At 42.7% G+C, this 144,179-nt stretch overlaps 1 protein-coding gene across 4 annotated transcripts; it reads left to right on the top strand.

Moving 5' to 3' along the window:
- The first annotated feature begins 30,993 nt into the window (after nucleotides 1-30,993).
- CNKSR3 (CNKSR family member 3) lies at nucleotides 30,994-143,813 on the top strand. Of its 4 annotated transcripts, XM_015137078.3 has the most exons (14): nucleotides 30,994-31,591; nucleotides 68,541-68,647; nucleotides 91,218-91,381; nucleotides 99,840-100,042; nucleotides 101,041-101,128; nucleotides 108,772-108,813; nucleotides 111,673-111,792; nucleotides 114,082-114,141; nucleotides 125,441-125,509; nucleotides 125,777-125,923; nucleotides 133,976-134,100; nucleotides 137,795-138,003; nucleotides 138,498-138,587; nucleotides 142,154-143,813. In XM_015137078.3, exons 4-14 carry the CDS (start codon nucleotides 99,864-99,866, stop codon nucleotides 142,450-142,452), a joined length of 1,428 nt encoding a protein of 475 aa, XP_014992564.3. In that variant the 5' UTR covers nucleotides 30,994-31,591; nucleotides 68,541-68,647; nucleotides 91,218-91,381; nucleotides 99,840-99,863; the 3' UTR covers nucleotides 142,453-143,813.
- The last annotated feature ends 366 nt before the right edge of the window (nucleotides 143,814-144,179 follow it).

Genomic DNA, 144,179 nt, shown 5'->3' with positions numbered 1-144,179 from the left:
CCAATTTTGACGTTAACAAATTTAGGCAAATCACTAACCTGTCAGTGGTTTAGAGGCTTCCATTGTAAATGAGTGATTTAGCCTAAATCAGCGGTTCTCAAACTTTCTGGCGTGCATCAGAATCACCTGGAGGCTTGTTAGAAACGACTTGGCTGTGCCCAATATCCCCTAAGTTTCTGGTTCACCAGGTTCAGGTGGGACCTGAGAATTTGCCTTCCTCGTCAGTTTGCGTTTTGTCTGAGCACCCCATGTTGAGAACCAGTGGCCTACAGATCATCTCAAAGGTCTTTTCCTGTGTGAAAAATTATTCATCTTTTTACCTCAACCTTTTCAGCAAAGGGAAGTTTATACTTTCATGGTGCTTGGAGTGGGTAGGGCAGGGAGGTGTTTATTTTTATTTTTATTTTTTGGTGAGACAGAGTCTCACTCCTTCACCCAGGCTGGAGTGTAGTGGCGCAGTCTCGGCTCGCTGCAATCTCGCCTCCCGGGTTCAAGTGATTCTTGTGCCTAAGCCTCCCGAGTAGCTGGGATTACTAGGTGTGTGCCACCACACCCGGCTAATTTATGTATTTTTAGTAGAGTTTTGTGAGATCTTCCGATGAAAGGCACAAGTTATTTGAAGTATTATTTTAATACAGTGTTATGTAGAAAGCCACAAGGTTGTTGTAAAGGGAATGTGAGATATTCTACGTATCTGGCGAAAAGAAAATGTGGAGGAACTCTATCATACTGAGTGCATTATCGACTTTAAAGTAGTGTCTTACCATGGAAACTCATCTCAAAACAAACTTTATTTATTTAAGTTGGAGTCAGTGGGAGTCGCTAACAAGAAAAAATAGTTGTGAATCAGAACATTAAGTGAAAAAACATAAAACAAGTATTTGATGTTACTGCTAGCTAAAGAATTCTTCAAGTAAGAATTTTTCAGTTACGTTTGATTGATTGATGTTCTTTCATAGTTAAAATAGCATGAAGCCATGGTTTTAATCCCGTCTTACTCCTTTTTTGACCTTGAATGCAAATATGCTTGGCTTTTTTTTTTTTATTGCGTTAAAGGCAATACTTTAATCATAACAAAGTAAAATGGGGAATCCAAAGGTATAGTCAGTTCTTTGTTCCTATTAGAGATCAGTTTGGCTTGTAGCAATCTCTCTTCAGGAGTATGTATTGGCTGAGGTTAGCTGTGTATACTGGGAGTTTTAGGGATTACAGTTACTTTCTGTGCTATATGGTAACTTAGTTGCTAAGTGGACATACCCCTTGCTTTTTTACACACTGCTGATTTGTTTTAGGACCCGTTTTTAATAACAAATATTCCCAAGAGTTGGAAAGCATCTTGTAAAACGTAAAAATTGTATTTGAGATAGAAAAATATTCCCCGATATAAAATAATGTATTTTACATTTATTTAATCTAAAAATGACCTCAAATCTTATGCAGGTCACTTAAAAAGATATGACTTTTTTCTGGTCAAAGTTAAATGCACTGGTGATCTACTTTTGTCTCAATGAGATATGACCCTTGTAAAATGTAAATTTATAGAAAAGAAAGAAAATGAACATACACCTCTCAGAGGCTTTCTGTGGGCTGATAACAAAGCTAGTGTTTTACCTTGTTTTCACTGACACAGCAGGGGGGAAGCCGTGGGAGGAAGGGTCTTGCCATGAAAAGGAGCCTGGTTGATCATTTAAAGACCATCTGGGAAACTTGTTTGCAAAGAGCTGGTGAGTGCCCTGGACATTAAGTGCCTGATAGGGCACAACCATTGTCCTCACAGAAACACAAAGAGGAGCTCTGCAGCCTGCGTCGAGGTTCATCAGAGCTTCAAGTTAAGACTTTCTTTTTTGTTTTAAGTCAGCTCGATTTGACATGATTCGATGGTTTTGTTTTAGAAATAATTGTATCAGAAATTTAAAATGCATCTCATCATGGTTACAATCAAAATATCAGAGAAGTGTTGTCAAGGATGTAGAGAAATTGCACCCCACACACTTGGTTGGTGAAATACAAAATGGTGCAGCTGCTTTTGGGAAACAGCCTCACACTTCCTCAAATGGTTCAATACAGAGTTCCCATAGAGTGGATTGGCCATTCCACTCCTCTTTCTTCCTCTCTCCCTCTTCCCACATACTTTCGGACCTGAGTGTAGGCTCTGTGAGAACAAGGTCTGGTCCTTTGCGTCACTGTCTCTCTCCAACACCTGGAATGAGTTCAGCACACAGCAGTGACTCAACATATATTTAATCGAGTAAATCAATAAGGAAGAGGCATACAAGTGAGGTCATTAAGAGCATGGGCTCAGCCAGGCACGGTGGCTCATGCTTGTAATCCCAGTACTTTGGGAGGCCAAGGCGAGGGATCACCTGAGGTCAGGAGTTCAAGACCAGCCTGGCCAACATGGTGAAACTCCATCTCTACTAACAATACCAAAATTAGCCAGACGTTGTGGCACATGCCTGTAATCCCAGCTACTCAGGAGGCTAAAGGAGGAGAATTGCTTGAACCCAGGAGGCAAAGGATGCAGTGAGCTGAGATCCCGCAACTGCACTCCAGCTTGGGCAACACAGAGACTCTGTCTCCAAAAAAAAAAAAAAAAGAGCACGGGCTCTAGAGTTACCCTGCCTCGGTATGAATTCTGGCTCAACTTTTAACTGCAGGGCCTTGCATTAGTTTACTAGGCCTCTTTGAGCCTCAGTTTGTTCATCTGTGAAATGGAATGCAAATAACACTTGGATTTTTGAGTGACAAGCACTCAGCAAAAGCTTATTAAAAGTAAAGAAAATTCATTTCACAAAGGGTTAATAAGAATTGACTGCATGACCCTTTTTACCATGTAATATGGGGCATCATCTCTATAGATGAATAAGATGTGGTCCCTGGCTACAAGATTATAAGAAACTTTCACCCTAGTAGGAGATAAATCTATAAAAGCCAAGAAACGACGTAGGTTTGCAAAGAATACACCAAGGCAAATGTACCACATTAGAAATCACACATTCCAGTGTTCCCAAAAATGAACACAAAGGGAGACATAGTAATTTTGAAATAAATTTCTCTCTCAAAATTATTGTGTCACCAGTGAAAATGTTGATTTCTGTAAGTTTCAAGTGGATAGGTTTTGGTCATCATGAAAATTTTATTTCATGCCTGCCTAATGTATCTCATTAAAAAACAATAAAAATTAGTACATTGAACTTAATGTGTCAGAATGAATTCAAAAATACAATGCATTTTTGTCTTCTACTCTTCCTTTACATATATTCAGAGGGAGTATTTCCCCCCCGCCATCCCTAGATCGTAACTTGGGCCAGTCCTGTGATTATGGGGTTCACTGTTAGATAACTGCAGTCCTAGTAGATTGCGACCCCAGTATCTCTACTAGGTTATCTTCTTCCTCCTAGACTTAGGCTATAGAAAACACTATAGTGGGCTGGGCAAGAGTGGCTCATGCCTGTAATCCCAGCACTTTGGGAGGCCAAGGTGGGTGGATCACAAGGTCAGGAGTTCGAGACAGCCTGGCCAGCATGGTACAACCCTGTCTCTACTGAAAAAATACAAAAAATTAGCTGGGCGTGGTGGAGGGCACCTGTAATCCCAGCTATTCAGGAGGCTGAGGCAGGAGAATCGCTTGAACTCGGGAGGTGGAGGTTGCAGTGAGCCAAGACCATGCCACTGCACTCCAGCCCAGGCAACAGAGTGAGACTCCGTCTCGGAAAAAAAAAAAGAAAAGAAAAGAAAAGAAAAGAAAACACTACAGTAAAGAATTCACAGCTAAGAAACTTAACACCGTATGGGAAAACAAAATACAGATGGGAGACTGGGGCTATGACTTAATATATTCTATCCTTAGATTTACTAACTGTAGCTAATGACAACCAAATTAGGAAGAGTAGTTGGTACACAAGCTTCACAAACTCTGCAGGAGTTGAAAGATCAGTTATAGTTTGAGAATTGCAAAGTTTCTCAGAAGATTCTGAAACTCTACAGATGTTTTTGAATGTGTGGAAAATGGAATCATTGCAAGATTTGCTAGTTAGGGTGCTCCTAATTGGCTGTCTAACCATAGAGAAGTGTATCACCAACATCCTTAACGGAGAGGAGATTCCCATGGGAAGAAGGGGTGGAGGCATGGGAGGTGGCGTATTCTAACTCTCAAAAGATTGATATAGGAACTTTTGTAAGGAAATCATGGCTATATCTTTACAAATAGTTTTAAATTTTTAAATTTTTTTTTTTTTTTTTTTTTTTTTTGGGACAGAGTCTCACTGTGTCCCCCAGGCTGGAGTGCAGTGGTGCGATCTCAGCTCACTGCAACCTCTGCCTCCCAGGTTCAAGCAATTCTCATGCGTCAGCCTCCTAAGTAGCTGGGATTACAGGCGTGTACCACCACACCTGGCTAATTTTTTGTAATTCTAGTAGAGATGGAGTTTCACCATGTTGCCTCCTGAGCTCAGGAGGCTGGTCTCAAACTCCTGAGCTCAGGTGATCCTCCCACCTCGGCCTCCCAAAGTGCTCGGATTACAGGTGTGAGTCATCGTCCCCAGCCACCAACAATTTTTAAAAGATCCGTTGAAGGAAATAGCTAAAGCAAAAGTTGACTGTTGTTAAGAAAATCACTATAACCATAGGCTGTCTAAATAATGGTTTACTGTTGTCATGATCAAAGTATATATATATATATGTGACTCCTTTGTGTGTGTGTGTATATATATATATGGTGTATATGTGTGTGCGTGCTTATCTTTCTATAGTCCTAATATTGGGCAAAGGAGCCAATTATCAATATTCTTCTCTCAACTTAAATAGTGGAGGTATTTTCACGACTCTTCTGTTAAGACTGGAATTTCAATGCTTGCCTTTTCTATAAAAGAGGCTGATAAGAGGTTTTTCTGTATAAAGCAAGTCTAATTCTGCACAAATCCAAGAGAGATTCAGTTAAGTAAAAACCTTTGTGTGATAAAAATTTACTTAGCATTTATATAAAAACATCCCTTTACATATTTTTACATTTAATAAGAGTACACCAAATAAAAACGTTTTTATTAACATCTTATCCATTTTCAACTAATAATGAGTAACGAACCAGTTCTTGTCATCAGATGCGCTTTCTCTCCTCCTTTCCTAAGATCTCAAATAAATTAGTTTTACTTAATTAAAAAAAGTAGATCCTATAGTATGTTTTCCCCTTTCTGGTCCTCCCTGCATTTGTTCAGTTGCCTCTCTGGCTTCACGACCCAGAGCTGTTACGGTCTCTTAGATTTCCAGCATGGTCCCCGGAGAGGCAGACCTGAATGCCTGAGATGGAAAAAGTTCCGAGAAATATTTCCTTCAGCTATTTCATACAGTTAGGCATTGCTCAGTTTCCCAATCCCTGTGTTTAGCTGCTCCCAGGACACGAGGTTGTGTAGCCTTAGCTCTGCCCGTGATAGCTTCATGCCAGCATGCACAAAGCTCTGTAGTCCATCTCAGTCCCTGCCCTCCTTACATGCAGAAAGACAGTATTGAGTATTAGGTTTGCTTTCCCGTGTTCTCTAACATTATGTCCGTGATCTATACAAGGCTTTATTACAAAAACCTCAGCTTCTGCTTTATCTATGTTTTCTCTCCCTAACTCACAATATCTATTTTTCCAATTATTCCCCAAAAGATGTTTTATAATTCTTGTGCAGTGCACCCACGTTTTTTGCCACCATATAAAAGTAAATCCACTGTACCAGAATCTAGCATAAAGAAACTTGTGGTTGGGGAAAGAATTTAATATTTGAAAGCTAAAAGCAAAGAAACAAACATACAAAACAAAACAAAGAACTCTTATTTCACTGATGAGCTTCTGAAATGTAGGATTTGCTATTTTAAAATTGTTAGTGGTTATGGCTAAATCTGTTCAGCAGAGTTTAATAACATATGATATAAGCATTCTCTGTCCTCCTTTCCTTTTTTAACCTAAAATTTTAATGAAAATACAAAACTTTTTGTTCTGCAATGTCGCAGTGCATTGTTAAACGGGCAAAGGCCGTAACATCTCCTTATATCACAGCTACAGTGCTTGCGCTGCCTGACCCTTGGACTATGTTGTAATGCCTTTGAAATCTGGGCTGGATTTTATTTATTTTTGTATTTTCCCCTGCTTTTAACTTGTCATAAAATTTATTGGGGGGAAAAAAACCTTTCTTATTGCTTCTGAAATTTTCCCCTGCTGGAAGATGATTTATGAAAGTAGTAAGGTCATTGTCTGCATATACCCCAAAAAGAAATAAAATTTAATTTGTACCATTAGTTGTTTATTTCAATAACATGTAAGATTGGGAAAAATAAGAAATGTGGTACCAAGACAGTCTTTCTAGACCCCTTTGTTACTAAAAATCACACAAAGGCCCTTTTGTTTAAATGTTTTGGTTGCTGCTGATGTTAAAAGAACTCTGAAATCACTACTCCAGATGCAGTTACTGTGGGCAAGTATTCAACACCCACCAACCTTTGGTCTTCTTTTAACTGCAGCAGCTCAATAAAAGGGGGAGACAGAAGACACAGAGAAGGGAAAACACACATGCACTCACACACCTCCCAAACACATTAACACGGGCTGTGCGGCCTCTGTGACAGCCTTGCAGGCTCAGCTGGGGTTTTATGGCCTTTGCTGGTCTTGCTGGGGACAGGCAACTGATGAGCACGGGTAAGAGGAGCACGCAGATGTAGCTCTTTGCTATTGTTGTCAAAGAAAACAATACAGTTGAGCTCAAGCATCTCTAGTGAGCAGCATAATCATCACAGGGACACACGATCATTAGGCATCTATGTTTAACATTTCATGTAAATTGCTGTAATTAATATCATTGTAAAAAAATCTCACACACACAGGTTCTTGCTTTGGTGTATTTGTAACCAGTCTGGAATGTTCCCCCGTGAAACCTACCATTCCTTTCTGTCATTATCATCACCACCAGTACCATCTCCCCCACGTCACATGATCTAACTGCATTTACTCACAGAGGATTCGAGATCCCCTTGCCTTCTGAGGCATGCCCAAGCTTAAATTCTGCCCACGAACTCCTCCCACAGTTTGCCTCCCCCATCCTCCCGCACTGCCCTGGCCACCGGAGCCCTTACACTGTGCTCTGGTCCCCAGAACTATAGAGTGGAAGGCTGCTGGCTGCAGAAATTCGAAGTGTTGGGCTGTTAAACTCAACACTGTGTAGGTAAGAGGATAACAATTCAATGGTGAAACAGGGAAGGGAAGTCAAAGTTCAGGGTTGGTCCTACAGGAATAAGAGGATCTATGTAGATAGAGGGCTGGCTCCCCCAGTCCTTGAGTGGTGATCAGCTATGTTGAAGAAGATGAGTGAGGAAGAAAGGAGAGCCTGGCAAAGCCCAGAATAACCCTCTGGCCCGGCTTTTTCACCCACCCACACAAAGCCACTGGGCTTCTGAACTGGTTCCCTTTCAGGACATCCAGGATGCCAGGGGCATTTCTGACACCCTCTCCTAGTGTGGGGTCTGCCTCACATGAATATTCTATGTGGATATAAATATTAGGGGGTTAATACTTTGACGGTTTTGTCTGGAGCTATATCATTTACAAAAAGTGATTTCATTTAATCCTAATAACCTGGGGTGGCAGGCAGATTATCATTCCCATCTTATAAATGAGTAAACTGAGGCTCAGGGGAGATGTGGCATGGCTTAGGTCCTGCCGACAGCCAGTGGTTAAGTCAGAACCCGACTCAGGTCAAGAAAGCAGAGATTGCTGGGGTCAGGAAGGCGGTGAACTCAGGGATAGAAACAGGGTGGGAATGGAAGGAGGAGCTGCTGAAGGTGAGGGAAAGGGAAAGGAAAGACAGGAAATCCCCGAGACAAACCTGCGTCCTTCCCCATTTTGTTGCATTAGACAGTTTATCTCCATCTCTGCAGTCAGTGAAAAGCTATGCACCAAGGTAATGTGGGCTCTTTGAGTGACTACTTTTTCATCTCAGCAAGAATTACTAGCTGCAAATTTTAAAACCTGAAAAAAAAAGTCTATCCTATTTTTGGGAACCCTTTCCTTTGGTTTCATTCTAGTCATATCATCAATTTCTGTTTATAAATGAATTTGAAGGGATCATGCAAATCCTTCAACTGCACGAACATCTGGCGTCCAATGTTGCTTCTCTGGGAAATCTTGGAAGACTCTCTTTCTCTTGGAATAGCTGAGTTCTGTTGTTCTTATATTAACATCATCTATAAAATATTCTGCCATAAATTATTAAATATTGGACTGCTTTTCTGCTAATCTTGCTCTTTTCTAATTTTAAAATAAAAAAATGTTCATTTAAAAATAGAATAAAACAATCTGTTGTTTTTAGCTAATAAAAGATTCTCGCCCTACTCTTAGCAGTTAGAGAATAGTTGTTCTTCTTTGGGACTTTTTTCTTGCTTCTTGCTCTTCCCTTGTGACTGCCAAGTTTAGATCATTCTTCTGTAAGTAGGGCCAAGATTATGCTATTTATAATGTATAAACTAGACCTCTAAGTCACTACATCAGTGGTCCTCAAACTTCTTAGTCTTAGAATCTCATTATACTCTTGAAAATTATCAAGGACTCCAAAGAGCCCTTATGTGGGCTTATGTGGGTTATATCTACCAATATTTACCCATAGTAGAAATTAAAACTGAGAGAGTTGTGAAATATTTATTTATAATTCATTTCCAATAGCAGTAATAATATCAACTGAAATAACATATTTTTAAAAATAAAAGTTACTATACTAAACAAAAAGAATGTATGAGAAGAATGGCATTGTTTCGCACGTTTGTAAATGTCTTCTGTCTGGCTTAATGGAAACAGCTGAATTCTCATATCTGTTTTACATTCAGTCTGTTGCAACATCACACGTCATGTAGGCTCCAGAAAACTCCATTGCAAAAAAGACAAATACCATCTTAGTATTATTATGAAAATAATTTTGACCTTATACAGCTCCTGAGAAGGTCTTGGGGACCATCATGAGCCTCCAAACTATATACGCTTTGATAATTGCTACATGAAATCATGATAAGACTCAAAGGAACCTGAAGAGATCACTCTAATAGTATGAAATAGTGTCAGTATTAAATCAGGTTTTGATTTTGTGTGTATTCTTGTACTGAATGTATCACTCACTTCCTCGTTAACCTAATATCCATATGATTATTTGCTGTCTGCTTTCTGTCCCATTGTTCAGGTTTGATCCTTGTGGTCATCTCAGAGGTATTCGTCTCAGCTTCAACTGAGAACGTAGAATAATATATTGTTCCTGGCCCACAGAAGCGTATGTTTTACTTATTATTATTTCTTTTTTTTTTTTTTTTGAGACGGAGTCTCACTCTGTCGCCCAGGCTGGAGTGCAGTGGCCGGATTTCAGCTCACTGCAAGCTCCGCCTCCCGGGTTTACGCCATTCTCCTGCCTCAGCCTCCCTAGTAGCTGGGACTACAGGCACCCGCCACCTCGCCCGGCTAGTTTTTTGTATTTTTTTTAGTACAGACGGGATTTCACCATGTTAGCCAGGATGGTCTCTATCTCCTGACCTTGTGATGCGCCCGTCTCGGCCTCCCTTATTATTATTTCTAATTATAATTATCATTACTTTATAAATCAAAGGTTTATTTTGAAAGTCAATAATAATTTTTAAATTTTCCTTTTAGTGGGTGATTATGAATGTCCATTAGAGTATTCAATTACAATCATGATCTGCTCATTGAAGGTCATTCAAACAGTCTAGACTACTCTACCAGTTTTCAACTGCATTTTCTGTTCACTCTGATGATAGTTTTTGCAATTGCTTTTGATGTTTTTGTCATGAAATCTTTGCCTATGCCTATGTCCCAAATGGTATTGACTAGATTTTCTTCTAGGGTTTCTATAGTTTTGGGTTTTACATTTAAGTCTTTAATCCATCTTGAGTTAATTTTTGTATAAGGTGTAAGGAAGGGGTTCAGTTTCAATTTTCATGGCTAGTCAGTTTCCCAGTACCATTTATTAAATAGGAGATCCTTTCCCCATTGCTTGTTTTTGTCAGGGTTGTCAAAGATCAGATGGTTGTAGACGTGTGGTCTTATTTCCGAGATCTCTGTTCTGTTCCATTGGTTTATGTGTTTGACTGTGTCTTCTTATTTTTCTGCCTAATGTTGTTTGTGCTAGACTTCCATAATCACACTTCTCCACCTTGCACCTGTCCACAGTCAGCCTTAACACGGGGTCTGGCTCCTAAATCTGTGGTTTCTTTGCCATGAGGCAGGATATCTAGCTCAAGGTCAGCCAGTTTGAATTGGCCATGTGCCCTATCTTTTTATGCTTGATCCATCTGCCCTGTCATTCTTATACTAGATTCAGAATCATCTGTTTTTATGAAACTTCTTATCTCTTGATTCTTCTGCTCAGCTGGGATAATGGTATAAGTTCTGATTCCCCTGGTTTTGATTTTGTGTATTTTCTTGTACTGAATGTATCACTCACTTCCTCTTTAACCTAATACCCATATGATTATTTGCTGCCTGATTTCTGTCCCGTTGTTCAGGTTTGATCCTTGTGGTCATCTCAGAGGCATTCGTCTCAGCTTCAACTGTTTATTCTTGGTGCCCAACGAATCTAAAAATTCTCACGTCAATAACGTATAGGTTTATATAAGAAGCCACTGATGGCTAGGTGCAGTGGCTCATGCCTGTAATCCAAGCACTTTAGGTGGCCAAGGTGGGAAGATCAACTGAGGTCAGTTTTAAGACTAGCCTGGTCAACATGGTGAAACCCTATCTCTACTAAAAACACAAAAATTAGCTGGGTGTGGTGGCAGGCACCTGTAATCCCAGCTACTTGGGAGGCTGAGGCAGGAGAATCACTTGAACCCTGGAGGTGGAGTTTGCTGTAAGCCGAGATCGCACCACTGCACTCCAGCCTGGGTGACAGAGTGAGACTCTGTCTCAGAAAAAAAAAAAAAGCCATTGATGAACAATGGAGAACATAGAAACATCAGTCTCTCATATATGCGAAATGCGTAGTGTACTCTAGCAGAAATGGGTCTCGTTAAGGCAGCATTATATAAAGGTGTTGTTAATTAGATTTTTCCAGGATCTTGATAGCAATTGTCATGAGTTCACCTAGTACAGATATCAGTGTAAAATAATGGCTATGACATTATTAAGAAGACGAAAGGATTCGTTGAGTATGGAATGAGAAATAAGTGTACTTTTCTACAGACCTGCAGTAAACAAATTCTAGTGGATTTACAGTGGTTCAGATATCAACCTTCAAGTCCTTTTCAATAAGGAAGTGGTGATAAAACTAAGGAGTACAGTTTAAAAAATGCCTCTATTTACTCTAGTTCAGTGTAACCTGGGCACTATTGACATTTTGAGTGGATAATTCTACGTTGCTGAGTTTGTCTTGTTTATTGTAGGATAGTTAGCAGTATCTCTGGCCTCTAACTGCTAGATAGCGCTCCCTTTGACAATCACAAACGTCTCCAGACTTTGCCAGATGTTTTCTTGGGGGCAAAATCCCCCCCTATTAAGAACTACTGGTCTAATCTTTATACATTTATTACAGTGTAGCCTGATTTTTGATTTATTTGTGAAATGGCTACAAGGACATTGCACTTAATTTTATTTTTTTATTTTTATGAAAATATTTTATTACTGTAACTTGTTTTCATTCTTTTATTTTTTCACCCCCTTTACCGGAATATGAACTTATCATATTTGCTATATATTCTTGTGTAGTTATTTTATTGTTATTAATTGTTAATGTTAATCATTATCCATTTTTCCCAGCAGACTTTTTTTTTTTTTGAGACAGAGTCTTACTCTCTTCCAGGCTGGAGTGCAGTGGTGTGATCTCGGCTCACTGCAACCTCCGCCTCCTGGGTTCAAGCAATTCTTCTGCCTCAGCCTCTGGAGTAGCTGGGATTACAGGCACCTGCCACCATGCCTGGCTAATTTTTGTATTTTTAGTAGAGACGAGCTTTCACCATGTTGGCCAGGCTGGTCTCAAACTCCTGACCTCAGGTGATCCGTTCGCCTCGGCCTCCCGAAGTGCTGGGATTACAGGTGTGAGCCACTGCGCTTGGTCATTCCCCAGTAGATTCTAAGTACCATGAAGGAAAAAAACTTTTTCCAGACCAATGTATCTCTTTGTCTATATTAGTGGCTGCCAGCTGGTGGGTATTTAATGGATATTTGTAAAGAGAGTGAAAGAATTAATTTTTATGCTTGGATCAAGAGGCAATCAATATGTTATTGTTTATGGAAAACTGGAATAAGAGTCAGGTCTGGATTCAAGTGTTGGCTGTACTGTGAGGACTTTGGCAAATCTTTTTACTTCACTGACTGTTTTTGTTTGTTTTTGTGTTTGAGACAGGGTCTTGCTCTGCCACCCAGGCTGGATGTGCAGTGGTGCAGTCATGGCTTACTTCAGCCTTGATCTCCCGGGTTCAAGTGATCCTCCCACCTCAGCCTCCTGAGTAGCTGGGACTACAGACTTGCGCCACCATGCTCAGCTAATTTTTTAGAAATTTTTATAAAGATGGGGTCTCTCTATATTGCCCAGGTTGGTCTCAAACTATTAGGCTCAAGCTGTCCTCCTGCTTTGGCCTCCTAAAGCACTGGGATTACAGGTGTGAGCCACTGGCCAGCTTCACTGGCTCTTGATCCTCTCATAGGTAAAATTAGGACCCATTAAAGGTACCGTCTTAGTTTCCTAGGGCTGCTGTTCCAAAGTACCAAAGTACTGGATGGCTTAAAACAGGAGTGTACTGTCTCACAGTTCTGGAGGCTGGAAGTTTGAAATCAAAGTGTCTGCAGGGTCACACTCTCTCTGAAGCCTGCAGGGGAGAATTTTTCCTGGCCTCTTACAGCTCCAGGTGTTTGCCAGCAATCCCCAGAGTTCCTTAGTTGTAGATGCATCACTCCAACCTCTGCTTCCAGTATCACATGGCCATCTTCCCCCTGTGTGTCTTTCTCCTCGTCTAAGGACATCGGTCATATTGGATTAGGATCCACCCTAATGATCTCATTTTAGTTCGGTTACATCTGCAAATCTGTTCCCAAATAAGGTCACATTCACAGATACTGGGGGTTAGGACTTCAACATATCTTTTGTGGGGACACAATTCAACCCATAATAGCTCTCATTCAGCCTTTTTTTTTTTTTTTTTTTTTGAGACCGAGTCTCCCTCTGTCACCCAGGCTGGAGTGTAGTGGCACGATCTCAGCTCACTGCAAGCTCCGCCTCCCAGGTTCACACCGTTCTCCTGCCTCAGCCTCCCAAGTAGCTGGGATTACAGGTGCCCACCACCACGCCTGGTACTTTTAGTAGAGACAGGGTTTCACCATGTTCACTAGGATGGTCTCGATCTCCTGACCTCGTGATCCACCTGCCTCAGCCTCCCAAAGTGCTGGGATTACAGGCGTGAGCCACCACGCTGGGCTTCATTCAGCCTTTGACTGTTTGAATATTGCTATTATGATTTTCTGTCTTTGCTCATTGTTCTTAAGTTATAGACCACCATCAATGTGTAGAACAGAATAATAGTTTAAATCCAGTTTAGTATTTAGGTTCCTGTGAAATGAACAGCTCAAATCTAATGGTGCCACGGGAATGTCTGGAGACTGACTTTGTTGAACCGTCACCTACACTTCAACGCTGTGTATGCCACATTGCTTTGCTTCTGTATATGGCCAACACCAAGCCATGACCATCCATAAAACTTCTTCTGACAGTGATTCTGGCCAGTGGCAAAATCTATGCTCATTGCCTGACTGCACTACAGTCTGCAACATGTTCACTTAAACATTAATTACAAAAGAATATTGCAATGGTTAATTTTATGTGTCAATTTGAGTGAGTAACAAAGTCCTAGATATCGGTTAAAAATTTCTGGGTATGTCTGTGAGAGTATTTCTGGAAAAAATTGATGTTTGAATCTGCAGACTGAGTGAAGCAGATTGCCCTCCAACCCCCACCCTGCAGTGTGGATGGGCCTCATCCAATTGGTTAAAAGCCTGAATAGTACAAAAGGCAGGATAAGGAGGAATGTGCTCTCTCTGCCTGACTGCCTGGGTTAGGACATTGGTCTTTTCCTCTTCTCAGACTGGAACTTATACCATCAGTGTTCCTGGTTGCCAGGCCTTTGGACTCAGACTGGAACTGTACAACTGGCTTTCTTGGGTGTCCAGCTTGTCAGCTGCAGAGATTAGATTATTCAGTTTTGATATGGTTTGGATGTGTCTCCACCCAAATATCATCTTGAATTGTAGTTGTCATAATCCCCACGTGTCATAGGAGGGCCCTGGCGGAAGGCAGTTGAATCACGGGGGCAATTACCACCTTGCTGTTCTCGTGATAGTGCATGAGTTCTCATGAGATCTGATGGTTTTATAAGGGGCTTCTCCCTTTTGCTTGGTACTTCTTCTTGCTGCTGCCATATGAAGAAGGATCTGTTTGCTTTCCCTTCTGCCATGATTGTAAGTTTCCTGAGGCCTCCGCAGCCATGCAAAACTCTGAGTCAATTAAACCTCTTTCCTTTACAAATTACCCAGTCTCAGATATGTCTTCATTAGCAGAGTGAGAATGGGCTAACACAAGCCTTCATCCCACAAGTTAATCCTTATAGTAAATTTCTCTCTCTCTTTCTCTCCACACACACACACACACACACACACACACACACACACACACACACACACACAAATTATATATAGATGTAAAAATATTATCTTCTATTCATTCTGTTTCTCTGGAGAACCCAAACCAATACAAGTATATATGTAATATTATCTGACACAGTTAAGACCTGTAAAGCTAAAGCTGGACATATTCTTGTCAATAGTGAGTTATTGTAGTGTTGAAGAGGTCATGTTTTGTAAAAAAGTTGCCTAGACTTTAATTCCATTTCCATCATTTACTGTGTAGCTGTGGGCAAAGCACTTAACTGCAGTAAACCCACCTGTAAAATGGAGATAAAAATATCTACATCAAAGAATTGCTTTGAGGATTAAATGGCACAGACACAATGTCAAGAGGACTTGGCGAGACAATCTGAAGCTCTCACTGGCCAAAGATGGGAAAACTTGAACTTCTATAAGAATAAGAATTTCAATGGATTGAAACCTATCAAATATGTTTAAAACCATAACTTTGAAAATGAGTATAATGAATATAAAAAGTAAGAAACTCATCACCTTCTAAGGATAATAAAGACCCAAGTTTTATCATGAAAACCACATAAGGGGAACACTTGTCCTGCTTTTCCCATGTGAACCAGACCACTGGTGACCAAATAGATGACAGGAAGAATCATCTTATAAAATTATTCCATTGCATAAATAAAAGCAAAGTAGTAGAATTAGAACATTACTAGTATGCAAACCTAATTAATTGATAGATCTAGGCATTGAGCACCAGTAGCTGCTACCATAAAAAAAAAACAGTGAAAACCAGATATTGCTGCTGATAGGAAACCAATATACCCGTATAGATTTCCAAAGAGCTCCTACCTGCCTCTGAGGCTTCCTAGGACTGCCATGACAAAGTACCACAAGCTGGGCCGCTTAAACCATGGAAGTTGACTGTTGCACCGTTCTGGAGGTAGAAGTCCAAACCAAGATACCAGCAGGGTTGGTTTCTTCTGAATGCAGTGAGGACTCCTTCCTCGTCTTGTGGATGGCCATCTTCTCCTGTGTCTCTTCACACAATCTTCCCACATCTGTTTCCACGTCCAATTTCTCCTTTTTATGAGGACACTGGTCATACTGGATTCGGGCCCACCCTAATGAGCTCATTTAAAATTTTTTTTCTTTCTTTCTTTTTTTTTTTTTTTGAGACAGGGTCTCACTCTCTCGCCCAGGTTGGAGTGCAGTGGTTCAATCACAGCTCACTGCAGCCTTGAACTCCTGGGCTCAAGTGAGTCTCCCGCCGCAGCCTCCTGATTAGCTGGGACCACAGGCGTGCATCACCAGGTCTGGCTAAATTTTTTTGTATATTTTTATAGAGACGGGGTTTTGCCATGTCATCCAGGCTGGTCTCGAAATCCTAAGCTCAAATGATCCACCTATCTTGGCCTCCCAAGGTGCTGGGATTACAGGCACGAGCCACAGTGCCCAGCCTTAATGTTTTTTTCTTTTCTTTTCTATTTTTTTTTTTTTTTGAGACAAGGTCTTGCTTTCTCACCCAGGCTGGAGTGCAGTGGTATGATCACAGCTCACTGCAGTCTCTAACTCCCTGGGCTTAAGTTAGCCTCCTGCCTCAGCTTCCTGAGTAGCTGGAACCACAGATGAGCACCACCATGCCCAGCTAACTTATTTTTAAATTTTTTTGTAGAGATGGAGTCTTGCTATGTTGCCCAAGTTGGTCTTGAACTCCTGGACTCAAGTGATTCTTCTGCCTTGGCCTCCCAAAGTACTGGGATTGCAGGCATGAGCCACCATGCCCAGTCTTATTTTTAACTTGATTATGTCTGTAAAGATCCTATTTCCAAATAAGGTCACATTCTGAGCTACTAGGGGTTGGACTCCAGTGTATTTTCTACTGGGGGAAAAAATTCAACCCTTAACAGGAAGGAATTTTGGGATTCCAGCTCCTTGAAGCATGGTCTAGAAGGGGTTGCATGGGATCCACGTGGTCATGTCCTCTTACCTCCCCTGTAGGGAGGGCCATGGCCGAGGAAAGCCATAGGCACCGTCGCTAGTGTGCCTGTGGATAAGGCACTCTGTAACGTAGCATGTATAATTATAAACTGTGGCAAACTCTACCTGGTCCTTTTCTCTGAGCCCTCACCATTTGAGAGCAAGCTGGCTCTATGACCTACTGCTAACGGCTACAACCCTTTGCCTGAGGGCTTTCTCTGGCCAAAACAGTTGCTCTAATTCAGGAAATTAACAATTCCCTGGAAGCAAGTCTCAATCAATGACTGCAGGGAGTTGATGTATAAATACCCCGGCTTCCTCACTCCTTGAAAAGGATAATTCTGAGGAAAGGCAAACATGTGGACCAGTATCAAAGGCTTTCCCCTGTCCTTTTAAAATTTCATTAGAAGATAATTGTTTAATGTGAGAAAAATTGATGTTGAGCTGCTATAAACTCAACATTAATTTTATGTGTGCATATATACACATATATCTAAAAGTATGTGTATATACACATATATCTATATGTATATACACATATATGTATATATACATATTTGCACACATGTATGTATATATACATATACACACACACATATGTATATATAAAAACTCCTGGACCTTGCTTTTTAAGGTGGTAGAAGCAGACAATAAATGAAATACATGAAGAAGGGGGATATCCATGTGACAGCGATTCTTGCCTGTTTAGTGCACCACTGCGTCCCCCAGCCAACACAAGGCCTGGTGCATATGTGCATGAGTGATGCCTATTGAAGATGTTAACAGTAACAGAGCAGGGAACTGCAGCACCCATGGGGTGAGAAGGGGGATGAGGCGGTGCTGTGGTTTGGCTATTTTTCTCCTCCAAATCTCATGTTGAAATGTGATCCCCAATGTTGGAGGTGGAACTTGGTGGGAGGTGTTTTGGTCATGGGGACAGGTCCCTCCTGAATAGTTTGGTGCCTTCCCCATGGTCATGAGTGAATTCTCACTCAGTGTTCAAGTGAGTGCTGGTTGTTTAAAAAAGCCTGGCACCTCCTTCTCCTATCTCTCTCTCGCTTCCTCTCTCCCCATGTCATCACATGCTGGCTTCCTGTTCATCCTGCCATGACTAAAAGCTTCCTGAGGCCTCACCAGAAGCTGAGCCGATGCTAGTGAAATGCTTGTACAGCCTGCAGATTTGTGAGACAAATAAACCTCTTTTCCTTTATAAATTACCTAGTCCTGAGTATTCCTTTATAGCAACACAAAACGGACTAACACAGGCGGCAGAGTCAAGATTACTTATGATGTTGTACTTCATTATCTTATTTTGTTCTTACCATGATTTTTCTTTCTCCCAATATTATGATTCTTTGAAAGCTGTCTATACCTGGCACGTGATGTTTCTCTACATTTATTTTTTAAAACAACTGAGCAAGGGAGAAAAGTGGATGTCACCTGACTAGACCCAGGCCAGTGACAACATATCTCACAAGCTCCAGCTTGCCATTGCCTCTTAAACAGAAGAGTGTCAGACAATTATTATTTTCATTGTCCCAGGCATCAATAATTCATAAAACATTCAACTGTCATTTTTTCTATTAAAGGTGGAATCCCATTATTAAGTCAGTTATTATGTCCCTGATTTATTCATGCACTATTATTTTCTCTGTTCATTCTCTTTTTCTCTTTTTATTTTCTGGGATTGCTTTCTTTAGGACGTGGAAGTCAGTCTGCTTTTAGCTCAAGCAACCCATACAGACCTGGTATTAACCTTGCTTCTGAAATCTTTACCTATTTCTGATTTCACTGAACTTCCATAGTTTCCATCTCTGGGACACAATTCAGCCAGGAAGCTGAACTCATACATAGTTTTACCAATTGCCTAATGTAAGACTAGTGTGATAATCTTGTTCACTACAGTGCCATCTTTTTGTGGTGAATTATATTTTCTTTTGGAAAAGATGATCTAATTTTAAAAAATGTTATCTCATTTACATCACCTAGAACAGTAGGAGCTGGTGGTAGACATTCAACTCCTTGTTGGATTGATCAGGAGATAACTACAGGCTTTTTAAGGCTGTTTTAGACCTGAATGGTAAAATACAGAATAGCCATTTACTAGGCACTTCTTTAATGTCCAGTGAATGCAAAGAAAGTAAAAGATACAATGATGACCGTGGAAGAACACAGAGGAAATTGTACAGCTTGAATAAAGAAGCAATTTAGTAGAGAAGGATTCAATTGGACATGGTGGAAAATAATTAGATTGATTAGATGGGTCTTTAGATGCAAATAGGAACGCTGCTGAAAGAAAGAAAATGTACTGACCTGTCTGCTCCATGGCACACATAGGAAAGCAACAGCTTTGTGAGTGTTGAAAATGAACACTACACTATTTATTTTGGCTCATAGAAGACTTACCACATTGTACTCATGTTACAGCTCCTTAGCATTTTGAAGTTGTTGATAGAGTTCATCATGTAGAGACCCTTTAGTACACTTTCACACCAGACTCTGGGGTGTTTGTGTGTGTGTGTTACGTGTGTGCGCTTGGTAATTGTTTTTCTATAGTACTTTCTCTTCTCATACTTGTTTGTTAAACACTATGTGTAGAAATTGTAGAATTTTATCTACACTTGAACCTTTTCCTTTTGTCAACAAATAGATTTCACTGGTACTGTATCTAAATAATAAAATCAACAGTAGAAAAGTTATTCCAGCTTTCAACTATAAATATGATGACTTTTTAACCCCTTTGCTGAAGTTTATTTAGCTTACCACTGATTAAGCACTAGTCCAAAAAGTTTTTTATTCTCCGCTTTTTAATCTGATACAAAGTAGGATGAACTCATTGACTGATTAATACATTCAAGAAATATTTATTGATTTATCAACACTGTAAGTCTATGGCACTGAACAAAACAAACTTTTGCTTTCATGCAGCTTACATTCTAATGGGATGGGATTGACAATGAATATATTAACACATAGTGTTTGATAAATACAGTATTGTATATTTATGTGACAGAAATCTTTATTTAGGGCCGGGAGCAGTGGCTCATGTCTGTAATCCCAGCACTTTGGAGGGCCGAGGCGGGCAGATCACGAGGTCAGGAGATTGAGACCATCCTGGCTAACATGGTGAAACCCCATCTCTACTAAAAAAATACAAAAAAATTAGCCGGGCATGGTGGCAGGCATCTGTAGTCCCAGCTACTCAGGAGGCTGATGCAGGAGAATGGCGTGAACCTGGGAGGCAGAGGTTGCAGTAAGCCGAGATCACACTACTGCACTCCAGCCTGGGCGACAGAGTGAGACTCTGTCTCCAAAAAAGGAAAAGAAATCTTCATGTAGAAATGAGTGAAATATTCTATATTAGTTATCTCTTGCTGTGTAACATACCCCCAAACTTAACAGCTTGAAACAATAAATGTTTATTATCTCACCCCATTTCTGTGAGCCAGGAGTGGCTTAGCTGGACAGTTCTGCTCAGGGTCGTTCACAGGTTGCAGTCAAGATGTTGGCCAGGGCTGCAGTCATCTGAGTGCTTGACTGGGGATGAAGGATTGCTTCCAAGGTAGCTGACTCCCATGGCTAGCAAGTTAGCATGAGTCATCGGCCAGGAGGCCTCAATTCCTCACCATGTGGACCTCCACGAAGGGCTGCTTGAGTGTCCTCACAACATGGAGGTTGTCTTTCTCCACTGGGGTGTGATCCAGAAGAAAGACAGGCAGAAGCCACAATGTCCTTCATGACATAGTCTTATAGTCACATATCTTTACTTCTCCCATATTCTGTTGAAGCAAGTCACATCTTCACGGGGAGGGAAATTAGGCTTTACCTCTGAAAAGGGAAATATCAAAGAATTTGTGGACATATTCAAAAATTACCATAATTACCCTGATGCATTAAAAAACAAACGGTGTGCTTCAGAGACCTTTAAATTAGCCATGCCTTGTTTTATTCATATTGTTTGTTAGCATATAATACCATGTTATGCCTTGTTTTACATCTGTTGCTTATTATTGATTAATATTATTGTTGGATAAAGAATTATTGACAATTTCAATTTCTTGAGCCTCATTCTTCTTACTACTTTGGTCACTTCTAAGCTGCTACCATCATTTAACATTTCCTTAATAAAAACATTTGAGATTTTTCTTTTTCATTTCTGAAATTGTGGATGAATTTAAGATCACTTGTTGTTACTTTACATTTGTATCAAAGACTATTTGCCTAAATGACAGCTATACTGGAATTACATGGTCCAGGGTAAAATAAAATCCCCTCTTAGTTTGATTTAGCCATTCCACAATGTGTGCATATATCAAAATATCATATTGTACACCATAAATATTTACAACTTTCATTTGTCAATTTGAAAAAATCTCCTCCAGTTCCCAAATAAGTTAATTTTGTGGTGCATATATTGTCTGTAGAAGTGCAGCTCCTATGTGGAGACCACTCAGGATTGTTTGTACATAAATACTGTAAGATGAAGTGAAAGTTTCCATTTTTAGTCAGCTACATTTTAGCCCAAAAACCTGGTGGGAGATTGTGCATGGTTGTTCTGAGGATATCAATAACATCTAAAGAAATGTGGGTGAAGGAGTAATTTTTTGGCTACTTGGCTATAATATTTGCATACTTGACTGGAACAAATAAGAGACTCTTCTTTTGTGGCCCATATGTGATGACAGTTACAAGGCTTATCTCTAAGTGACTGAAACGCTGAATTTGGAATTCATCAAGCTCAACTTTTCTCCATGACTGGACTTCTTCTTTGAGCAGTCTTCCATGAGAAGCCCTTAGGGAGTCTTTAAAAGTATGGCAGCTCTACTGGAGGTTGACGATGATTAAGCCTTTGGACCTTTTAGGATAAAGGACTTTTGTCAACTACATAAGGCTCCCTTTTCCCAGAAGGGAATGCTTTTAAGTTTCTTAGTGGATTAATTAGTAACTGAAGAAAACACCATTCCTTGAATTGTTGCCACTTTTCCAACAAATAAAACAGCAGAAAAAAATGCTATCAGAAGAAGAAATTTTAAAAACCATATAAAAGATAATCAGTCAAATTTCAGACCTTGTCAATTATGTAGAGATTTCATTTGTACTAGATTCCACACTCAATAGAAGAAGCTGCTGATGGAGCCAGATGTTAAAGAGAGGAGGAGTAGGAAAAGCACTGGTGAGGGAATTAGCATCCTAGTTTTACATTGACATAGATTGAAGAGGATGGAAGCTCTTTGTCTTAGAAACATCTAATATTTTACACAAAGAGCCCTAAATAAACAAAGGCCAAGTGCTGATTAAAGCAATACTTACATTTGAGAATCCTTTTGGGTGAGAGGATGCATACCTAAGACGCATTTATGTTGATGTTAAGCAATATTGCATTGGTTAAATTTATGATGACAGGGCTGAGAAAGACATTGTAGATGATTTAATTATAGATGAAATGATTTGGTGGATCATTACTTGAGGAAGGGATATGGGAGAGCTACTAGCACCTTCCAGTACACTATTCTGGGGGGAAAGAAAGCCTCCACTGGTTTTGGATATTCAGTCTTTGTAAAATAATAACTTCATTAGAGGTCATTTTGTAGTTGTGTTTTCATTATGAGAAAAAAAGAAATGAGAACCACAGAACTAAACAGAATACAAACTGTAAAAATCCAGTGAAATTAAAGCTCAAACAACATTTGCCTGTGAGGTTTGTGGGGAAGACAGAGCAAAGGGCACCGGAAGGCCGATAGTGTTTTGGTCCTAAGTGAAATTGGAGCCCCTCTGTTTACACCAGGTGTGTTAGGGGTTTTCACAGAAAAAAACCAATAGGATACATATATACATATATGTATATGTATGTGTGTGTATATATGTATGTGTACATATGTATGTGTGTGTGTATATATGTGTGTGTGTGTATATATATAAACACTGTGCAAAATATTAGGTGTTTCTGAGACAAAGAGCTTCCAACATCTTCAGTCTGTGTCACTGTAAAACTAGAGATGTCTCAAATATCCAAGATGCTAACTCTTCCCTATCTATATATACACACGTATCATACATATACATACATATATATACACACATACATACATATACACACATATACATACATGTACACACACAGACATATTTAAGTATATATTAGTATGCTTAATAATTTTTTAATTTGTTATGGGAATTGGCTCACACGATTATGAAGGGTGAGAAGTCCCACCATCTGTCCTCCGCAAGTTGGAAAAGCAGAAAGACCAATGGTGTAATTCAGTCCGAAGGCCTGAGAACCTGTGTGTGTGGAGGTGGAGGGGGTGGTGGGGGATGGGGGCGTGGGCTACTAGTGTAAGTACTGGAGTCTGAATGCCAGAGAACCAGGAGCATTGATGTCTAGGATGGGATTTGACAGGTGCTCTGGCTCAAGGAGACAGAGACAAAATCCATCCCTTTCTCTGCCTTTGGTTTTATTTGGGCCCTCAGTGGTTGGATGATGGTCGCCCACATTAGTACGGGTGATCTTTACTCAGCCTCCTGATTCAAATGCTAATTTCATCCAGAAACACTCTCACAGACACACCCAGAAATAACGTGTTACCAGCTCTCTGGGCATCCCTTAGCCCAGTCAAACTGACACATAAAATTAACCATCACACCAGATGGTGTCTCTTTCTTGGGGAGCCAAGTGGAGCCTGAGTTGGCATCTGATGACCAATAATGGCAATAAGCGTTTCTCTGTGGATGTAATATTTTTATTTTAATACTGACAGAAATGCCTCAGTTTGACATGCAAAGTATGATTTGCTATCATTGCATTATTGATAGCTTCTGATAAATTGCATATCTTCATTCTCTATTAAAATATATAAACTATATACAGAACCCTGAATCTCCTTGCTATCCCATTGTCACCATGCCCTCCCTCCCTCCCTTTCCCCCCTTCCCTCCTTCCTCTCTCTCTTTTTTTTTTTTTGGAGTCTCACTCTGTCACCCAGGCTGGAGTGCAGTGGCGCAATCTCAGCTCACTGCAATCTCCGCCTCCTGGGTTCAAGTGATTCTCTTGTCTCAGTCTCCCAAATAGCCGGGACTACAGGCACCCACCACCATGTCCAGCTAATTTTTTTCTTTTTTAATTTTTTTTCTTAGTAGAGACGGGATTTCACTATATTGGCCAGGCTGGTCTCGAACTCCTGACTTTGTGATCTGCCCGCCTTGGCATTCCAAAGTGCTGGGATTACAGGTGTGAGCCACCGCGCCCGGTTTGCCTCTCTCCCTCTCCCCCGACTCCACTCCCCTCCCTCCCTCCCTCCTTCCTTCCTTCCTTCCTTCCCTCCTTCCCTCTTTTCTTTTCTTTTCATTTCTCTTTTCTTTTCTCTTCTCTTCTCTTCTCTTTCTTTTCGGAGAACAAGGTCTCACTCTGTCACCCAGGCTGGAGTACAGTGGCACAATCATGGCTCACCACAGCCTTGACCTCCTGGGCTCAAGTGAGCCTCCTGCCTCAGCCTCCTGAGTAGCTGGGACCGCGGGCACACACCACCACATCTGGCTCATTATATTTGTTTGTTTGTTTGTTTATTTTGTAGAGATGGGGTTCCACCCTCTTGACTCAGCTGGTCTCAAACTCCTGGCTCCAGTGATCTACCTGCCTTAGCCTCCCAAATTGCTAGGATTACAGGCATGAGCCACCACGCCTGACCATTTCCAATTTTCAAACCTAATGTCTCCAAAACCAGTTCAGCAAGTGAGTTTATACAACTACAGTAAGCCGTGTGAACTCACGGCAGACAGGAAGGGATTCATTAGTTCTCTCATTCAAAAATGCCTTCTTGGTCAGGCAGGGTGGCTCACACCTCCCAGCACTTTGGGAGGTCAAGGCAGGAGTATTGTTTGAGTTTAGGAGTTTGTGACCAGCTTGGGCAACATAGTAAGACTCCGTCTCTATAAAAACAAAACAAAAAAGCTTAGCCAGGCATCGTAGCACGTGCCTAAAGTCCCAGCTACTCAGGAGGCTGAGGTGGGAGGATTGCTTGATCCCAGGAGTTTGAGACTGCAGTGAGCCGTGATCATGCCACTGCACTCCAGCCTGGGTGACAGAGCCCTCTCGAAAAAATGAAAAAATAAAAGCCCCTTCCTTAGCTGCCCTCAACAACTGATATCTCAATATTAGAAAAGAGAATGTTACAGCTAGAAGGATCCTTAATGTTCCTTTCCACCCAAAGCAGCTAGCTTGCTCAAGGTTATAGGGCCAGTTATGGACTGGGTAAGAGATCGGGATAATAAAGTTAGTTGGGAGTCTCGAAGTGTTCCTCTTGGAAACATGAATTTTCCAAGGAAAGGGAAATCTTAGGCCAGCACTTTAGTGGAAATGAAGTTATCTCACAAGAAGACATGGACGCAAAGGCAGAGGAGGTGATTCTGGAAAAGGAGTGAGGCACTGCCTGGTCTTCCCTGGTGAGACCAGCATTACGTTTGTATTCCTGTCCTTCTTAAACCTTAAGAAGGCGCTTTATGAAGTGGGCCCTATTTCTCCTGTCCTTTCGTACTAGGAGAAATATTAAATAGACAGAAACCCCATACCCCATCTGGCTGGTCACTGAGCGGCACACCCAGGGGATGTAACTTGGAGCAGGACAGAAGTGAAGGCTGTGGCCTTAACTTCCCGGTGTTTTTCAGGTTCTCCCTTAGGTTCTCTCCACTAGCAGCAGAGATTTCCTCCGACTCAGGTAGAACTGGTTTAACCACCCAGGGCTTTCTGTGGCTCCCTAAACTGAGGTTCCTCTAGCTCCTGAAATCCCTCCCGCCACCTGCCCCTTACCCCACCTGTTTCTCTAGGACTGGGCCCAGGAGAAAGGGAAAAATAGTGGAAAAGAATGGATAGAAGCCCATCACTCTGTAACCAAAAGCGAAAGTTCCATGAAACTCAAAAGGAAAAAATGATTTGATCTGGGAGTTTTCCCAGAATGGAATGCGAGTGTATTAAAACAATTACTGTAAAACAATGACTGTCGCTATCATTTGTGAGCTGGTTGTGGATTTCAATAATCGTTTTGCTGACTTTTTGGCAGCAAGTGTGAGTCTTCCTGTTCTATGAGACCTTTGGGAGTGCTCTCAAAATCCTATGGAATCACCTGACTGCCTACAGGAAACCCTGATTGGTATTAATTTTCATCCTTTCCCTTTTGATGTCGAAGTAGACTGAAACACTTCCTGCTTTTCTATGTTCTTTTTCTTTCCACCGCTCTCCCATCCCAAATGGTTATAGTATTTCCAAATGCAAGGAGCTAGTTGTGGAAAATTAAGGCATAGTCTCCTGTTACAGGCTCAAATGTCTAAGGATCCCAAAGGGGAAACATATATGTGCCTTTAGTAAAAATCTGGATGTGTTGATTAGCAGTGGCTGCAGAATCTAAATACCTTTGGTAGGTTGAAACTAGAAGAAAATCTCCTCCTCTGTATGGAATGGTAGTTAAGTAATGGAGGAGCAGACAACTTTTAGACTGAGTTCAAAGTTAATTAAACTTGCTTAATTATAGTCTGGGGCATTTGTGTATATATTTCTATTTTATTTGAAATAGGAATATTAAATATTTGTTATGCCAAACTGAAGTTAGGAAAATATAAAACAAAACATATTTTTAATTTTTAATTTTTTTTTACCAGAAGTGTCTTGCATACATAAAACAATATATAAACAATTATTTTTATGTTCTTCTTGTTAACATTGTAGAGATTTTTTGAAATTTCAGCTTAGTGTGTTTAGGATACTCAAATCTGCATCTCCTTCCTTCCTTCCTTCCTTCCTTCCTTCCTTCCTTCCTTCCTTTTTTCCTCCCTCCCTCCCTCCCTCTCTCTTTCTTTTTCTGTCTTTCCACACAGTTTCGCTCTTCACCCAGGCTGGAGTGCAGTGGCATGATCTCAACTCATTGTAACTTCTGCCTCCTGAGTTCAAGGAAGTCTCCTGCCTCAGATTCCCAGGTAGCTGGGACTACAGGTGCCTGCCACCACACCCGGCTAATTTTTGTATTTTTAATAGAGATGGGGTTTCACCATGTTGGTCAGGCTGGTCTCGAACACCGGGCCTCAAGTGATCCACCTGCCTCGGCCTCCCAAAGTGCTAGGATTACAAGCGTGAGCCACGGCACGGGGCCAAATCTGCATTTTATTTCCAAATGTTATATTTTTACATTGCCTAACTTAATTATTGGTTTATTTTTAGGTTTAGAGTGACGTTCATTAATCTTTTTTCACCCTGAGACTTTGTCCTTATCAACATAGGAATCATGATTGAAACAAAAATCACTGAGTCTGAAACTCTTGGTATTATATTGACTTGTTCTGAGATTAGGAGTCCATAAAGTTAAATTGGAACTGTAAGAACAGCTGGTGCAAATGGCATTCTGTTCTTTTTGGATACTCCGCAACTTCATAGGGGGCACAAAAAGTAACAGAAATCCACAGGAAAAAAATGTAGGCTTGATTGTTCCCTCTTTGTCTGCAGCACCCTCCTTCGTTAGTAGCTTCTGCACTTCAGGGCAAGGACATACAGTTCTTTTGTGGGTACTGCCTCATCTATCAACTCTTCCAAGGTACAACGATAAGGCCTTGAAAATAGAATTTAGCAACGTCAATGTTTCTCTTTTTATTAGAAAAGATTAATCAACTTTTCCAAGTACGATTTAAAGTAGGTGAGGTTTTTGAATATTTATCTAATTGACATTGATCTTTGAGTTAGAGATAGGGTCAGTAAAAGAAAGCCAAATACCAGCTTTCCAACTGTAGAATGACTTAATGTTCCTGAATGATCAGAAGAATTTGAATAAGGCAGCACTTGAAAAATAAAAAAATAATAAAGCTCGAAGTCTTTACTACCTGAATTATCTGATAGGGAACCTGGCATGTTTAGGGAGATAACTACATTACTATGGTGTGAAGAATTCAGACCAATTGGAATTAAATGAAAGACAAGAACGTGAGCAGTCGGGATAATTTAGTTAACCAGTGATGACTTCGCAGTGATGTAATGTCATAGATAAGAATGCTTAGCTCTGACTGTAGGATATTTTCCAGGCAGAAAACTGCAGGTTTTTTTTGGTATCTCTCAAGATGAAAGATAACTTAAGAACATACATGAGACAATTATATGTGAAAAAATTAAATAATTTTGAATATTCTGAAAATAGTTAAAAAGAAATATGAGGGAAAGAAAATCAGAGAAGAACCTCAGATTGTGAAATAAAGTTGAATATTTAGAGCAACTTGATTTATTTTTTTCTTTTATTCTGGAAAACATTGTTTTTAACTGGGGAAGGAGACTGGCTTTTTACAGATTAATAATTTGCTTTAAAGTTTGCTTAATTTGCTCCTCTGTGTTTATCAAATTATAGTTATAACCACTAATCCAAAATACTCCATCCCTTGTTCTCACATAAAGAAGTAATAAATTTTGAACAAGCTTAAAATGTTAATATCACATTGGTCCTCGAATTCCCTTGTTTGGGTTTATTTACCAGGTCACTTTCCTTGGATGAAAGACTACAGAAGAAATCCACCCTTACAAAGTCACATGGTGTTTTTGATCTAAAAGGTTACTCATCATTTCTGAATCCTCCTGGTGCTTAGTTTAGTGCCTAATAAGTACCTAATACGTCTTTCATCAACTGAATAAATGACTTAAACATGCAAGAAGGAGAAGAGTCAGAAAAATGAAAGAGCTGGAAAGAAATCTAGAAGATCTGGGGTCTAGTATCAGTTCTACATATTAATTCAATTTTAAGAAGGCTTATTATGTATGTGTGAGGAATTGTAGTAAACATCAAGGCACAAATGAAGAGTTCTTATCTGGAAGATGGCATAGCTGCAGTTTGGTGTCGTGCGTGAACATATGGTGTAATAGCTACAGATTTTAGCTAGCAGAGATAGAAAAGTTAGCAAATTTACAAATTATCCTTTTATATGTACTTAATTTTTAAAGCCATTTACTTAAGGTTCTGCCTTTATTAGCTTTGTATGCCATTAATAGCTTTGCATGTCCTCCAGTTTGCATTTCAGCTAGGAAGGCAGGCCTCCCTAAAACTTTCACAGGCTAACAGCAGTAATTAAGGTAGAAGGCTTTATTTAAATAGTAATTAGCCTCCAGGAGTTGAAGTGTAAACAGAATGCTAATTCATTTAGATAGTTAATTGGTCTTCCGGGTTAGAGATCTTAGCGTGGCCTTCCTCTTTAGCTATGCTGTATTTATGTATCAAGTGTAGATAGTGTGTTGGCTCCGTGGGATGTTTTGCAAACTCTTGCTTGAGTCGCAGAATTTTAGTGTTTTAGCTCTTCTGGTAAAGACTACTGCCAATGAATCTGAAGACGTGAAAACATCAAGTAAAATTCCATGGCAAAATCATTAATATTTGACCTTTTTTTATAATTGTGTGGACCACATGGCCCAGTTTATTCATGTTATTCCAATGGAATTCTTGATAGTCTCTTCTTTCATGCTCAAGAATATTTTGATTTGGAGGTAAGTTATGTGGTCACCCTAATCATAATCAGAAATGACACAACAGGCAGTGATTGCTGAAACCAAAGGTGTGCATCAGGTTGCTGACACTTTCCAGTGAACCAATGTCAAGGTCCATCTCCCTGCCGACTGCTGTAAAGATGGTTAATGCCAGATGTCATTAAGTTTAAAGGTCATTTTTTTTTTTTAACAGGATAACTACTGTATCAGGAATTTTGTCATTGCCTTTGCCAACTTTCGTGGTCTCCCAGTCACTTTCGCTAGATGAAAAAAAAAATCACTATATTTGATAGTTGTGTGTCTCTGTGTTGCCCAGTCCTTTAGGGGAGTTGAATGGGAGGTGGGTCTGATGTTTTGCTGTTTAAAAATGTTTCTTTTGCTTGGTTGCTCCAGCTCATCTCATGCTAGGCTGGCTGCTAGCCATTTTTCCACATGTGCGTCCAAAGAGACCTGTGTAAGCAGCACATATCACACGACTTCAACAAATACTGAATACAGTGGCTGGCACATAGGAAGCAGTCCCAGATATTTATTGAATGAATAAATACCAACCTTGCCTTTGGTCCCGTGCTGGCTGCTACAAGTTAGGTAGTAGGAAGAAAGGGAGGAAAGAAAATTCTATATGAGATCAAGTAGGTTCTGCCCTCACGGGGTTAATAGTCTCCAAGAGGAAGATGTAAATAAATAACCGTAATTGAAAGTAAGAATCATTCAGTGCCAAAAAGAGTGAGAGGTAGAGGTTGCTGGGGGGGGGGCGGGGGGGTTGGGGGGGTGTTGGGGGGTGAGGGGAGGGGTGGTGGCGAGGGTGGCAGGGGTGGGGGAGACAGTTAGGATGCAGGGAGAACTTGAAGGAGAGGCAGGCATTCAAATTAGATTTTCCCCCAGTTTAGCGTTAACTCTGGCCCCAGTTGGAGTCCATGAATATGGAAGGACCCTCCCCCTGCCAGGCGCTGAAATTGTGCACGAGCTATTTTTTGTTGTTGTTGTTGGCTAACAACTTTCCTTTCACGGTTAATGACTAATCCAAAGGAGCATTAGCTCACGCTGTAAATATGAAATTATAGCAAAATATAACGCTAAAAGCCATCAATCTAATTTTAGTCGCAAAGTTGAAATTTCATAGCAATAGCATTAAAAGAGTTACATTGTTACGATTTCAGTCAACATATAAATGAAAAAAAATTGTTCTGGCCTGGCGCGGTGGCTCAGGCCTGTAATCCCAGCACTTCGGGAGGCCGATGCGGGCGGATCACCTCAGGTCAGGATTTCGAGACCAGTCTGGCCAACATGGTGAAACCCCGTCTCTAATAAAAATACAAAAATTAGCCGGGCGTAGTGGCGGGCGCCTGTAATCCCAGCTACTCGGGAGGCTGAGGCGGGAGAATCGCTGGAACCTGGGTGGCAGAGGCTGCAGTGAGCCGAGATCGTGCCACTGCACTCCAGCCTGGGCGACAGAGGGAGACTCCATCTAAAAAAAAAAAAAATTGTTCTACTTTAAGAAACTTAAAATGACGGCTTAATGGCAGAGTAATATTATGACATAAAGCATTTGAAATGAACAGAACATGCAGATCTTACTTTTTTTTTTTTTTTAAGTGTATTGTTGCTCACAGCGAGACAGAGTGTTCTGCTACCCACAGGGCCAGGGCCTCACACAAGCCAGCAGGCTCTCCAGGGTGCGCGCGCGATCTACAACCCGCCCCTTGAAAAGGAAAGCAGGGCCCAGGACGCTGCGGGTGTGAGCCAGACCGGCTTAGAGAGGGAAAGTAACCGGAGTCGGCCGCTTCGGGCGGACCCGCCCCCTCCCACGAGTTTCCCTGGCCCCTCGGCCCCGCCCTCTCTTTTATTCGGTTTGCAGTGACCGGAGCTGAAACTTTGCAACCCCAGCGCGCACGCTCTGCGCTCTTCCCTGCCAGTGCAGCACGGGAGGGCGGCGCAGGAGGTGGGACCTGCGCCGGGAAGGCTCCGGGACGCCAGCGCACGCGAAGCGGGGACCCCGGGGAACCAGCCGGCGAGAAGACGGGCGGAGGGAGAGCCGATCGCGCCTCAGGAGAACTAAGAAAGTGGTCCCGGGCCGGGAGGCTCCCGTGCCGAGCCGAGGCCAGGGGTCTGGGGTCGCAGCCCGGCGTGCCTGCAGCTGCCGTCGCCCAGGAGCAGCAGCTGTGCCCAGGATCCCGGCGGCGGCGGGGGAAGAAGGAGCTGCAGCTGGACTGTGGCAGCTGGAGGGAGAGGGCCAGGCTCCCCTGGCGGAGCTGCGCTGGGACGACCCGCTGACCGCGGCCATGCAGCCTTGACGAAGTCGCTCGGGCGCAAGGGAGCAGCCGTGGGCGCGCCCTCCCGGGAAGGGCCACAGGAGCACAGGCAGCAACACTTTATCTCCGACTCTTCAACCCAGCGAGAGGCGAAGCCGTTTACCATGGAACCCGTGACCAAGTGGAGCCCCAAACAAGTGGTGGACTGGACTAGAGGTGCGCGGGCCTTGCGGGGGGAGTGTCCGGAGTCCTCCAGCCTCGGGGATGGTTGGGCGGGGAACTGGGGTAGGGGGTGCTTGGCCCTTCCTCCCGGCGAGAAGCGGTGAGGGCACAGCCCGGTGACAATGCAAACTTCTGCCGAGTGGCCTGTGCGCCGGTATCTCTCATACCTGCTCCGAGCTCTTCCTTTCCGGGGTGCGGATTGTGGCAAACCGAGGGGAGCCCCATCCTTAAACCAGGGAGTAGGGGTGGCCTTTCTGTGGAGGTTGAGGGCTGGTGATGTGGATCTCCGGACTCGGCACTCGGGCCGGGGGGCGCTCTCCCTGCCTGGCCCGGCTGCGGTGCCCGGCGACTCGGGGACCCGAGCGCAGAGGCACAAGGCGCCTTTGTGTGGGTGACTCCCGCCGGACCTCGTCCATGCCGCCTGCCCAGAGCCGTCCGCAGGCATGACGGGGCGGTCGGACAGGTAGAGGGAGACTCCGGCGGGTCGCCAAGCCTGTCTGTTTTTGTTGGAGAAGGCGAGAGGGCGGCGCAAGAGCCAACACCGTGGCATTTGCGCCGGAGAGAAACCTCCAGCCAGGACTCCCGGGAAGGCAGTGACTTTTGCTGCGGGAGGCGCCAGTATCCCCGGTGGCGCTGCATTTTCAGGCCACAAGGAAGCCCTGGGAAGGAGAAATCTAATTGTTTGGAATCACTGTCTTGATTCATACAGTATTTGGGATGAGGAAGGCAGTGGGACTGGGGCGGTGGGGGGAATGAGCAGAGGTAGAAGCTTGTCCTCCTAGCTGGCTCGCTTACTTTTCAGTGTCTCCCACGATTTCGAGGGAAAGGTACTAGAGTTTACTCAACCTTTTTCTGTACTTGCAAGAGAACAAAGTCCACCAAGAACAATCTGTATTTTCATGGTTTTCCCCCACCCCCAACATCTCTGTTTCGAGGTAGTATTTGTTTTTCTAGCTGCTCTTCCAGGTGAGGAATGGTGTTCTTTCTCAGTACTAACTAGAATTTTATAGCGCTTTACAGTTTGCTAAGAGCTCTCTCTGTTACTGCCCTTGGTCATCACAGTAAGCCTGCGAGGTAGGTAATACGGGTAAGACCAGGTCAGCTTTCAAACCGTCCCACCCATAGCTGCAGCATAATGAAAGCTGATCACCGCTACATCTCATTTCTCATGCCTGTGACTTACACGTAGACCACGTGGAATAGGATGTCCAAGGTGTGTGGGGTGTGTCAGCGGGTATGTCTGACCATTTCCTGCTCCTCTGGGAGAATTCCTTGAGAACGGGTTTGTCAAGTGAGCAGAATTTCCTGGACTCCTATGTAAAATGAAGCTAAAAACAACACATGCTTTTGCATTGGTGACTAGGTTTCCCAAAGAGTAAGTGGCATTGCCAGTACTTGGTAGGAAGCATTAGCTTAAAAGCCATCCATGCCCACACTAGTTTGAAATGACGTGTGTTCCTTCATTCAAGATGCTACCAAATTCCGTAGGCTGGCAACTTGCTGAAACTGAGTTGATATCTATTTTATCTGTATGTCCCTCATAAAGTCAACTTGAGACACTGCAAATTTCACCTACTATTGACTTCTAGAACTGTTCTGTCCAGCTTAGTAACCAGTACCACTTGTGGCTCTCCAGCCCTTGAAATGTGGCTGGTTAGAATTGCAATGTGCTGTAAGTCTAAAACACACATGGCATTTGAAGACTTGGTATGAAAAAAAAAAAGAACATGAAATATCTTAATACTTTTTATTATATGTGGAAATGATAGTATTTTGATAGGTTAAATAAAAGATATTACTAAAATAAACTTCACCTGTTTATTTTTACCTTCTTACATATGTTTCCTAGAAAATCTAAACTTACACGTGGCTCATATTTGTGGCTTCCACTGTATTTCTATTCTGCTGTAGAGGAAAGAAAGGGTTACATCTTATCACCCTGGCTTTTCTGAGCCTCTGCCAGCTTAGTTGATAACGTACAACCAGAAAAATGGTAACAGGCACACAGGAAGATGATGGAGTGAGATCTTCACACCCTCAAGACTTTGTCTTTTTTTTTTTTTTTTTTTTGTCCCTCTTGGGATTGGAAAAGGAGAAGTGTAAAATCACATCCTGTTATGTTTGTTGAGTATTTAAAAGGGAGAGTAGATTAAAGCATGTTTTTGTATCCAGTTGCCTTGATGTTATGAGTTAGTTGAGATTACTTTCATCTAGGAAAAGTTTTCTCCTGACCTGAAACGAGTATCTATGGCTGGCTCAATACCTACGATACTTATTAGGTTACATACCTGTGGTTGGCACTTGGCTACATTACACATTTGCCTGTGCCCTTTTGGACCCTGAAATACAGCCTTGTAGAAAGATCTGGATACTTTCTGTGTTCCAATCTAAAAAAAGATGGCTAAGATGATAAGAGGCTGCAATCTTCCAAGTTGCATGACCCATTACTTCAATATTTCTCACAATAATGATGCTCAAGTATTGACTTTTTAATGAACTGTCGACTTACAAAAGCTTGTTTGCTTATAGGACTATTTTTAGTGCTCTTTGCTAATCTCTTTACCCAACCTTTATTTTATAAATACATGCTACTGATAAGCAGCTCTTCATGTAGACTTTGTGACTCTTGGTATTGCATGAATCTGGGTAGGGCGATTATGAGAACCATTGAAGGCCTTAGATTTAAAACTGTCTAAACCTGGCCACAGTCGACAGCTGGATCTCATGTCCTTGTTATTTGACAGATGTGTGCCTTAGGAAATAAGTTGTTGTCTACAGAATGAATTAATCTGTCTGGCTTTTATTATTAGTGTTTAGCTACACTGTCACCAATTTTACCATAATGTTAGTGGATCCTCAGTAATTATTAAGCAGTGTGTCAGGCACATGTCTAAGCATTGTACAAATATCAGCTTATTTAATAGGCACAACCACTTTTGAGGTAGGAACAGTTATTTCCATTTTGCAGTTGAGGAAACTGAGTCACAGAGTGATTGACAGATGTCACCCAGCAGAGCAGGTGGTTTGGCTTCACTCCACTCCATTTTCTCAGGAGTTTCTTCCCAAGGCCACACCTAGACCACACCGAGAATCTTTACATTTGTGAATAGATCTTCAGGATTCGGTCTGAATAGCATATGTTAGTGGAGGAGACTCATCCAGTATATGTCTGTGTTATTCTCTGTCTTTAGTTCCTGTCGGAAAGTTATTTGTAAATCAAATTTATTCCTAGTTCATGGCACCTTGCCAGTCAATTCAGTAAAAGCCTTTGCAAAGCAAATGATCTTTTACAACATGTAGGGGGTTCCATGGTGCTGCCATCTTGTTCAGCCATTCGTAGCACATGGCATAGGGTATGGCCTGGCACATGGTGTTCATTTTCATACTTAGTGCTTCAGTGCAAGGTGGCGGCTCCTGCATGATTGTCTTCCTATTCCAGGCAGAAGGGAGACTCATGGAAGACAGAAGACAGATAGCAGCCAAGTATTCCCCTTTAAAGAGTTCTTTGAAAAACTATCAAGTGACCTGGCTTACATCTCAGGTGCCAGAAATGTGACATGGCCACCTCATGCAGCAGGGAAGGCTGGTCGCTGTAATTTCTTTCTTTTTCCTTCTTTTGTTTCTTCTTTCTCTTCTTCCTTCCTTCCTTCCTTCCTTCCTTCCTTCCTTCCTTCCTTCCTTCTTTCCTTCCTTCCTTCCCTTTGCTCCCTTTCTTTTTCTTTCCTTTTCTTCTTCCTTTTTTCTTTTTCCCTTCCTTTCTTTTTTTTTTTTTTTAAGTTTGGTACATTGTAACCCTGAAAAAAAACTTGGAGTTTGGTCAGAGAGGAAAAAGGGGAGAATAGATATTGGTAGGCAGGCAACAGGGATTTACATGCACTGATTTTCATAGCTCAGTTCTCAGAGTAGACATGTGCCACATTCCCTACTTACATCCAGCCGTGCTTTAGAAATAGAGTTATATCCTCATTCCTGTTCAATCTTCTTAGGTCAAAATCTGAACTTATATGAGGTCCTTTTCTCTAAGCTTGATTTAAATATGAGAAATTTCATTGTGGAATGCAGCTACCACAAGTCATGTTTCTGCTTTAAGGCCACTGGGGAGTGCCTTCGACGAGGAAGAAGTGGGACTGGTTGTCCCAGCAGAACTGTCCTAGCCTTGGCCGTTGATCAGCCTAGAGTGGGTAGGCTGTCAACTGTGTAGTTGGCCGGGCGCAGTGGCTCACGCCTGTAGTCCCAGCACTTTGGGAGGCCGAGGCGGGCGGATCATGAGGTCAGGAGATCCAGGTCATTCTGGCTAACACGCTGAAACCCCGTCTCTACTAAAAAGTACAAAAAAATTAGCCGGGCGTGGTGGCGGGCGCCTGTAGTCCCAGCTACTTGGGAGGCTGAGGCTGGAGAATGGCGTGAACCCGGGAGGCGGAGCTTGCAGTGAGCTGAGATAGCGCCACTGCACTCCAGCCTGGGGGACAGAACAAGACTCCGTCTCAAAAAAAAAAAATAAATAAAATAATAATAATAATAATAAAATTGTGTAGTTGAGTCAGCACGTCTATAACACCCAGCTTTGGTCCCAGGAGAGAAGTCTCTCTGGCCAGCTTCTGGTGCTGCTAGTTTTGGTCGCAGTCCCCATCACCAACCAAGAGAAAAGGGGACTTGCTTGCTGAAGGTCTAAGCCTCGGGCCCTGCTCTTTCCCTGTCATGTCTATTTGTTTATGACGCATAGCAATCTTAAGGTGCTTCACTATTTGGTCATGGAAAGGCTGGAATTTCCAAGTTAACTATAGAGATCTGATACATCATAGGTCAACTGCAATACACTACTTTGCACGGTTAGGCCCTTCTTGCCTCTGTCCAGACAGAGGCTTTGTTACCTTGATTCCAGTTTAGGTTTATACCTTTTCTTTTAGCCTCTGTGGTCCCTGGGAAAGGGAGGCCTTTTTCTTTTAGCAGCTGTAGGTCTACCATTTGGCCATAGTTCAGAAAAGCTCTTCATTCCACCCTCTCCTTGGTTCCATTCTCTCTCCTGCACTCCAGTGATAAAATTCTCTTAGTAACAGAGAAACATTGATTGATGCATTTATTATCTTGGCAGACGCTGTTCTAAGTGCTTTATTTAGGCTCCCTCATTATAAAAATTCTTTACTTATTATTATTATTTTTTAATGCAGGATGGGGTCTCACTCTGTTGCCCAGGCTGATCTTGTCCTGAGCTCAAGTGATCCTCCCACCTCGGCCTCCCAGAGTGCTGGGATTACAAATGTGAGGCACTGCCCCCGTCCAGCCTCTTTCATTTCATCCTTAGAAAACCCAGTGAGGTGTATGAATCATTTCCAGCCCATATTAAAGAAACTGAAGCAGAGAGAGAGAATTTGCTCAGGGTCCCCTAATTATTAGTGGTGGTCTCTCTGGGGCTCTCCCAAACTCCATCACTTTGTCACTTTGATTACTTGTACCAGGTGGTGGAGCTGAGTGGTTCAGAGCATGGACTCAGTATCCCAGTTCTGCTTTTGACTGTGTGATCTTATGTAAGCTCTCCGTAAATTTCTACTCCTTGTTTTTATTGCTTCCTCTCTTCCTTTTTCCTATAGCTCCAGGACACAAACTGTTCTCTCTGAGCAGTCAGGTCTTTCATAAGGTGCATTCTTATCATCCAGGAGCACCTGTCAGTGTCAAAGAGATTTCTCCGCCATTTGCCAGCTGGTCAGAGGATCCGGGGCAGAACTTGCAGCTGATCTCCAGGAAGGTTCTTGATTATTGGAGTGATAAATACCTCTTGCAAATATCATGAACTCTCCTTGGGTAAATTAGTTTGAGCCATATTTCCTCACTTCTAAAAAATTGTACCTGGGCTTGCAGTGAGGATGGCATAGGATGGTTTTTGCTGTCAACTGTTGGCCCCTGTCTGGCACCTGGTCTGTGACCAGCAACTTCAGCATCACCTGGGAGCTCGTTAGAGATACAGAAGCTTGGGCCTGGTGAATCAGAATCTGCATTTTAATAAGATCCCCTGGCGATTCATGCACCCATCACAGTTAGAGAAGCACTGTTCTAGCATGTAGCTGCAGACGTGTTTTCAAACTTTGCTGGAGTCCTGCTACTGTAGTGTTGGGCTATCTGGTCTGGTATGTACTCCAGCTGTTTCATTTACATTCTGGAATGATGACACTTAATTTGAGGATGCTTGACTTGGCCACTAATTAAGGCAAAAAACCAGTCTTACGGTGTGTGCTTATATTTATAAGCACCACCTAGCAACAGCATCAGGCAATTCTTAGTAAAATAAATGAGACATTTCCCTTGAGATTTCTTCCTTATTCCTTGAAGAGTTCTTATAACAGCCTTAAAAAAAAAAAAAAAAAAAAAAGGCCGGGCGCGGTGGCTCACGCCTGTAATCCCAGCACTTTGGGAGGCCGAGGTGGGCGGATCATGAGGTCAGGAGATTGAGACCATCCTGGCTAACATGGTGAAACCCCGTCTCTACTAAAAAAATACAAAAAATTAGCCGGGCGCGGTGGCGAGTGCTTGTAGTCCCAGCTACTCAGGAGGCTGAGGCAGGAGAATGACGTGAACCTGGGAGGCGGAGCTTGCGGTGAGCCGAGATCGTGCCACTGCACTCCAGCCTGGGCCACAGAGCCAGACTCCGTCTCAAAAAAAAAAAAAAAGAAAGAAAATAAAATAAGGGCAGGGTCTTGCTCTGTGGCCCAGGCTAGAATGCAGTGGCACGATCATAGCTTATTGTGGCCTCAATCTCCAGGGCTTGAGGCTTGAGTGAACATCCTGTGTCAACCTTCCAAGTAGCTGGGACCACAGGCACATGCCACCACACCTGACTAATAAAAAAAAAAAATCTTTGTAGAGATGGGTCTTGTGGTATTGCCCAGGCTGACCTCTGGAACTCCTGGTCTGCAGTGATCCCCCCTGCTCGGTCTCCCAAAGTGTTGGAATTATACAGGTGGGAGTCACTATGCTCAGACTGCCCCCTGCCCCCCTTTAAAAAAATCTTTAACACAAGTAGCCAGAAGGGAGTTGTGGGGTGGTCAGTGGTCACTGTGGTTGAAGTTTGTTCTCAGGATCCTCAGTAGGACCTGGGAGGATGAGATGGGCTTTTGGCTAGTCACACCGTCCTATAGTTGGTGACCACACGGCGTTTACTACACTGAGCTGACTTTTGGTGGAGATTTTATTGTTGATGGGAAATGACACCGAATGTCTTTTCAGGAATAAATAACCGTGGCAGGTCTCAAAATTTGGCACAAATCTACGTGTCGCACTGAGGCTGGGGTGTCTCCATCCTTTATCCATGGAGACTGGCGAGTGACAGCTCCTGCTTTGGCTCCTTTGTGCATTCCCCTTGTTGTGAGGAACCGAGAGGGGCCCTCCCGTCTGTGTCCCCATGCCTGTGTCACTGCCTCTCTTTTCACCCAGCCTGTTGTCTTCTAGCTCCCCGACCTGAGTGTTCTTGCCTTGCTTTCCCTCTGTCCTCTCATTTATGTTATTTCTGGCGTGTCATCACTGGCTTACCCATTATGTAGGCTTTAAGTGAAAAAATCAGATGTTATTTTCATGAGCTCTGCAGGGCACTTCTGCATTTGTTCTCATTGGACTCTTCCCAAGCCTGGAGATGCACAGGAAGGCAGTTTCCACTGCAGATGAGCAGCATGGAGGAGGCTTTTGGAAGTGAAATGAGTTGTCCAAGGTCCAGAGGTAAGGAGCTGGGACCAGGCTTCACAGAAGGCTTCTGTTCTGTGGTCCTGTCCCGTCCCTGGTTCCTCCTCTATCCAGATGGTACCTTCTAGTTCCTTCCTAACCAACAAGTGTGGGAGGCCGGGTGTGGTGGCTCACGCCTGTAATCCCAGCACTTTGGGGGGCCGAGGCGGGTAGATCACCTGAGGTCAGGAGTTTGAGACCAGCCTGGCCAACATGGTGAAACCCCGTCTCTACTAAAAAAAAAAAAAATTTGCTGGGCGTAGTGCCGTGCGCCTGTAATCCTAGCTACTCAGGAGACTGAGGCAGGAGAATCTCTTGAACCCGGGAGGCAGAGGTTGCGGTGAGCTAAGATCGTGCCATTGCACTGCAGCCTGGGCGACAAGAGTAAAACTCCATCTCCAAAATAAAAGGAAAGCCCTTTGTATAACGTATGGCATATGTGTGGAATTAAAAGAGGAAATAAATACAGGGAATGCCTCTTGCATAACGAATGGCATATGTGTTCACCCACTTATTATTGATAATCAATAATAACTCAAGTTAACTGGTAGTGTAATTGGGGTATTTTTATTTAAATATTTAATATTGTTGTGGCTTAGAGTCACCCTTCACGTGCTTACTAATAATTTATGACAATTCTATTCACCCTTTTGTTGTTATACAGAGGTAAGTTAAATTAAGTCCATCTTCCGTTTTCTCATTGTTTCCTTGGACGCTTTCGCCCTGTTCTTAGGAGGACCTTCTCGGTTTTAGGTATTGTTCTAAGTGCTGGGAATCCATAGTCCCTGCTTTAGTGTGGTGGATGTGTGGGTGACAAACGCCACCACCAACCACAAAACAGATGAATAAGAAAATTTCTACTGATAAGCATGAATCAGAAAATAAAGCAGAGAGGTGAAGGAGAGGGACTGGGTGGGGGACTCCTTTGGATGAAGTCATCAGGGAAGCCTTTCAGAGGTGACATGTAGGCATGAAAGGTAGGAAGGAACCGGCGATCAGAAAATTAGGGAGAAGGGCATTGTAGGAGAGGGAATAACTCATGCACAGGCCCTGAGGTGGGAATGGGCTTGGAGGGTTTGAGAAAAGGAAGTTGTGGTGGGGTCATGAGAGCGAGGGTGGGGGTGGTGGATGAAAAGCAGATGAGAGAGAGACACACACAGGGGCCAGATCATGTAGGGTCTTATAAGTCGTGGTCAGGGAGGTGCAATATTTTTTATAGTTGTGTTGGAAAGCAGAGAGTGACAGTATTTGATCTGTGTGTTGAAAGATCAGTCAGGCTTTTGGTGCAGAAGTGAATTCAGGAAATCCAGCCGGAAGGCATTGCAGTATTCTGGAGGCGATGGTATCTTGGATTCAGGTGTTGGTGGTTCCAGCCTTTGTGAAACGAAGTTCTAGTTGCAGCTGGGTCATTGACAACTTCCAATCTCAGTAATGTAAACGTTAGATTCGAAGTTGGGATGTCTGCCCATTCTTTCCCCTCCTGCCAGGGCTAAGGTAGGTAGATGCTCTCCTTTCCTTTCCGGCTGGCTCCTCTCTGGCCGTGTATGATGGTCATTTAGAATAGAGAGCGCCCTCTGTCTTTTGCCTTGTTCATATCATTGTTTTCTGGCACTTTTTGCTGGGGCTACAGTTTCTGAAGCTGTTTATTCATCTATGAATAGGGTTTTTGTGAAATTGGACTTAGCCTACTTTGTTTTCTTTGACATCAAATGGCTGATGGAACATTTTTAAACCTGGGATCAGAAGGGCAAATGCGGCTGTGTTTATTAAGGCAAAGCAGCTCCTTAGAATGTGAGTCAATAAGATGGAGAAATTAGAAAGCTTTCTGTGTGGTAACTTTTAAAGTATTTGAGTAAAGAAACTGGTATATCTGACTTAAAATATTTTGCTCTACTGACAGACTATCCTAATTTTTGCTTTAGAAACTGTAGCTTCCATACTGTTGGTGGAATAGATGGTATTTTGATACATTTTCAACAGAAGCTGGGCATAGTTTTAAACACATAGTATATCACTTCTCCATAGCGCGGAAGGAGTGGGAGAGGGAGCTGAGGGAGGGGAGGCTGATATTAGAATAACCCGGAAGCCTTAATCCCTTGCTCACACCCAGCTGTGAGTCCCCCGAAAGGAGCCAGTCTGTCAGTTCCATCAGAGGAAAACCCCTACGTGCTTTCTATCAGAAAAGGCGGCGATTATGATAATCTGAATCATGCTTTCCCGAGGATAACCTTTTAGTGAAAGGAAGCATTCTATTTCCTATTTTCAGAGATTTGCAGAGAGGGGAAATTCAGTGCTTTGGGTTTGGGAGTGGATGTGTGTGTGTGTGTGTGTGTGTGTGTGTGTGTGTGTGTGTTTCTAATTTTACTTACATATGCATTAATTGAACAATTTTGCATGTTCTTTCAGTAATTTTACATTACAATGTCTTCAGGAGAATCAAGTCAAAATACTAGTTGGAATATGATCTTTGAAATAGAGGAAAACTAGCTTAATATGTAGGGTGGATCAGACTTCATGTAACACCTGTTAAAGTTGTCAGCACCATCTTAACAGGGATTCCAACTGGAGTCTTAAACTAACCATGAGCAGATGACACAACTGTGGGTGGCATTTAGGAAACAACTCTGTACACTAAAGCCTTAAATTGTTACTAATAAGTATTTAAGAAAACATAAATACTCTTTGCTAGTAAGATGCCTAGAGACACATGGTTTGAAGTGGTTTGATTCTAAGCACCTCTAGGCCAATTTGAAGAACTTTACATAAAGCTGATTAAAGAAAAACCCTTCCTGGACTTGGAGAAATTCTTCATTCTTTCTTGGATCAAATCAGAGATGGACAGGCCGGGCATAGTGGCTCACACCTATAATCCCAGCACTTTGGGAGGCTGAGGCAGGAGGATGGCTTGGGCTCAGGAGTTCGAGATCAACTTGGGCAACATAGTGAGACCCTGTCTCTACTAAAAGAACCCCCCAAATAAAAAAAAAAAAAAAACCCCAGCAGAGATTGGCACCATGGAATGGAGAAACTAATGAGTACCTGTAAATATAAGATGTTTGTACCTGCCTCCTGAAGTGTTTAAACCGAGCTTTTGAAGAGACTCTTTCCCAGGCACGTACATGTGGGGCTTCTCAACATCCTGTCACCATTGTTATTAAACTCACTTCTTCAACACCAGCCTCACCTGGGAATATAGACATGTAAATTCCTGGGCCCCACCCCAGACCTGCAGAATCAGAAACTTGGGGGTGGGATCCAGGAAGCTAACAGACTCCTCAGGGAATTCTGGTACAGGCTAAAATGGGAGAAGCAGTGGTCTGCACCACTCATGTGGACTCTATGGAAATAGGTGATATAAACCAGACTCTTCCTCATAATGCCTGTCAACAGTTTTTTGCCAATACGTCATGACTGATTAAGAAAGACAATGTTTCCAGTAAGGACAGTGGTGACATATTTAAGTGGATGAGTAATGCACCTTGGCTTGTAAGTGTCCTTTCTGCAGAATAGACAGGGAAGAGTTAAAGCTGGTATCCCCTTGGACTCTTAGCCACCTGCTAAACCCCAAGCCCAGGGCATCCTTCTGTTGTGTCCCTGTGAGTGCTCAGCCCAGGAACACACAGGAGGGGCATGTTTCATGGGTCTGAAAGGACCTGTTTAGCTTTCATGTGGAATTTCCAGACCTGACTCGAATAGGCGAGCAGAATGTAACACCCACCCCTGCCAACTCCATTGCAAGAAGATAGTTGTGCTTCCTCACTTAGCACTCAGGATTTGGCTTTGAACAAAGCATGGAGATGAGAAGTGAGGGAAAGAAAAATCAGAAAAGAGAAATACTGAGTCACAAACACGTTGCATTTCAAAGCAAAAAGCTCTTTTGTCTTAGTAGGTAGACGTTGTGAACGTTGCATCAGTGTAGATGGAATTTGAACCTGTAGTTTTGGCAAAACCCATGAGAATCCAGAATAAAAAAGACACTACAGAAGTGAACACCAAAGACCGGGAATGGCCCTGAGACTTGTAACAGGAATTGCAAACACGGATGCCTACAGGGGCTAGGAAGCAATGTCAGAAGTTGCAGTCTGGGGGCATGTGACAGTAGGGAGTGGTGGAGACTGTGGCAAACCCAAAGCCATGTGTTGTCTGGTTTCTGCTGATTGTGGATATAAAGTTTCCAGAGCTTCTGATTTTTGTCATTTTTTTGTTCTTGTCAAATGAAGCTGTAAATCTGGGTTTCTATGTGACATTTCCCAGTGTTCACAAAATTGTCTATAGCTTTTATTTTGACACAGACCAAACAAAACGTATCTGCCAGTTTGCAATTTCCTCTGTGGACAGCAGTGGTCAGGTGTTAATTGTCCAGTGAGAAACGTACCTGTAAGATGTGAATAAAATTGGCTACATGGTAATTCATCAGCTATTTAGTAAACCTTTTTTAATGTGTAATTTGTTTTTCCTATTTACCTAATTCCATTATTCCTAAAATTGCAACGTGTAATTCCATGCAGGTATTATTTAGCCAGAAACACTCATGTCCTGATGTACTCAGCAAGCCACTTAATAGTTACTCTTCAGGGTAAAAACAGGAATTTGGCTTCTCTTGGTTGAGTTTACCTCCCCATAGTGGCTGTATAATATTGGCCTCTGACAGGAGCTGTTTGTGTTTGCACAGAAAGTTTTCACATATCACCTAAAATAGGAAGTGTGCCCCCCGATCTCCATGCTGGTTAGTGGGGTCCTGTGTCAATTAGTAAGTTATCTGTTGACTCAAGGTTCTTTCCATCTTCAAGGTGCTCTGCATGGGGAAATGAAACAAACAAGAAACATACCAGCTTCAGTTCTTAATCCAGAATAGTACTCACCCCAAAACACAATTTACAAAACTTCTTAAACACTAGAGAATATTGTAGCCTTTCAGTTTGCATTGTAAGTATACAGACTATATAGATACATAAGTCTATATACACACATATACAGATAAACATACCATACTTATTTATTGTGGATGACATTTTGATAAACCTTCATTAGGTTTTTATTTCAACCATTAACTCCCTTTCTAAAAGCTAAAAGCAAAAAAAGTACAGATTTCCTTTTTTGTACCAATTACTCTGCTTTATGCTAGGGACAGGCAGGTGAGTAGGTGTAAATGAAATCCGTGTCCAGGAAGCTGGCAATTTAGTAGGGAGGCAGCAGTGAGCAGCTGAGATGTATAGCATTTCTCTCTCTCTCTCTGTTTTGCTTTCAAGACAGGGTCTTCCTCTGTCACCCAGGCTGGAGTACACTGGCACAATCAGGGCTCACTACAGCTTTGACCTCCGGGGTTCAAGAGATCCTCCTGCCTCAGCCTCCTAAGTAGCAGGAACCACAAGCATGCATCACCACACCTGGCTAATTTTTTTTGAACTTTATTAGAAACGAGGTCTCATTATGTTTCCCAGGCTGGTTTCAAATTCCTGAGCTCAACACGATCCTCCTGCCTCAGCCTCCCAAAGTGCTGGGATTGCAGGAGTGAGCCACTGCGCCCGGCCTTTATCATGATGGTTTAACGGCCAGGCTCTTGCTAAGGCTTCTCATGCATTATCTCATTTCGCCTTCACAATGCTTATTTGATATCGGGTGCTTTTATCATCTTCATCTTAGAGTGAAGGAAACCAAACCCTGATGTGTCTGAGCTTGCGTGGATAGCAAATAGGGTTTGAATCAAGAGGCATTTGATTCCAGAGCCTGACCTCTTCCCTAGAGGCACTTAGGAGGTACCAATGTAAGTTTGGCCTGGTAAAAGGTTTTGAGGACGAGGGAAAAACATTTACATCATTAGCATTATGAATCAAATCGATCTCCTTAATTTTAACCTGTAATCTTACCACTCAAAAATTCTAGGGAATAGTGTATCTACTTCTTTTCTCTTTTTGATATATGATTGGGCTCTTGTAAATGGGACAAGGTGGATTTTAAAATATATTTAATGGGGACTATTTGACCTTTGGGTAGTCACTTAATGTTTTTAGGTTCTAATGCTCTCATGTGTTAAAATTCTGAGATTATGTGACTGTACGTTTAAAAAAGACTAGAAGGAAATACATCAAAATGCCCACATTGGTTATCTATAGAGGACAGAATGAAAGATGGTTTTATTCTCTTGTTTGCTCCTATTAAAGCAATCAGATGGTGCTTCTCCTGTACTCAGAGCCCTGGCTGCTTCCTGCCTGGCCTCTCCTCCGGGCTGCTGTGGAACCAGAAAAGCCTTAAAGGGAAATGTGGGAGAGAAGGTTGGATTCACTTTCATGTCTTTCCAGGGTTGTGACCCCTCAAGTCCTGGCTGCCTTAGCTGTTCTCTGTTACCTTCAAACAGCCAGCTCGTCTTTATTTCTTTTTTAGTTTTGTCGGGGTTGGCTTGATAGATGTTAGTCCATCATAGCCAGATATGTCTAGCTATGTCTTTTGAATGCAAGATTTAGGGTGTGGGTACTTAGCTGTTAGTGGACATCAGAGTCACTAGTCAGGATGAAACAGTTCTTGGCTTTAACTCCCAGAAATTCTGGTAACGTCATGTATAGTGAGGGTTGCATGTCTAACAGGTGGCCAGGTAAGTCTTTTGGGGTGATCTGTGAATCACACTTTGTGAGACACTGACTGTTAGCGAGTTTGTTCTGAATTCACTAGATAATAGGGATATAATACAGAGCTTTGAAAGGTGATGTCTTGATGACAGCCGTGGCAATGGGGAGGGTTGAGGAGGTGGCTGTTGGACCTGTCTCCTGGTGAGAGTTGAAAGGGCCTGAACTCAAGCAGAGGCCTCGGAACCGAAAGGTGGGAAAGGATGCAGAGAGAGGCGCCGCATAGGAGTCCTCTGTGTGCCCTGGCAGTGTCTGAATGCATGTGGGAGTGGTGAGAGGGAGAACTGTAACTCGAGGTTTTGTACCTCAGTGACTTAGTGTGGCCATATATCATTAGAAATGCGTTGAGGCTGGGCACAGTGGCTCAGGCCTGTAATCCCAGCACTTTGAGAGGCTGAGGCAGGAGGATAGCTTGAGGTCAGGAGTTTAAAACCAGCCTGGACAACATAGTGAGACTCTGTCTCTACAAAAAAAAAAAAAAAAAAATTGAAAGATGAGTGGGTGTGGTTGTGCACACCTATAGTCCCAGCTACTTGAGAGGTAGAGGCAGGAGGATTGTTTGAGCCTAGGAGTTCGAGGATACAGTGAGCTATGATCATATCACTGTACTACAGCTTGGGCGACAGAAAAGCCCAAAAGCTATCTCTTAAAAAAAAAAAAATGGGTTGAATTCTGGGAAGGAACTGCTATGTGGGTTTAAGAGTGTGGACAATTTACAGATACCAATCTCGGCCAGGCGCGGTGGCTCAAGCCTGTAATCCCAGCACTTTGGGAGGCCGAGACGGGTGGATCACGAGGTCAGGAGATCGAGACCATCCTGGCTAACACGGTGAAACCCCGTCTCTACTAAAAAATACAAAAAACTAGCCGGGCGATGTGGCGGACGCCTGTAGTCCCAGCTACTTGGGAGGCTGAGGCAGGAGAATGGTGTGAACCCGGGAGGCGGAGCTTGCAGTGAGCTGAGATCCGGCCACTGCACTCCAGCCTGGGCGACATAGCGAGACTCTGTCTCAAAAAAAAAAAAAAAAAGGTTGAATTCTGGGAAGGAACTGCTATGTGGGTTTAAGAGTGTGGACAATTTACAGATACCAATCTCAAAAGCTGTTCTAGTTTGTAGATGATACATCTTCCTTGATAGCAACAAGGATACTTCCATGATTCAAACGTTTAAGAAAATGCAGTGCCCTCTCTTACTACAGCATTCTAATTGTGTCATGTTTTAATGAGGTGCAAGTATCATGCAGCCTGGCACATGAAATGTGTTAGAATAGGGCAGTGTTAGTTGAAATTCAAGTCCTCAAGCTTGAGTGTGAAATGATGCAATATACATGAATATGACACCCAGAATTATTTCTGTACAGTGCATCCTAAGTCATAGACTACAAAATAAAATCAGAGGATTAGAGACCTACAGGACAGCATGTCAATGGAGATCTAAAATCAGTGCTGATCAATGCAAAATGCATCTTGGCATAATCCCTGAAGTCTCGTCCAGTGCTTGGTGAGATAAGCAGTTCTGGCTAACATAACTGGCTGCAGTTGCTGTTTGGGTGGGTGAGCCACTTCCCTGGGATTTGTGCCTCCTTAGGATTGCCAAGGCAAGAGGGTGAATGGAATACTGACGGGAGGATCAGGGGTGTGTAGGGCTCTTCAAGGTTTGGTGCTGAAGGAAGAGGGTGGAAGGGTGGCCTGTTTTCTTATTCATCATTGGCCCAATAAGCCCTTAGAAGTAGAGGTGATTTCTTCTATGCCTTCTCTCAGGTTAGGTTAATAAATCCTTTACTTAATCGGATTAGCTACAAAATGATAGATTATTTTTCTTATAAATTATTTTTCTTATATTTCTCTTCCCCCATGTTCTGTTTCCTTGACAGTTCTATTAAAACTTGCTAATTTCTCTTGTCTGATTTTAAAATTAAAACAAACCCCATTGATAGGGTTTGGCTGTGTCCCCAACCAAATCTCATCTTGAATTGTAGCTCCCATAATCCCCACGTGTCATGGGAGGGACCTAGCGGGAGGTTATTGAATCATGGGGGCGGTTTCCCCCATGCTATTCTCGTGATAGTGAGTTCTCATGAGATCTGATGGTTTTATAAGGGGCTTCCCACTTCACTTGCCTCTTATTCTTCTCCTTCCTGACATAATGTGAAGAAGGACGTGTTTGCTTCCCCTTCCGCCATGATTGTAAGTTTCTTGAGGCCTCCCCAGCCATGTGGAACTGCAAATCAATTAAACCTCTTTCCTTTATAAATTACCCAGTCTCAAGTATGTTGTCATAGCTGTGTGAGAACGGACTGATATACTAATTTACCTGATATTATGAAATGATTTCTTATTAATCCTAGCTAGCTCTGAAAGTGAAGCTTTCAGTGGAGTTCAGTGTCACTGGAACACATTAGGGGCTGTGATATGGTTTGGCTCTGTGTCCTCACTCCAATCTCATCTCGAGCTGTGATCCTTAGTAAAGTTGGAGGAGGGACCTGGTGGGAGGTGATTGGATCATGGGGGCACATATCCCCCAGGTGTTCTCATGATAGTGAGTGAGTTCTCACGAGATCTGATTGACAGAGTGTCACACTTTCGCCTTGGTGCTGTCTCCCCATTGCTGCCATGTGTGCCTGCCTCCTCTTCGCCTTCTGACATGATTGTCAGTTTCTGAGGCCTCCCAGCCATGCCTCCTGTACAGCGTGCAGAACTATGAGTCAACTAAACTTTTCTCTATAAATTACCCAGTCTCAGGGAGTTTTTTATAACCATGTGAGAATGGATGAATACAGGCCAACTCCAACTCCCCTCACTCATTGCCTGTTAACTAAAGTGCTCAGTTAATTGGCACTTCCACTAAGGCTGGAGAAGGTTGCTATTCACTGTGCATTCATTAAACACATCTATTGAGTGCCTGCTGTGTGCCATGCACTGTCTGAGAGCTAAGGATGTGGCAATGAATGAAAGAGACAGCAGTTCCTATCTTCTCGGAGCTGATATTCTGGTAGGGTAGAAGGATGATTGTAAAATTCATAGCACGTGGATGTGATAGATGCCATTGGGAAGGGCCACAGGTGGATTTGGAGGAGTGGGGATGCAGTTTTAACTAGGGTGACGAGGGAAAGATTTCACAGAGCAATGTGGCTAATGGGGGAAGAATGTTCTTGACAAAGGGAACAGCGAGTGCATGTGTCCTGAGACAGCCAGTGTTCCTGAGGCATCGTGACCAGGGGGAAGCCGAGAGTGTGGAGCCCTAGAGACCTGATCAGTACTTTGGCTTACAGTCAGTGTTTGGGGAGCTATTGGGGGACTTTGAGCCAAGAAGTGTTATCAGATTTACATTTAAAAATGATAACGGTGGCTGTGCAAGGGTGGGATCAGGGAACCAGTTCAGATGCCATGGCAATAGTCACATGAAAGAGATTGAGAGGTGGCCAGGTTCCGGGTATTCTGAAAGGCCAGTAGGATTTACTGGGAGATTGAATTTAGTGTAAGAGGATACCCTTGAAGTGTTTGAGGAATTGGAAGGATAGAGTTGCCATCTCCTGAGAGGTGGGAGAAGCAGGTTAAGGAAAGATATGTTGTCGTTTTTTTGTTCTTGTTTGTTTGTTTTGGGACAGTCCCACTCTGTCACCCAGGCTGGAGTGCAGTGGCACAATCCCTGATCACTGCAGTCTCCGTCTCCTGGGTTCAAGAGATTCTCCTGCCTCAGCTACCCTAGTAGCTGGGATTACAGGCATGCGCCATCATGCTAGGCTAATTTTTGTATTTTTAGTAGAGATGGGGTTTCACCATGTTGGCATGCTGGTCCCAAACTCCTGAGCTCATCAAGTGATCTGCCTGCCTCAGCCTCGCAAAGTGCTGGGAAGATCTGGCTTTTAATTTTGCAGTGCCCATTCACCCACCAAGTGAGGGAGACGGTGGGATATATGTGTTGGGATTAACCAGAAAGGTTGATACTGGAGACAAATTTGCTGGCCATTGGGGTGCAGATGGTATTAAATCTTTCAGACTGGATGACCTCACCAAGTGAGTGAGAGTAGGGAGACAAGGAAAGGAATCTAGGGCATCGCAGCCTTTAGAAATCTGGGAGCTGAGCAACCAGCAAGGATTGCAGTGAAGTTGCTGCCAGTTAAGTAGGAAGAGAACTAGGAGAGGGTGATGGCCAGAGGCAAGCGAAGGAGGTGTTCCCAGAAGGAGGTAGTGATCAACTGGGGCAAATACTGCTGTGAGGTCAGTGGGAGGATGACTGAAAATTGACTATTGGATCTAGTTAGCTGTGTGCAGGTTGGTGAACTTGACAGGGTGGTTTTGGTGGATTGGTGGGACAGGGACACACAGCTGATGAGTAAATTCAAGAACAAACAGGAGGAGAGGAATTGATGTCCTAAGAAACCATCTGCTCGTGAAACAGCTCCCTGAATTCACATAGCTCTTTGTATTCTCAGGATGACATTTGTGCTAAATGCCTTTTAATTCCTTTAAAATCTGTAATCAACTGTTTGGTAACTAGATACCTGATAAATGGGGACCTGTTATGCCCTCCCTGAACTGGGTAACAGGACACTGTAGATTATACAATCCCTTATTTTAATACTAACAATGCCGTTCATTTAGTGAATGACTATGTACTGGTGGCTTCTACAGAGAAGAGTTATTCAGCAGAAATTATCTCTTCATTTTTTTTTTCACATCATTTTGGAAATGAAGAGCAGGAAATGAGTAAATAGCTCTCTCTCTGAGTTTGATGTTAGTCTATACCTTACCCATGTAAGTAGAAAAGATTTGTTATGGACAGATCCAAAACCTTGGAAGAATTCCTTGTTACTAATGATTTACCTTTATACCTTTCAAGATTTATCTGAAACATTCAGAATACCATGAAATCATACATATGTCATGTTTGGTACAGACTCTAGGTGGAAGGCATTTGTTAGCAGGAAAACTGGTGGGACTGGAGAGAAACCAGTCAACTTGAAATAGAATTTACCAACTGTTTATTGAGTACCTACCGTTTGTCAAGTTCTTTTCTAGGTGCAATGAATAAGACAGGGGCCCTCTTTGTTGTGGTGCCTTCAGTTAAGTGGCATACAGACAAATCAACAGGCATTTAGGCTACAGGGCATCATAGAAGTGCAGAGGAGGAGAATCTCACGCATATATGAATGGGCGCTGCAAGAGAAGGCTTCCTGGAGGAAGGGACATTTAAATTGAGACCTGGGCCGGGTGCGGTGGCTCATGCCTGTAATCCCAACACTTTGGGAGGCCAAGGTGGGCGGATCACCTGAGGTCAGGAGTTCAAGACCAGCCTGACCAACATGGAGAAACCTCACCTCTACTAAAAATACAAAATTAGCCAGGCATGGTGGCAGGCGCTTGTAATCCCAGCTACTTGGGAGGCTGAGGCAGGAGAATTGCTTGAACCTGGGAGGCGGAGGTTGCAGTGAGCCAAGATCATGCCACTGTGCTCCAGCCTGGGCAACAGAGCGAAACTCCGTCTCAAAAAAGATAAAAATAAAATAAATAGAGACCTGTGGGATGAGCAGGAGGTAGCTAGGTCTAGGGCAGGAGAATGTTCTTGGCAGAAAACTGGGAGGCAAGAAACTGCATGGCATTTTGACATTTGTCAGCCACTGAAAGAAGCCGATGTGCTGGATCTGTTGTGAGGTGAATGGAACTAGATGAGGCTGGAGAGTCGGGAGTCGCGTGTTAGATCACCACGCCCCTCTGTAAGCCTCCAAGCAGGTGGGATGCAAGGAAGGAATGAAGATCTTTTCGTGGCCTTCCTTTGTAGAGGAACTGTGTATTAGTATGTATATATTGTGTGTGCACACATATAATAGATACATTATACATAGTAAATAGATTGTACACATATATACACACACAATACACATATACAATATGTATATATCATAATACGTGCATAATACATAAATACAATGATATATATGCATGTAAGCATATACTTAGATATATACATATAAATATGCATATATGTGTATTTATTTTTTAGGGCTCATTATTTGATTCAGAATTCTATCAGGCAGGCACTGGCCTCTCTTTAATGGGATGTAGCACTAAATGGGTTTTAGACCTGGAGTGGCCCAGTCACCCTACTGTAGGGGAAGCTCCTGGATCTCCGAAGGAAAAGTCATTTAAAGGCTCTGTGCAAAAAGGAACTTGACTGACTGGGTGTTTATTTCCTTTGATCTGTGAAATGTAAAACTGAGCTGACTTTAAGCATAAGAAAACATTAAAAACTCTTCATTAAAGAAAGAAGGAACTACTAACACATTGACCTAAGCTGAAAAAAAGGGATGGGAGTTTGAGCTGACAGGGAGTGGGAGAGGAAAGGGGAGCCGTGATGAATGGAGAGGAGGGAGACTGGGGCGGGGAGGGCGGAGGAGCCCGGAAGTTTGGACGGAAGTGTTCCCTGGAGGTCACACCTTGGGCTGTGGGTGTTTTCTGTGTTACCACCTGTGATCCGCTGCCCATTGCTGATGAACGGTTAGTAATTGTTTCTAGCTCAGGATGTAATTTAATCTTTATATGTTCAGAGACTTCACTCTAGTGGGAGAAGCCAAAGCATAGCATTGGTTGGTATTTTTTCTCTGGAAGTGGTCAGAAATAACAATCATCTAAGGGTTAGGATTCCCCCATCCCATGCCCCCAAAGAAGGGTACACTTAAGATAAACAACATAGTCCAGTATTTCCAACACAACACTGCCCACCTCCCTCCCATTTCACTATACCTAGTATTTATTAGTATTTATACACATATGCTAATATACAATAGAGTGACTTTTTTTTTTTTTGAGATGGACTCTCGCTCGCTCGGTCACCCAGGGGGAGTGCGGTGGTGGGATCTCGGCTTACTGCAACCTCCACCTCCCAGGTTCAAGCGATTCTTGTGCCTCAGCCTCCCAAGTAGCTGGGACTACAGGCGTGCGCCACCACGCCAGGCTAATTTTTGTATTTTTAGTCAAGATGGGATTTCACCATGTTACCCAGACTAGTCTTGAACTCCTGACCTCAAGTGATCTGCCCACCTTGGTCTCCCAAAGTGCTGGAATTACAGGTGTGAGTCATTGTGCCCAGCAGCAATAGGGTGATTTTACACTGAAATCTTGAAAATACTGAGTGAGCATCTCAGACACAAGCCCAGGGGAATCATATATTTGTTGTACCAGATCCAGAAGCAGCCATGTGGGTATTTATTTCTGAGTTCCTGAACCCTGTAAGAACACACAGGTTATACTTGAAATGAATGGGAATTGATTAGGCAGAATGACGAAAAACCCCAAACCCACAAGACCCCACCTCTGAAGGGTGCGGCCGCTCGCCCTCCCCTTTGTGTCATTTTCCAGATTGTTCACGTGGTCGGGGTTGTCGCATCATTCCCGGGGTTAGACGCACACTCAGTTCTGGGAAAGCTTCCATTTTCAACAGTCCAAAGTTAGAATTCAGTGGAATGTGATTTGAAAGTAATTTCACAAGGTACATTTTAAGTTTTTAATAGTTATCTTTTTAAAAAACAGTCCCAATTTTTCTGCTCCTGTCACCCCCGACCCCAGTCTTGATTTCTGAATATATGATCTCTTGGAGGACATAGATAGCTGTTATTTTAACTTTGAATTTAGCATCCTCATCTGTATATTTTAGCAATTTGAAATTCTGTTTTGTAACTTTTTTTTGGTATCAGTGGCCTTGTTTTCACATCCTGAGGGTGTTCTTGTTTCTCCTCTTTCATCTTTTAAAAAGATCCATCCCTAGAATGAATATTGAAAAAATATTTCCTTAAGATAGCATGTGTATTAGTATCTTTTTCATATTTTCATATTTTAAAATGAACTTTTAACTTGATATGTAATGTTCCAGTCATGCTGTAGAAATCCCGTCTCCTAAAATCATGGTCTAATGAATTAAGGAGAAAAGGAATATTTCCTAAGAGTAACTAATAACAAAGAAATAAAAAAGTACAAATGTCCATAAGCAACCTTAGGAATTCAGGAAGAAATCTAAGAAGAATCTGCCTTGTTAAATGGAGCTGTGGTAGATTTCCTGGGAGTGGTAAATGATGTGGAATCAATCTGTTATAATGACTTAATTGTCCTCAAAAGATCTCACACCAATTTTGTGGGTTAAGGTTGGTAATTATAGTCTTTGGTGGTAATTATGTAACTATAACATTCTAAAAACATTTTAAGACTACCTTTTCTTATGAAAACAGATTGCATAGTTTAGATCTTATCGTTGTTATTGCTGGTTTTGTTTGCGCTTTACAGATCTAAAGTTGTAGTGAAAGTGACATACTGTTGATAAGATGTTTAGATTAGAGTTGTTTGGTTTGTTTTTTGTTTCATGTAGTTAGCATTCTTTTTCTCTTTTAAAAATGATTATTTTCATCTCAAAGCCAAATGATAGTAGTGTTAACTTTGTCCTTGAGATGGTCAAGGATGGCATCTGTTTATTCAAATTAAGGCCCTCCTAATAAATCTCTTTGGTAAATATTTGATAGGGAAGAAGGTAAACCCCTAAAGTCTCTTTGTCCAACAAAGTTGGAATCAGCCTATAAAAACCATGGCTCTGGCTTCAGCGCGTCTGTTTTGGGTGAAGGTGGGAGCCCATGCCTGTAGTTAATTGCCTGCAATAGAGAATAATTGTTTTACTTTTAGGGATTTTGCCTGGAGAGAAAATGTATTCATGTATCCATTCATTCATGGTCTCTTCCTGTCTCTGTTGGGGCTGGATAAATCCGTGTTTGTGGGTGGGCCGCTCCTCATGCTGAAACATTGTGGCTGCTGCAGGCGACTCAGTACTGGAGAACCAGGGCTCTTCAGGAGCTGCCCAAGTTTGGATCCTTTACTGCCTGTCATGGTTGCCTGATGTTGGCCAATTTATGTACGTTGTTTAGTCAACTAGCTCATCTTTAAACTTGGAATCATGCTGTTACTAAACTTTCAGGGTTTGTTTTCAGGGCTAAATGAGATAATGTGAGTGAAGCATTTATCATAATATCAGCCATATTTGAAGTGCTTAATAAAGCACTGGGTGCTACTTTTGTTGCTTAGAACTCAGGTATATCCTGGAAAAAAAATTCACGTCTTCCAACAGAGTAGTTTCAATCTCAAATCAAACAAGGATAAATTGTAAATAGTAAATTGCCCATCGGTGAGAGGAATGGTAAAGAGAAAACTGGATGCCACATCCTTTATGCAGTGTGTTAATATGAAATGGTGTTGAAACTAAAAATACAAAAATTAGCTGGGTGTGGTGGCACGCGCCTGTAGTCCCAGCTACTCAGGAGGCTGAGGCAGGAGAATTGTTTGAAATGGCCCCCCGCCCCCACAAAAAAAGAGAAGGCTGGGCACAGTGGCTCACGCCTGTAATCCCAACACTTTGGGAGGCTGAGGCAGGAGGACTGTTTGAGCCCATGAGTTCGAGACCAACCTGAGCAACAAAGTGGGATCCCTGTCTCTATTTTAACTTAAAAAAGTAAAAAATTTTCATTAGAAAATATTTTTAAAAGATGGCCAGGTATAGTGGCTCACGTCTGTAATCCTAGCACTTTGGGAGGCTGAGGCAAGCAGATCACCTGAGGTCAGGAGTTCGAGACCAGTCTGGCCAACATAGTGAAACCCCGTCTCTACTAAAAATATAAAAGATTAGCTGGGTGTGGTGGTAGGCACCTGTAATCTCAGCTACTCGGGAGGCTGAGGCAGGAGAATCGCTGGAACCTGGGAGGGGGAGATTGCGGTGAACCAAGATCGTGCCATTGCATTCCAGCCTAGGTGACAGTGCAAGACTCCATCTCAAAAAATAAAATAAAATAAAATAAAATAGAATGAAATAAAATAAAATAAAATAAAAATTAGCTGGGCATGGTGGCCTGTGCCTGTAATCCCAGCTACCCAGGAGGCCGAGGCAGGAGAAATCACTGGAACCCAGGAGGCGGAGGCTGCCATGAGCCAAGATCTCACCACTGTACTCCAGGAGCCTGGGAGATGGAGTGAGACTCCATCTAAAAAAAAAAGAGAGAGAAAAGAGAGGACAGTTATACCTTTTAAAATGTCGTGCTGTGGAGGGGTGATGGTAAATGAGTTCTTAAATGTCTTTCCTCAGTTCTTCCACTAGCATAAAGAGACCTGAGGGCTGGTGATATTGACATGTAGAGTAGGCATTACGTGGCAGAGGGGAGGCATCCACAAAGGCACGCCCTTGAAGTCCATATCTATTGTTTTATCACAGTTAATGCCCAACACTTACTACATTTCCTGCTTTACTGCTGCTTTTGATAACTGGTGGGTGTGACAGTAATACATGGGTGTGTCCACGATGTAGTGTGTATGCCACTGAGTTATTGTCCTGGCAAAACAACCCCAGATGGAAGGTGTCCCGTCATGCCAAGCCCAATTAAGGAAACCAGCCCAGTTCTTCTTGGGAGCCAAGAGGTTATTTCGAAAGATCTGCCCCTATCAGCGCTGTGGGAGTAACTTACAGGAGCAGATCTTACAGAAGCAACCATCAGAAGGGTGATTACCCCTGTTCCTTAGTCACCAGAGTTGCTTCCTCCGTTTCCAAATCACAGAAGGTCTCACACTTCTCAAGGGACTTTTAGATTGCCTGTGCGACGAGGAGAAATAATGACACCCACTGTGTCAAACAGGCGCCTTGCAGATAGTAACCTGGAGCGACGTGAATCACGCTGTTAGTGTTAAGTGGAGATTTGGGCTTATGGTGAGCAGGACTCATCATACCTGATGCATTTTGGGAAATGCAGGGTGTTAAATAAAAAACTTGAAAGTTGACCTGATTTGCCTTTTTATAGATGAAGGAGACTTTTTGTAAGGCATCTTTGAGCCAGTGGAAAAAACTGTTTCTATATTTTATTCAGTGTGTGCCTGTTTCCGGAACAGAGCTTTAGTAAGTGATTAATGTAGAAAAGTTCTTTTAAAACTGGAAAAATCTGTATGTGCCAAAGAAGCCCCTTTCCAACCCTTTAGAAACACATACAATTTCTTTTGGATCCGTTTCCAAGTTAATATTTGTCTAATTTTTGTGTGTTGAGTAGCACTTTTCAAAAGATATTTGTAAGATACCTAGACCAATCCTCCTCCTCTCAAACATTGTAGGTTTGGAACTCTGTGTAGGGAGATGATTCGTAATTGATGGATTCATGTACAGCATATTTTAGATGCTGTCAGTTTTCAAACTTGTACATTGAACTTAAAAGTTGAAAAAATTCACCAAAAATTCGCATATAGAGAAGTTAAAATCCAAGCTAATTGGCAACTCTGCCTTCAGTGGAATTGGCAGGCTTGCTGTCCGAGAAAGCAGTGGTGATGAATCAAGCTAAAAACCACCTCTCCAAAGGCCTGAGACAGGGAGGTCAGTAGCAGCTACCAGACCTGTGTGGCTATTCAAGCTTTCAAGCCTTAAAGATCCAGCGTGGGCTGTCAGTGTTCCTGTGCTGGTTAAACTTTCAAAGAAGCTTTGCCTCCATCCAGATGGCAACATTTGATTTTTATTTTCAAGCATTTATTCATTTTCTTTCGGGGAGGAGGGAGGGGATAATCATGTTTAGGTTTGAGATGATGGAGACAAGGAGTATCTTTTTTTTTTTTTTTTTTTTTTTAAGACGGAGTCTTACTCTGTTGCCCAGGCTGGAGTGCAATGGTACGATCTCGGTTCACTGCAACCTCCACCTCCCGGGTTGCAGCAATTCTCCTGCCTCAGCCTCCTAAGTAGCTGAGATTACAGGCACACACCACCACACTCCACTAATTTTTGTATTTAGTAGAGATGGGGTTTCACCATGTTAATCAGGCTGGTCTGGAACTCCTGACCTCGTGATCCACCTGCCTCAGCCTCCCAAAATGCTGGGATTACAGGTGTGAGCTACCGCGCCTGGCCAGGAGTATCCTTATAGTGAACAAATACTGGGTATGAGGCAGTGCTCAGATACAAATCCTGTTCACATCGATGAACCAGACGACAGCCTGTGTATTAGGCATATTGAGATGTTTCTTGACTTCGGTTGGTTATATAACAAGAGCACGCATTTTTCCTAGGACTGTGGTTTCAGCACTATGGATTCCATGTTTTTTCTTCCATCATTAACTCTAATTTTGAGGGTTGATAATGACCTTCAATCATTCAGTCCAAATACATCTTCTTTTGTGTGAATAAATTATTTTGTCGTAAATGACATTGTGGCACAGAGATTTAAGTGGCAGGACCTAGACCAGAACCAAATTCTCTAGACCCCCAGTTCAGAAGGTTTGTGATTATACTATTTTCCCACCTTGCCCTAATTGGCCCCCTTTCCCCAAATCCCATAAAACCTATGGCTTTGTAGGTCCCATCCACCAGCAATAATGTGGCACATCCTAGCATTTTTCCTGTTCTGTAATACACTCCCAATCAAGAAGCCTTATGAACCTTCTGTGTGATGGACTAGACTAGACTCAGTGTTGGGTTTCGAGGATCCACTGGTGAGGACATTCCGTCTAGCAGGAGAAATGCCAGCACTATTTATTACACAATATGATCTGATGCATTCAGATGTACTTACAGCTCTAGGAGCTGTTCAGAGGAGCACAAATGAATGACAGAGAGAGAGAGAGAGAGAGTTAGTTGTTTGTTCCACAAGGAGCAGTAAAGTATTTTAAAAATAAAAAATAATAAGGCTGACTCTGTCCTGCCTAGGAGTTGGCCATGCTCCACAAAAAGCAGTAAAGCTTTTTTTTTTTCTTTTTTTTTAAAGACAGTTGCTTGAGGATGGTTTTAGAGGATAAATGCCAGCCAGATGAGGGGTGAGGGTAGGGGACAGCTAGGTGAAGTGATTTAGAAAACTAGGAGGATTCTGCCCATTGGTAGTGCTGGGCAGTGAAGTTGGTCGTGCGTGGCGAGTTGCAGAATCACTGGCAAGTTGCAGAAATCACTAGGTGTACTCCCACCGTTCCTCTTCTCCAGCCTGATCAGAATGGAAAGAGGCTGCCGAGAGCGCATCAGTGATCTTCTGTTTTCTTATAGGTTGAAGAACGCTAAATGTCTGCATATGATGGCTGATGTGACGATGAACAGGCTGTGACTAGTGTGGATTGTTGGATACCTAGAGGCTCAGTGGCCTAGGTGTGATCAGGAGGAAGGGTTAGGGAGAACGCTTTGGTTAGACTCAGAAACAGAAAGACAGCAGGCTCTGTTTGGAGACTTCCTGTCCTTCGTCCAAGATGCCATTGGGGTAAAGGTGTGGATGCAGCTTTGCATGTTCAGCTTCTGGAACCAGACAGAACTGCCTTTCAGTTTTCATGGCCTTGGAGGAAACAGATAATGAATGATAGGAAACAGCTGCTTCTAACGTGGCAGGCAGAAATGCATCCTCATGGAGCAATGTGGTCATCACAGGAATATTAGTGGAAAATCGTCTCTGATTAAACATTCAGGAGCTATGGAATGTGATTTACTTTCATATATTCATCCTTCCCCCCATTGTCTTTCCGTTGCCTGTAGATTTTATTTTTATTTGTCAAATAATACAGAAATGCTTCTTGTAAAAAAAAATTTAAACAACAGAACTCTAGATGGGTTGGAAAAGATAGTCCCCTTTCTGCTATATCCTTCTCCTTTCCCATAGCTGGAGGTCAGCACCTTCTGGAACCCTTCCTAGACATTTTCGTACATGTTTATTCTTATTTACACATAATCATTGTCTTTTTATAAATGGATTTCTGCACAGTTGGAATCTGTTTCTTTTTACATTTAATACTGTCTTAATGATTTATCTGAATCACTATACTTAGATAAACCTCAAATTTTTAGAAGTAGTGCTTATGCAGTCAAACTTAATTAACTTTATTAATCTAAAAATTAATCTAAAAATCTAAGTGCCTCTTAGGAACAGAAAGGTGTCATGGCCCACCCACATTGGGACTGGACGGTGGATTTAGGATGGTTTGTGGCAGGCTGGCTTGCACCTGGCAAAATATCTTCGGTCAGTCTAACAAGGGAGAACTGATCTCCTGCCCTGAAAGTTTATTACTGTGGCACCAGTTCTGCTTAAAACAAACATTTAGTCTTCTTTTTAAGGCCAGGATTATATTAAAGTGGGAGGTGGCCTGATAAACAGTCTGTGAGATCTCTTAGGCACGGGGAGAATGTGGGACTTGTATCTTTCTCCAAAGCTTGTTTCATAATTTGACAAAGCCTATTTGAGAGAAGTTGGTAAGGTTGACCCAAATGGCAAGGTAACTTCTTTGGATTTTAGTGCCGAGAAGGAGGACACAGAATTAATAAGGGGGAATCTTTTGGAAGGGTCATGGGGCAGATCATTGTTCTGTTACATTCATGGGCTGATGACATCATTGGAAAGTACTTGATGACAGATTGGTAGAACTGTACTGTGCATTAGAGCTGGCCACCCCAGCAAACCCACTGACGGGACTTGGTGTTTCAGTTACTCCCTGAAGTGCAGTGGCAGTTGTTCTGGGAGTAGAAGATGCTCTTGGAATGCTGTCATTATTACCTTGGCTCATGTTATTTAGAAAAAGAGGAAGCCGCCTTCTTGGCCTGACAATGTGACAGCCACCTGCTGTCAGTCATTTTCTTCAGTGCTCTGAAGGTGACCAGAACCTGGTCATCAGGTCTCCTTTAAAAATAACAAAACACAGACATGCATAGAATCATACAGCATAAAAAGATGATGTCATTCTCAGGGAGACAGGGCAGCATGTCCCTATTTTCCTCATCTACTCTTGAAGGCATCAGGTCTCTGATATTTCACACTGCCAGTTGCTACCTAAAAGAGGGAACTTCTTGAGGAGAGATGGACATGATTTCATGCTCAGTGACTTAGAAACTGTATTAGAACTGACTGCTATTAAATAAGCATAAGACTGCTATAAATAAAATAAATATCAAGCATAAATAAATAAGCAAATAAATACGTAAGCAAAATAAATAAATATCAAATAAGCATAAGACTGCTATCAAATAAAATAAATATCAAACAAGCATAGATAAATAAGGAAATAAATACATAAGCAAAAAAAAATCAAATAAGCATAAGACTGCTATCAAATAAAATAAATATCAAATAAGCATAAATAAATAAAAAATAAGCATAAGACTGCTATCAAATAAATTAGAACTGATTGCTATCAAATAAGCATAAGACTGCTATCAAATAAGCATAAGACTGCTATTAAATAAATTTCTGAAAGATATGGGATCACGCCTGGCTTTAAAAGAAATCGTAATTGCGAGACATGGTGGCACATGCTCAGTGAACTGTTTTAATCTAGGTTTCAAAGAAACTGGGCTTTATGGGATCATAAGGAGGTCAGGAACATGGTATATCTTCTGTTGGATGTAAAATTGATGTTTATAGTTCAGTAGTGCCACTTTGACAGTGGGCACCCAGGGACATGCTCACACGTTGGTTAACAAAGGCTCTTCAGACACTAGATTTAAATTCTGCATTCATCCATGTAGTAAGCATTGACTAATTTAATCGCGTGGAGAATGAGCCAGGGAGCCAGCTTTGTTTCCCTGTCTCCGTCCTGTTCATGAGACTCTGCTGCGCTCACAGGTGTTACCTGCCTGGGGAAGTCACACGCCAGAACAGGTGCCCCACCTGCTGTAGGGAGAAAGCAGAGCCAGACTGGGGCAGAGTGAAATAACCCGTGTTGAATCCCCACTCTAGCACTCAGTGATAGTACGACCTTGAGCATTTAGCCCTTCGGAGCTTGCTTTCACATCTGTAGGATAGGCATGATAATATATCACATGGTTGTTATGAGCCTGAACGAAACACCAGGAGAGCGTGCCCAGCCCATGTTGTGGAATACAGAAAGGCTCGGGAAATGGTACTTGTTGTTTAGACATTTTTAAACAAAACATTCCTTTTCATGAAATGAGACGACCCCAGCACCAGACATCTGGTGCCTGATTCTCAACACTGTACACCATAGATAACTTTCCGTTCCTGACAGCCAACAACGAGAAAGTTTACTTCCCCCAAAATTATTCTTCTAGAATTACAGCCATTCTGTGATTTATTTGCCTCTTTTCCTCCCTCACAATAACCACTGCAGTACAGTTAAACCCCCAGTCTGTTCAAGGGCAGAACGAATCTTAACCACCGTGTGAGGGAATCTGGGGGCTGGGAGAAAACACTCATGTACAGTTACAGTAAGTTGCAAGAATAAAATCTCACATGACTTTGGGACAAGTTTTACATTTTAAAGTCTCTTCCAGGTGCTTTCTCTGGAAGAACAACAACGAAAAAGTTAAAAGGTCACGTAAAAGGACACTTTATTTTTTTTACGAAGCCATTTTGAAATATGTAAGCACAAACATTTCCCAATAGAGACGTCCATAGTTTTCGTTCGGTGTTGCACATTCTCGTCTTGAATTGTGGCGGGGGGGCTTGATGTGTGCAGTAATTATTGTCAGTCCTTGGTTGACTCATGCATTCCTAACTGTCGCAGTGAGATCTAAGTTTATGTGAAATATGGAAACGATTTCTCCCCCCTCTTCCTTTTGTGCTCGAGTTCGGACGGAGCAGCTGAATTCTCTTTCTTTGTTATTTTTAGGGGGTCTTCAGTTTTGGAGCTCTAGTTTAGGCTTGAGGAGGGCCAGCTGTCAGCATGGCTTGGGCTGGTCTTTCTGAGATCTGGCTGGTGTTTCTGCAGTTACAACCTGATTCTGAATCCAGCTCCCTTCCACCCACATGGGAGGCTCTCACTTCTACAACTCTTATTTGCCCCACATTGAAAACAGAATGGAAACCAAAGTAACAATAGTGGAATCTGCACTGAAAGAATTTTTTTTCTCTCTGAATTCATCTCCTTTATTGGGAGCTGTATGTCTTGCGTCCTGGCCACTGCCTTTTTTCCCTTTTTCCTCCAACTGACTTTCTCTTTGGGTGTCTTAAGGATGGGGAGGTGTAGGCTGTGTTTTTAAAGCTCAGAGTTTAACTACACAAAAGCAAAACCAGAAAAGAGTATGTTCCTCCCCCTTTTTAAACAATTTGTCCTCCTTGGAAAGAAAGTTTTACTATGTAGGATTTAGGAAATGTTTGTGAAAATGATCACAGGCTATAAAGGAGTGTCCAAGCTGCTTTCATTGTGTCCAGCATGACATTCTCATGATATCTGTAGCAAGCCTTTCGGTGTCTTGGCAGATAGAGTTTCTTCCTTCACAGCATAATGTTTTTCCAACTGCGATGTTTATAGCTGCTTCATGCGCTGTGATACATGGCTAGGTGTCAAGATAGTTTTATAGGGGGAAGAACCCAAAAGACTTTTACAACATGCAGGTTTCAGGGAAAAAGGAGAGCGATTTTTACAAAGGGAGTTTCAAATAAAAAGGCATTTGTTTGTGCTTTCTCCATGGGCAGACCTTTTCAAAGATGGCATTGTAAAAGGAGGATGTGCGTTTTATTCCTTTATTAACGGAGGCCCTCGGGGACGGCTGTCTTGAAGGACCAGGAGCTGCAGCTATGGAGATGAGTGTCACAGCTCCGGGACCTTTAGGAGCTTCACTTTGCTCAGGCGTCAGACACATGAATAAACACGGTGCGGGCCAGAGGGGCAGAAGGGAGAAGTGATGGATCTTGCTGGTGAGGAAGCTGGTATGTGGTTGGTGTCCAGAGAAGGCCTCAAAAAGGAGGAGAAGCTTCTGGGGAGCCTTGGAGAATCAGGAGGAGTTGGCCAGACCAGATAGGTGTGTGGGTGATGTTGTAGGCAGAAGAAGAGCAAATGCAAACGCATGGAGTGTGAAGCAGTGAGGTGCGTTGGGAGAAGGAATCCCAGCTTCTGAGGCTGGAGTGCAGGTTGCAAGAGGAGGATGGGCAGAGTAGGAGCTTGGCCAGCAGGCCTCGGGCCAGCTTTGGGAGGCCTTTGCTTGTCATGTGGTCACGTCATTTCTTTCAGGCTATACTCACCTTTCTTGAGAGGCCTTCTTGGATGAGTGCCATTCTCTAGCCCCTGTGCCTGCCTTAGCCTTCTTCCTAGCACTTACTGCCTGCTCTGTTCTGGGTTTGGTGTTCGCTGCCTGTCTTCGTCGTAAGGACGAAAGCCCCAGCAGAGCAGGGACGTTCTTCTGTGACGGCTCTCCTGGTGCCTCGCGGTGAGTGATGTTAGGGGATTTGGACTCATCTTCGTAGTGAATGATGGGAGGATCACTGAAGGTCTAAATCGGGAGTCACCTGAGTGCATTTGGGTGTTTGAAGAGCAGTGTGGATGGCAGGAAAGCTGAAGACAAGTATTTAGGGAGCACCTCCATGCACATTGAGGGGAAGGGAGTCCGTTAGTGGTCACGCTCTTCAGGCTACCTTGGGTGGGCCCAAGCTTCGCTGGCCTAGTTAATTACCAATAGCTAGTATCAATGTCATTCCATCAGTGACATTCTGAAACTACTAAAAATTACAGAGAAGCAGCTGGGTGCCATGGCTCACTTCTGTAATCCCAGCACTTTGGGAGGCTGAGGCAGGTGGATCACCTGAGGTCAGGAGTTCGAGACCAGCCTGACCAATATGGTGAAACCCTGTCTCTACTAAAAATACAGAAAAAAAAAAAAAAAAAAAAAGTTGGGCTTGGTGGTGTGCGCCTGTAGTCCTAGCTACTCAGGAGGCTGAGACAGGAGAATTGCTTGAACACGGGAGGCAGAGGTTGCAGTGAGCCGAGATTGTGCTACTGCACTCCAGCCTGGGTGACTCCATCTCAAAAATAAATAAATAAATAAATAATAAAAATAAAAATTATAAAGAAGCTCAGATTTTTTTTTTTTTTTTTCACTCTGCAAAGCTGATAGCTGCCCAGGGATTCCAATAAAAGTCATGATGTTATAATGTTACAATCATTTTTGATAGTTCAGTGATTGAAAAATCCGAAGGAATTGTCTTTTTTTTTTAATGCTTTGAAATAAAGTTGGTTCTTTATGTAAAAATAGGTTTTATTAGGTTCTTAAATTGGCTTCAGGACAGCCTGACCCCATAGCCATGTGCACTTCATAGTTGGGCTATTTGCGAAGTTAAAAAAAGATAAGAAAGTAGGCATTCTGCAGTTCTTCTGAGAGAAATGGTATGAGGTCTCATCCTGTTTGCTGGACCCATGAGGGAATGAACTGTTTCATATATAGGAATTTTCCTGATAACTGATCCTTAAGACCTGGTTTAAGGTCTTTAAACCTGGATATTTTTAAGACCTGGGTATATTTAATTTTTCCCTGTAGTTTTGGATGGAAATCTTTCTAAAATAAATTTTTATTTTTGGGGACTTACAGAGTGCATTCAACATAAGTTAATGATTCCTTGCTTATGAAAGAATGAATTATTCAGAATCAGTGAAGTGTGTGGTTACTATAATGATAGGGCCTACCGATACTTGTATGACTATTTTGCCGAGTGACCCCAGCATGCCCTGTTTTCTCGGTTACTGTCCTTGGCTTTTAGGTAACCAGTGCTCCAAGCAGCATACACACTGGCTACTCTTGTGGATTTACTCAGCTTGTCTCTCTTGAAGGCTGGGAAACAAAAGAACTTTTCTGCTTTCTAAAATGAGAACAAACGGGCCTTGGGTGAAGGTCTGTCTTAGAAGGCCTTAAGTCAAGCCAGTGTACTTTACCGCATAGGTTTTATCACATCTTTAACATTTCAAAGAAAGAGGCCTCATTTTGTTTTTCAAGTCTTTCTAACACTGAACCATCCATATCTGAAAAAATAATTATATTATTACTTTAACTGGCATCACTGCTGGGTTTGCAGGGTACAAGCAACACCCCCAAGCCTTCTTACACTGTTTGCCTAGAGGCCTCCTGGCTTGCCTTTTGGTTCCAACGTGTGTGAGGTGAGGTGTTACTGTACTAAAGGTTTTTTTTCATCAGCTTTGACAATGGTGGTTATTTATTGATCGTCTGCCACGTGTAAGGCACTACAAACAGCACAGGGAAGTGACTTCTTTCTAGAAACTTAAATTCTAGTTTGGAGGAGGACGTAGTGGAGCAGAGCTAGCCACAGTACTTGGAATTTGTCAGAGATCAGGGTAGCTCAGCCCCAGGAAGGCCTAGGGCTGGGGAGTCCTCCTCTCCCCAGAAGGCTGGCATTTGACTGAGAGTGCAGCTTTCAAGGGGACTTGATGGAACTGAGAGGGAGCAAGAGGCCCCGGGAAGTGCACAATAGCAGAATCAGCCCCGTCTGTCAGCGGGTGGCATAAGGTGGCCAGAACACCACACCTGAGTTGAAGCTTGTCTACACATGCCAGGTGGGTGGGAAGGACAGTAAGGGCTGCAGCAGATGGAGGAGGTGACCATTTCCCCTGGGGAGGGGGTGTGAAGACTTCATGGATGAGGGTGGATTAATGCTGGGTCCTGTCTAATGAGCACAGTGCTGGGTTGGAGAAGGGGAGGGAAGGGCGGCCAAGGGGAGAGATGGTGGCCAAGAGGGGCGAGGTGGAGAAGGGCCGGGTGTGTGTTGTAACTCTGAGGCGCTGGCTTCTCAGCAGAGCTTGTTCTACCTCCTGGCTTCTCTGGCTGAGCCTGGCAGTGGGAAGACAATGGGTTCTGGAATCGGATAGGCCTGGACCTCAAGACCAGTTCTACCACTTTTTAGCTGTGTCATCCTCAGCAATGTCCCCAGTCCCTCTCCATCAACTTCCTCATGTGTACAAGGGCGATCAGGAGTGATCTTGTAGACTCTTCAGAAGGAAAAAACAAGACTTAGATTTAACCATGAACAATGTAAACATAGTATATGTTCAGTAAATGGTAGTTTCCTTGGGCCAGCCCTTCCACAGAGCCCTGGTCTGGAGCCTCCTGAGACCCACAGTCTCTGCCCACTTTCTGACTCACTCACAGCCACTGTCAAGTCAGCAAGCACAGGAGGAAAGGCATGACCGCATCTTCTTCCCACACGTCTCCTCTCTCTTTTGTGCCACGTTTTCTGTCTGGTATAGAGTTTGAACCTGGTCCAAACCCTTGGCACCCTCTTTGGCTAGTTTTTGCCTCTCACGTGATGTCGCAGTCCATCATCTCATCCTGTCCATTTCTTTCTCCTGTGACACTATAGTCTGTAGCTGTGCTGGGTGCACATCACTCCACATCCGGATGGCCCCACTGCTTTCCCGAGGGCATCTCTGACTTTAGCAAGCCCCCGTCCATCTTGCACATTCTTCAGACCCTGCTGAACTCAATCCTTCCACGGTCCTTTGCTTTGGCCATATTTTTCCCATCTAACCTTGTTTTCTATTAGTTCCAAGAACAATAATAGCTAATATTGATGTGCGCCAGGTATGCTTTGAGGACTTTATATTGGCCCCCCTTTTATTTTTTGAGATGGAGTCTTGCTTTGTCACCCAGGCTGGAGTGTAGTGGCACGATCTCGACTCACTGCAACCTCTGCCTCCTGGGCTCAAGCGATTCCCCTGCCTCAGCCTCCTGAGTAGCTGGGACTATGGGCACCCGCCACCACACCTGGCTAATTTTTTGTATTTTTAGTAGAGACAGGGTTTCACCGTGTTAGCCAGGATGGTCTCCATCTCCTGACCTCGTGATCCGCTCGCCTCGGCCTCTCGAAGTGCTGGGATTGCAGGCGTGAGCCACCGCGCCCAGCTAGCCCATTTTTTTTTTTTATAACCTCATGAGGTAGGTATGATGGCTATTGCCATTCCCAGTGGCTCACACCTATAATCCCAGCACTTTGGGAGGCCAAGGCGGGCAGATCACAAGGTCAGGAGATCGAGACCATCCTGGCCAATATGGTGAAACTCCGTCTCTACTAAAAATAATACAAAAATTAGCTAGATGCGGTGGCGTGTGCCTGTAATCCCAGCTACTCGGGAGGCTGAAGCAGAAGAATCGCTTGAATCTGGAAGTCGGAGGTTGCAGTGAGCCGAGATCATGCCACTGCACTCCAGTCTGGCAGTGTGGGCAACAGACTGAGACTCTGTCTCAAAAAAAAAAGGTGGAGGGAACTGAGGCCTGGGAAAATTACGTGATTGTCTAAGTTGCACAGCTAGTCAGTGTTTGAATCCAGGCAACCCGACTCCAGACCCTATACTTCAGATCCACTCTGACTTCACTGTCTTCTAGACGCTCTAGAAGAGCAGGGCTCTGTCGTTCACCTCTACTCGTTACCCTGTGCCATCTGGATGTAGAGTAGACACTCCCTAAATGCATGCGCTACGGAACGCCCTCATTCCCTGTTCTGTGCCTCGTTTATGTCACTCTCCCCCAGCATCGTGGCAGGAGGTGGAGGCAGGGGTCAGTGCTCTGAATGTGAACTCAGACAGCTTGGGCTTCAGACTTCAGCCACTTTCCAGCCATCAATTACCTTGTCCAGGTCTCTCTCTTAAGCTACAGTTTCACCCTAAAAAAATGGCGATAAATCATTGTGCCCACCTCCTGGAGCTCATATGATGAATACATAAAATTTTGTGAGTCAATGCTTTAGTCCTATGCTTAACGCATAGAAAATGGTAAACAATAACATCCCCCCCACCCCATTGGCTCTATCATCTAACTTTGTCCATTCTTTCTGGCCCCTTTCAAGGTGTATGTGCCCTCTGGCACTTGTGTAACGTCTTCGGCTTATAACGAATTGATACTTGTTCCTGTTTGACCATAGATTAGCTGTGTGACTTTGAACAAGTTACTACATTTTACAAGCCCAAGATGTATCATGGTGATCACGAAGGGTTCTTTGGGGACTGAAGGAGGAATACGTGTATCATGGTAAGCACTGAGTCCATTTTAGTTTGTTTGTCTTCTTCCTTCCCTCATCACCAACTTCCCTCCACTGACAAACGGGCCCTCCATAAAAGCTCATTGATAGACTCAATACCTAACTTAGTCTAGAAGAAAGGGAGGTTCCTATCTTATGGGATAGCCTGGGTTGTAGTCAGTTCGCAGGAACTCTAGAAAGTTGTAGAGTCCTGCCCTGTATGGTTTTTTTTTTGTTGTTGTTGTTGTTTTGCTTTGTTTTTTGTTTGTTTGTTTGCCTTTTTGAGATATACTCTTAGTGGTAGTTCTAAGCATGGCCAGACCTTACAACAGTCATACAATTTTGACATCCTCTGAACTCATCCATTCAGCAAATAATTCTTGAATTATCTCCTCTGTCCCAAGAACTGTTGTAGCGGTTGGCGGCATGATGGAGACCAAAACAGTCCTGGTTTTTGTTTACATGGGGCTTTGTTGTTGGGAGACAGACACCAGCCATCCATAGAGTAAACTACATAGCGAGATGTGCTAGGAAGGGAAATGAAAGGTATCCCGAGATATGAAATAAGGGGGATTTAGAGTTGAGGGCCAGGGAAGTATTCCCAGTGAAAAGGACGTGTGAGCAGAGATCTGAGGGCCCAGGAGGAGTACCCAGGTACAGAGACAGTGGAATACCTTCAGATTTAATCATCACTCCTTTTCTTTTAATGTAATATACTATTTAGTATTTTATTAAGCTTGGATGATGACAGATGATAATTATTCTTAAAATCTGGAGGCACCCAAATATGCTGTCACTGGCTGCTTTTATCTCACTATAAATAGTACGTGTGTTGGGCTGGGTGAGGGAGGCTGAATTGTATTTAAGCACAACCGGTGCATTGTGTGTTTTTTTTTAATTATACTTGGGGCCAGTTCTGTCAGTAAAGCCCATCCAGGCACTTTGTCACATTATGGATAGCACTGCCTGGGCTTGCCTGCCCAGGGCAGGTGCTCTTTATTTTAATTTGTATTACGTATATTTGCTCTGAAAGTTGTTTTTGTTGAAACTTGAAAAGCCAGGTGCTTGCAGCTAGAGAATGGGCAGACTTATTGGAAATTTGCTGAACAAGGTTTGTTACCATGAAGTAGTGACACCCTCAGCCAAGTGTAATGGGCTATGTAGAGAACTGTCCATCAAAACCCCCAGTATGATGACCACTATGGAACTGGCCTTCTCTTTCAGGACCGGTATTTCCTGAAGCGTTATAGCAGGGTCTCTCAAAGTGATGCACCTGGGATAGTAAGAGGTTACATTGTAAGAGACACAAACATGACAGGGAACTACTCTGTCACTGATGGTGCCAGCACCTTGCTGTCCAGTCTGTCTGATGAGGTCAAGGGAAGATTCTCTCTGTAGCTGTCATTTTTCCAGCACCTTTTATTTGCAAATTTTTCTTTGAACATGAAGAAGCAGGCCCCGGGAGACAGTTCCATCTAGCTAACTTTGCTTTGCTTTCATATTTATATTCATGTTATTTATTTGTTTATCGAGAGGGAGTCTTACTTTGTTGCCCTGGCTGGAGTACAATGATGCGATCTTGGCTCACTGCAACCTCCGCCTCCTGGATTCAAGCAATTCTCCTGCCTCAGACTCCCAAGTAGCTGGGATTGCAGGTGTCCATGCCACCATGCCTGGCTACTTTTTATATTTTTAGTAGAGATGGGGTTTCACCATGTTGGCCAGTCTGGTCTTGAACTCTTGACCGCAAGTGATCTGCCTGCCTCAGCCTCCCAAAGTGTGTATTCATGATATTTCTATTTATGGCATGTGACACATATTTATAGCATTGACTTAAAGATTCTTATAAAAATGAAATTAAAAATGAATTGATTTGTTAAATAAGTAAATAATAGTAGACATGACACTCAGATTTGGTAAAATCATGAGGGTAGTACTTGAATGACTGAAGTTTGAGAATACTGCCTTGGCGTAATGTGGATTTTTTTTCTTCCACTGTCTGGTATTTAATTTCTGTTTCTGAGGACCTACTAAAAATTGGTTGTTAAAATCTGATAACACAATAATATACTACTTCTTACCCACTATTATGGCTGTACTAAAAACGATGGATGATAACTAGTGTTGGTGAAGATGTGAAGAAATTGGAACCTTCATAAATTGCTGGCAGGAATGTAACATGGTGCAGCTCCACTGGGGAACAATTTGGCAGTTCCTCAAAATCTTAAAGAGTTACCACGTGACTCAACGGTTCCACTCCTAGATATAACCCCAGGAGAATTGGGAACATACATTCACCTAAAAACCTATACATGAGTGTTCATAGCTACATTATCTGTAATAGCCGAAAAGAGGGAACACACCCAAGTGTCTATCAACTGATGAATGGATAAAAATGTGGTATATCTATACAGTAGAATATTAGTCAGCCATGAAGAGGACTGAGGTACTGGTGCAGGCTTGAACATAGATAAACCTTGATCATCTGATGATATATGAAATAAGACAAAGATAAAAGGTTGCATATTGTATGAAATGATTTATATGAAATGTTCAGAACAGGCAAATCATAGAGATAGAAAGTAGATTCATTCTCAGCACTTTGGGAGGCCAAGGCAGGTGGATTTCCTGAACTTAGGAGTTTGAGACCAGCCTGGGCAACATGGTGAAACCCTGTCTCTACAAATACAAAAATTAGCTGGGCATGGTGGCACGCATCTGTAGTCCCAGCTACTTGGGAGGCTGAAGGCAGGAGGATTGCTCGAACCTGGGAGGCGGAGGCTGCGGTAAGCTGAGATCGAACCATCCAGCCTGGGCAAAGGAGTGAGACCCTGTCTCAAAAAAAAAAAAAAAAGAAAAAGAAAGTAGGTTCTTGATTACAGGGGTTGGGAGAATAGGAAATAAAGAATGATGTCTCATGAGTAGGGTGTTTCTTTTTGGGGTGATGGAAATGTTCTCAAATTACAATTGACCCTTGAACAACATAGGTTTGAACTTCACAGGTCCACTTATAAGTTGATTTTTTTTTCAGTAAATACATTGGAAATTTTTTTGGAAATTTGCAACAATCTGAAAAAACTCTATAGTCTCAAAATATCAAAAAAATTAAGAAAAAGATAGGTATGTCATGAATGCATAAAATATATGTAGATATAAATCTGTGTGTTAATAGACTTTATGTTATCCGTAAAACTTCTGGTCAACAGTAGGCTATTAGTAGTTAAGTTTTGGGAAAGTCAAATGTTACACATGGATTTTTTACTATGAGGGGGTAGGCACGCCTAACCCCAAGTTATTTCAAGGGTCAGCTGTAGATAGTGGTGATTGTTGCATAACCTTGTGAAAATACTAAAACCCACTGAATCGTACACTTTATCAGAGCAAATTTTATGGTTTGTGAATTACATCTTAATAAGAAAGATCTGGTAGCAAAAGAACACATGACTGGTGATAGAAGGCTTTTTGTGGAGGTATTGTCTAGCGTTGCCAGTGGAATGGGACTGGTGGCATTGTCCCATTGTTTAATAGGATGGTGCTTTTCCCAGTGGTGCCCATGTAGCTTTTGGTGCCAGAATCCTATTGTAGGCTGACATTAGCAAGCTCCAACGGGCTGGACAAAGCGTAATATTAGGTTTTTATCATCACAGTAGCACTCTGAGATCTCTGGATTATTCGTATATTTATTATTCATATGTGATGGTGCTGAGGGAGGAGGGCTTAAAGTTGGGTGGTAGAGTAGGGAGCTGAACCCTGGTCTTTATACTTTCTTTCTACTGTTTTTTGTAAACAAACTGTCACACACTTGAGAGGTAGCCAATCAGTTGCAAAATGGTGTTGACGATGAGAAAGTTCACTCTTGCCAGATTAACTCGCTTATTTAAGGATTTATGCTCATGAACTTTTTCTTTGATGCCACTATCAATATTGACTCAAGATGTCATTTACAGCAATAATAAAGTACTCTTTAATTTGCAAAGAACTGTCAAACATAGTACTTCGTATTTTCTTTCTTTCTTTCTTTCTTTCTTTCTTTAGAGATTTATTTAGAGATGAGGCCTTGCTCTGTTGGCCAGGCTGGAGTGCTAACTGCAGCCTTAGCTCACTCTTAGCTCACTGCAGCCTCTAAGTCCTGGGCTCAAGCGATCCTCCCACTTTAGCCTCCCAAAGTGCTGGGATTACAGGCATGAGCCACCATGCCCACCCTATCTTAGTTTAAAGCTGAGGAAACTGAAGTCTAGGGATTAAGCAACTTCTCTACATATATAGGAAATTAAGAAGTCAAGCTCGCTCTTAAGCCCAAGTTGTATGACTCTGTGTCCGCTCTATTTTTCCATAATGCCTTCCTTTTGCTTTGGTGTGTGCTGAGGCATTCATTCTTCATTCATTCAGTAGTTACTTACTAAGTGCCTCCTATCAGCAAGAATCTGTTCTAGGAGCTGGAGATAATACTGCAGGTAATAAGAAAGAGGAGATCCCTAATTCTACGGTGCAGACGTTTTAGAGGAGGTGACAGACAGGAAGCCATTATCCTAATAGAGTCGGTAATTTCAAAAAGTGTTGTCTTCAGAAGAAAAAGATTTAAAAGGCGGTATGATAGAAGGGACTGTGATACACAGGTGGACTTTTTTAGGTTAGATGGTCACGGGGTGTGTGTGTGTGTGCGTGTAAAATATATATGGGCCAGGTGCAGTGGCTCACGCCTATAATCCCAGCACTTTGGGAGGTCAAGGAGGGTGGATCCTTGAGGCCAAGAGTTTGAGACCAGCCTGGCCAACATGATGAAACCTCATTTCTACTAAAAATACAAAAATTAGTTGTGTGTGGTGGTTCGTGCCTGAATCCTGGTGACTCGGGATGCTGAGGCAGGAGAGTCACTTGAACCTGGGAGGCAGAGCCTGCAGTGGGCCAAGATCGAGCCACTGCACTCCAGCCTGGGTGACAGGATGAGACCCTGTCTCAAAACAAAACAAAACAAAACAAAAAACGGGTGTGGTGGCTCACACCTGTAATCCCAGCACTTTGGGAGGCCAAGGTGGGTGGATCACCTGAGGTCAGGAGTTTGAGACCAGCCTGGCCAACATGGCAAAACCTCATCTCTACTAAGAGTGCAAAAATTAGCCAGGTGTGGTGGCAGGCGCCTGTAATCCCAGCTACTTAGGAGGCTGAGGCAGGATACTTGCTTGAACCTGGGAGGCGGAGGTTGCAGGGAGCCAAGATCGTGCCATTGCACTCAAGCCTGGGCAACACGAGCGAGTTTCCATCTCAAAACAATCAAATATATACATATATATATATGCATGCATATATATTTATAATGGGCCTAACCACATACTTTACATACTTATATGGTATATGTATATAAGTAACATATGAAAACAAACTTGAAATGAAATACTTCTTTTTCAATAGAAGACTGTCATTCCAATGTGTGATTTTCCCATCAAGGCATAAGCCTTGTGCAAAATCACTTCAAGGAGTTACCTCTTAGGAATATGACCTCTGCTTCTTGCTTAAGTCACTAAACAGCTGTGACGATCGTAAGGAGAAGATGGCATCTCCAGTTGTTGATGCTCTTCAGGACCACCTGTTGACAGTGTGTATCATGAGAACCCCTGAAGGCATCTGTAAGCCCTACACGGGGGAGTGTTACATAGTTGTAGCATCTAGTAGATGCCTATGTCCTGGCTAAATAAATACAAGTTGGTTCAGATGGAATGAATTCTTTGTTTTGGGGAAAATGTCATTCTTTTAGGACTCCCAAGCAGAAAGCTTTTATATAGTTGGCAGCGCTGTGCCTCTCCAAAACATGAAACGGGTCACGAGGGATGGAGGTGATTTAAGTATCCCTGACTCCCGGCGGGTATCTGGGGAGGATGCGGTGGGTGGTTCCATGGGAAAGGTCTCAGTAACTGTTGTTTCACTTAAAGACTGCTCTTGGGAATGGCTGTGGAAGCCATTTGAGGGCTCTAACTGGAAACAGAGTGGCCTTCTAATCTGCTTTTCATCTTCCCCAAAGTTTGACCTTCCTCTTTGCTGCCTCGTGCCTGCCTGTCCTGTTTGTTTTCTCTTTGCTTAGCTCTTTCCCTTGGAGTGGCACTCCCATATTTTCTTCTCTTCCATAAAAAAAATACAAGTAGGCCGGGCTCACTCCTGTAATCCCAGCACTATGGGAGGCTGAGGTGGGTGGATCACTTGAGCCCAGGAATTTGAGCCAGCCTGGGCAACATATCGAATCCCTGTCTCTACAGAAAAATGCAAAAAAAATTATCTGGATATGATGGTGTGTACCTGTAGTCCCAGCTACTTGGGAAGTTGAGGCAGAAGGATCGTTTGAGCCTGGGAGGTGGAGGCTGCAGTGAGCCATGATTGCGCCACTGCACTCTAGCCTGAGTGACAGAGCTAGACCCTGTCTCAAAAACAAAACAAACACTGAAAAAGCAATTGGAGGACAATAGCTCAAGAGGTCTTTTTAACTCATCCTTCCGTTCCCCCCATCCCCCCATCCCCAACATGTTTTCTGTAAGGGATCACCTAGCTGTTTCCGTAAGGGCCAAGGCTGGGTCCTGGACTCTGGGAGTATGAACCCTCAGGTTTTGCAATATTTCCAAAATTTTGCCGGTATTGCTGCTCATGCATGTGCGTGTTTCTGTGGGGCAGGCACTTCCTTTGTTTTTGTTTGCGTGGTGAAACACAAGTCAGTACATGAGCCGAGGGAACTGGCCTTTCTCTACTTACGAGCCACTAGTCAGGTATTTTGTTTCTGGAGCCCTTAGGATATACAGGTACATGGTGACCTGTGGTGACAACTACTTGACATTCTCTTTCTCTAGTACTGTTTCTCTCTCTCTGCTTTTGTCTATTTCTGAAATGTGAATGGCGCCCAGAAAACTTGAAGTACACAGCCTAAAGTACCATATTTTTATTTGGTCCCAGAAAGCGGTAACTTGCCCTTTTCTAAAGTTTTTTCAAAATAAATTGGAACATATAGGTAGAGAGTTTGTGAATTCCACAAGTGTTTCATCCTTTGGAGACAGTCGATTGCATATGGCCGCTTAGGTCCCTACTGGCCTGGGGGGCCAGTTTCTAGAGATACATTCAAATACGAAAGAGCTAGGAAAGAATTCCATCCAGATTTCCTGGAAAAAATCTACAGAATCCCTCTCAGCTGTATTGTTGAGTGTTATTTAGAAACTTGGGCTACCCAACTCATCACATACTGGCTTTTGATAATGTCTTTAAGTTAAAAGTATTTTCTCGTCTGACCCATTCAGGTGGCAGAGCCATTTATATTTACATGGCCATGAAAATTTCTGATGGCAGTCACAGACAGTAAGCTAAGTTAGCTTAAATGATGTGTATAATTTCCTGTTATATAAAACTGTACTTTCCAGAGATCAGCTAAAGAGACATCTGTGAACGTTTCTGTGTTGGAGGATGGGGGTAGCATCTGGCAGTGAGGATGTGAGTCCCCCGGTGTGAGCCGGGCTCGGTGAGGCTGTGAGCAAGTTACCTCCTTCTGGGTGCCTCAGTTCCTCAGCTCCAGGTGAGACAGTTATAGTACACATATGAGGGGATGCTAGGAGACTTAAGGGGTTATATATATATTAAGTCTTAGAGTACCTGCCATACAGAAAGCAGTACCTGTTTTCTGTAATTAGATGTGTAATTTTATATGTTCATTTTCCCAAATTTTTGTTGATCCTTTTGAATATTAGAGGAAATTTGAGTTCTTCTTAACCATATTTGGTAACATAGATCGACCCTATTGTCTTTTGCATTAAAGACTTTAGAATTTTATTTAAGCTGTCAATTTTGCAGATCTGAAGATGGAAACTCTTGTATTTATTCACCAAATACAGACCACTTTTTTTTTTTTTTTTTTTGAGACGGAGTCTCACCCGGTCTCCCAGGCTGGAGTGCAGTGGCACAATCTTGGCTCACTGCAACCTCCGCCTCCCAGGTTCAAGCGATTCTCCTGCCTCAGCCTCCCAAGTAGCTGTGATTACAGGCGCCTGCCACCATCCCGGCTAATTTTTTGTATCTTTAGTAGAGACGGGGTTTCACCATGTTGACCAGGCTGGTCTCAAACTCCTGACCTCTTGATCTGCCCACCTTGGCTTCCCAAAAGTGCTGGGATTACAGGTGTGAGCCACAGCGCCTGGCCCACAGACCACTTTGAAGTTTTCCCCTGCCCTCTCCCTCCCGTGCCATGACGTCACTCTTGAGAGTGCAACTGGTAGCCTGGGCTTTATGGCTCACTGAAGCCTTTGACTTTCTTTTTTTCTTTTTTCTTTTCTTTTCTTTTCTTTTTTTTTTTTTTTTTTTTTATAGACAGAGTCTTGCTCTGTCACCAGGCTGGAGTGCAGCGGTGTGATCTCGGCTCACTGCAACCTTCGCCTCCTGGGTTCAAGCGATTCCCCTGCCTCAGCCTCCCGAGTAGCTGGGATTACAGGTGCGCACCACCACGCATGGCTAATTTTTTGTATTTTAGTAGAGACGGGGTTTCACCATGTTGGTCAGGACGGTCTCCTGACCTCATGATCCACCCACTTCAGCCTCCCAAAGTGCTGGAATTACAGGCGTGAGTCACTGCGCCCAGCCCAGGCCTTTGACTTTCTTTAGTGTGCTTCTTAAATCCACGATGTATATTGTATGTTAGTGTGAATGTTTCCGAGAGTAGAATTTTTTTTCTTTTGAGAACCTCAGTGGCATTGCCTGCTCTTGCCGTCTGTGGGAAGGACAGCAGAGGGGGCACTGCTGTCCCTGCTGTGACAACGTGCAGTGATCACAGGGAGGCTTTTACCCTCCACCCTAACATTCAGTCCCAGCTGAGCCAATCCAGGATCTGGTTTTCTGTGTATCAGATGCACGATGCACACAACTCTGTTTTATTAAGCATGAAACAAAATCAAGAAGTGTAACAGTGCTTTACACTTCTTCTCTAATTCTGGCCTTGTATGATCTTATAATATATTAACCTCGGAAACACGACTTTTGCACATGTCAGTTAACTGTACACAAATAGTGCCAATTCCTGCCCTGTTGATGGGAGCTGGCTTTGCTATTAGAGAACTTTCTGCTATCAGGGGTTTGTCATGAAGGTGGTGCCTGATTAGTTTGAAGATGGGAAAAAAGATAGCACTTTAAGACATACAGATTCATAGCAACGCAGGGCCAGTGGGAACCACAGGGTCACCTTTCCAGCCCCTGCATTTTACCCAGTGGTGAAGAGGCCAAGTGATCCGATTGAGGTCACTTAGCTCAGGAGAGCCAGAGCTACGGGCCTAGATACTCTTCCTCCAGCACGGCAAAAAGGTGACTCTGTAAGATGAGAGGGCCCTAGAGATTCATGTCACGCAGCATAGGATCTGGGGAATGTTGTCTTGGCCCCTGGAGTGTAGTAAAACCTGGGTTTTCTGGAGAACAAGAGAAAGCTTCAGTTAAGTCATTCTGGTAACCAGGGCTGATATCCCATGAAGCCACGAGCATAGCAAACTTGTGGGAATTTTGTATTGAAGAACTTGAAGGATTCGTCCTTCCCCTGCTGTACTGCAGGCTGTAGGATTGGGATCTTCTCTTTCTCATGTCCCACGGTGAGTACCCCCAGCCCATGTGCCAGGGAGTTGCATAAATATTTGGTGATGTGTGTATGAAAGAAAGGTGAGAAGGTGAGGGTCAGACAGGTTCACCCGAAAGAATACTGACAGGGTGGGGGGAAATTACACAACTTTATTGATTTACACGTTTCCAAACTGCTGTCTTCAACCTCAGCTGAACTTTTCCTTCATTTTTTTCTCTTTCATTCAACGAATCCCGAAGTGCTTCCTTTGTGCTGGGCAATGCAGGTGGCGAAATGGTAAATAATGTGGCCATGCATGGTCCCGGCCCTCTGTGGCAGGAGGCAGGGGGCTCGCGGCAGCATAACAAACACAGAAATAGTCACAGGTTTGGAAAGGCTTGTGGAGGGCACAGCGAATAATGGAGTGCTGGGTTCCTTCAGATACGGTGGTCATCTGAAGCCTCCCTGCGGATGTGAAGGGAGCTGACCCTGAGCCATAGGAGGTGAGAACATTCGAGGTAGACAGAACCTCACAGGGAAAGGCCTCGAGATAGGAGCTCGAGGTGCTTGGCCAGCATCCAGCATAGTGGTTAGGGGAGCATGTGGCCAGAGATGCGTCCAGGAAGATTACACTGGACTTTTTTGGCTGTAGATTTGATCCCAAGTGCAGTGGGAAGCCAGCGGGGCTTGGAGCAAGGGAAGGGCATTGAAGTTGTGTGTTAAGAAGGCTTTAAGGAACCTCAAAAACATGATACTAAGTGAAAGAAGCCAATTACGCAAAACCACATGCTATATGATTCTGTTTATGTGAAATGTGCAGAATCCATTATGTGAAACATCCAGGCAAATCCATAGAGACAGAAAATAGATGAATAGTTGTTCAGGGCTGAGTGTCAGACAGGTTCACCCAAGAGAATACTGAGAGGGTGGGGGGAAATTATACAACTTTATTGTATAATTTCGGGGGGAGGGACTTCTAATGAATACAGAATTTTCTTTGGTGGGGGGTGTTAAAAATTCTAAAATTGATTGTGGTTAGGGTTGCACAGCTCTGTGGATATTCTAAAATCCACTGAATTGTTACTTTAAATAGGTGAATTGTATGGTATATGCATTATGTCTCAATAAAGCTGCTATTAAAACATTTTAGAAAGACTTTAATGCTGCCTGGCAAACCTGCTCCATTGTCCCAGGCGGCTGTCCCCAGCTGTTTCGGCCCTTTTCCAGCCTCCTTGTATTGGAGCACCCCCTCCTGCTCCAACTCCTGCCACTTCAGGAAGTAAAAGGCATCGGTTGAGGATAATGTCAGATTCCTGCCATCAAAGCTCCAAATCTCCCAAGCCCATGCTGGGTTCATGCTCTCCTTTCACAGTTCTGGGAAATGACTTTAAATCGTGACTCTGCCTATTATTGGTTGTGCGACTTTAGGCCAGTTACTTACAAGCTGAGCCCCAGTTTCTTTCATTTTTTAAATAATAGCGCTTACTGTATACCTGGCAATTTTTATAAGTGCTTTAAGAATATTAACTCATTTACACATTTTAACACATTTAATCATCCAGTTAATCCCATGAGGTGTGGGGACTGCTCTCCTCTCCATTTTGTAGATAAGGAAAGTGAGGCACAGAGAGGTTAAGTAACTTGCACAAGGTCACACAGCTGGGAAGTGGTAGAGCTGAATCCAGGCCGTCTGGCTCCACAGGCCATACTGTTTCTCCTGGCCTGTATAGCTGGCGTAGAGCTTCTTCTTGCTTGGTTTACGATTGTTTAATCTTCAGCTACTTGAACAGCAACTGTAAATTATGCCATTTCCACAATGCATTGCATGGTGCCAAAAACATAGTAAGTACTCAGTAATAGAAGGTCTGCACATTAACATACTTAATTGTCTTCCCCTCCACTTATTTCTTCATTGACCACCTCAGAACCCACAGGGATGTACGTTTGCCCAGTTGTGGTCCGGATTCTGTCTTACCTTTGCCTTTTTCCTGATAGTCTCTGAGATTTGCTTTCCTCACCAATAAACTGGAGATGATGATAACCTGACCCTCCATGGGGTCACTGCAGGGATCCATGAGCCACTAAATCAAGCCGCCCCCTATTCCTGCAGGGGTTTAATTTGATACAAGACCTGGCTGTTTGGACCATGCACTTTGAAATGATGATGGCAGGGTTGGGAGAGGGTTGGCTGAATGGTTTTTCCATGGAAATCCTGACGGCTCAGATGGAGCAGAAGTGATGGATGCGCTCACCTCCGTACGGTAGAACTTGCCCAACTTGACCCTCAAGCAGTGGGTGCAGCATCACGGCCACTGTATGTCTCTTATCTGTGCTGAGTTGGTTCTCCCCAGTGCTGTAAACGTAAACTTGCTGTGTGGCAGGGGAACTAGTTAATTCTACCCGTCGTTCCGTGTAAGCATGAACTGACAATCGTTTTGCTGGTGTTTGGCTTTTAGACCAAATCAAATTTACAGTTTTGGCAAAAGTAGGCTGCACTAGATGAGGCAAAAAGTACAGCTTCCTGGGTAAAGTGCATTCCTTCTGTTTCACATGTGGCTTCTCTCTTCCCCTCCGCTCCCCTTGTTTGGTCCAAGGTCTGTTACAAAATTGGATACAATGGTTTAGTTACTGAATTACAACAAACAACCTTGGAAAGTACACGTTTACCAGAGTGTTGTGTAGGCTTTGTATTCATCCCTACAATTGTGTTTTTGTCTTTAGAATCTCTCATTTTGCATTTTTAATGTCTGCTGTGAGATATAGGTATATGCTTATACACACATATTCACGCACACACACGTTAAGTCAGTGTTGTATTTCTTCCCTGCCCTTAGTAGTATCTTTCAAGCTCCTCATACATTGTTTTTCGATGGAGGAGCAAGGAAGGAGGACTCAAAGGAGAATATTGAGGGCTGCCATTATATTCTGAATTCTGATGATTTCTTCAGTTTACTTAAGATTTGCATATCGGTTCTTTTTTTGTGATTTAGATCAGCGTAAACTCCTCCCTCCAAAAATGCTTTCAGACAACACCAACTTCTATTCTTTCGCCTGTCCCTTCTCTGGGCACTTCTCCCGCCATGGCTAGACTTTGTTCAGCAGCTCAGGGTCCTGGGAGGGGGCCAGGCTGCGTCCCTTTCACAGTGGTCGGAAGTTGTACAGAATCTGTTGGGGTTGGGGCAGCGTAGGCTTGGGAGCCCTGCAACTTGAAAGCCAGAGGTTCCAGGTTAAAGTTTTCATTTGGGACACATTACTTACCCATTCAGAAACCTCAAATGAGGGCAGCCCATCTGACTGTTGTTTTCTGGTTAACTTGAATCCTTGAGCTAAGGTAGTCCTTCTATTTTTACTTTCTTAAATTATCCTGGCATGGATGTGTTTGCTAGCTCCAAATTTTGTTTAAATAATATGTCTTCTACTTATGTCATGAAATTCAAAGTGTGGTTGTTCCTTGGTTATGTCTTCTGATGTCTTCAGGGTGACCTAAGTCTCAGAGGACTTTGGTTACTAGCAAGAAAGTTGAGTTTGCTTTGGGAATAAGAAAGTGCTTTAGCGTCGACTGTCCTTCCATTCCGCCTGTTTTTGCCTTTTGTAAGAAATTGAAGCTGTGGGTTCGTTACTACATATTTGGTAGCTCTTCAGCAATGTGTAGATCAGCTTTTTCAAACGGGTAAGAGTCTAAACTTTTATTCTCTCTTCTACATTACTGTTCTTTCAGCTTGGTACCCCCAAAAATGGCCAGTGGGGTGTCCCTTGTCCTCAAAATCAGTCATTCCATTTCAGAAACAAAGTGAAAGAACTTTGCTGGTTCTAAATTGGGCTTCCAGAGTTCTTGGTGGCTGGATCTTTATTATGTGTTTGGATTTCATGTGGCCACTGCTTCCAAGGGAGCAGCAGTCCCAGCTCACAGCTCTGATCAGGGTCAAAACCCTCACTTAAAATGCATCGTTTTTATATGGTTTTTCTCAACACCAAGTTCATTCATTTGCTAGTCTGTCTGTCCTTCCTTCCTTCCTTCCTTCCTTCCTTCCTTCCTTCCTTCCTTCCTTCCTTCCTTCCTTCCTTCCTTCCTCTTTCTTTCTTTCTTTCTTTCTTTCTTTCTTTCTTTCTTTCTTTCTCTTTCTTTCTTTCTTTCTCTTTCTTTCTTTCTTTCTCTCTCTCTTTCTTTCTTTCTCTTTATCTCTTTCTTTTTCTCTCTTCTTTCTTTTTCTTTCTTTTGTAGCTTTGAGGATATTTAGGATTTAAGTTTCTGGGCAGTTTATTTCCTTTTTCATACTCTGCTCTTATAAGTAAAGATAACTTCTGAGTAGCTCAGACATATGTTGGAACCATGGATCTTTAGACCTGTAAGAAACACTGCAGCTTTCCAATCCAGTTTTCAGACATTATGTTTCATCATGGTCCCCATTCTTCAAATTAAATTTAACCACAAACCTCGAAGGATGGCTGATAAAATCAGAGCTGCAATTAGTAGTGTGCGTGGGTGTCAGTTCTAATGGAAGCCTGCTAATCCACGGATGGGAAGCCTGAGAACCAGAACTAAGTGGGTTAGCCAGTGTTACCCAGGCAGGACAGGGAGTACAGCCAGAAGGAGAAATTGGGCTCATTTAGGTAGAAATCAGATTAGTGGCAGCTGGGAATGGGGCTGTGGGGAGGGAGTGGGCAGCAAAGGGGCCCAAGGGAACTCTTTTGGGGGGCAATAGGAATGTTTCTGTCATGATCGTAGGGTGGTTGCATGACTGCCTATTTGTCAAAGCTCATAGAGTTGTACACTGGAAATTGGTGACTTTTAATGTCTATGAATAATGCCTCAAGAGAACTGACAAAAAGAAAATAATAAAGTGGCTAAAAAGTTGTAAGGAACCTCCTAAAACATTCAGGTCTTTCATTGGGGGAGGGGAGGTAACATTTTCTATGCTTTTAAATTCAGTGTAACTGTATGAAATGATTCCTTGAAAAATACAACAAAAGAAGAAAAACTCACGTTCCCTTAATTCCAGACTGGACTGGTGGAGTCTGTTTTTCTGGTCGGCAGAGGTCATCGTCACTCTGTACTCATCGCTGCTGTCAGTTCTACCAAGGGCCTATAAACCTGGGCCAGGTAGTAAATATTTTAGGCTCTGTGGGCCACAAGGTCTCTATCACAGCTATTCAATTCTGCCATTGTAGTACAAAAGCAGCCAGAGGCAATATGTAAACCAAGGAGTTATGGCCGTGTTCCATTCAGACTTTGTTTGCAGAAACAGGCAGCCAGCGGGATTTGGCCTGGGTGCTGTTTTTGCCAATTTGTGAGTGACATTTTTGTTACTTTTGGAGAAACTCAGTGGAACAGGTGCACTTACTGTGTCCTCACCAGTAGGGTGAGTTACAGCATGATGGGACTGCAGGGAGGTTTGGAAGAGGACGGGTCCCAAAGGGCTTGAGATGCTGTGTTGAGCTAATGGACTGGGATCTGTAAAGGACAGGATGGTTTTGCTCAGATGGAATGATAGAGAATGAATTAAGAGGAAAAAGGGAGTGAGCATGGCCACCACTTTCTAGGTTATTGCAGAAATCCGGGAAAGAGATAAGTTCAGCCGTGACAGTGACCACGAGCAGAAGGGGACATGGTGAAGGGATCCTCTGCAGAGACAAATGACAGAACAGAAGGCAGAGAATGCCTGTAGCTGGGATTACAGGCCACCACGCTCTGCTGTTTGTATGTTTAGTAGAGACAGGGTTTCACTATGTTGGCCAGGCTGGTCTCGAACTCCTGAGCTCAGGTGATCCCCCCGCCCTGGCCTCCCAAAGTGCTGGAATTACATGTGTGAGCCACTGCATCTGGCCCACTCCTTGGGTTTCAAACAGAGTATTATTGAACAACCTCAAATTGCTATATTTAAATCAACTCTTTATCAACTGGTTCTGAAAATTAAGGCCTAAAGACATCAACAAAACGAGTGACAGAAGAAAGGCATTTCCAAGTGATGTCATTGGGTGACTCATCTCACAAAAGGGCACTCGGAGGCCTACCAGTAGACCACCTTTCTGGCTTTTGGCGTGCCCTGACATCAGCCTTGCTCGCTCCATTAATCCTACTGTGCTCACATAGAAGCCAAACCATGTCACGCTTCTGTTTGAAAACTGTCTTTTTGTTCTTAGCAACATGTCGTGTTTGGGGGAAGTTATAATATACTGGACAGTGGTATCAGTAAGTCGGGAAGGCTAAGGAGCTTTGTGTCAGGTCTTTATCATTTAATGGTTTTCAAAGTATTGGGAATTCTGAGAATATTGTGGTCAGGTGTACATGTACCACCCAAATCTTGTTTCCTTCCCTCTGGTTCAGATAATAATAAAGTGACCTTCCCCTGAACCCCATCTCCTTTGTAGTGGAGGTTGATTCCCAGTAGAGAACATCTCACATGTAGTAGTTGCTTCATAAAGTTTGTTGAATTAAATTGAATTTGTGTGAGTCTGTGATGATTCTCCTCGTGGAAGAACATAGTCTACCAAAATCCTGTGGGAGCAAATTTCTGTATCACATGTCACTTTATTTATTTATTTATTTTGAGACAGTTTCATCCTTGTCACCTAGGCTGGAGTGCAATGGCGCTATCTCGGCTCACTGCAACCTCCGCCTCCTGGGTTCAACTGATTCTCCTGCCTCAGCCTCCCGAGTAGCTGGGAATACAGGGGCCCACCACCACACCCAGCTTTTTTTTTTTTTGTATTTTTAGTAGAGACGGAATTTCACCATGTTGGCCAGGCTAGTCTTGAACTCCTGACCTCAAGTGGTCCACCCTCCTTGGCCTCCCAAAGTGCTGGGATTACAGACATGAACCACCGCGCCCGGCACATGTCACTTGTGGTTCTTAAAAGTCTTGAGTGAGATGAGAGTCTGCAAGCTTTAGCTAAACTGATTTCTGAATTTAATCATTAAAAAAAAAAAAAAAAAAAACAGAAAGCAAAAAGCAATCTAAAAGCACAAAACCCAACTCAAGTGGAAGTACTCAATGCAAATGCTGGAAGAACCACTCTGGGCTCCTGTATTTGAAGAACTGTAGCTTCTGCCAACTTGAGCTTGCCAAGCTCTTGGAAGCAAAGCCACAGAGGGTATGGTCTGTGGGACACTTTCCACTAAAGTCTTGATGACCATTTGTTTTTTGGGACCTACTTCATGATCTGATTTTACTATTTTACAGAAAATGAGAATAGCCATAGGTTTTGTTGTTGTTATTGTTTTGTTTTGTTTCTGGTTTTTTTTTTTTTTTTGCATTGGGGCATTTACTTTAATTTCTTAGTCTTCAGGTATATAATCTTTTCTCCACTTAGGGGAGATTAATTAATTAATAAAAATTCTTAGTACGAGGCAGGTATCTTGTCAAAGACTGATACTGAGAGGCTTGGAGTTTTATTTTGTTTATGATATTTCTCTTTGTGTAGAAATGACCTCCTTTAATCTTGAAATGTTGAGATGTGTAGCAAATATCTGTAACTGATACCACAATCAACAGTTTATCTTTAGTTGCTTATTTGTATAAGAAAATAAAAGCAGGCCAGGCATGGTGGCTCATGCCTATAATCCTGGCACTTTGGGAGGTCGAGGCAGGTGGATTGCTTGAGGTCAGGATTTTGAGACCAGCCTGGCCAACATGGTGAAACCCCATCTAAAAATACAAAAATTAGCGGGGTGTGTTGGTGGGTGCCTATAATCCCAGCTACTTGGGAGGCTGAGGCAGGAGAATTGACAAGAGTGAAACTGTCTGGGGAAAAAAAAAAAAAAGGAAAGAAAGAAAATAAAAGCAGATGACTTTTGTGCATTGGTGTGATATTAATTTTTATGTGGAGTTCTTTGTCTTTCTTCATGCATCATGTGTTTATTTTACAAATATTTATTGAACACCAGCAATGTTCTCCACGCCAGTGGAGGGAGTAGTGAACAAAACAAAGTCACTGCTTTTTTTTTTTTTTTTTTTGGTTTTTTGAGATGGCGTCTTGTTCTGTTGCCCAGGCTGGAGTGCAATGGCATGATCTCAGCTCAGTGTAACCTCTGTCTCCTGGGTTAAAGTGATTCTTCTGCCTCAGCTTCCCGAGTAGCTGGGATTACAGGCATCCAACACCAAGCCTGGCTAATTTTTTTTTTTTTTTTTTTTTTGTATTTTTAGTAGAGACAGTGGTCTTGAACTTGCTTGCCAGGCTGGTCTTGAACTCCCGACCTCAGGCGATCCGCCCGCCTTGGACTCCCAAAGTGCTGGAATTACAGACGTGAGCCACTGTGCCCGGCCAAAGTTACTACTTTTATGGTGCTTATGTTCTGATATAAATCATAAAATTTTTGTAGGTGAAACCAATGATGATTGCAGGTTCTCACATTTGGGAACACTTTCTGGGGAAGGTAATACATGGCCACCTAAGCATTTGGGAGTTTCTGTGTCTCTTTAGCAACTTTTATTCTGTTTCAAAAAATTTATTTATTTATTTTTTCTGCCAGGTATAGCAGCTCACACTTGTAATCCTAGCACTTTGGGAGGCTAAGGCAGGAGAACAGCTTGAGCCCAGGAGTTCGAGACCAGCCTGGGCAACATAGGGAGACCACGTTTCTACAAAAAATAAAAAATTTTAGTTGGGTGTGGTGGCACACACCTGTGGTCCCAGCTACTTGGGAGGCTAAGGCAGGAGCATCACTTGAGCCCAGGGATTCAAGGCTGCAATGAGCTATGATCGTGCCACTGTCCTGCAGCCTGGGTGACAGAGTGAGACCCTGTCTCAAACAAACAAACAATTTTTTTTTTCTGTTAATGGAGATGGGGTCTTGCTATGTTGTCCAGGCTGGTCTCAAACTTCTGGCCTCAGGCAGTCCTTTTGCCTTGGCCTCCCAAAATGCTAGGATTATAGGAGTAAGCCAGCATGCCCAGCCAGCAACTTTTATTCTGAACATTTAGAAAACTGAGGACCTGAATAAATCACATTTTAAAATTTAACCAAATTTACAGAGTATTTACTATGTGTTCTATGGTGTTTTAAGCTCTTTATAAACATTAACATTAAATTTTCATTACAGTTCTCTGTAGTGGGTAGTATTAGTATTCTCATTTTACAAATGAGACAGCCGAGTAACTTGCCCCAGGTTATCCAGTCAGTGAGAAGGGAGACTGTTATTGGATTGTGGGCTCTTATCCGTGTGTGTGTGTGTGTGTGTGTGTGTGTGTGTGTGTGTGTGTGTGTTTGTGTTTTCATCTTGCATTTGGGATTTCCTTGGAGGTTTAGGATTATATACAGCCAGATTTCATGACAATAGAGTAGGCCTGGGACCTGTGGCTCCCTTCTGTGAGAATTTCTTCTCTTTTTCCTTCACATTTAATTGCGTGTTTAATTTGTATAAATGGAATGTGTTTAATCTAATTTTACTGAATTATGTGTTTCTCTTGGTCCTGCTAGACTTTCTGTAAATTGCTTGAAGCAAGAAACTGGCAGATAGATCCATCTGACAAATAAGTAAAAGAGTATGGTTTATTGCAAATTCTAAGACTATTAGATCAGTTTACTAGAAATTGAGGCTTTTCCCTCCTTTGTGGGACTGCGTAATAGTTTAATTTAGCTGTTTATAAATGTTTAATTGTATTCTAAACAATAGGACTGCCGAACAATAGGTCATAATGTATTGGAATAATAAAACTCTGGGAGGCAACACTATTTAAAACCTAGCATATTCAATATATGTGTGCCTTGAGGACAAAGTCTTGAGGCTACAATAGATTCTATTCTTATAGGGGTAGTAACGTGATGTTTCTGCTTGATAATTCTACATCTCAGGGAACTTGTGATTATTTGAGGTTACAATGCTTATTTTCTCTCATAATCCTCAAGGAGATTCTGATTAGTTTCTCAGAGAAATGCTCTGTATTCTTCAATTCTCAATGTCTAGTCATTTGTAGCCTGCACACTGTCTAGAACCCTCACCATTCCTTCCATCTCAACCTTTTCAGTGCTCCAAACATTTCCTTACTATTCTAAAGCTACTTCTGAAATCCCACTTCTTCCGTGAATTTTTCAGTTCATTAACAGAGAAATGATCTGGCCTCATCTTTACTTCTCCTTAGCATTCAGGAATGAAGCTTAAGGAATATCCAATATACTTTTTCACTGTAGTTTTAATGGACTGATTTATTCTGTACATGAAAACGAATGTGAATCTCTCAGTGTTATGCTTTGTATTATGAGCAGTGAGCTTGTTTAGCACAGTAAGCATCACCTGTTCCATTCGTCACTGGGCCTTGTTTAAGAGAGTCCATCACGTGTGGATTAATATGAAAGAAAATGTTATTACATTTGTATTTGGTTGCTTGGACTGCCATAACAAAGCTCCATAGACTGGGAGGCTGGAACAACAGAAATTTGTCTCATCACCATTCTGGAGGCTGGAAGTCTGAGATCGAGGTGTCAGCAGGGTAGGTTTCTTCTGAGGCCTCTCTCCTTGGTTTACGATGACCGTCTTTTCCGTGTCTTCACATATCTTTCTTCTGTGTGTGTCTGTGTTGTAATCTCCTCTTCCAATAAGGACACAAGTCATATGGATGGAGCCCACCTTAACGATGTCATTTGAACTTAATCCTTCTTTAAGGATTCTCTCTCCAAATGCATTCCAGGGTACTGAGGGTTAGGATTGTAACATACGAATTTTGTGGGGACACAGTTTAGCCATAACAGGCTTTAAATATATAACATAGTTGTCCTAAACTTATATGACAAACTAAAACAAAAAAATTCTTTTTAAAGCTTAAAAGTAGGCTAGGGAGGACAGCGTCCTGAGAGAGAGGAGAAGATCATGATCAGGCTTAGAACTGGCTAAGTGATTCTGGGTAAACTTCACAGTAATTTCTGTTTTGTCTGTGTTTTCTCAGTTTTTTGTACTCATTGGGATCTGAAGTGCCTTTTAAGTGACTCTAAGATTCTGTAATTCTATTTTAATAACTGTCTTGTGGTTAGACTTTACTGCTCATTTAAGAAGTTGCTGGAGAAGAATTTTTATAATCCTGGGTTATTATGTCATGTTTGCGAGAAAATGCAGAAGAACGAGGCTGTGTCCAACAGACCCTAACTTGCATTTGACCTCTTTTCTTCTGCATCAGCCCTTTTCTTGGCATCTGACCAGCTATATGACTGTGGACAGGTTATGTATCCTCGGTGAGCCTTAATTCTTTCATCCACAAGATGGGAACAAAATAGTTAGGAGGCTGTCCTTCAATCTTGTCCCTTGGCATGGTTGCCTGCTACAGATAGATACCGCCCCCCCTGCAGATGATTGATTCTGAGTGTCCTGGTGCTGAGGTTGCATTTGCAGCCCAGGTAGGGTGTCGGTCTCAACACCTGCTGACTTGCCTGGCCTCCACTGCCTGCCCGACTCACATGCCATGAAGGCCACCTGTAGCTCAAGGCTGTCAGAGCGGAGCTGGGTTTATATCAATATTCCCAACCTCGCTTGCTGTGTAATGTCTAGCCCCTGGGCTAGACAGATGTCATTTCAGGGAGGATGAGTTGGGTTCCAAATGGTTACCATAGATTTTTTTTTTATTACTTCCTCTTCCTATATTTAATAGCCCCAAATGGTTATCAGAAAACTACTGTTTTTCCTGTCTTATTAGGAGGAAAATGGTGAACATTTGTAGGGCAGAGATGTAGTTTAGCCTCACACATCAGATTTTAATATCCACAGACTTTAGTAATCCAAAAAGTAAGTGCTAGCTCACAGAGATACCCACATGACACAGGTTTTGTGAGGGTGAAATGAAATAAATGTGTGCGTGTGTGTGTGCGTGTGTGCATGTATGGGCATGTGTGTGTGTGCACGTGTGTGTGTGTGCATGTGCGTGCGTTTGGTGGGGAGGGGGCAGCAGCATGCTTTCTACATACTTTTCCAGTTAAATTGAGTGTTCATTCTTTGTGTTGGGATTGAGTTTATATAACTCGGGTCTTTTAAAACACCAAGGTGACTTTTATTATTAGGCTTGAATAGATCAATTGATTCAGGGTAAAATGTTATTCCAGTAAAACTATTAAAACAAGTTCTCTGTACAGGAATCATAATTCTCAAGTTCTGTTTGGCTTACTCATTTTAGTCAATATATACAAGCATTAAAATATGGCACTTTTGGCCATAATGTTTGACCTGGAAAAATTGCCATAAGCGAACCCATTTACCATGCCTTTTTATATGGTTCTACTGCTGGTATCCGTCTCCTTTAGAGTCTTTTTCAGTTGTGAGGGACAGAGATTCGATACAAACAAGCTTAATCTAAAAAGAAAACTTATTTAAACTTAAGTGAAAGATTCTAGGGCTAGAAGTATCTTTATTAAGCAAAGTTATATCCAGGGGTATATAGGATATTATTGGGGTATTTTCTCTCTCTCTTTCTCAAATGAATTTATTCTCAGAAAACTGATGAGAAAAATGACTGCCAGCATTGCCAAGGTTTATCTTTTGACTTCTGATTGGAAGGTAAAAAAGAGCTTCTCAGTTCTTGTGGCCATATATCAAATATCAAGGAAGATTTTGATTGGTTCTGCTTGAGTCACACGTCCATCCCTAAACCTATGACTGGCTGGTGTATAGAGCCCTACAGGAGACCTGGCCATGTGCCACCCACTGTGGCAAGGCGTCTTGAGTGGCAAGCTCCCTGGGATTACATGGGATGGGAGGGATGATGTCCCAAAAGAAGGGTTGCTTAGCAAACAGACAACATGTCTGGTCTAGATAATTAGAGTTTTAAGTCAGCAGGGGTTTGGCGTTTATTCCTTTAGTTTACAGGGAATGAAAAGGTAACTATCATAAAAGTCTGCTGGATCACTTGAGAATGTTAAGCTGCACTTGAAAATCTGTTTGAGATGTCATGCAAAGGTGCCCATTAGGTGGAGTAGGCCTCACATGGATAATCAGATAGTAGCATCACAATTGGTGATTGCTGAGATTGATGTGACATGCGGGCAGTTTGGTGGGGGTAAAGGAACAGAATGACAATAATGGGACTTCTGGTTGTTTTCGGCAGGGTTGGATGACTGCCTGCAACAATATGTCCACAAGTTTGAACGGGAGAAGATCAATGGCGAGCAGCTGCTGCAGATTTCCCATCAGGATCTGGAGGAGCTGGGGGTCACGCGGATCGGACACCAGGAGCTTGTGTTGGAGGCTGTGGACCTTCTCTGTGCACTGGTTAGTTCAGGAGAAGGTGATCTGTACCGTGATGACATTCTTTAGAGCCTTGTTCTCTTAAGCTCTCATTGTTTGTGATTTAGCATATCACTGTTTTCTTAATGCTCCATTGAAATAAAACATGAGCCGAAGATACTATAGGAAGGGGAAAAAATGAATTATTTTCTACATTAAGGGTTGGCAAACTATGGCCTGTGAGTTAAATCTGGCCCGCTATCTGTTTTTGTAAATAAAGTTTTATTGGAACACAGCCATGTCCATTCACTTATGTGTTTGTGGCTGCTTTCTTGCTACAGTGAGAATTGAGTAGTTGTAACAGAATCACATGGTTCCCCCAAAGCCTAAAATATTTATTAACTTTTCCTTTACAGAAAGAGTTTGTCTTTTTCAGAAAATCTCTGTATTAGTCTAAGTTAGTCTAGTTTTCTTTTATAAGGAAAAAACGTTGGAAATAGTCCTGAATGAAAATGTCACCTTCTGGTCAGGCGCAATGGCTCACGCCTATAATCCCAGCACTCTGGGAGGCCGAGGCGGGTGGATTGCTTGAGTCCGGAAGTTTGAGACTAGCCTGGGCAACGTAGCAAAACCCTGTCTCTATTAGAAATACAGAAAGTTAGCTGGGTGTGGCTAGCATGCACCTATAGTCCCAGATATTCAGGAGGCTGAGTTCAGAGAATCACGTGAGCCTGGGAGGTGGAGGCTGCAGTGAGCAGAGATCGCACCACAGCACTCCAGCCTGGGCGACAGAGTGAGACCCTGTCTCAAAAAAGAAAAGAAAATGTCATCTTCTAAATTGAAGTGAGAAATAGGTTCTGATTTTCATGTCTGGTTTTGTTACTATAAAAAGCGGTTGAGTTTCACAGATATTTATGATATTTAAATAACTGATATTTGCACTTGACATGACCTATGAAATGGGAAAAAAACGTGGCCTTCATTACATTTTGTAGGTGATGGATTTTGGCTTTAACACGAATGAGTAAAATCCTGCTGGGTCCTGACACTAGAATCACATGGGTAGCTTTGTTAGGTGTGGGCCAAAAACACCTGTAAGGACATTTTGTTTATACATTGGTTAGTGTGGGTGGGATTCAAGTCTGCCTGCCCCGGTGCCAGGCTAAAGATGCAGTTTACTTAACTGTCAGGATTTGGACAAACTCGACAGCATTCAGGCTGGGTTAGTAATGCCCTGAACCCCAGCCAGGGGTATATACAATTACATCACTGAGAATGGTGGGAAAGAATGTGCTGCTGATGATTTTGCCATCGCTGGTCTGCGTACTGTTGATTATATAACACTTGCTGCATTGTGTGTATTCTTCTTCTTAAAATGGACAGAGCCTTGTCTTCTGCTCTGAGATGCACTGCTCTTGTTTAGGAAAGTAATGGGGAAATTATTTGTAGTTGATAAATGAGCCGCCGCCTGGGAGACGCTACAGCCAAGTAGTCTGAGCACGGGTCTGGGAAGCAGGAATTTGCATTCTAATCCCGGCTCTGCTACATCCTTCTCCCTCTGTGACCTCCGGGGAAATGGTGGTGTCTGTTTTTCCCATCTGTACAGTAACGCTCACCTTAGATGTGGCTGTGCACTATTGTGTAAGTGCTTTGCACTGCCCAGACGTCTAAGCATCCTGTTTATTACTGAAACTGTATTTTTTTTTTTTTGTACAAACATGTTTGAGTTTACTTTTATTATACTTTCTGGGAACATGGCTTTTCCGTCTTTTCTGCTTGATGTTTTGCAAATTGTCTCTTTCACTTTGCAGTAATACTTGGAGGACAGGTAAATTTACTTGGAAATCCAAAGTAAGAGAGGCAGGGCAGAAGGGTCAGCTAGAGATGCATCATGTACATCGGGTGGGATGACAAATATAACAGGTGCCCCTGGGCATTCTCTCTGCTTTTTCCTCTTGTCTACCTCTTAGAGCATTAGACTAAAATGAACAAAGCTGGACAAATGCCAGAACCTAAAGCTGTGTTTTATCTCCTACAATTTCCTTCTAATTTCCTTTGCAGACCAAGCTTTGACCTCAGACTCATTCTGGACCTGCTCTGTACCAGTGACTGCATTGGACAGGGGGGTCACGTAGGGGTTCACAAAAGTGTGTGGATTATTTTAGTGAGTTTTACTAAAATGTCTTTAGTCTTGATATAATCTCCTTTTTGAATATTCTTATAATTCATATACTAATTATACTATCTTTTTAATCCATTTGTAGCATATAGATCTTTGGATGTATAAATTGGTGCTGCTTTGAACAGACCATCTCCAGGGCAGTCGATGTATAAATGCAGTTGGCCTTGGTGTTATAAAAGAGGTTTCTATGTAAACTTAGTTTAGTGGATGTTGATTTTATGATAGACAGGAAATGAATAGAATTAAAGGTAAGGAAGGGGGAGGGGAGAAACAAAACCACTGGAAAGTATCAATGCAAAGAGAGGGGCAGATAGATGGACAGGAACCTAAAATAGGAAACATTATTATATAATAATAATAAATAGGAAACAATCTTATAAACATTAATATAAAATATTAATGAAGATTCCAAAACTGGTGAGCAGTGGCTCACAAATTAGCTGGTCGTGGATAGAGAGCAATGAGAGAAACCGCCCTTCGTGAATATTGTCTTTGACTGGCAGTCGTGGCTTAGGAGAGTGATTTGTATCATACGATGAGACCAGGGCCACCTTCCAGGATTGAATTAGAATCTGTATCCAGTTTTTCTTCCTCTCTCTGGGTAGAGGGTATCTGAGACCGATTATAGAGCTGCTCTTTTCAGTAGGATAGCTGTTATCCAATGTGACTGTCTAAATGAAAATCAACTAAAGTAAAATAAAATTCAGTTCCTCGGTTGTACTAGCAACACTCCAAGTGCTCAGAAGCTCCCTGTGGCTAGTGGCTACGATATTGGACAGCACAGAAAAAGAACATTTTCATCTTTGCATAGAGTTCTGTTGGCCAGTACTGGTTGAGAGGATGTGATTGAGAATAACCAGTAAGAATAACCAATGAGGGTAAGTGTGACTGTGGCCAGGCACGGTGGCTCACGCCTGTAATCCCAGCACTTCGGGAGGCCGAGGCGGGTGGATCACAACGTCAGGAGATCGAGACCATCCTGGCTAACACGGTGTGAAACACTGTCTCTACTAAAAATGCAAAAAATTAGCTGGGCATGGTGGCGGGCACCTGTAGTCCCAGCTACTCGGGAGGCTGAGGCAGGAGAATGGTGTGAACCCAGGAGGTGGAGCTTGCTGAGATCACGCCACTGTTCTCCAGTCTGGGTGACAGAGCGAGACTTCGTCTCAAAAAAAAAAAAAAAGGATAAGTATGACTATAACCTGTGTTCTTTGCCAAGTCAGTGAGGCCCAGTTTACTGAACACCAAGGCATGGGCAGCTGTGTTTTGAAGGTTGAAGGAGGTTGAGAAGTGAACAGTTGGAATTGATACATGTGTTAAATGATGCTACCTAGACTTGGGGTTAAATGAAGTGCCTGTAATGAATCTATGGGCCTAGAGTGCATATGCACACTGGCATACCTCTGAGATTATTCGTTGCTTATTGTTTACCCATGGCAAATCATTTAAACGTGTTATCTTTTTTATGAGAAGAAATGCAGGAACAGGAATTTTTGCTGGCAAATTATATTTAACTTGATCTTGCTTATGAGCTTATTTAAAAATGCCTTAGGAAGACTGTGAACTATATTTCTTAGGCTGTCTCTTAATTGACCCAAGTCAATAAGATGACTTTGATTTTGTGTCTCTGGCACACCTTAATCACACATGTTAGATCACAAACAGAGCTAGTAGGAATGGATAAGATGGTAGAGAAATTGTATAAGGTTTGTCCTTAGCTAAATGTGTATAATTTTAAGACTCTTTTTGCTTTCCTTTTCTCTCATTTAGTGTATGATTCCTCTAGCCAGATCAGGAAAGGATCCCTGATGGTGAACCCTAGGAAGTGAGATCTCTGTGGAAGGGTTTTAGTATGTGAATAGATTTTCAGAAACTCTCTTTGTATCTTTTTTTTTTTTTTTTTTGAGACGGAGTCTCGCTCTGTCGCCCAGGCTGGAGTGCAGTGGCCGGATCTCAGCTCACTGCAAGCTCCGCCTCCTGGGTTCACGCCATTCTCCTGCCTCAGCCTCCCGAGTAGCTGGGACTACAGGCGCCCACCACCTCGCCCGGCTAGTTTTTTGTATTTTTTTTAGTAGAGACGGGGTTCACCATGTTAGCCAGGATGACCTGACCTCGTGATCCGCCCGTCTCGGCCTCCCAAAGTGCTGGGATTACAGGCTTGAGCCACCGCCCCTGGCCACTTTGTATCTTAATCTGTATCTTTTTGATGCCTTATCTCGAAGCAGTTTCTGAAGGAGACAGGTTTTGGGGAAAAGACTGGTGAAAATAATTAATCTGGTCTGAGAAATTATTTATTTTTGGTGTTTCCTTGTGGGGCACTTAAGTCAATAATCCCTTCCTGATTATGCTTCTACAGTAGAGGTTCTTTTGAGCTAATATAATCAGTTTCTTGTTCTCTCTTTAATGTGGAATGGGGTCGAAGGGAAGGAACTTTCCTTTTCCTCCTTCCTTCTTTTAAAAATTCTATTCTAGCTATATTTATTCATCTTTCTAGGTCCATTATTTGTTTTGGGGGAAAAAAAGAGCAAACTGAGTGGAAAATGAAGAGAACCAGTTACAAGAAGCCACTCTCCCCCTTTATTTCAGTATTAAAAGTGGTACGTTTTTAGAAGATGGGGGTTTAAAGTTTCTTGCAACAATAAAATGCACTTAATCCTCTTTGAGTTCAACAAGTAAACATTATGTATATGGTCATAAAAGTTCCAAGTAATTTATGGTGACATTGGTTATTGAAAGCTGAGTTTCCTGCTTTTAGTTCGAAACACTTCATGTAAGTTGGCAGGCTGAGAAACTGACTGAATGAGGGGGTCCTTCCCTTTCATCATAGTTACAAGTCCTTCAAAACAAGCTCTGTCTTGTGGCCTCTTTATCCATTGAATTGTGAGTCTTTGATTCTTTGAATTTAAAAAGCTATGATGGAGATCCATCTTATTTTTGTCTCTCTATTGGAGGACAAGATTATATTTTAGTCTCTAGAAAATAACATAAAAAATGAATGTCACATTTAGATAGAAAAATACTGCCAATATAGAATATTCATTTATATTTTGAAATTCAGTTTTTTTTCAAAAGCTTGGAAGAGAAACTTTTCAGCTAATTTTTGCTTCTTTCAAAATTTCTAATCTTTTAAATATTATTTTTTATTTTACTAGGAGGTAACATAAATTTAAACTTCAAGTAAAATCTATTTAAAATTAGAATTGTTTTGTTAAAGTCAATGCCTTTTGTTGTGGTTTTTAACTTACCATTGTTCATCTTGCAAAAAAAAAAAAGTTTCTTACATACTTCCGAGTATATTTATGCTTTATGTATCTTGATTTTGACACATGACTTGCCTCTTTCTGGCCCACATGGCTAAAGCCAGCTGAAAGAAGTTTCTCCACAGCCGGGTGCAGTGGTTCATGCCTGTAATCCCAGCACTTTGGAAGGCTGTGGCGGGCAGATCATGAGGTCAGGAGATGGAGACTATCCTGGCCAACATGGTGAAACCCCATCTCTACTAAAATATTCAAAGATTAACTGAGCATGGTGGTACTTGCCTGTAATCCCAGCTATTTGGGAGGCTGAGGCAGGAGAATGGCTTGAACCAGGGAGTCAGAGGTTGCAGTGAGTCGAGATCATGCCACTGCACTCCAGCCTGGTGACAGAGTGAAACTCCGTCTCAAAAAAAAAAAAAAAAAAGTTTCTCCACTTCAGAGGGGATGTGTAGAATTTTGAGAAGCAGAATAGCTATTCAGCTTGTGCTGGATCCAGGATCGCTGGACAGTTTTCCTTATCCTTGTCTAATGTCCATCTTGTCATCTGTCTTATCATGTGGCCCTTTTTTGGGCAGGTTGTGTGGAAGGGGACATACACAGCAGAGAGAGTAATCAAAAGCTTGTGCCCTAGATGCAGATTGCCTTGGTCAGAAGCCCAGCACTACCGCTGATTAGCTTTGTAACTTCAGAGAATTTATTTACTGTTTTCATGCCTCAGTTTCCTTAGTGGTAAATTAGAGATAAAAACATTTCTACCTTCTTGGGCTGTTTTCCTGAGATAATACACGTCAAACACTGAGTCCAATTCCTCGCATAAAGTGTTCAATAATGTTAAGTATTCTGTTAGTCTCGGTTTTTAAATGGTACCAGATTCTTGCCTTGGGATGCTATTGAGACAGCATAATCTATCTCAAGAAATACGGTTTTTTTTTTTTTTAAAAAAATGATAAAACAATTTAGGACACACAGAGGCAATTGAATACAGAAATTTGTACCCCACCTCTAATGTCACAGACTTATGTGTTATTTCCCAGGATTGGCTCTTTTCTCTGAAAGGGAGTCTAGGACAGTATTAGCTTATGAAATTGATTTTTTTGAAGCACCCATGTAAGCTGAACGGTGTTCAAAAAGAACACAGGTTAGAAGCACAAGAGCAAGAAATTAATTTTATGATTGATTGAGACAGGGTCTCTCTCTGTCACCCAGGCTGGAGTACAGTGGCACGATCATAGCTCACTGCAGCCTCAACCTCCTGGGCTCAAGCGATCCTCCTACCTCTTGAGTAGCTGGGAGTACAGACAGGAGCCACATCTTCAAGCTCAGGAGATCACGCTTAGTGAATTGGTGTTTAGTTAGTGCTGCTGTGTTTTTTTCTTTTTTGTGAGTATCTTGCCTGGTGGAAATCCACGCACTCCATGACTATATGATTGTCCGCTGTGCTGGAAATACCATAGTGGGCATACTCACAGAGCCCTGCTTCTGTAGTCCTCACATTCCAGTGGAGGAAGAAGGCCGCAAACACGGTGCTTCAGATGGGGCAGAAGTGGGTGATGGGCTAGAGAGTGAATCGAAGGGGCGATTCTGCCACCAGGGGACACAGGGCGATATTGGGAGACATTTTTTATTGTTACACCGGGGGAGGAGGTGCTACTGCCATCTGATGGGTAGAGAGCAGGGATGCTGATAAACATCCTGTAATACACGGAGACCCCCAACCCCACAAGCATTATCTGGCCCCAAATGTCAGTAGGACTGAGATTGAGAAACCTTGTTCTAGATTAAGTAAGTGATCAGGGAAGCCTTGCAGGGGAAGGGACATTTGGGTCAGCACCTGAGTGATAGCAATGAGTTGTTGGCTGGGCTCGGTGGCTGACGCCTGTAATCCCAGTACTTTGTTTTTTTTTGTTTTTTGTTGTTGTTGTTGAGACGGAGTCTTGCTCTGTCGCCCAGGCTGGAGTGCTGTGGCTGGATGTCAGCTCACTGCAAGCTCCGCCTCCCGGGTTTACGCCGTTCTCCTGCCTCAGCCTCCCAAGTAGCTGGGACTACAGGCGCCGGCCACCTCGCCCAGCTAGTTTTTTGTATTTTTTTAGTAGAGACGGTGTTTCACTGTGTTCGCCAGGATGGTCTCGATCTCTTGACCTCGTGATCCGCCTGTCTCGGCCTCCCAAAGTGCTGGGATTACAGGCTTGAGCCACTGCGCCCAGCCAATCCCAGTTCTTTGGGAGGCTGAGGCGGGCAGATTGCCTGAGCTCACAAGTTCAAGACTAGCCTGGGCAACACGGTGAAATCCCCTCTCTACTAAAAATACAAAAATTAGCCCGGCGTGATGGTGTGCGCCTGTAATCCCAGCTATTCAGGAGACTGAGGCAGGAGAATCTCTTGAACCCATGAACCTGGGAGGAAGAGGTTGCAGTGAGCTGAGATGGCGCCACTGCACTCCAGCCTGGGTGACACAGTGATACTCCATCTGAAAAAATAAAATAAAAATAAAAAAAGAATGAGCTGTCCACGACAAGATTTGTAGGAGGAGCATTTGGGGCAGAAGAACTATGAAGAACAAAGTCCCTGAGGCCGGAGTGGCTGTGGAAGGAGCAGAGAGAAGGCTGGTATGGCTGGGATGAGTGAAGTGTGCTGGGGATAGATCACACAGGGTTTTGTGGTTGTTGTAAGAGTTTTTCAAGTGACTAACTGGGCTTTTGTGTTATCAGAGAGTTTGAATATTGTTTTTTGTTTGTTTGTTTGTTTTTATTGTGAGACAGAGTCTGGCTCTGTTGCCCAGGCTGGAGAGCATTGGCGCAATCTTGGCTCACTGGTTCACGCCATTCTCCTGCCTCAGCCTCCCGAGTAGCTGGGACTACAGGCACCCATCACGCCTGGCTAATTTTTTGTATTTTCAGTAGAGACGGGGTTTCACTGTGTTAGCCAGGATGGTCTCGATCTCCTGACCTCGAGATCCACCCACCTCAGCCTCCCAAAGTGCTGGCATTACAGGCGTGAGCCACTGCGCCCCACTGAATATTGTTAATTGTTTTGAATTTTTTCCCTTTGATTTTATTTTCCACAGAATTATGGCCTTGAAACTGATAACATGAAGAACTTGGTTCTGAAACTGAGAGCATCCTCCCACAATTTACAGAATTACATAAGTAGCCGGCGGAAAAGTCCCGCTTACGATGGAAACACCTCCCGCAAGGCCCCCAATGAGTTCCTGACCTCTGTGGTGGAGCTCATCGGCGCCGCCAAGGCCCTGCTGGCCTGGCTGGACCGGTAAGTTGGAGATGTGCCTTTCACTGCCCTGCAAGAGTAGCGTCCAAGCTGCATGGTAGCTGTGCTTTGTGTTAGGGAAAGGAACCATTGTTGTTTCCGTATCATTTTTGCCGGCTCTTTTTTTTTTTTTTTTGAGACGGAGTCTGGCTGTGTCGCCCAGGCTGGAGTGCAGTGGCTGGATCTCCGCTCACTGCAAGCTCCGCCTCCCGGGTTCACGCCATTCTCCTGCCTCAGCCTCCCGAGTAGCTGGGACTACAGGCGCCCGCCACCTCGCCCGGCTAATTTTTTTATATTTTTAGTAGAGATGGGGTTTCACCATGTTAGCTGGGATGGTCTCGATCCCCTGACCTCATGATCTGCCCGTCTCGGCCTCCCAAAGTGCTGGCATTACAGGCGTGAGCCACCGCGCCCAGCCTTTTACCAACTCTTAAGGAGTCCTTGATCGGTGGTAGATTTTAGGATTCCTTTGCCAGTTACTTAAACGGTTAATAGCAGGAACAAATTAACTTCAGCTTAGAGAAGAGTGAAATTGTGCTAAAGGTTGTGTTTTACTGAGATTAAATATTAATGGCTGAGGATTTGATTGGTATGAAAGCTGTTAGTTGACTTCAGAAGGGATGTTAACTGTCATTTTTTATTTGTTTTTTTTATCTAGTCCTCTCTTTCTATTCAGATTCCTATTTTATGTGTTACTTGAGAGAAACCAGTTAAATAAAAAGCAATTTAATACAAAACTTAGCCAGGCGTGGTGGCGCATGCCTGTAATCTCAGTTACTCGGAAGGTTGAGGCAGGAGAGTTGCTTGAACCCAGAAGGCGAAGGTTGCAGTGAGCCAAGATTATTCCACTGCACTCTAGCCTTGGCAACAGTCTCAAACAAAACAAAACAAAACAGAAAAGAATTTAGAGTAGCTCATGGGGTAGCTATACTTACCAACATGCAGTGGGATCCCAGTGGATTCTCCCTATGCCTTTTAAGAGGATTGTTGTTACCTTCCAGGGCTCCCTTTACAGGGATCACTGATTTCTCAGTCACGAAGAACAAAATTATCCAGCTTTGCTTGGACCTGACCACTACAGTCCAGAAGGTCAGTAGTATGTCATTTTCGCTTTCTAATTTTTTTTTTTCCTGCTCTTCCTCTTCTTGAAAGGATTTTCATGCAGGTGCGAAGTACAACTCTCCTCTCCCCACCTCAGTTTTTTTCCCATCAGAATTGGGGAGAGATGAAAGGCTTTAAATTAGATCCATTGTAAAGATGGTTTCTGTGAAGACTGACCAGTGGCCTTTGAATTAAAGATTACCTTTTTGTGTGTTTTAAAATAGTCAAACTAATAATTCCTGTATTTCCCCTAAAATGTTAGAACACTTAATTTTTTTTAATGAAATTTCTGGAGTAACTAAGTTGCATGATAGTCTTTGTTCTGAGTACTTTACTGTATCTGCTTCTTAATTTTCTTTTCATTTTGGCCTCTCGTTTTTGGATTTACCAGTCAGGATGGGCTAGGTTGTGGTGCAGTAGCAAACACCCCCCCAAACCTCAAACCTCGGCAGTTTATTCCTTGATTATTTACATCCAAATGGGTCAGGGGCAGGGGACAGTCAGCTCTGACTTTCCTCATTTCAAAATGTATAGGACATAGATTGACAGAATCACTGTTATATCATGTTGCTTGTCCCCAAGGCAGAGAAGTAAAAATCGTGAAGGTCCACACACTGACTGATGTTCTGAATTGCAAGTGACACATGTCAGTTTCACTCATGGCTCATTGCCCAGACCTAGGTATCTTAGTAAAGGCTCAGGAAGTTTTATATTAGCCAGTCTGTAACTGATTGAGCTTCTGTGATCTTAACTTTAAAAAAAAAATTCTTCTTCTACCATCAGCTCTTAGGACTACCTTCTGTCCTGTTACTTGGCATGCAGCAGATGCTTGTCAAATATTTCTGAAATGAATTGAGGCTATGAAATGTAAGGAAGAGCTGCTTGTTTTTTCATGTCCCACTTGGTTCTAAAATTCTGTGTTTCCACATTTGTTTCTACTGCTGATTTGGCAAAGCAAAGAACATCCTCCCTTCTGTCCTGACCGTGCCATTACAGAGATGCAGTTCTGAAAAGCCGTGCGTTTTCTGGTTGTTTCTGGAATGTGAATTGTGAACTTTGTCTCTGCACGTGGCAGTTGTTTGCTCTCGTCCTGAGCAGCCATTGTTCTCAAGGCACATGGATTTTTGAGGTCGTGATCTTAGAAAGGTGCTCAGAGCAACTAAAGTAGCTTCTGAGTTTTTGCTCTTTTTTATGATGCATAAAGTAATTTTGACAAAAAAGAGTCTGATACCAGTTGTGATGCGTTAGTCATACAGCTATGAAGGCATGGCATTTGTGGTTGAAGGCATATCCCTGATACCTACCTTGAGTGTCCTTTTTTTCCCTTGCTTCCCTCTTCCCATAATATTTTGCTCATATTTTGATTTTTTTTTTTAATTTTTAAGAGACAGGGTCTTACTCTGTTGCTTGGGTTGAAGTGCAGGGGTGTAATCATGATTCACTGTAGCCTCAGCCTCCTGGCTCAAGCAATCCTTCCACCTTAGCCTCCTGGATAGCTGGGACTACAGGTGCATGCCACCATGCCCAGCTTGTTTTTAAATTTTTTGTAGAAACAGGGTCTTGCTATGTTGCCCAGGCTGGTCTCAAATTCCTGGCCTCAAGTAATTCTCCTGCCTCGACCTCCCAAAGCACTGAGAGGCATAAGCCCACTGCACCTGGCCCTGTTTTGATTTTTAACCGAGTTTACTAGCAATCAATTAAATGAAAGAGGTAAATATTGTGATTAGCAAATGGGAAAGTTTTGCTTGTTGGTACACTTGTGTTTTATTGTGAAGGGTCCTTGACTGTGTGGCTGATTGAGACTGTCCCCACTGCAGTGTAGGGAGAGGAGAGAAAGGGATGAAAGTAAAGGCAGAGGGGGTCGTGTTTGTTTCATGGGGTGAACTTCTGTCTAAGCAAGTTGATGTTGGCTTTCTAGGTATTTGGACACTTCTTTCAATACATTTTTGTTTAGCACTTACTCTGTGTCTGCTGCCCTGGGATACCAGAGTGAATAAACAGATGAAAAGTCCCTGACCTTCTGGATCTTACAGTCTCTGGGAGAGAGAAAATGGATTGATAAGCAAACTTTTATATATGAATATATGTGGTTATATAAAGGTAAAGCAATGCTAGGGAGGGAAGGTGCACAGGAAGGAGTGAGGATACAGTTTGAGATACGTGCCTGGAGTCACCTCCTTGAGAAGGTGACACTTGAGTAATTCAGCCAGGAGAAGTCTATGCTTGTCTGATGGGATGGGCTTATGCATCATCTCAAGTGCTACTTTTCCTGGTAATTGGAGAGAGGGGTCGATCGTTAGGAACTGATGATGACAAAAAAAAAAAAAAATCTCCCCATAGGAAATACACGTCCTGATCTGGTCACATCACAAGGGTACCTGTGAGCATCCTCATTGCGCCTGCCCAGCTTATTGAGGCTTAAGAATGCCTGGGACATGATGAATGGTGATTTTTAAAATGTGTGTTGTATGAATGAAATAATGCTTTGGAAAGTTAGGCTGCTGAGAATGGCTTTTATCAGAACTCAAGGGACACAAGAGGTATTAGTTTTGTTTCTACGTTCATTTTCTGTTTCTCTTTTTCCCGTGGTGCTCACCGAGGGAGGTTAGTCTAGTGGTTAAGAGCATATTCTTCACCGACAGCTATAGGTTCAAATCCTACCTCTACACATTAATTAGCCCTGGGGCCTTGGACAAGTCACTTACAAGTTTTGAACCTCAATTTTCTCATTTGCAAAATGGGAATACAGATATTTACCTTATCAGATAATTTGGTGGGATTTCTACAAGTTAATGTTGAGTAAAAAAAAAAAAAGGCAAAAAAGTAAGTGTGGTATGAAGATAAATGGTTACCATAAATACCTAAAATGCACGTGTGTGTGTGTTTGTGTGTGTATGTATAAAACATACATCCTATGCAAACTTGTATACAAGTTAATATGTAAATACAGTGGACAGTTTGGAAAAAAAGTTGTATTTACTCTGGCAGGGGGAGAAATAGGGAGGGAATGTAGGAGCCAAGCCAAAAAAAGAGAACAAAAGTTTTTTATTTACAAAAATCATGTATATGACCACATTTATGTAAAATGAGATAGAGATAAATAATATAAAATACTTAAAATAATACCTACTCCAAAAGATTGTTATGCAGATTAAATGAGATAAACATGTGGGCCGGGCGCAGTGGCTCATGCCTGTAATCCCAGCACTTTGGGAGGCCGAGGCGGGCGGATCACGAGGTCAGGAGATCGAGATATAACATGTGAAAAGCACAGTGCCTGCTTCAGAAGGAGTAGACTGTGGGAGGAAATACAAAAATCTTACCTTGTACTTGTTTTCTGAAATCAAATTTGATAGTTTGAGGCGAAGAACTGGACAAATATATTGCCCTCATCCTCTGGTATTTTTTTATTTTAAATTTGAACAGTTTTGAAGCAGTAAGACTGATACATAAATACATATCAGGATATCATTTTCTGAACTTAGATTGAAAAATATGTTTCTTAACAAGTGCTGTTGACAAGCACATGTTCTCTAGTAATTGAAGTGCATAGCCGGGCGTGGTGGCTCACGTCTGTAATCCCAGAACTTTGGGAGGCCGGGGCGGGTAGATCACCTGAGGTCAGGAGTTCGAGACTAGCCTGGCCAATATGGCGAAACCCCATCTGCACTAAAAATACAAAAATTAGCTGGGCATGGTGGCAGGCACCTATATGTCCCAGCTACTTGGGAGGCTAAGGCAGGAGAATCACTTGAACCCGGGAGGTGGAGGTTGTAGTCAGCCAAGATTGTTCTACTTCACTCCAGCCTGGGCGAAAGAATGAAACTCCGTCTCAAACAAAACAAAACAAAGAAAGAACATAGGTGCTTTGGCAAATGGTGATGTTTGCGCACATGTGCGCTCAGATACACGAATTAGAAATCACAAACTCGATGAATGATTTGAGTGTGGCTTACCCCAGGTGCATTGTGGTGGTAGCAATGAGACTGAACGTGCCAGGGAAGTTCACATTCTCTTGCAGCTGCTTGACAGAAGATCTGTTGACTGGGAAGACATCTGTCTTTGCCATTTACTCCTTTTAACTGGGGAATTGGAGAAATAAAAGTTGTATTTCTTTCCAGACAAAGAACATGTTCTGCCTGAGCCTTTATTCTTGGTGTCCCTGTGAAGAGACATCTGCTTGTCCCGTCTCTCTTCTACATCTTGCCGTCCCCCCTTCTTCTTTTGTGGTGACATCCTTTTCCTTCCATCCATCTCTGCATCCTTTCTTCCAATAATAATTTATGAGTCCTCTAATTTGAAGGATACATATTGCTGCTTCTTTTCTCCTGCAAGGAAATCGCACATTTCTTTTAAGAAGTTTCTTCATTTCTTAACATTTGTTTAGCTGTCATCCTATACCAAGTATAAGGATAGAGCTTCCCATTCAGTGTTGAGGCTGTAATTTGAGATGAAGGACCCCAAGGTGGGAAGGGATTGAGATCTGCATTTCCATTGTAGTCTCCTCATGTCGTGATGCCATGAAAACTGAAATAGGGACAGCAAGAGAGACACAATGGCACTGGCAGGTGCTGAGTTTCAGTCTGGAAAGAAATAGAGAATGAGGCCAGGTGTGGTGGTGCACGCCTCGAGGCCCAGCTACTAGAGGCTGAGATGGGAGGATCTCTTGAGCCCAGGAGTTTGAAACCAGCCTGGACAACATAACAAGATACTATCTTAACAACAACAATAAAAAAGAATTAGGAAAATGAGCAATATTTGTCCCTGAGAAAACTGAATGGAAAGAAAGCAAGCCTGCCAGGCTGAATGTCTCACGCCTTTAATCCCAGCACTTTGGGAGGCCAAGTCGGGAGGATGGCTTGAGACCTGCCTGAGCAATATAGTGAGAACGCTATATTTAAAAAAAAAATTAAAAAGCTAGGCAAGCATGGTGGTGTGTGCCTATAGTCCCAGCTACTTGGGAGGCTGAGGTGGGAGGATTGCTTGAGCTTTGGAAGCGGAGGCTGCAGTGAGCCATGTTCGTGCCATTGCACTGAGGCCTGGGTGACAGAGCGAGACCCTGTGTCACGTACATGAAAAGGAAGCAAGCCATGGAAGCAGAAGAGGAAAAGACCACTGCTGAGTGCTGACTGCGTCTCAGGTGTATATCCACGCTTGACGCGTGTCATCACACCGAATTCTCAGCAGGTGTGCATCCACACTTGATGTGTGTCATCATCACACCGAATTCTCAGCAGGTCTCAGAGGTAGGCTTTGTTATCACCCCATTTTAGAAAGAAGGCAACTAAGGCTCAGAGAAGTTGAACCTGCTGCGCAAGGCTGCTCAGTTCCTGAGAAGGCAGAATAGGAGGAGAGGCTGGGGGGTGCTGAGAGCCACCCAGGCTGGGCCTCTGCTGCCAGGTGACCCAGGGCTGTGAGAAGCTCAGCTCACTGTCCAGTCTCTGAGGGGGTGACTTGGTTTCAGCACTCATTTTTCCATTCCATTGCCTTCATGCCAGAAAACAATGTGAAGTCATGCCTGCAGCTGCTTCCTCTCGGCAGGAATGGGTGTGAGAACCACGATCTCAGTGGCGGGAGGTGAGAGGGAGCCCTTTCACACGCCAGCTGGAACAGTTTGGGAGGCGGAAAGCTCCTCGTGCTGCTGGCTCCATCACCACTGCAGTCACCACCGCAGGGAGCCGAAATTCTTGGTGACCTCTTGGATCCCTCAAGGAATCAAGTTGTAGGAACCATGCGGTCAGAAGTCTACCTTGTTCTTGAGCTCTGGTGTATTGAGAATTGCTCTCTGCCTCTAGGTGATGGTCTCCCCGGAGTGACAGTGCTTGTATTAATTTAGAGATTTGTGGGCCGGGCGTGGTGACCCACACCTGTAATCCTAGCATTTTGGGAGGCCGAAGCGGGTGGATGGCTTGAGTCTAGGAATTCAAGATCAGCCTGGGCAACATGGCGAAACCCCGTCTCTACAAAGAATACAAAAATTAGCCAGGCGTGGTGGCGTGCACCTGTGGTCCCAGTTGCTTGAGAGGCTGAGATGGGAGGATCAGTTGAGCCCGGGAGGTCAAGGCTGCCAGTAAGCTGACATGGCACCACTGCATTCCCACTTGGGCAACAGAGTGAGACCCTGTCTAAAAAAAAAAAAAAAAAAAAGAAATTTGTGATGAAAGATAAACACAAAGACAAAGTATTAGTTTTATTTCTAGCACACAGTCACATATGTATACGGTGTTTCCAAGGTTGAAATTTATTTAACAAATCTGTCAGATAGTATTAATGGGGGATGAGCCATAATGGTAGTTGACAGTTTAGTTTTATCTATAAGATAGAATTGGAAAAGCACATTTTAGCTATAATTATTCCTATTTACAGAGGTTGCTCCTGTAGTTTAAGTTAATATCAACTTCACACATGTAAAAATACATCTCTAAATTTATTTTTTTTAAGTCTTTTCTCCCTGGGCTGCTCTTTTCCTGAGAGTCAGTATAAATTTTAGGAGCAGTCCTTATTATCGTTTCCTACATTTTTATCTAGTAGAAAAAAGTTTAAACAAATTTAAGAAGACAATAAAAGTCTTATTATTAAATCATATAGAGTAGAAACTGGTAGTCATCTTCCTCCTTCAGAAGTAGTAAAACATAACCTAAAAATGACTTTTTGATTGAAGTGAAAAATCTTCGCCTGACAATTCCAACACAGTTGATTAACATTTTTTCATGTACATAAAAGAATTAGCATTATCTTTAAGATTGTCCTAGCTTGGGATTACAGTTAATAGTGCTGAATAAACTCTATAGAATCTAGTTGTATTGACTTTTTTTTTCTGCATGCATTCTGCAGTATAGGTTGAAATCCTTTGCTACGGATGAGTTCTAGAAGGTTAACTGTGAAAGTTTCACATTGGCAATTTCACTTTGGCAGCTTTGAGACAGGACAATGGTGGTTCCTATAATCAGCTAACCCAGTTCATACAGTGTTCCAAGCCTTTTGTTCTTAAGCTGAATAAATAATGCTTTGCATTCCAGCCCTTTATTTCGTGTCATCAATAGCATACCTCAAGACCACTTTTTTGGCAGTGTGTTAATGAATGTTTTGTTGAACTCTTTTCATCTATCAAGGACTGAAATATCTGATTTAATCTCAGTGGTGCTTAAAATAAACGTTTGTGGCTGAGTTTACTCAAGCCCTTATTTGAAAGCTATTCTTGTAGGCAGGTCCAGAGCTAAAGACTGCCAGCTTGTCGGCCCACTGCTATCTGTTCCTGGGGGCACACTGGGAGCCATCGTCAGGTTTCTTGACTTGGATTTCTGACTTACTACTCTCTGGACAGTCTGGAGAGTAGGTGGATTTCAGTGCAATGATTTTTGTAAGTTTTCAAATTAAGTAATTGGCCAAATGGGTTCCTTGGATGAGAACTCCTTGGGTCAGGGGAGAGCGGGACCTTCAGAAGGTGAGAATGTCAGCTCTGTTCTCACTGTGCCCTCCCTTTCCCATCCCAGTCCCGCAGGACTGTGCAGGCTAAGGGCTGTGTCAGGGACCACCTTGAGCTGCAGAAAATATCTAGAAAGCTAAGCCAACAGTTCTGAAGGTTTTTAACTCTTGTACTCAGTGTTCATTTTCTCCATCCCCTTCTTTAGGATTGCTTTGTAGCAGAAATGGAGGATAAAGTTTTGACTGTGGTAAGTATGCGTTCTAAAAGTTATTGTAAAATTCCTTTTCCAAAGGCAGTGGGAATCACATTAAGTAAATGCACCATGGCTAATTACTTCAGGAGATACTCTGAAATATTGGCTTTTGGGACATGAGTTTTTAAATCTAGGTGGAAGGGAAAGCACAAAAGTTACTTAACAAGACCAACTACTGTGAAAATTCCTGTGCTTAAATTAGCTACATTGAGTCTCTGTTTTATTATTACTTTTTCTGAACATTATATCAGGATACAGTTATACGTACATTGCTAGCTAGCCTGCTAATCATGATTGAACTGATGTGCAAATTTCACTTTAGGACTGTTTTGATTTAAGAAAAAAATTCTTGGCAACAACCTTATGATGGAGGGGGGATGTGCTGTAACTGTTTAAGGAGCATTTTGTAACTATTCATCATCACTTCCTCCTTTTGACATAAGCCAGCCTGTGCTCTTTTGATAAGACCTTCCTCCTACTGATGTTGAGGAATTTAGCAATGAAACTGCTATAAATATATTTTCCATAAATAGGGAGGCCAAACAAATTGGAGGAATGTAAAAAGTATCACTTCTTGGATTCTCCCCCTTGGAAAGAAAAATCACTCTTTGGAATTTCCTGATTTCTTTGGTGGTTTAATTTTGAAAGGTTAGATGAGTCTGATTGGGGAAATAGCACACGTAACCACTGTGACTTCTACAAGGAGACTACTTAATAGGGATCCTCTCATTGTCTCTTTAGTTTTACCTCGTCGGTGTTTGGCATTCAAAGAATGTGAGTGATCACTAAAAAGATGATAGACCTAAATGTAAAATGCAAAACTATAAACCATCTAAAAGATAACATAGGAGAAAATGTAGGTGACTGTCAGTCAGTTTTGCAATGAGTTTTCAGATAGAATACCAAAAGCATAATTCATGCTTTTGGAAAAATTGATAACGTGGACTTCATTAAAATTAAAAACCGCTATGTGAAATGCACTGGTAAGAGAATGAAAAGACAAGCCACAGACTGGGAGAAAATGTTTTCAAAACACCTATCAGATAAAGAACTTGTATCCAAAATGTACAAAGAACTCTTAAAATAAGAATAAGAAGACAAACAACCCAATTATAAAGGAGGCAAAAGATCTGAACAGGTACTTACATACACATGGCAAATAAGCCTATGAAAAGATGTTCAATGTCATCTGTAATTAGGGAATTGCAAATTAAAACAACGAGATACCACTATACACCTATTATATAGGCTAAAATATAAAACACTGACAACACCAAACGCTGCTGAGGATGTGGAGCAACAGGAATGCTCATTAATTGCTGGTAGAAATGCAAAATGGTGCAGGCAGTTTGGAGGACAATTGGGAAGTTTCTTACAAAATGAAACATATTCTTACCATATGATCCAACAGTTGTGCTCCTAAATATTTACCCAAAGGAGTTGAAAATTTACATCAAAAAATGTGCACAGGATGTTTATAGCAGGTTTACTCAAAATTGCCAAAAATATTGGAAGCAACCTTAATGTCTCTCAATAGGTAAATGGATAAAGAAACTGTTGTACATCTATAAAATAGAATATTATTCAGCAATAAAAAAGAAATAAGCTATTAAGTCCTGAAAATATATGGAGGAAACTTACAAGCATATTGTTAATTGAAATAAGGCAGTCTGAAAAGGCTACATGCTGCAAAATTCTGACTATTTGGCATTCTAGAAAATCAAAACCACAGAGATAGTAAAAAGATCTATGTTTGCCAGGGGTTCATGGTGAGGGATGGGGTGGTGGATAATTAGGTTGTGCACAGGGGATATTTAGGACATTGAAACTATCCTGTATGAGACCGTAATGATGGATACATGACATTAGGCATTTGTCAGAACTCGTAGAATGTACACCACAAAAAGTGAACCCTAATATAAATTAAAGATTTTAGTTAATGTCTGAATATTAGTTCATCATTTGTTTTTGTTTTGTTTTGTTTTGTTTTTTTGGAGACAGAGTCTCCCTCTGTCACCCAAGCTGAAGTAGAATGGTGTGACTCGGCTCACTGCAGCCTCAGCCTCTGCCTCCGAGGTTCAAGCAATTCTGCAACCTCAGCCTCCCAAGTAGCTGGGGTTACAGGCACCCGCCACCATGCCCATCTAATTTTTCTATTTTTAGTAGAGATGGGATTTTGCCATATTGGTCAGGCTGGTCTTGAACTGCTGACTTCAGGTGATCCACCCACCTTGGCCTCCCAAAGTGCTGAGATTACAGTCGTGAGCCACTGTGCCCAGCCTAGTTCATCATTTGTAACAAATGCATTGCACTAGGACAAGATGTTAATAATAGAGGAAGCTGGGAATGGAGGGTGGTGGTGGAGGGGATATATGGGAACTCAATGGACTTTTTGCTCAATTTTTTAAATAAACCTAAAACAGCTTTAAAAAGTAAAGTCCATTAAAAAAATGGTTTAGGCCCAAAACAGTTTTTTTTTTTTTTTTTTTTTTGCCTTGTCAATATTTGGTGTTCAGAGACTGTGAGCAATCATTGAAAAGTCAGGTAGGTGGCCTTGGAGAGATGATTCCACTTCATTGCTGAAAGGGGATTTCTGCCTGGCCTGTGCTCTTCGGTGGTCATGGAGGAGTGAATATAAAAACTGCCCTTTGTAAACAAAGCTGAAATAGTGGCACTATTCCCACGGATGGTAAATATGGAGTCTAAATGCCATGCATTCATTGAGCAGAATTATCAGAATGATTGCCGACCAGACCTAAAGATTATAGGTGAAATGCGTTTCTCTAAAAATCAGCTTGAGATAAACTTGGTTAATGATTGAACTTTCCTGACTATTTGCTTCTCCAATTCTAGGTCAAGGTTTTAAATGGCATCTGTGACAAAACAATCCGATCTACCACAGATCCTGTGATGAGCCAATGTGCATGTCTGGAGGAAGTTCACTTACCAAACATTAAACCTGGGGAAGGCCTGGTAAGTTCTAATAACACTTGTTTTATTTTCAGATAACATATATCATCATTTACTAAATTTTTTTTAAAAAATTCCTTATTGCTTTCACTATAATTCTGAAAAGTAGAATTAAGTTAGACCACCTTCCGTGATGTAGTTAGGAATGTGCTATCTTGAATCCTGTTGATATGTTTTCTACCTTCAAAGTATAAAAATAAATACAATTTTAAAACTGTATACTCATATTTTGAAGATAACACTTTATTTTTAGGACTTAGCAATGCAAGGAAATATAAAACATTTACACAAAGGAAATATGGTTTCTGGCTACAAAAACAACATCTGTCTGAAAGTCTCTATTAGCACTTAGAAGAATGTCAGAAGAGACTGGCTGAAGGCAGTGATTCTTAAGAAGGGTTTAGAAACGTTTCATAAGTAATATACGAGCTATATCATAACAGGCTGTGGGACTACATACAGGTAGTCTCCTAGTACCTAGTGTGCATCCTGTGGGATTAATTTGCTGAAATTTTCATGAAGAAGCTGTGAAGCCCATTAGTTAGCTTAGAGGCTTTGAGTCAGAGAGAGCTGGGTTTAAGTCCCAGCTCTTTAGGGACTTAACCTCTTTACGTGTCAGTTTCCTCATAGGGTTGTTGAAAGTATTGTATTAGATTGTGAGTGCCAAGTGCCACGCCCCAAGCACATAGTACGTGTGCATTAATGTGGCTGCAGCTACTGTTGCTGGTATTGATGATAAGGAGGTGAAAAAGGAGGAGGAGAAGGTGGAGGGGGAGAAGTATCTAATGTATAGGTAGCTGTTGGGAGCTATTAAGGTAGTCTCTGCTGTTAGATAGAAAAAAACAAAAATCAACCTACTGTTTTAGGCCCACATTCTTAGTGAGCAGAAATTTGCATATTGGTACTGCTTGACTTCAAGGCAAATGATGGATTGTAACAGATTAAGTTTAAACAGGGAGGACTTCCTGGAGGTAGGTTTATAGTCAAATATTTAAGCAGATAAATGCCCTGAGCAGGCAGAAATGGAGTTGTCATTTCAGATGGTAGAGTTATACAAGCAGTGCCCTGGGAGGGGGAGTACCATGTGTAGGGGAGAAGCTGATATAATCTGTGAGTGAAAGTAACAGGATAGGAGAGGAATGGGGAGAACCTGAAGGCGTTGGTGTTTGATGGGTCTCTCATCATAAATTGGTGTAGGTTAATGAGCAGGCTGGGTGCAGCATAATGTCTGAGGAGGGTCCACATTATTACAGCATAGATACCAGGGTGAGCAACTACGTTTTGCCCGTTCTACTTTTTGCTCTCTTTTCCCATCTTGTAGCAGTTTAATTAAACAACATTAAATGTGGTGAGTCCAACTGCAGAAATAATTCCTCAATGATATATTCGGTGTATCACTCAGTGAGGCATGGCCTCTGAGTTTGCCTCTCAGGCCTCTTAGGAGAGAGAATATTCATTCATCTTTACATTTCCCTTAAAAGGAAGGATGTCTGTTACTAATTTGCTACCTATGCTTTGTTATTTAATAATCTTTGTTCATGTATCTTTGTCTGATTATTAGTAGCTTTAATAGTCACTCTGAGGTTATTTCGGTTACCAAATTTAAATGAATATATTGTGTCCCTAGACCAAGAAATGGTCAAGAAAGAACCGTTCTTTGGCTGGGTGTGGTGGCTTACTCCTATAATCCCAGCACTTTGGGAGGCCGAGGTGGGAGGATCACTTGAGCCCAGGAGTTTGAAACCAGCCCGGGTAACGTAGCGAGGTCCTTTCTCTATTAAAAAAATAAAATAATTAGCTGGGTGTGGTGGCACACACCTGTAGTCCTGGCTACTTGGGGAGGCTGAGGTGAGAGGATCACTTGAGCCCAGGAGTTCAAGGTAACAGTGAGCTGTGTTGGCATGGCTACACTCCAGTCTAGGCAACATAGCAAGACCCCGTCTCATCGTCAACATAATAGAACTGTTCTTGTTTGAAGTGCCTCCCTCATTCACTCATTCTGTAGGTCTAAGAAAAAGCCCACATCCTCGGAGTTGTGGCATAATTCTGTGTGCCTGGTACACAGATTATAGCATCAAAGGGATCACACGTTTTACTGCTTTCACCAGTATTTCAGTTTGCTTAGCTCCCCTTCACCACCCTTTGGATCTTGTTTCTCGATGTTTCGGGAGGCTGAAAAACGAGTATTGTTCTGAAGGGACTGTTGTTAATGTTTTATAAGTTTAAGTCTTGCTTGGGGTGATGTCTGCAAATGTTGGAGTAATGAGTTAATCTGTTTGTGACTCACTCCAGGGCATGTACATCAAATCAACCTACGATGGGTTACACGTGATTACTGGAACCACAGAAAATGTAAGTGTATATTCATTAAGTGTAAAAGCTGTTGTGTGTTTAAACAAATTTGATCCACAGTCTCTATACTTTGAATTTAAATGTGTGCATGCTATTTGATTATTATGAGAGCATGGGTGCCTGCTTTGTTTATTTCTGTTGACAGAGTACTGCTTGTCACCAACTGTTGTCAATTTATTATTTAAATCGTCCTTTATTGCTCTTGTTCATACACCTTGCCCAGTTTTTATGCTACCCTTGTGTTAATTACTGCTTTTGCACCCTGGAAGTGTGAAGCCATAAATAGAAAAGCAATGATCTTTTTGTTTTTGAGAATCACTCTTATAAGAACTGGGATTGGTAGCCATGTGTATAAAATATATATTTTTTGATTTAATGGAATTTTTATGTCTCCAAAGCAGCTATTTCAGGATTTTTTTTACAACATATTTTTATAGTTGTGTTTCATAATATTTGGCATGATACTGAAATTTAGTCCTCTCTCCCCGCCCTTTGAATAGGAAAAGCAGGTCTGTTTTCTACTGTGAGAGACTTGTGTACACTGTGTACTTCCTTCTGGAAATTCTGCTATGTGTAGGGTTGTCTTTAGCCCCTCAACATTTTGAATTTGTGAGAAGTAGAGCTAGTTGAATGCTTTCTTCTTGCAGCCTACAATATGGCGTGCTTTTGAAAGACATTGATATGAAACTAAAAATGTTTGAATAGCTTCCCTGGGTCTATGTAAAAGAACCATGGATTTGGGGGAATTAACCTATTTAATCAGCTAAGACAAGAGGAGATAATTCCTAAAATTAGGGGAAATTTTAGTAGCTGCTTTTCTAATCTGTTTGGTAGAAATATGTGTCTAATTTTGAGCTTCAGCTGCTAGATCTTTCTTTTTTTTTTTTAATTAATTAATTAATTAATTAATTATTATTATACTTTAAGTTGTAGGGTACATGTGCATAACGTGCAGGTTTGTTACATATGTATACTTGTGCCATGTTGGTGTGCTGCACCCATCAACTCGTCATTTACATCAGGTATAACTCCCAATGCAATCCCTCCCCCCTCCCCCCTCCCCATGATAGGCCCCGGTGTGTGATGTTCCCCTTCCTGAGTCCAAGTGATCTCATTGTTCAGTTCCCACCTATGAGTGAGAACATGCGGTGTTTGGTTTTCTGTTCTTGTGATAGTTTGCTAAGAATGATGGTTTCCAGCTGCATCCATGTCCCTACAAAGGACACAAACTCATCCTTTTTTATGGCTGCATAGTATTCCATGGTGTATATGTGCCACATTTTCTTAATCCAATCTGTCACTGATGGACATTTGGGTTGATTCCAAGTCTTTGCTATTGTGAATAGTGCTGCAATAAACATACGTGTGCATGTGTCTTTATAGCAGCATAATTTATAATCCTTTGGGCATATACCCAGTAATGGGATGGCTGGGTCATATGGTACATCTAGTTCTAGATCCTTGAGGAATCGCCATACTGTTTTCCATAATGGTTGAACTAGTTTACAATCCCACCAACAGTGTAAAAGTGTTCCTATTTCTCCACATCCTCTCCAGCACCTGTTGTTTCCTGACTTTTTAATGATCGCCATTCTAACTGGTGTGAGATGGTATCTCATTGTGGTTTTGATTTGCATTTCTCTGATGGCCAGTGATGATGAGCATTTTTTCATGTGTCTGTTGGCTGTATGAATGTCTTCTTTTGAGAAATGTCTGTTCATATCCTTTGCCCACTTTTTGATGGGGTTGTTTGTTTTTTTCTTGTAAATTTGTTTGAGTTCTTTGTAGGTTCTGGATATTAGCCCTTTGTCAGATGAGTAGATTGCAAAAATTTTCTCCCATTCTGTAGGTTGCCTGTTCACTCTGATGGTAGTTTCTTTTGCTGTGCAGAAGCTCTTTAGTTTAATGAGATCCCATTTGTCAATTTTGGCTTTTGCTGCCATTGCTTTTGGTGTTTTAGACATGAAGTCTTTGCCCATGCCTATGTCCTGAATGGTACTACCTAGGTTTTCCTCTAGGATTTTTATGGTATTAGGTCTAACATTTAAGTCTCTAATCCATCTTGAATTAATTTTCGTATAAGGAGTAAGGAAAGGATCCAGTTTCAGCTTTCTACTTATGGCTAGCCAATTTTCCCAGCACCATTTATTAAATAGGGAATCCTTTCCCCATTTCTTGTTTCTCTCAGGTTTGTCAAAGATCAGATGGCTGTAGATGTGTGGTATTATTTCTGAGGACTCTGTTCTGTTCCATTGGTCTATATCTCTGTTTTGGTACCAGTACCATGCTGTTTTGGTTACTGTAGCCTTGTAGTATAGTTTGAAGTCAGGTAGCGTGATGCCTCCAGCTTTGTTCTTTTGACTTAGGATTGTCTTGGAGATGCGGGCTCTTTTTTGGTTCCATATGAACTTTAAAGCAGTTTTTTCCAATTCTGTGAAGAAACTCATTGGTAGCTTGATGGGGATGGCATTGAATCTATAAATTACCTTGGGCAGTATGGCCATTTTCACGATATTGATTCTTCCTATCCATGAGCATGGTATGTTCTTCCATTTGTTTGTGTCCTCTTTGATTTCACTGAGCAGTGGTTTGTAGTTCTCCTTGAAGAGGTCCTTTACATCCCTTGTAAGTTGGATTCCTAGGTATTTGATTCTCTTTGAAGCAATTGTGAATGGAAGTTCATTCCTGATTTGGCTCTCTGTTTGTCTGTTATTGGTGTATAAGAATGCTTGTGATTTTTGCACATTAATTTTGTATCCTGAGACTTTGCTGAAGTTGCTTATCAGCTTAAGGAGATTTTGGGCTGAGACAATGGGGTTTTCTAAATATACAATCATGTCATCTGCAAACAGGGACAATTTGACTTCTTCTTTTCCTAACTGAATACCCTTGATTTCTTTCTCTTGCCTAATTGCCCTAGCCAGAACTTCCAACACTATGTTGAATAGGAGTGGTGAGAGAGGGCATCCCTGTCTTGTGCCAGTTTTCAAAGGGAATTTTTCCAGTTTTTGCCCATTCAGTATGATATTGGCTGTGGGTTTGTCATAAATAGCTCTTATTAATTTGAGGTACGTTCCATCAATACCGAATTTATTGAGTGTTTTTAGCATGAAGGGCTGTTGAATTTTGTCAAAAGCCTTTTCTGCATCTATTGAGATAATCATGTGGTTCTTGTCTTTGGTTCTGTTTATATGCTGGATTATGTTTATTGATTTGCGAATGTTGAACCAGCCTTGCATCCCAGGGATGAAGCCCACTTGATCATGGTGGATAAGCTTTTTGATGTGTTGCTGAATCTGGTTTGCCAGTATTTTATTGAGGATTTTTGCATCGATGTTCATCAGGGATATTGGTCTAAAATTCTCTTTTTTTGTTGTGTCTCTGCCAGGCTTTGGTATCAGGATGATGTTGGCCTCATAAAATGAGTTAGGGAGGATTCCCTCTTTTTCTATTGATTGGAATAGTTTCAGAAGGAATGGTACCAACTCCTCCTTGTACCTCTGGTAGAATTCAGCTGTGAATCCATCTGGTCCTGGACTTTTTTTGGTTGGTAGGCTATTAATTATTGCCTCAATTTCAGAGCCTGCTATTGGTCTATTCAGGGATTCAACTTCTTCCTGGTTTAGTCTTGGAAGAGTGTAAGTGTCCAGGAAATTATCCATTTCTTCTAGATTTTCCAGTTTATTTGCGTAGAGGTGTTTATAGTATTCTCTGATGGTAGTTTGTATTTCTGTGGGGTCGGTGGTGATATCCCCTTTATCATTTTTAATTGCGTCGATTTGATTCTTCTCTCTTTTCTTCTTTATTAGTCTTGCTAGTGGTCTGTCAATTTTGTTGATCTTTTCAAAAAACCAACTCCTGGATTCATTGATTTTTTGGAGAGTTTTTTGTGTCTCTATCTCCTTCAGTTCTGCTCTGATCTTAGTTATTTCTTGCCTTCTGCTAGCTTTCGAATGTGTTTGCTCTTGCTTCTCTAGTTCTTTTAATTGCGATGTTAGAGTGTCAATTTTAGATCTTTCCTGCTTTCTCTTGTGGGCATTTAGTGCTATAAATTTCCCTCTACACACTGCTTTAAATGTGTCCCAGAGATTCTGGTATGTTGTATCTTTGTTCTCATTGGTTTCAAAGAACATCTTTATTTCTGCCTTCATTTCGTTATGTACCCAGTAGTCATTCAGGAGCAGGTTGTTCAGTTTCCATGTAGTTGAGCGGTTTTGATTGAGTTTCGTAGTCCTGAGTTCTAGTTCGATTGCACTGTGGTCTGAGAGACAGTTTGTTAAAATTTCTGTTCTTGTACATTTGCTGAGGAGTGCTTTACTTCCAATTACGTGGTCGATTTTGGAGTAAGTATGATGTGGTGCTGAGAAGAATGTATATTCTATTGATTTGGGGTGGAGAGTTCTATAGATGTCTATTAGGTCTGCTTGCTGCAGAGATGAGTTCAATTCCTGGATATCCTTGTTAACTTTCTGTCTCGTTGATCTGTCTAATGTTGACAGTGGAGTGTTGAAGTCTCCCATTATTATTGTATGGGAGTCTAAGTCTCTTTGTAAGTCTCTAAGGACTTGCTTTATGAATCTGGGTGCTCCTGTATTGGGTGCATATATATTTAGGATAGTTAGCTCTTCCTGTTGAATTGATCCCTTTACCATTATGTAATGGCCTTCTTTGTCTCTTTTGATCTTTGATGGTTTAAAGTCTGTTTTATCAGAGACTAGTATTGCAACCCCCGCTTTTTTTTGTTCTCCATTTGCTTGGTAAATCTTCCTCCATCCCTTTATTTTGAGACTATGTATGTCTCTGCGTGTGAGATGGGTCTCCTGAATACAGCAGACTGATAGGTCTTGACTCTTTATCCAGTTTGCCAGTCTGTGTCTTTTAATTGGAGCATTTAGTCCATTTACATTTAAGGTTAAGATTGTTATGTGTGAACTTGATCCTGCCATTATGATATTAACTGGTTATTTTACTCATTAGTTGATGCAGTTTCTTCCTAGCCTTGATGGTCTTTACATTTTGGCATGTTTTTGCAATGGCTGGTACCGGTTGTTCCTTTCCATGTTTAGTGCTTCCTTCAGGGTCTCTTGTAAGGCAGGCCTAGTGGTGACAAAATCTCTAAGCATTTGCTTATCTGTAAAGGATTTTATTTCTCCTTCACTTATGAAACTTAGTTTGGCTGGATATGAAATTCTGGGTTTAAAATTCTTTTCTTTAAGAATGTTGAATATTGGCCCCCACTCTCTTCTGGCTTGGAGAGTTTCTGCCGAGAGATCTGCTGTTAGTCTGATGGGCTTCCCTTTGTGTGTAACCCGACCTTTCTCTCTGGCTGCCCTTAAGATTTTTTCCTTCATTTCAACTTTGGTGAATCTGGCAATTATGTGTCTTGGAGTTGCTCTTCTCAAGGAGTATCTTTGTGGCGTTCTCTGTATTTCCTGGATTTGAATGTTGGCCTGCCCTACTAGGTTGGGGAAGTTCTCCTGGATGATATCCTGAAGAGTGTTTTCCAACTTGGTTCCATTTTCCCCCTCACTTTCAGGCACCCCAATCAGACGTAGATTTGGTCTTTTTACATAATCCCATACTTCTTGCAGGCTTTGTTCATTTCTTTTTCTTCTTTTTTCTTTTGGTTTCTCTTCTTGCTTCATTTCATTCATTTGATCCTCAATCGCAGATACTCTTTCTTCCAGCTGATCGAGTCGGTTACTGAAGCTTGTGCATTTGTCACGTATTTCTCGTGTCATGGTTTTCATCTCTTTCATTTCGTTTATGACCTTCTCTGCATTAATTACTCTAGCCATCAATTCTTCCACTTTTTTTTCAAGATTTTTAGTTTCTTTGCGCTGGGTACGTAATTCCTCCTTTAGCTCTGAGAAATTTGATGGACTGAAGCCTTCTTCTCTCATCTCGTCAAAGTCATTCTCCGTCCAGCTTTGATCCGTTGCTGGTGATGAGCCACGCTCCTTTGCCGGGGGAGATGCGCTCTTATTTTTTGAATTTCCAGCTTTTCTGCCCTGCTTTTTCCCCATCTTTGTGGTTTTATCTGCCTCTGGTCTTTGATGATGGTGATGAACTGATGGGGTTTTGGTGTAGGTGTCCTTCCTGTTTGATAGTTTTCCTTCTAACAGTCAGGACCCTCAGCTGTAGGTCTGTTGGAGATTGCTTGAGGTCCACTCCAGACCCTGTTTGCCTGGGTATCAGCAGCAGAGGCTGCAGAAGATAGAATATTTCTGAACAGCTAGTGTACCTGTCTGATTCTTGCTTTGGAAGCTTCCTCTCAGGGGTGTACTCCACCCTGTGAGGTGTGGGGTGTCAGACTGCCCCTAGTGGGGGATGTCTCCCAGTTAGGCTACTCAGGGGTCAGGGACCCACTTGAGCAGGGAGTCTGTCCCTTCTGAGATCTCAACCTCCGTGTTGGGAGATCCACTCCTCTCTTCAAAGCTGTCAGACAGAGTCGTTTGCGTCTGCAGAGGTTTCGGCTGCGTTTGTTATTGCCCTGTCCCCAGAGGTGGAGTCTACAGAGACAGGCAGGTTTCCTTGAGCTGCTGTGAGCTCCACTCAGTTCGAGCTTCCCAGCAGCTTTGTTTACCTACTTAAGCCTCAGCAATGGCGGGCGCCCCTCCCCCAGCCTCGCTGCTGCCTTGCCGGTAGATCACAGACTGCTGTGCTAGCAATGAGGGAGGCTCCATGGGTGTGGGACCCTCCCGGCCAGGTGTGGGATATGATCTCCTGGTGTGCCTGTTTGCTTAAAGCGCAGTATTGGGGTGGGAGTTACCCGATTTTCCAGGTGTTGTGTGTCTCAGTTCCCCTGGCTAGGAAAAGGGATTCCCTTCCCCCTTGGGCTTCCCAGGTGAGGCAATGCCTCGCCCTGCTTCAGCTCTCGCTGGTCGGGCTGCAGCAGCTGACCAGCACCGATGGTCCGGCACTCCCCAGTGAGATGAACCCAGTACCTCAGTTGAAAATGCAGAAATCACCAGTCTTCTGTGTCGCTCGCGCTGGGAGTTGGAGACTGGAGCTGTTCCTATTTGGCCATCTTGCTCCGCCCCCTAGATCTTTCGATAAAGGAAAATGGCATGATCTTTGAGTGTCTGTGATAAGCACTTGATTTTTGTACTGACAAAATGATACTGCTTAAGGCAGTCAATGAATTATAAATGCATTGCATGGTTCTGGTAGATGAATGGGTAGGAAATGGTAGTGTCTTTCAGGATTCTCTGTTGAGCTACAGCGAGGAAGCCCTAAGAGTCACTAGGAGTTTTTATACTGTGTCACCTCCTAGATAATAACAGCACAGGAAGCTCTGCTTTTAGGCTGGGGATGGTGCTGAAGAAAAGACACAAGATGCAACACACGATTCTTCCTTCATTCTTGTGTGAGACTCAGTACGTTGCAGCTTAGCCGTGATAAGAACACAGTCATGTCTGTATAGATGAGAAACATGGTGAATGTCATTTCAGTTTTTAGAGTTGAAGTTCTGCAGTCTAGCAATTTGATGATTGCATTGTCTCTCTTAACCAGACCAGTGTGTTTTCCAACTCTATTGAGTCTTGAAGCAATTGCTATCTTGGATCTGGAGCACTACAGAATTACTACTGGAAGGCATAGTTTTCCTTCCTCTTGTACCACCCCCCTTTTTAAAGAAAAGAATTTGGACCCGGCGCAGTGGCTCACGCCTGTAATCCCAGCACTTTGGGAGGCTGAGGTGGGCAGATCACGAGATCAGGAGATCAAGACCATCATGGCTAACACGATGAAACCCCGTCTCTTCTAAAAATACAAAATATTAGCCAGGCGTGGTGGCACACATCTGTAATCCCAGCTACCTGGGAGGCTGAGGCAGGAGAATTGCTTGAACCCAGGAGGTTGCAGTGAGCCGAGATCGAGCCACTGTACAGTCCAACCTGGGCGACAGAGCAAGACTCCATTTCAAAAAAAATAAAAAAGAAAAAAAAGAAAAGAGTTCAATGACAGACTAAACAAAGCTGCTCTTGAATTAAATGAAATGTCATATGTCATTAATGATATATTCCCTGAATTCCTACCAGAATTGTAACACTGGCTGACAGACTCAGGGTCGGCCCTGGTGTTCCCATGTAAGACTGTATGGAAGTCATTTCAGGGAGTGGTGGCTACCATCTTGTTAGAGATCAAAAAAGAAAACTTGTCTTCTTCCATCTGGTAATCCACTTGAAAATGTCACTCATTCCTTTAGTCATTCAGTTTGCATTTATTGAGGACCTGGAATGTGCTAGACACTAGGCTAAGTAAGTCTAAGTCTTCTAGACAAGCGTGGGAAGTTAGGTGAGAGCCCACTTCTCCCCGACTCAATCTGGATATTTTATTCTTTTTTTTTTTTTTTTTTTTGAGACGGAGTCTCGCTCTGTCCCCCAGGCTGGAGTGCAGTGGCACTATCTCGGCTCACTGCAAGCTCCGCCTCCTGGGTTCACGCCATTCTCCTGCCTCAGCCTCCCAAGTAGCTGGGACTACAGGCGCCCACCACCACGCCCCACTAATTTTCTGTATTTTTTAGTAGGGATGGGGTTTCACCGTGTTAGCCAGGGTGGTCTTGATCTCCTGACCTCCCGCCTCGGCCTCCCAAAGTGCTGGGGTTACAGTCGTGAGCCCCCGCGCCTGGCCCCTGGATATTTTATTCTTAATGTTGGGTATTATATACTTAAATGGCAGTAGAAAGTGCCAGCTCCAGGTCAGCTTTTGGCTGTCACTTAAGGTTGCTATGACTTCACTGTCAGAATGTTTTAATAGAAGCCTAGTATGGTAGGTAGCAGTGGATGAAAATCACCCATTGTTTTCACAAGTGAATTATGTTCATATTCTTCAATCTTGGACTTGAGGCTGAAGCAATGCTTGCTTGAGGCTGAAGCAAGCAAGCAAGGCCTTCAGTCCCTTTCTTTGAGGTAAGTTACCCGAGAGGCCAGGATCATTCCAAAGTCAGACCCAACCGTGTCTGATGTTTCTCTATCTTAATTCTTTTTTTGATGTTATTTTAGACCTTGACAAGAGTCTTGACACAACCTCATCCATACTTCTGTCCTCCACTCCTCAGATCAAATGGGAGTTAGATTAGCCTCTGAAGAATGGGTGCATTATTCTCTAGGTCATGACCCTTCTGCAGCAAACCAACACAAGCATCATTTTTCAGTTGTCCTCCTCATGGTGAAGATAGGCAAGAGCTACTGCCCTGGGCAGAATTTTGGTACCGAACTCTCTCTTTACCAGTGTTCTGCCAAACACAACTCTTAATCACTTGATTGGACATTTGAGAAATGAATGCAAAAGGGTCCTTAGGAAGGGAAGTCAATTCAGGACATCAGAGCATGTTTTTTAAGATTGCACATGTAGAGACAGGGACTTCCTGGCCTTTGGGCTAACTTTTGTAAAGTTAAGCTTATCTTAAATGAATCCCTTGCCCAGGAAGATTAACTGGACTCGACCGATTAAGATCAGAATTACTAAAGTAGGCCTGTAACTGTGGGTTCAGCATCTGACACACGGAACTAAAAGGAGCATAGATAAATTCATTTTTTAAGTGATGTGAGAAACGTGAGATGGGCCAGGCACAGTGGCTCACGCCTGTAATCTCAGCACTTTGGGAGGCCGAGGCGGGCGGATCACCTGAAGTCAGTAGTTCAAGATCAGCTTGGCCAATGTGGTGAAACCCTGTCTCTACTAAAAATACAAAAATTAGCTGGGTGTGGTGGCAGGTGCCTATAATCCCAACTACTCAGGAGGTTGAGGCAGGAGAATGGCTAAGCCTCAGAGGCAGAGGTTACTGTGGGCTGAGGTTGCACCACTGTACTCCAGCCTGGGCGACTGAGCATGAGTTAGTCTCAAACAAAACAAAACAAAACAAAAAACCAGAAACTTGAGATGAACATGGGCTGGTCTCTCAGGTGAGCACTGCGGGGTACTATAGGAGTTTAAATGTTTTCACAAATAACTGTCACAGTTACCAGGGCCTTGTATGGACCTAGATAAAATCAAAGGGAATATTTCTACAGTTTAGGGCTGCTTGTTAATTTCCCGTTGAGCCTGTCACAACAATTTAGAGAAACTTCAGCCAGTGTGTCTTGGGTCTTGCTATCCCTCTCCCCGTGTTCAAAAGTGCTATTTTTTGGATAGTTGGAAATTGTTTGAAGATTCAGCCAGTGATGTAAGTTAGAAAATTAAATACTCTGTTCTAGATAAGGTTTGATTAGAATTTGAAATCCAAGGTTTGTCCTTTCTTCTTCTCTTAGTCATATGTGAGATACCTTCAACATAGGAGTTCTAGATGGCTTATATGAACAAGAACACCGTGAGCAAAATATTTGACAAATGGATTATATCCCTTTATATATATTTTTGTTGCAGCAATGGTAAATTAATAACCAGGCATTATTTGAAGGAAAAAAAGTTCGGGTTTTGTTTTGACACTGAAAACTCATTTTTGAATGTAATCTGAAAATGAAAAGAAAACTAAATTCATTTTCTTTAAAGCAATTTCTATTCCCACCAACTTTCTATTTTAGCAGCATTGCAATAATATGGAAAAGTAGAATAAGAACGACATTTAGCTTTAATAAGGAAACGAGATGACAGAGTTACAAGGATGATTTTCCGTGTTGAACAGTTGGTCAGCTTTTATGGGATTAATTTTGATAAGGATATGTGTAAGAATTTTTTAGTGAGCCAATAGCTTCTATCAGCCAATCATTTTGACAATATGTCCAGGTTGGGCGCAGTGGCTCACGCCTGTAATCCCAGCACTTTGGGAGGCTGAGGCAGGCAGATCACCTGAGGTTGGGAGTCTGAGACCAGCCTGGCCAACATGGTGAAACGTCATCTCTACTAAAAAATTAGCTGGGCGTGGTGGCAGGTGCCTGTAATCCCAGCTACTTGAGAGGCTGAGGTTGGGAGATCTGCTTGAACCCGAGAAGCAGAAGTTGCAGTGAGCTGAGATCCACCATTGCCTTCCAGCCTGGATGACAGAGTGAGACTTTGTCTTAAAAGCAAAACAAAACAAAAGACAGTATGTCCAGTCTCTTCCCGATAGATTAGATGAACCTGGCTATTCTAACAGACAAATTATCAGTTATAACAGACACTAATAAAATGGATAACACAGGATTCATGGGGAAGGTCCTATAGACTGTGTAGTCTCGGGGAAATAAAGTGCATTGTTTATTTTTCCTGAGAAAATGTTATTTCAGTTGCTAATTGTCTACAGAAGAAAGAATAAATAAAAACAGAAAGAAATAGAAGGTTTAAAAAAATTAAGGCAGGTTATTTTGTTTCTGTACAGTCTCCTGCAGACAGATCTCAGAAGATTCATGCTGGTGATGAAGTCATTCAAGTTAATCAGCAAACTGTGGTGAGTTTGTTTATTGAGACTCAATTTTCCTCTTTAGAACTTTTAATTAAATCTAAAACCGTTCTGTTTAAAGTTTTAAAATTTTCTGCTTACATCCCATTTTTCATTATTTTAGGTTGTGCTAACATGAACATACTTGTGCCTGCCTATTTTGTTTCTATGTATTTGCTCACAACTCAGATTGCCTCGAGATAAATTCATAGGTTCAGTTTTTCATTATTCATGAGCAAGTTTCAAGTCCTCCCTCTCCATTTTCTTTATTTGAAGGTGGGATGGCAGCTGAAAAATCTGGTGAAGAAATTGAGAGAGAATCCCACAGGAGTTGTGTTACTGCTTAAGAAGCGCCCCACTGGGTCTTTCAACTTTACTCCTGCTCCCTTGAAAAACCTACGTTGGAAGCCACCTCTTGTACAGGTATCTGGGATTGACTGTAAGCCTCCGTCTAGCATCAGCACCTGAACAATGTCGAGTATGTCATTAGTCTCTAAACAAAAAGAGATAGAAATTTGAAGGTGATTGATTGGTTTCGGGAGTTTGTATGTAATTATCCTATAATCCTGCCTATGTGAAAATATAAATTCTAGATCTACATTGAACAGTATAGTAGCCAGTAACCATATATGACTATTTAAAGAATAAGGCCAGGCGCGGTGGCTCATGCCTGTAATCCCAGCACTTTGGGAGGCTGAAATAGGCAGAACATGAGGTCAGGAGATCGAGACCATCCTGGTTAACACGGTGAAACCCCGTCTCTACTAAAAATACAAAAAATTAGCCGAGTATGGTGGCGGGCACCTGTAGTCCCAGCTGCTCAGGAGGCTGAGGCAGGAGAATGGCGTGAACCTGGGAGGCGGAGCTTGCAGTGAGCCGAGATCGCGCCACTGCACTCCATCCTGGGTGACAGAACAAGAGTCCGTTCTCAAAAAGAAAAGAGAAAAAAAAAAAAAGAATGATATGACATTAAAAGTTAATCTCTGCAGGATCGCTGGCTACATTTCAGGTGCAGAATATTCACATACGGCTAGTAACTCCCATATCAGATAGGTGGATACAGACATTTCCATCACTGCCAAAAGCTCCTTTTAGTCCCTCTCCTCTCTCGTTTCAAACACATACCTACATAACTGTATACAGTTTGAACACTAATGCTGGAGAGACCACGTGGGGTTGAGTCTTCAGCAGCGCTTTACCAAGGCAGGGTTGGGGGCGGTGAGTGCAGCCCACCCCATGGGGAGCCGTATCACACTGTTATTTAGGCATTATGTAGTATTGCCAGTCTGTGCTGATAATAGAAGACAAACTGACTGAGTTTTATTTAAATTCTTTTCAAACAATATACCCCCTTATTGCTGACACCTGGGTGGATCACACTCACTGGTCACACTCCTTGTTGTGCCATTGGTCCTTAGTGTTTGTTTCATAAACTGAGAATGAAAAGCAATAACCTTATAGTGCCCTTTTATAAGATTGAGATTATGGTTTGTTTGTAACTATTTGATGTTATTGTATGTCTTCCCATGGAAGAACAATAGTCTTAAACCATCAGTTTTGAAACTTTCTGAGGCAAGGTACTGGAGAGATTATGGAAAGATTATGGTGTCACAGAGGAGAGGTTAAAAATAAATAACTCAGAGGCCGAGTGTGGTGGCTCACGCCTGTAATCCCAGCATCTTGGGAAGCCGAGGTGGGTGGATCACTTGAGGTTAGGAGTTCGAGACCAGCCTGGCCAACATGGCAAAACCCCGTCTGTACTAAAAATACAAAAAGTAGTTGAGTGTGGTGGCATGTGCCTATAATCCCAGCTACTCGGGAGGTTGAGGCAGGAGAATTGCTTGAACCCAGGAGGCAGAGGTGGCAGTGAGCCGAGATCACGCCACTGCACTTCAGCCTGAGTGACAGAGTGAGACCCTGTCTGAAAACAAAAACAAAAACCAACCAACAAACAAAAACTCGCAGAAATAAAGGTAGGGCAAGAGGGGACCATAATTACAGTTTATAAATAATAACCGAACATATTTTACAATTCACTTTTTAATTGACAGATACAAATTGTGTATATTTCTATTGTGCAACACAGTGTTTCAAAATATGTTTACATTTTGGAATGGCTAAATCAAGGTCATTAATACATTTATTACCTCACATGCTTACCATTTACATTTATTTGTGGCAAGAACACTCAAAATCTACACGTGTTATAGCAACTTAGCAATTTTCTAGCATGCAATGCATTTTTATTAGCTATAGTCACCATGCTATACAATAGATCTCTTGAACTTACTCTTCCTGGCTAACTGAAACTTTGTACCCTTTGACCAGGATTCCCCAATCCCACTCCTTTCAACCTCTGGCAGCCACCAGTCTACTCTCTGCTTCTAAGAGTTAGATTTTTTTTCTTAGATTCCACATATAAGTGAGATCATGTGGTATTTGTCTATATGTACCTGGCTTATTTCACTTAACACAGTGTCCTCCACGTTCTTCCCTGTTGTCACACGTGATAGGATTTCCTTCTTTTCTTCTTTTTTTTGTTTTGTTTTGAGATGGAGTTTCGCTCTTGTTGCCTAGACTGGAGTGCAGTGCCGCGATCTTGGCTCACTCACTGCAACCTCTGCCTCCTGGGTTCAGGCGATTCTCCTGTCTTAGCCTCCTTCTGAGTAGCTGGAATTACAAGTGCCCGCCACCATGCCCGGCTAAATTTTATATTTTTAGCAGAGACAGAGTTTCACCATGTTGGCCAGGCTGGCCTCAAACTCCTGACCTCAGGTGTTCCGCCCGCCTTGGCCTCCCAAAGTGCTAGGATTACAGGCGTGAGCCAACCGCGCCTGGCCAGGATTTCCTTCTTTTTTAAGGGTGAGTAGCATTCCCTTATGTATATACACCATGTTTTCCTTATCCATTCATCTGTTGATGGACTCTTGGGTTGACTCCATGCCTGGGCTATTTTGAAAAATGCTGCAGTGAACATGAGGGTGCAGATACCTCCTCAGCATACTGATTTCATTTCCTTTAGATGTGTATCCACTAGTGAGGCTGCTTTTTCATTTTTCAGGGAACCTCCATAATGTTTTCCATAATGGCTCTGCTAATTTACATTCCCACCGGCCATGTGCTAGGATTTCTACATCTCCACGTCCTTATCACCCTTACCTTTTGTTTTCTGATAGTAGCCATTCCAACAGGTGCCCGCAGTCTTCTCACTGTGGCTTTGATTTGCATTTCCCTGATGACTAGTGACGTTGAACATTTTTTCATATCTCTGTCGGCCATTTGTATATCTCCTCTTGAGAAATGTCTAGTCGGGGCTGGCTGCTGGGGCTCACGTCTGTAATCATAGCGCTTTGAGAGGCCAAGGCAGCAGGATCGTTTGAGCCCAGGAGTTCAAGACCAACCTGGGCAACAAAGCAAGATCCTGTCTCTACAACAATTTTTTTTAAAACCAACTAGTTGGGTATGGTGGCACATACCTGTAATCCCAGCTACTTGGGAGGCTGAGGTGGGAGGATTGCTTGAGACTGGGAGGCTGCTGTGAGCCTTGATTTTACCACTACATCCGCCCTGAGTGACAGAGTAGAGACCCTGTCTCCAAAAAAAAAAAAAAAAAGGCAAGAGAGTGATGTCATTTCAGGTCCTTTACCCATTTTTAAATCAGGTTCTTTGTGGGTTTTTTTTTTTTTGCTATTGAGTTCTTTGAGTTCCTTATATAGTTTGGATATTAACCCCTTATCTGATGTATGGTTTGCAGATACTTTCTAGATTGACGCTTTGTCTTGTCAGTTATTTCCTTTGCTATGTAGAAGCTTTTTAATTTGATGTAATCCCACTTGTCTGTTTTTGCTTTTGTCGCCTGTGCTTTTGCGGTCAGAGCCAAAAAATCATTGCCCATAACCGAGCCTATTGATTATATCCCAGCTGCTTCTGTTTGCATTGGTCAGTGTAAAATTTAAACGTGCTTAGACTTTTTTGGATTTCTCAGAATATGATACTTAACATTACAGAGGTGCTAATTCCACATAGGTAATTGATGGATTCCTGCCAAATGCTTGCTCTGCCTGCTCATAGTTGCATGAGATAAATGTTGGGTTCTGAAGGAGAGAGAGGTATGGACTGGGAGGTGGGAGCCTGGGAGGGTAGGTGGGATTTGCATTGGCAAATGGGAGCGTGTATCACAGAGGAGATGAATGCTTTTGTTTAAACACACTCACCCACAAAACATAGATAGACCACCATCGGAGAAGGGCAGTGTCTTAGATAAGGTTTCCTAGAGCAGAGTCTGAGATGCACAACCTTGTGAGAGCAATTTTTGAGGGTATGTGCTCCAAATAAAACTGGTAAGGGAGAGAGGAAGGCAGAATGATGACGGGGAAGCAGCAAGGATGCCTCTCAGGGGCAGCATAGCCTTGACCTACTATGCAGGATGAAGCATCCTGGTGGAGCCACACAGCTCCGGGCTCTGGTGGCCCTTCTCGGGCGAGTCAGCTCTGTCAGCTGAGGGCCATTCTTCCAAGAAGGCTCACGCTAAGCCGTGAGCCTTAGCGGCTGGCACTCCCAGCAGCGGGGGGTGGTAGCGGTGGCAGTGAGACTCTGGGTGGGCTCCAGAGCTTCTACCAGAAGGAATGAGTGGCTCAGACTCTGGAGCCGGGGCTGGGAGATAAAGTTGGACTGGTTGCCTGAGACTATCATGGCAGGTATGGAGTGTCAGGCTGAGGAGCATGGGCTTTCTCCCACAGGTGACAGGTTGACAGCTGCTTTGACATTAATACCTCTATTACTCTGCTAGGGCTGCCGTACAAGGTGGTAGAAGGTCAAAGTCAAGGTGTCAGTGGAGTTGGCTTCATTCTGAGGACCCTCTCCTTGGCATGCAAATGGTGGTCTTCTTCCTCTGTCCTCATGTGGTCTTCCCTCCATATGTGTCTGTGTCTTTTTTTTTTTTTTTTTTTTTTTTTTTTTTGAGACAGAGTCTTGCTCTGTCGCCCAGGCTGGAGTGCAGTGGCCAGATCTCAGCTCACTGCAAGCTCCGCCTCCCAGGTTCACGCCATTCTCCTGCCTCAGCCTCCCGAGTAGCTGGGACTACAGGCGCCCACCACCTCGCCCGGCTAGTTTTTTGTATTTTTTAGTGGAGACGGGGTTTCACTGTGTTAGCCAGGATGGTCTCGATCTCCTGACCTCGTGATCCACCCGTCTCGGCCTCCCAAAGTGCTGGGATTACAATGTGTCTGTGTCTTAATCTTATGGGACAGCATTCATGTCAGATTGAGCCCACCCTGATGACCTCCATTTTAACTTAACCACCTCTTTAAAGACCCTATCTCCAAATACTGTCACTTTCTGGGTACTGGGGGTGAGAATTTGAACACAGGAATTTTAGGGAACACAGTTTCAGCACATAACAACATCTAAACATAAGAACCACCAGAAGGGAGGCTACTGTATAAGGGTAGATACGATGTGGTCCTGGGCAAGGCTGGTGACGGGTGATTTAGTGAAAGACTAAGAATGCCAGAGGCCACTGGGAAGCACATCAGAAGGGCTCAGGAAGCAGCACAGCCTGGTGGTTATAAATGTGGCCTCTGAGTTGAACCACTTGAGTTCAGGTCCCAGCTCTACCACTTACTAGCTGTTGTGGGACCCTTAGTCAAGGTATGTAATCTTTCTAAGCCATGCTCTGCTCTTTAATAGTGTTGACTATTAGAAAAAGTTTTGGGGTAAGGGTGAGAAAGGCCAGGGAGAAGCAAGTGTCCAATGTGACAGGGAACCTGGGTGGTGACAAAAATTGGAAAATCAAAAAAGAGGCCATTTGGAAGGAAGAGATGTTGGGTATTTTGAGCATAATTGAGTTTGAGGCAATAGAGGAAAATTCACATGGATCTGTTCAGAACATGAGTGAAAATAATTTTTAAGTACAGGCTAGTGTTGGTCCCTGGAAGTTCACTTAAGAAGGGACACTCTGTGATGTTCTCTGGTTTTGCCTACTTTCCTGCCAAGTCCCACTAACTGTGCAGTTTGGGGAAGAGGTGGTGGTAAGAGATAGAGACACCTAATTTTCCCTGTGACCCAGGGAGATAATGACCATCAAAATGCAGACACCATTTTATAGCTTAGCTACCAAGTGTTCTTGTGCCCAGGGTATTTTCAGAATATAAGCTCTGGTAGACAAATACTCTGTAGAGTTAGCCCCCAGCCCTGGGGGTTTCTCTGTGTTCCATTCTTCATTATTCTTTGTGCCTGGACACCCACCCTTCCCAGAAGAGAGCTCTTAAGTTTTTCAACATCATTTCTGTTGACCTGTCATAGAAAAGGCATTCACCATTCTGTTTTGATGCCACACACCTGGTAAATGAGAGTTACTGATATAGAAGTAATGATCCATATATGTATTTTCAGTGAGTATCAATTTTGTGGAAATGTTCTAGTTTACTTTTGCTTCTAAGATTTGTAGAATCTGGATCCTGGCCTCATGTTTTCAGATATGATCCAAGATTGACATGTTGAGATTTCAATTATAAATTGAATAGAATTGATAGATTATGCATTAATGACCAACGTTTAAAATATGGGGTTCTACTCTGGAAGACTGAAAGCTCAGTCCTTGCCCCTGTGACTTGCTATCTCTCCTGAAAATGAGCTGTCCTCTGTGAACCTCCTGGTGGCCATGTCTAGCTCCGTCACACTGGCCAGTCAGTCCTTTCAATCCTTAGAATCAGGTCACAGTTTCACTTCAGGGAGCTCTTCCATCACAACCAGTGTTGAAGGGTAGCTTTTTTTTTTTTTTTTTTTTTTTTAGTAGAAACAGGGCTTCATTATTTTCTCCAGGCTGATCTTGAACTCTCGAGCTCAAGTGATCCACCTGCCTCCGCCTCCCAAAGTGCTGGGATTTTTACAGGTGTGCGCCCACATGCCAGGGTAGCTTTTTATGTCTGCCCAGGGCTTAGCACAGTCTCACTGGCCATCACCAAATATTTCCCTGCCTTGACTCCAAGATTTCCTTGCTGTTCTTTACCAACCAGAAAAATCATTGTTGTCATTGTTAGACTGTAGAAAGGTAAGATTGAAGGTCTCATGTGAAACATTAAAAACCATGCCCTTTGAGACCAGTATCATAGTTCAAATTCAGCCGTGTGGATTTGAAATTAAGATTATATACATATATGAATGCATATATGTATATATAGTACTAAAACAAACGGTATAAGGTTGTGTATTTACTATGGGAAAGCAGTGTCCTAAGTTGTTTACATGTGTGATCTTAATTCTCACAGGCACCCGATGTTGGTACTATTCTTGTCCCTATTTATTCTCATTTTATAGATGGGGCACAGAGATATTGTGTGACTTGCTCAACAATAAACAGCTAATAAGGGCCAAGCGTGGTGGCTCACACCTGTAATCCCAGCACTTTGCGAGGCCGAGGTGGGCGGATCACCTGTGGTCAGAAGTTTGAGACCAACCTGGCCAACATGGCAAAACCCTGTCTCTACTAAAAATACAAAAATTAGCTGGGTATGGTGGTGCACACCTGTAATCCCAGCTACTTGGGAGGCTGAGGTAGGAGAATCACTTGAACCCAGGAGGCACAGGTTGCAGTGAGCTGAGGTCGCGCCACTGCGCTCCAGCCTGGGAGACAGAGTGAGGCTCCATTTGAAAAAAAATACAAAACAAACAAAAAAAACAGCTAGTAAGTCTAGCCAGGGTCACATCCAGAGTTCCAAGCAATACTTCTAGTCAATAGTAGCGCTGCTACTGATTTGATTTCTTTTTCTTTTCTTTCCTTTCTTTCTTTCTTTCTTTTTTTTTTTTTTGAGACAGAGTCTTGCTCTGTTACCCAGGCTGGAGTGCAGTGGTGCACTCTTGGCTCGCTGCAGCTTCTCCCTCCTGGGCTCAAGCAGCCCTCCCATTTCATCCTCCCAAGTAGCTGGAACTACAGGCATGTGTCACCACACCTGGCTAATTTTAATATTTTTTTTAGGGATGGGTTGCCACATTGCCCAGGCTGGTCTCGAAGTCCTGAGCTCAAGCAATCCATCCACCTTGGCCTCCCAAAGTGCTGGGATAACAGGCGTGAACCACCATACCTGACCTTGCTAGTAATTTTCATGAACGAACTCATCTAATTCTCACTGCAGCTCTATGCAAGAGATATTATCAGTATCACTCCTTTACAGAGGAGGAAAGGGAGGCCACAGATGTTTAAGTGATTTCCTCAGAGCTAGAATCATAACCCTGGCACCTGGCTCCTAAGCCTCTGCTTCTTGCCACTATGCATCGTCTTTCAAATCCCTCAGCTAATTCTAAGGGTTTCAAAGAAGAATGTAAGTTAAATATTGCAAATATCTGTAAACACATGAATGACCTCAGTCCCTGTTCAGACACGGGGTTGGTGTTGGTTTGGGGAAGGGGAAATGAACACCAAGAATCATCTCTGAATTGATCTCCACTCTTTGCATTGCTGTGTTACTCATGTTTCAGACCTCACCTCCACCTACGACAACCCAGTCCCCTGAAAGCACTATGGATACCTCGCTGAAGAAGGAGAAGTCAGCCATCCTGGATCTTTATATTCCTCCTCCACCAGCTGTTCCCTACTCTCCCCGGTATGTTGCTATCCATTGTCATGGTATGCTCGTCTCCTGTTGGTGGTGTTTGTAAATGGTGGTGTGAAAAGAGGATCTTGAGAGAGGAAGTTGCTGAGCCACAGTATGACAGGGCTGAATCTTGAACTACCATTAAAAGTATGATCAGCCTTACTTTATAGGAGTGTAGGGACAGATCTAGGTTCTGTGGGGCTTGAAGCTATACAGTTTGGTGGGGAGGGCCCTTTTGAGAAAAGAATATGGCAATATTGGCCAGGTGTGGTGGCTCACACCTGTAATCCTAGCACTTTGGGTGGCTGAGGCGGACAGATCACTTGAGCTCAGGAGTTCAAGACCAGGCTGGGCAACATGGTGAAACCTCATCTCTACAAAAAAATACAAAAATTAACCGAGTGTGGTGGCAGATGCCTGTAGTCCTAGCTCAGGAGGCTGAGGCAGAAAAATCGTTTGAGCCCAGGAGGTGGAGGTTGCAGTGAGCAGAGTTTGTGCCATTGCACTCCAGCCTGGGTGACAGAGCGAGACCCTGTCTCAAAAAAGAAACAAAGAAAAGGGTATAGCAATACCTTACTTTTGAAAAATGAATGAAAATGTGCTCTCCTGGGACCTTGGAAGGGTCTGTTGGAGGCCTTGCAGGTTAAGTTTCATTAACTCCATGGTAAATTCATCTTGAGGGGGTAGATAATAAGTATTTCTGTGAGATTAATGAGAGGTGCAGCTTGATTTTGCTGAGAGAGATGTGTTCTTCATAGAACTTGAAAAAAAACCTATGTGGCCAGGTGTGGTGGCTCACACCGATATTTCCACACTTTGGAAGGCCGGTTCAGGAGGATTGCTTGAGCCCGGAAGTTCAAGACCAGCCTGGGGAATATAGTAAGGCCCCATCTCTACAAAAAATTTTAAAAATTAGCTGGGTGTGGTTGTGTGCACCTGTGGTCTTAGCTACTTAGGAGGCTGAGGTGGTAGGATCACTTGAGCCCAGGAGGTTGAGGCTGCAGTACACCTTGATCACGCCACTGCACTCCAGCCTGGACAACACAGTGAGACCTACTCTCAAAAACAAGAAAACGCAAACCCATGTGACTGTAGGTATGAACATTTCATATTTGTGTGTGTGTGTGTGTGTGTGTGTGTGTGTGTGTGTACCATAAATTCTTTTTATTTTAATTTATTTTTATTTTTTTTTTGAGGCAGAGTCTCACTCTGTCGCCCAGGCTGGAGTACAGTGGCCAGATCTCAGCTCACTGCAAGCTCCGCCTCCCGGGTTCACGCCATTCTCCTGCCTCAGCCTCCCAAGTAGCTGGGACTACAGGCGCCCACCACCGCGCCCGGCTAATTTTTTGTATTTTTTAGTAGAGACGGGGTTTCACCGTGTTAGCCAGGATGGTCTCGATATAAATTCTTAAAAGATAGTTGCTTTCTTCATGGCTAACTTAAATACTATATGGTATAATGAGGGTGGTATATAGAGTGTACAGGATGATTTAGGTGTGATCTAGGCTTATTTTAATCAACTCACATATTTATATATGTTGATAAAACTAGAAAGTCTGGCTCATTTATTCAGCATATCTTTCCTGAGTATTGGGTCTGGGTTACCATATGACACAAAACAGACTCAGTCCTTGACCCTACAGAACTACCAGGGTCTTATTCAGCAATTCAAGCATATATTGAGAAATATATGATTAGGCTATAATATTTCATAAAACAAAGTTCGGGCTGGATTTTATTACAGTGACATTTTACTGTATATCAGAATTTGTTGTTTACTGGTTTTCATTTGAAGCTGAGGCATTTGCTTCATTGTATTTCTTCTGTTTTGGGTGCAGAGATGTTTTTTGTTTCCTTGAGTCTTGGTTTACTCAGAACTTATTACAGCATGTACGAATGTACCTCAGGTGATCGGGGCATTCTGGTTCACGAGATCTTAAGTGTGTTTAAAGTTACAGGTAGTATTTGCCTCTGCATATAGAGAGCACAGCATTCCACGATGACTAATGTGTGGATTGTTTTATCAGAAACTGGAGGAGGATGCCCTCCCTTGATCCAGAATGTTCTTGTCTGGGTTGCGGGAGCAAGAAAAGGAGTGGTGTGTACATAGTGAGAGATAAAGGAACCTGGGGCTAGAAAGAGAACTGGATTAAACTGCTTGGGAGGACGCTTTTGAGAGTGCACAAACACACCACTCATGAAGGATTTTCCGAGGAATGAAAAACGTGAATGGATTACCGAGAAACCAGTCATGAGTCATGGAAACTTTGTGAATGGGGAGTTATATGCCAGGTTTAAAGGTATGGAAAGAGATATATTTGTGGGTGGGAGGGGTAGGTGGGTGCCATCCCACCTGGGAATACCACACACAGGCATGGCTGATTAGTAGATGGCTTTGGGACTCAGCTGATTCTGTATTTTGTCTAGCAGTTTTTGTCCTGATTTGCCTAATGGAATTTACCAAGTGCAAAAAAGTCTAATCAGCTGGTAACTTGGACTCAAATTAATCCTACACTTTAAACTGACAGGTAGATAGAATTAGGATGGAATCGGTGATCCAACTTTTGCTGGTTTTGTAGTATTTGGTTCAGAGAAGAATCACTCTCCATTGGTTAATATAAGGGTTCCTTTGGCCGGGCACAGTGGCTCACGCCTGTAATCCCAGCACTTTAGGATGCCGAGGCAGGCAGATCATGAGGTCAGGAGATTGAGACCATCCTGGCTAACACGGTGAAACCCCATCTCCACCAAAAAATACAAAAAAATTAGCCGGGCGTGGTGGCGGGCGCCTGTAGTCCCAGCTACTCGGGAGGCTGAGGCAGGAGAATGGTGTGAACCCGGAAGGCGGAGCTTGCAGTGAGCCGAGATCATGCCACTGCACTCCAGCCTGGGCGGCAGAGCAAGACTCCGTCTCAAAAAAAAAAAAAAGAAAAGAAAAGGTTCCTTGGTATCTTTTGACATGGTTTTCAAATATAATAACTTCATTATATATCAAGAGTCTTTTTTGCTGGATTTTGGCAAAGATACAGCTCTTGGCGTGAGCAACATGGTTTGCTAGAGCACACCTTAACATGTGATTGCTGTAGTAAATAGGATATTCAGCTACACACAGAAGCACAGCAAAACTAGAGCTGTCTTCTCAAAGGTATATTTGTTTAGATATATATATATTTTTAAAACCCTGCATTTACTCTTTTTTTTTTCTTTTTTTTTGAGGTGGAGTTTCACTCCATTGCCCAGGTTGGCGCTCCATTGCCCATAACCTCCGCCTCCTGGGTTCAAGCAATTCTCCTGTCTCAGCCTCCCGAGTAGCTGGGACTACAGGTGCCCGCCACCATGCCCCGCTAATTTTTGTATTTTTAGTAGAGATGGGGTTTCACCTTGTTTGTCAGGCTGGTCTTGAACTCCTGACTTCAGGTGATCCACCTGCCTCGGCCTCCCTAAGTGCTGGGATTATAGGCAGGAGCTGCCATGTCCGGCCTGCATTTATTCTTATATTTCATCACATCATGGTATTTGGCTCTTGTGTAATAGGATCTGTATGTATTTGAGTGGCAACTGGGGTTGACAAAAGGAACGCTTCTCCAGTGGAAAAGGAGAATTTAAGTTACCTTCTGTGTGCGGAGGTAGCAGGACTGCTGGAATTCTTCAGTATGAGAACATCTTTGTAAACAACTTAAGTATTGCGCATATTATCTTCCAGGGATGAGAATGGCAGTTTTGTGTATGGAGGGTCCAGTAAGTGCAAACAACCACTGCCTGGTTCTAAGGGTTCAGAGTCCCCGAATTCCTTCTTGGACCAGGAAAGCCGGAGACGAAGATTTACCATTGCCGACTCGGATCAGTTGCCTGGGTATTCGGTGGAAACCAACATTCTGCCCACAAAAATGAGAGAGAAAACACCATCTTATGGTAAGTTTCGAGTGTTTGTTTTGTTCTGCCGTCGGCCTTGACTTCTCCTCCCCGCCCCCTGCCTTAGTTGGAACTGTTGGATGAATTTGGCAGACTTTAAGAGTAATCTGAGGAAAACATAAACCTCAATGAAATTCTAAGTATGAGACCTTTATTCATCTCTCTCAAGCGGATCCTTGTTGAGTCATTACTCTGCCTGGCATCAAAGCCCAACTGGGTGAGATCATGTTACAGTTTCAACTTTCAGTGCCTGGGTTTTAGCTTTGGAGTTGCTTTGCTCTGTAGACTCACAGGCTCAAGTTTAATGTGCCTCTATCTTAATTGCCTGCTATGGAAATACAGTGCTTTAAAATACTTTTCTTATTTTAAAATTTGTTATTGCTTCTGTCTAAGTGGGTGCGATATTGTGGGGTCTACGTTATAAATAAAGGCAAGGATTCACTAAAGTTCCAGAACTCGTCAAACTTGTCACCTTCTCTCTCGTCCCTCTGAAGGCAAGCCGCGGCCTTTGTCCATGCCTGCTGATGGGAACTGGATGGGGATTGTGGACCCTTTTGCCAGACCTCGAGGTCATGGCAGGAAAGGTACGTTTAAGCCAAGCGAACCAAGGAGCAGCAAATGGGGAGTGAACAGACCCAGGCCCTGGTTTCACTTCTATTTGTAAATGTGTTATAATAAGTAGACTGAATATTTGGCCTCTCTGAGCCTCATTTTCTCGTCTATAAAATCAGGACTGCAGAAGATCTTTAAGATCCTACTTATTTCTAGAATAGCAAAATTATGTCATCCTAGTTAGTGATTGTAAATATCCTAATTAGCATTGAGTGCTGTAAAAAGGCTGTAGACTTTAATGGTCTAATTTTTATTTTTCCATTTATTTTAGAGACAGGGTCTTGCTCTGTTGCACAGGCTGGAGTGCAGTGGTATGATCACACCTCACTGTAGCCTTGAGCTCCTGGACTCAAGCAATCCTCCTGCCTCAGCCTCCCGAGTAGCAGGGGCTACAGGTCCACGCTGCCACTTCTGGCTATTTTTTCTTTTTTTTGGTAGAGACAGGGTCTCAATATGTTGTCCAGGCTGGTCTCAAACTCCTAACCATAAGTGGTCTTCCTGCCTCAGCCTCCCAAAGTGCTGGAATTATAGGCATATGCTACCATACCCAGCCAGTGGTCTAATTTTTTAATAAATAGAAATAAATTATTCATTAAACAATCTTTTTTAAAATTTATTTTTAAAAATTGAGATGGGTTCTTACTATGTTGCCCAAGCTGGCCTTGAACTCCTGGGTTCAAGTGATCCTCCCACTTCAGCTTCCTGAGATAGCTGGTGTTATAGACCTGTGCCGCCATGCCCAGCTTTCATTAAACAATCTTATTCTAAATTTTGTTACTTTTATTTTTTGAGTCTCTCTGATTTCTGATTAACAAACATGGATTTGTTTTCTTCCAAGTCCTTCTTGTGTTAGAAGGTAATTACTACTTGAAAAGAAATTTGTGTTTAATTCACCCTGTAATCAAAGTCACTGGTTATTATACTAGTCTTGAGTGAAATGTTTTAAAACATTCTCATTTGATTGCCAGATTGCATTTGATCATCATCATTGGCAGAACACTATAACATTGTTTTTGCAGTTGTTGAAACAAAGGGCAGTTGAAAAGTTAAGTACAATAGGCTTTAGATAGTAAAGGGAAGAAGAAAAAATTCTGGAGGCCTAACCTTCCAAAGGGATTGATTGACCCCTGACCCTTTCTAGGGACTTGGTAAAGTTTGTCACCTAAGTACGCAGATCGCCTGTATTATGCTAAAGTGAAAAAGGGAGAGATGCCTGGGTACCATTCAAGATCCCCTTAGTTAACGTGTGAGTATCTGTGGAGCAGTCAGCAGGTGGCAGGGCTGTCCTTTGTTTAGATTTAGACACGTTAACATCTTCCTTACCGTTCTTCTGAGCCCGGGTTGAGCCTTTAATTTATTTTATACATGGAGAGATGAAGTGTCGGGGTTAGAGGGTGTGAAATTGGGAAGTGGAAAAATACTTGTTCCCTCCACACCTCCTCCCATATTTTTCTTGCATGATTGTTTTGGAATAAAGGTATCTATCTATACACAGCCACTTTAAAAATAACAGCTTTATTGGGATATAACTCATTGCATAAGGTTCAGCCTTTTAAAATATACAATCAGGTGGGTTTTAGTATATTCACAGACTTGTGCACCACTTGCCACTATTCCAGAACATTTTTGTCGCCCCAAAAAGAAACCTTGTGCCTTTTAGCAGTCACTCCCAATTCCATCCTCCTTCAGCCCCTGACAGGCATTCATCTACTTTGTGGATTTGCCTGTTCTGGACATTTCATATAAATAGACTTACACAACATGTGGCTTTTTGAAAATGGGCACGTTTTAGATGTGACTGTTCCCCTTTCATTACAAAAGCAAAGCAAGTACATTGAAAAACGTGGAAGGCATGAGAAAATAAAACTCAGCTGGAATCTGTTTCTCCAACCTAAGAAATAATCACTGTGAATGTTTCGTGTGATTTCCAGTTGTTCCTGTATTCACATTTATATACTTAGAAAAAAGTGCAAAATGGGAGAAGTTGGCCGGGCACAGTGATTCACACCTGTAATCCCAGCACTTTGGGAGGCCGAGGCAGGTGGATCATGAGGTCAGCAATTCGAGACCAACCTGGCCAACATGGTGAAACCCCATCGTACTAAAAATACAAAAATTAGCCAGGTGTGGTGGTGGGTGCCTGTAATCTCAGCTGTTTGGGAGGCTGAGGCAGGAGAATCACTGGAACCTGGGAGGTGGAGGTTGCAGTGAGCCCAGACCGCACCATTGCATTCAAGACTGGGCAACAGAGTAAGACTCCGTCTCAAAAAAAAAAAAAAAAAATGGAGAAGTAAATATTCAATAATACTATGTAAAAATGAATATTATCTAGACATATTTTAAAAGAATATAGCCGTATTAGTAAGACATCTTATGGCTCTAGCGCCTATTTATTCAACGTGCCACTGTTAGAAATTTAGGTTATTTTTGTTTGTTTTTTTCAAATTCTAAATGTTTCAGGCTAGGTGTGGTGGCTCATGCCTATAATCCCAACACTTTAGGATGCTGAGGCGGGCGGATCATTTAAGCTCAGGATTTTCGAGACCAGCTGGGTGTGGTTGTGTGCACCTGTAGTCCCAGCTACTTGGGAGGCTGAGGTGGGAGGATCTCTTGAGCCTGGGAGATGGAGGCTGCAACTAGCTGAGATGGCACCACTGCACTCCAGCCTGAATGACAGTGTGAGACCTTGTTTCAAAAAATAAAAATAAGCATAAAAATAAATGTTTCAGTGAGCATCCATGCCCGTAGATCTTTGATATTTTGGGGTGTAGAATTTCTGCTTCACAAGGATGCTACCTGTTACCAAAGTGTCCTGTATTTTAACTTTGTATTAAGTTTCTTAACATTCCATCCCCATCCCAGGGGGTCTGCTGGCAGTTAGGGCAGGACTACTCTTTTCCTTGTTCAGGAATGTCCCTGAATGCCCTGCATTAAACAGTGCATGAGCAGTTCTTGTTCAGCCATCGAAGGGCACTACAGTCTCTGATCCCCACCCATTAAAGGAGCCCCGTGTGTTACCTCTCAGGTGCTAAAGCAGCCTGAAGTGGGAGGGACCTTTCCCATTTCTGCTTCCAGAGCACCCATTGGTGGGCTCAGCCACATGTGGGACCTTGTGGCCAATCCAGGGAGGAGAGCAGGGTACGGTGTCCACATTCAGGGTGGTGGCAGAAGTCTGGGCAGGCTGAGGGCCCTCTAAAGAGCACTGTGCAGGGGATTGTGACTTTTTTTTCTTTATTTTGAGACCCAGTCTCGCTCTGTTGCCAGGCTGCAGTGCAGTGGCGCGATCTCGGCTCACTGCAACCTCTGCCTCCTGGGATCAAATGATTCTTTGAATAGCTGGGACTGCAGGCGCCCGCCACCACACCGGCTAATTCTTGTATTTTTAGTAGAGATGAGGGTTCACCATGTTGGCCAGGATGGTCTTGATCTCTTGACCTTGTGATCTACCTGCCTCGACCTCCCAAAGTGCTGAGATTAGAGGCGTGAGCCACCGCGCCCCACCGGGATTGTGATTTTAATGGACTTTGTCCGTCAACAGGGGAGGACGCCCTTTGCCGGTATTTCAGTAACGAGCGGATTCCCCCGATCGTCGAAGAGAGCTCCTCTCACCCATACCGGTTCTCCAGACCCACGACCGAGCGGCATCTGGTCCGGGGTGCGGACTACATCCGAGGAAGCAGGTGCTACGTCAACTCAGATCTCCACAGCAGCGCCACGATTCCATTCCAGGAGGAAGGGACCAAAAAGAAATCGGGCTCCTCAGCTACGAAGTCCTCGTCCACAGAACCGTCCCTCCTGGTCAGCTGGTTTACGCGCCTGAAACTGTTGACTCACTGAGAGGGACCCTGCTCAGGCCACCTGCCTGGCTCCTCCCCAAGTGCCTTGCTTTTACAGTGGACAGCCTCTTCCCGTTTCAGCCTCAGTATTATGTAGTGACCTTATGTCATTTCTTTTTTTTTTTTTGAAAAGTTACCTACTGCCCTTCTTGGAAGTTTGCAGAATTGGATGGGAACAAATTCAGAGGATCTTAGGTGCTGGCTTGTGGAGACAAAAGGAGGAAAACGGGTAGAGCCTGTTTGTCTTGCTTCCCCAGAGACAAAATGTGGAGACACACACTAGAAATCGCAGCCCTGGCCAGAGATACTATGATCATTGTGAGGGACTGGTGACATTGTTCCTCTTTGAGGGGCTGGGGGGACTAAAATTGGTGGCTATTTTCACACAGATATGTTGGTTTGTGGTCCAACTTCTTTATCTGAAAAAGCCAGTGAGAAAACATTTTTGATTTGATTTTTCTTTTTTTTTGAGACGGAGTCTCACTCTGTTGCCCAGGCTGGGGTGCAGTGGCCAGATCTCAGCTCACTGCAAGCTCCGCCTCCCAGGTTTACGCCATTCTCCTGCCTCAGTCTCCCGAGTAGCTGGGACTACAGGCGCCCGCCACCTCGCCCGGCTAGTTTTTTGTATTTTTTTAGTAGAGACGGGGTTTCACCATGTTCGCCAGGATGGTCTCGATCTCCTGACCTTGTGATCCGCCCGTCTCGGCCTCCCAAAGTGCTGGGATTACAGGCTTGAGCCACGGTGCCCAGCCTTGATTTGATTTTTCTAAACTATGTACCATATTTGTAAGTGTAGCAGCTTTGACTTTGCAATAACGTGGCAAGTATCCGATTTCTCCTTTGAGGCAGAAGTTTAAGTATAGGCCTGTTACACTTGTTTGATACCTTTTTCATGACAGTCTCAGTATAGATCAGTTGGTACAGAAACACATGAACACATTTTGATAGGGCTTATTTCACACAAAGAAGTTTATGGTTATTTGTGTGGGGTGTTGTTATATATTATTGTCTTTAAGGAAAAGAAGCGATAAGATTCGCTGACAGCCAAAGTATCATTTAGAAAAGTGAAGCAACAAGATTTAGGTTGATGAAAGATACATCAGTTTGCATTTTGACCTGTTCAGTGTCTGTCTTCCAGCACAGTGTGTACAGTTCTTCAAAATTGTACGCAGTTTGCTAATTAGAAATATCTTGGAAAGCCTCATGGTCACTAATTTTCAACTAGCATCAGGTATTTTGAAAACGTGTGTCTGGATATTAACTCTTGTTTAAACTGAATGTATGATATTTTGTTAGAATGGAAAAGTACTATCTTGTTAATTTAAGTATTTTAAATATAGTTGTATATTTTTCTTACTCTTAGTCACCTGTAATTGAAATATTTCTGTTTCGCGTCATACACGAAGCTAGTGAAAGAGAAAGTGCGAGGTATCTTCAGATTAGCAAGTGACTGTGGCTGTTACCAGCAGGGCACTATTGTTTAAAAAAAAAATCAAAATAAACCCTCCCAAGCATTTTGGGATTTTATGGATTAGAAATGGAAGAACAGGAGAAGCATGTGCGAAGTGAAATTGCACGAGGGGAATTTTCTGAGGTATCTTCCTAGGCAGAGCTGAAATACCCTACTCCAAAATGCCCTTTCTCACACCACCGAATTGTTGAGTTTGCTGAACTGCCTGGAATTCAGCCCATGAAAATCACTGGAGTTAGGAAACGTCTTCCCTTTAA

Source organism: Macaca mulatta, chromosome 4, assembly GCF_049350105.2.
Source record: "Macaca mulatta isolate MMU2019108-1 chromosome 4, T2T-MMU8v2.0, whole genome shotgun sequence".
Taxonomy (NCBI): Eukaryota; Metazoa; Chordata; class Mammalia; order Primates; family Cercopithecidae; genus Macaca; species Macaca mulatta.
Note: the sequence above shows the minus strand (reverse complement) of the source record. Positions and strands in the feature narration are given on the sequence as shown.

Bases quoted from the DNA above. Each gene is read 5' to 3' on its own strand.
- CNKSR3 (XM_028846723.2), top strand. From the start codon at position 31,720: ATGCAAACTTCTGCCGAGTGGCCTGTGCGCCGGTATCTCTCATACCTG. The intron at 134,101-137,794 runs GTATGTTGCTAT...ATTATCTTCCAG, and splicing joins GCTGTTCCCTACTCTCCCCG to GGATGAGAATGGCAGTTTTG. The intron at 138,588-142,153 runs GTACGTTTAAGC...GTCCGTCAACAG, and splicing joins TCGAGGTCATGGCAGGAAAG to GGGAGGACGCCCTTTGCCGG.